General features: G+C 38.4%; 1 protein-coding gene across 5 annotated transcripts; it reads right to left on the bottom strand.

Annotated features, from left to right (window-relative positions):
• Positions 1-7803: 7803 nt before the first annotated feature.
• Positions 7804-100690, bottom strand: STAT4 (signal transducer and activator of transcription 4). Of its 5 annotated transcripts, XM_060152418.1 has the most exons (24): positions 100586-100690; positions 90605-90733; positions 89152-89296; positions 47101-47199; positions 43728-43820; positions 42724-42802; positions 39833-39922; positions 38182-38329; positions 36402-36560; positions 35505-35597; positions 32676-32735; positions 32357-32374; positions 32177-32270; positions 30349-30387; positions 19572-19655; positions 17958-18056; positions 15425-15560; positions 13800-13849; positions 13470-13564; positions 12205-12341; positions 11680-11871; positions 10152-10218; positions 9117-9225; positions 7804-8078 (listed from the first exon to the last, which is right to left on the bottom strand). In XM_060152418.1, exons 2-24 carry the CDS (start codon positions 90730-90732, stop codon positions 8052-8054), a joined length of 2241 nt encoding a protein of 746 aa, XP_060008401.1. In that variant the 5' UTR covers position 90733; positions 100586-100690; the 3' UTR covers positions 7804-8051. The 5 variants fall into 5 exon arrangements, with proteins under 5 accessions (XP_060008401.1, XP_060008402.1, XP_060008400.1 ...); XM_060152419.1 differs by lacking the exon at positions 32357-32374 and having other exon boundaries at positions 32177-32288; XM_060152417.1 differs by lacking the exon at positions 7804-8078 and having other exon boundaries at positions 9075-9225.
• Positions 100691-107389: the final 6699 nt, after the last annotated feature.

The raw sequence follows: 107389 nt of genomic DNA, 5'->3' as shown, positions 1-107389 counted from the left end.
GCCCCTTGAGCCAATGTCCCCCTCCCCCAAGTTCTTTGCGGGCTAACTCACCTTTTATATCTTAGCTAAAATCTAAGCTTAAATGTCACTTCCCCAGGTAGGCATCCCTGAGGCCAGCCTTGACTAGATCTTCTTGGAATGCGTGCACAGAAAATCAATTGGTTCCTCTAAGTAGGTGGGACTTGAATCAAGCCTAGAATAATAAGGCAATTTTGGGTAGGAAAAGGCTCTAAATAATTTCCCAGAGGTATGCTTATATGTGTATCTATTATCGTTTTTTCCCTTCTCACATCTATATGCTCCTTCCTCTTGTCACATATTCACCCTCACAAAGCCGGTACTGATAGCAATGACCCTTGGTACCAGAGTAGCAGCCTTCTGTGAAAAAAGATGCCAGGACACCAAAAAAAGTCCTTCCCCTTCTACTAACTCCCTGTACTAAGGGCCCAGACAATGTCTGAGAAAAGCTAGGTAGATAATATGTTAAACATATTTTTTTCTGGTACTGTAAAATTTGCACAGAGACTAGCTTCAGTATTGACAGGGAAATTAAATTATCTTAACAGCTGCCAATAGGATGTTTTTCTTTGGCTCTCCACATTCTGATTGTCATCAAGTTCTGTGGATGCTTCCTTCCCTAATGCCTTTATCTGCCTTAGTTTTCCCATCATTGATAATACCCCACTGTAGGCCTTCATCAGTTCAGAACTGGAATGCTACAGTAGATGCCAGTTACACTACCTTTTTCTGTCCCTTCCCCCTCGACTGTATTTGCCACATTAAATTCTCTAAAACACCTTATTTATATAGTCATTCCCTGCTCAAAAGTCTTGACAACTCTCATTGCATTTATGATAAACACAAACTTTGCCTGCTAGTCTGGACCCTCTACAGAATGTCCCTAACATGTTCCAGGGTGGTGAGTTACTTCTTATAATTTTCTTTACTTTTCTTCTTCTTCTTTTTTTTTTTAAATGTCTATTACGAGCAGTATTACATTCGTAGACCAAACAGCATTACGAGCACCTTTTTTAGTCCTGTACTTTCAGAAGAGCAGCCCAGGTCCGCCCAGGATGAGGTACACTCGGGGAGGTGCAGTCTGTCAGGCTGTTTGATAAGTTTCCAAAATAGCTGGCCCCGCGCGTGGCGGGAGGGACGCGGCTGCTCAGAAGAGCCGCCCCACGTGCTTTCGGGGAAATAGTCTGGGAGCGAGAAGAAGCAGGATTGACAAGAAACCGAAAAGCGAAAGTAGAGATGGAGGGAGCAGTACGCAGGCGCGGGCCCGGGGCTTTCCAGCTGACCGCCCGCCCAGCCGCCTGTTCCCTCCCGCAGCCTCTGCGAGGGCGGGATCCGCACGCTCGCCCGAGCCCGGCTTAGCTGGCCGGCGCCCTCCCTACGCAAGTCCGAGAATAGTGGCCCGGAACACGATGAAAGGCAGCGGCGGGGACCTGGGTGCCTCTTAACTTTGGAGGGAGGACTGGGGACGTTTTTAATTGCTTAATGTGCTGGAAACCTTTCTCATTCTCTTCCATCTTTTCTTTCTTCCCGTGGCCTGGAGACGTCCCTTTTTCCCCCTCACTTCTGTATCTACACAATCTGCACGCATGCTAACTCAGATCTCATTAGTTTTTCTAGTTCTAACCCTCACCCAGCTGGCCTGACTGCCCTTAATCCAGAGATAAGAGTGGAAGGTTGGCTGTTTCTTTAGCTGTCTTTTTCTAGATCTGCAGATGGGACTTTTCTCCTTTTTCTGGCGTCTTTTCGTCGCTCCCAATTCCCACCCCCAATCCCCACCTTCTCGCTCATGGTGATTATACTAGAGGGAGTGGGGAAGAAGTATAATGGAGACGAATAATTTAGTCACCGGACCATGATTTTGAAAGTTTGGCAGGACCAGAGAAAATCATTTTGGCCCCACTTGCTATGTGTGTTATTTACTGAATGGTTCTAGGAGGCATGGACAGCGTTTCTTTGGGCCCTGCTCAACCATTCTGTAAAAGGCTCTATCTACTTAAGGTGACCTGGGGACCAACCTAAGACCTCCAGTGTGTGATGGGCCCCACCTTACTGGACCACAGCTTCTGGCCTCATGACAGTGAGCACCAGTCCCCAGGGCTGCAAGGGCACTTTACATAATTCCCAGAATGCAGAGGGGCGTCTACTTTCCCGTTAGGAGAGGACAGGACGCGCTATATAATTTGCAGGCCCAGTGCAAAATGAAAACAGGAGGCCCCTTATTCAAACTTATTAAGAATTTCAAGAAGGCAAAGGCAGAGCACTAAACCAAGTGTGGAGCCTCTGACTGTTCTGACCTTTACAGATGCACACATTGCATACCCATGAGGTCCCTAGTAGGGGAATTGGAGGGAGGGGAGAGTTCTTCTATAGAAACCTTGTTACATGTTTACTTAAAACAAATGAAAACTTAGATATAATGACAAAATGAAGTATAACACCACTCTTTCCTAAAACATTTGCAATAAAATCCAGAGGCTTCCACTCTCCCAGCAGAGCCCTACACCATCTGATCTTGTCTCCCTCTCCTACATATCTTGTCCCACTCTCTCCATGCTCTTCTACACTCCCCACCCTGTGGACTCTTTCTGTTCCTCAAGTACCCCCAGCTTTTACCTGCCTGGGTTCTATGCATGTGTATGTTCTTCCTTTAGGATGCTGTGTTCCCAGCTGTGGCATGGACTTGCTTCTTCTCATTCTTTAGGTCTCAGCTCAAATGTCATCTCCCCAGAGAGACCTTCAATGACCATTTCTTCCAGTTCTCTATGTCACATTTATATTCTTCATAGCACTTACTAAATCTGTCCTTTATTATGTACTTGTCTGTTTTCATCTCTCCTCACAACAGGAGGAACTTTGTGCTGTGTTACAGCCTGTCTCATCTCAGGTTCCACGAGAGAATTAAGCCTAATGCCCAGGGCATCTGTGTATTAATTACCTTCTCTCCTGTTTATCTAGAATGGCACTATGTACCATCTTTGGGAGAACTGAGAAAATAGTCAAGCAAATCACTTTCTGTGTTTTGTGGTTCAGATAGGAAACCCCAGTTGAAAAAGGCAATGCCTGATACATAGTCTCAAAAATATTTTTGAATGAATAACCCTGGGATAAGGTATCAGAGGTCAAATCAACCATTCAGACCTCAGCACAGGCTCTAGCCTGTTGAGCTAGAATTGAGGGGGAGGACGAATAAGAACAGGTGTATTCCAAAAAACTTCAGTGAGAGCACGATTCCTCCACACGCCTCCAACCTTTCCCCCATCTCCACCCTGTCTAGAGGGCCTCTAGGGTTCTTTCTGTCTGCAGCAGCCAGTGAGACACCTCAGTGGATGACTGTCCAGCCTAAGTAAGAGAGAGTTGTGTGGGACTTTTACCAGGGGCGGGAGTAATAAAGGCAATGAGTTTAATCACGGGGAATTAAGGGGAAATTTCAGGAACACTTGATTCATCTGTGGGTGGACAGATGCCTGGGATGCTACGCACACATGAGAAAGCTAAATTAAAGGGAAGTTAGAGCTAACGGACAGTCTAATTCCAGAGCATTTCTATAGTGTTTGGATGTCATGAGTGAGGTGAAGTAGAGGAAACGTCTTATGGTTTTTGAGCAATAGCGAGTGTGTTTTGGTTAATCAGTTTGAAGTAAAATATCGGGGACTGTTCCACAATTTTAGAGTTTGGAGGGTTATAAAGGGAATTCCAGCCTTGTCTTGCAGGCAGATCAAGGAGCAAAGGAAAGAAAGGAACTAACTACTGTCCTGTATGTCCTTTAGTTCAAACACTAGATCATTAACTAGTATTTATTAAGAGGCAGACTGTGCTAGATTTTAGGGATATAACTGTGAACAAGGGCTTCTTTGTCCCTGTACCTACAGAGCTTGCTTAGAGTCTAATGAAGACAGATGATACGCATTTATAACCAAGGTGATAAGAATGGTGCTGGGTAATGTAGAGGATACGGAGGAGGCATGATGTGACCTGAGCCCCACACATGTGCGTGTGTGTGTGTGTGTGTGTGTGTATGTGTTGGGCAGGAAGGCTTTCCAGAGCCTGAAGGATGTGTGAATGTTATTGAGGTGAGAGGGTAGGTGGGCTGGGGTTGGAGACCTGAGAGGATACAGCAGAGGGAGGCGAGAGTGAGCATGGGCCGTGAAAGAAACTGAAAGTAGTTCAGTCTTGTGTATATCTGGAGGAAGACAAGCTATTGTTGGGGAGAAGTGTTGAGAAATGAGTTGAAGACTAAATAATATATGACTTTGGAAAGATCTGTTGAGAATTAGAGTCTTCATCCAGAGGTGGGATTCTTAACTGGTTTTTGTGCCATGGACCCCTTCGGCAGTCTGATGAACCTATGAGCTCTTTCAAAGATTAATTTTTTTTGTTGAATAAACTAAAATGCATAAGATTAAATAGGAAACCAATTACATTGAAATACAGAGATCAAAATAGTAAAACCAACTTTGTGATCGAGTAATATAAGTGCTTCTTCATTAATGGCATTAAGTTAAGATCTAGCAGTGGGTCGGATGAATGCAATTTCAAAGTCATGCTTAGCATAAGCAATATTTTGAGATAAGTGTACCAACTGTAATGTGACAAAAACGTGGTGTGGTTTACGGTTTGTTACCTTTATTCCTAATTGAAGGAAACTCTAAGTTTCAGTTAGAAGTTTGTGAAAATAAAGCTTTAACTTCTGCCATTCAAACTCATGACTCTCCAGAATTCTGTCCACATACCCCAGCTGAGGAGGGCCAATCCACAGCACCATGAGCCCTTTGCAGGGAGTAAAATGATCCCATTTATTTTAAATAGAGCCTTCTGTCTACATAAGAGGCCACATGGAATAGTTCGCTGTATTTACTCTAAGGATATTGTGGAGAACGTCCTTCATCATGTTTTCATAGTGTCCTCTTTGTGAGGACTCTGGTGGAAATGTTCTAGGTCTTACAGTGGTGGTTACACAACTGTATGGGTTTGTTGGAAAAGGATGAATTTTATTATGTGTAAATTATGCTTCAATAAGGCAGACTTTTAGAAGTGCAGTCAAATCAATGTTCACGGTCAACTTGAAAAAAAGGAAAACTTGTCTGTCAGAAATTGGAATGTGTGCACAGCGAGACCAGTTTGCCCAGTTCGGACTATAATTTCCTGCTGTTGGAACACAGCACTAGGATACTTTGACCCCTGATTCTCTTCCTGCTACTGCAGGGAGTACATGGGCCTCCTGAACCATTTGAGGTACAGAAAACTCCCTCAGCTTTGCCACAAGTATCCTCCCCGTTCCTGGTCCTTTGGGGAGCCTTCCTTGTTACCTTACGACTTTGAGGAAATCCACTGGCAGCTGCCTTCTTTCACCACTTATTCCAGATAAAGACATTGGTATTCAGTACAATTGGTCAAAGTGAGTCTTTACATTAAAAAGAATTTGAAAAGGAATTAGCAAAATGGGCATCTGTGATAGGTCTTGGATGGTTGGAGGGAGAAGTGAAAAGGTGATTAATATTTTGAAAATAAGTTTCCATTTTGCTTCATTAAATGCTGGTTATTTGCTATTAGTTGGCAGAAAAAAAATATTCTGGGGTAGGATTTGGTGGAAATATGGTCTAAATTCCCTTCCCATCGTATTTCCATCTCGGGCAGCACACCTTATCCTGATCTAAACAGGTATCCCCAAGAATCTCCTGACAAAATCCCATTACCCCCACAAAGATGGTTTCTGGAATGCAAGACTCACACCACTGGAAATAACTCTTTACCCTGGGATCAAGAACTTGATTTTGATTTTCTGAATCTAAATAAAAAATAGCCGCTTACTGAACTCTTACTCTTACTGAGGCCTCTGCCTCTATTATAGGGAGTAAACTACAAATGTCCTTGTACTGTCTACCTCCAAATAACAAAGATGGCTGTGCTCACATATATGAACCTTGACATTCTTCTGCCAGGCTCTATATTTACAAGCTTTTCAAAATTCTTCTGAAATAAGTGAGAGTCCATCATACTTTTAATATTTTCCAGGGAATAAAAAGCTTCTGCAGGATTTCCCTGGTGGCACAGTGGTTAAGAATCCACCTGCCAATGCAGGGGACATGGGTTCGAGCCCTGGTCCAGGAAGATTCCACATGCTGTGGAGCAACTAAGTGCGTGCACCACAACTACTGAGCCTGCACTCTAGAGCTCGCAGGCCACAACTACTGAGCCCACGTGCCTAGAGCCCATGCTCCACAACAAGAGAAGCCACCGCAGTGAGAGGCCCGCACACCCGGACAAAGAGCAGCCCCCGCTTGACGCAACTAGAGAAAACCCATGCGCAACGAAGACCCAACACAGCCAAAAATAAAAAAATAAAAATAAAAAAAGCTTCTGCAACATTTTTTGGTATCTAAATCCAATTGTTTATGAGTATTTGCTGGGAGGAAATTACCTCCTTAAACCAAGTTTAAAATTATTGCTTCTGCTGCCAATTCATATATTTGAATTTCAAGAAAATTGGGCTGATGAAGAGAAGTGGAGACTGGGAAAATGCACCCTGAGTTAGCCTGTGGTCCTACATTGAACAGACACCTTCACCCAAAGAATACAGTCAAGAGCTTGCAAAGGAGTAAGGGAATTGGCCTTGGGACAGGTGCAGAGTTTGTCCCATAGGAACAATCTAGGATCATGTGGCTGGGTATAAAGGATGAGATGGATAGGATGGAATCTCTCTAAGGGAGAAGGCAGGTTACATTAAAAGCTTTTTTTTTTTTTCTTTGAAATCTTTTCCATCAAACATTAGCTTCTCCTTGTTTGACCTACCTGGAAGATGGGAAATGGATTAAAGAAGTTAGTGAGGAACACCTCACAGGGGACTGCCATCTCTGACTCTGCAGTCAGGGCTTACCTTGGACACCAGCCTCAGGACATTTTGTGGCTGGTCATGGCAGATGCCTCAGCATCATGACTTCCTCACCTGGCTCAGCAGCTTCTCTAGGGCCTGGAGACATGGAGAGCTCCCCAGGGCTTGGGCACTGGGAGATCCCACACTATTACTAAGGGCAGCAGCTGTTCAATGGCACCACTAAGCATTCAGTCCGGGCAAGGGAAGGATCAAAGTAGACCTGCAGCCCGTATACATGCATTGCCATTCGGTAAACCACCTCCCCTCCTGCATCACCAGGGATAGAACTTCTCATCCTAAATTCCTTTCCCCTGGCTCAGGTTGGATTCATGGGACCAGAGACTCTTAGAGCTGGAAAGGACCATAGCCCACCTAGCCTAACCTCTTCTAGAGAGGAAGAACACACAAGCCAGGGATCAAATCACTCACCCAAGGCCAGTGTTGTTATCTTCCTCCAGGTCCTCATTTCATGAGATTTTTACCCATGTGTCTGCTTTTAGCGCGGTTTGCCTGAGGTACCACCAGGAATGACTCTGGATCTCTCTCCCTAATAGGAGAGGTGTCCCTGGCCATGGTACCAGCAGCTGTGAATTCTGAAGTTAGGACAATGTTGACATAGCAACCAAGAGGCTTCCTAATTCACCCCTGGACACACACTGTGTGAATTGCTGCTGTTAATGCCCTGTCATTACTTCCATCTTGTATCTAGTGTGATGACTCTTACTTGCTAGAACTCAGGACATTAGCTTATTAGGCTTTTCCATCAGGCCATCCTGATGGTTTCTGAGTAATGTACATGTGACTTTGTTACTTTTGACCTGTTGTGAAATCTTAACACTTAAACCTGCTAGAGCCAAAATCATAAGTAACACAAGAGAAACAGAATCAGAAATGAAACAAATACATACAAATGAGTCTTTTGTTAATATTATATTAACATTGGTTTCTTAAAGTGTTTTATCTGAAGCTTTGGTTTTTAGCATTTCAATCATGACATTCCCATTTGGGGGTGTCATACCAGTGAGAGGAAAGTTTCGAACTTAACCATTTCCTGGAAATCGGTATATACAAAGCTGAAGAAACAAGATGTGATTGTTGGCAAAGATCAGTCTTTAAACTTTTTCATTTGCTTCCTTCTTTTGAGTGTCAAGAGCTTATCGTGTCATTCAGCAGAATAGGGAGACTTCATCTAAAATTGGAAAATGAAAATGACCTTTGAGCAAACTTGTTTTGCAAGTAAGTCACCATTTCTTAGGTAAACATTCTCTTGTCTACTAAATACATACTTTACTTCATAATCTTTCTACCAATTAACTACTAAGTACAGTACTTACAAAAGTAACTAAGGTTGATCAATCTAAAATAAAACGCAACTTTAAAATAAATAAAAACGATTTTAAGGAGGCCTATTCATCCCATAAAAATGTAATGAAGAAATGGGTGTAAAATGTAGCAAAAGTCCTCTTACAACTAAATGACTTAAGGACAATTAACATTGGAATAAGTTTTTCTATCCCTGGAAATCTTCAAGAGAAGGACTAAAAACCATTTGATTTACAGCCAGACACTAATCTCCTGGAGCTCAGCGTCCCTCCAAGAATCTATTATTCTGATGTACATGCATTCTAATGTAATTGGGGTTTTGAACTGTTTGACAATATTGGGGAATAATACTAGATAGAATGCATCCTAAAGCACATAGTAGCATATAAGATTATGACTCAGTTCTCAAAACAGTATTATTATACTGCTATTGATTGTTGTTCATATACTACTTGAAGAAGCTCCCAGGATAGGACCAATAATCAAGAAAAATTGGAATTTGTGGTACTTGAATTGCTCAAATAAAATATTAAACTAGACTTGCATATAATGACATATAAGTATTGTCTGCTACAGTGGGGAGAGTGGTGGAGATTGGTGGGGCTGATGGTGGAAGTAGGGATGAAGTGTACTTGAGTAGGAGGATACAGAGATATTTTGCCCTTGGATGGCTTTTGATGGAAAGACCTCAAAGCAGTTCAAGTCAGTGTAGGTATCTGCTTCCAATGCCCCTAACATCAGCAACACGCAGGACCATACAGACGTACACCCCTTGTGTTATGCTCATGGATTTGTTCCAACAAATGTGTTTTCTCACTGCAGATCTTCACCCCTCGTTGATTCACACACCACCTTCGCTTCCTCAGAAATGCCCTTGACAGCAATGGAAAGAAAGGGGACATACCGCAGTTTCAATTGTTGTGGGACTCAGGTTTTCTCTCAGCACTGCGTACACACTTGGTGACATGGGAAGAAGGTCTGTTGGAGAATGTGTCTCCGTTGAATCACTTCGGCTTAAAGAGATGACAGGGTAAATATGGAAAGGGATTAAAAATAATAGCTTGTAGTGACTTACTGTGTTAGGAACTGTTAGGGCTCAGGGCAGGCCACTCCAAAATGTGCCTCAGTGGCATATCGATTATTTTGAATTACATGACTTAAGTTACTTAAGAAAGAACCAACGCAGGAGGGACACTCTGACCCTCCTCTTTGCCTCCCTGAAAGCAGGAAATAAATCTCTTCCGTGAGAGGCGCCCTCCTTGCATCTGGAGGTGGAAGAACATCCTTCTTGCCAGAGACAGGGGATTCATTCGGGGCTGAGAAGCCTGTACAAATGAACCTTGTTACTTCTTTAATTTAATACCTCAGGCCCAAACTCTGTTTAGATTCTTCACGACTTAAGCACCCAAAGCCTAAGTATCTTTTTCCCGTCGATTCCTCACAAATTTATTGATCTTTTGCCCAAAAAAGAATAAAAGCTGCCTGTTTTGGCCATTTCTTCAGTCATTTCTATGAGACTTCTATGCACACGACTTAAAATTTGTTCCTTTTATCCTGTTAATCTACCTTGTGTCAGTTTTATTATTAGTCCAGCCATAAGAACTGGAAGGGGTAGAGGGGGAAATTTCCACCTCCCCAACAGAACTCATTTCTAGGACTTCATCTATTTGTGACACTGAGATGCCTAATTCATCATTTGAAATCAGAGCTTTCAGCCTGCTATGGAATATAAGGCATATAAAAGGGCAACTTTAGAATTCCTTCGTGATGGGCTTCGTGGTGCATCCTGAAGACTAGCTTTATGTGTTAAAGGTAATGGGACATTGAGCATTAAAATGCTTTATTCTCTGTTATATGTACCCTGCTCTACTCTTAAATTTCCAGCTTTTTTTGGATAAGTTCAATAAGAACTATTTTACATGTGACTAAGATTACTTACATTGTTGAGATGGGGATAAATACAGAAGGGACATAACCTTTGTCTCCCCTTTCTGTTGGTCTTGAAACTGGAAAAGAAAGGTAAGTTGGGGAAAAATGTTATTATTATTGATAAAATTAGAAAAAAAAGTCTAAAAAAGTATAAGTGATACTAAAAAGAAGAGATAATACAATTGTCTAGTGATTCACAAATTTTTTTAGTTGAATAGATGGAACAGCATTTTAGTTGAGCATAAAATGTGCAAGAAGAGAGAAACAAACCTCTTGGCAGGCCTAACCTGACTTTACATATTCATGCTCTAAATTGTGTGAGAAAAATTGGGAATCAACTATATTACCTGTCTTCCATGTTACATTTAAGTTTAATTATAAGGACAGATTTATTCATGGATTGGGGATTTATAGTAACGCAATTCTTTTCATTAAAACTGACACCAATCATAATCTTATAATTACACAAAGTTTTGAGGCACAGACATCAGTGTTACTAAAAGCACTGCTGCGCTGTAGTAACAGTCATGTGCAAACCTCACCTTGGAAACCCCCCCAGATTTCTCTGTTATACTACGTTGGACTTGTGTGTGATCCAATAGTAAGGACCAACTGTAATTCTTCAGAGGTAATTTGTTGCATTGACATTTGTTATTTCATTCAGTCAGATGTAGAAACACTTAAAAGCCACAGGTTTTTGTGGTGGTTGTTGTCTTTTGTTTGCTTCAGAGGGGGATGAAGGAGGGTGGCAGAAAGTCACCACCTGTGAGTGACAGCTGTACGATATTCCACATGATGATGCTCATGTATTTAGTTGCTACAGATGAAATATTGTAATGGATTGTATATACTTCGATTTAAAGAAACAGAATAGTGAACTTATATTACAATTATATAGCTATTTCATGAATGTTCTTTTCATGTATTCAACAAATATTTACCAAATACCTGTTTTGGCCAGGTATCATTTTAGACCCTTAGGATACAACCAGAAAAGGCAGGTATGTCAAGACTTGTTATTGATAGGCTGCGAGGAAGGGTATGAAGCACAGACCCCCTTGTCCCCTCCCTGGTAAATGAACAATACTTTCTGAGTTGTGAGACTACAGTAAGTAAAAAATATAAAGCTTATCAACCCTGAGCTTTTGTAAAAAACAGCCTTGCCTAACTTTTAACAGCTTTCTAATCATTACCTCCTCTTTCTTTTCCTCTCCCCAGGCATAGAGGTGAAGTTGGTGCCACTCCTATTAGAAAGGAGAAAACCGAAACTCTACCAGTGGCTGAGAGGCTCCCATGGCCATGGTGAAGTCCGTCTACAGCTACTGATTACTAAGTGCTCTGCTAGCTGGACAGCCCCAGCTGTTCCTTTTCAGGAACTGCTGACACACCACTTCATTTCTAAGGCTTTGACCTCCACATACCTCTTAGATCTTATAACGATAAAAGTAAACATAAAGGGAAGGACTTCATTTACTTTACTCCAATCTGAGATTATTTTCCAAAATCTTAAGAAGCAAAGCAAACGGAAAGAACCTAACCTTCACATGGCTGGCAGCTGTAGTGTTTACCGAAGGCTTTGTCTTTGGGAATATCAGGATAGAGGTACTTCAGAGGGTTTTCAGGAATGTTTTCAGCCATAATAACCTTGTAGTCTCGAAGGATGTCAGCAAATGGCAGAGCAGACAACCGGCCTTTGTTGTAGGGCTCTACAGAGTGGAATCTCACTTCTCCTGGAAAAAGAGAAAACAGAGAGAATATTCAGGTTCCTGCAGGCATTCTTTGTGGCCATTCTTCCTACCCACGTTATCTTCATGTCACTTGTTGTAAAACAATGCCAGCCCTTCTCTGCATGTGGACAGTACAGATTGCCACGTGATACAGGACACCCACATAGGCTGTGAGAAATTCATGCTACCCTCCTCTGAAACAACTGTAACAACTAATATTCAAGCCCACTGAACACATAAAAGACAGAACAGCAAGCCACACACTTCTGAAGATGGAAAGACCAGTAACCAAACACAATACTAATTTCACATGAATACATAATAGTGAGCATGTACCATTTTCAGAATGGTCCACCCAGGTGAAAGTTATTCCTCCAAGGTGGCTTTCACTGAATCTTAACAAAAAGGTTCCCGGCATTTTATCCTTTAGCAAGAGTCGTTCCTTCTCTTTGCTAACAAAGCCCATGACATACCTAAAAATAGAACATGCATAGTTTTATCTGATCCAAGATTATAATTTATTGCATTTGCATTTATTGCTTTCACAAAGAACAGACCTGAATTTTTTGTGATATAATCAAAAGTCAGTAGTGCCTGAAATACTCTTATACAGATTAAAGTAAGTATTAATACTCTATAAAGTGTAAGAAACTGCAACTACTTTCCACACTATGACACTAGATATGCTTAAAAAGGAAAGAAAAGAAAAAGGGACTACTATAAATAATGCAGTTATGAACATTGGGGTGATGTGTCTTTTCAAATTAGAGTTTTTATCTTTTCTGGATATATGCCCAGGAGTGGGATTGCTGGATCATATGGTAACTCTTTTTTTTTTTAAAGAACCTCTGTACTGTTCTCCATAGTGGCTGCACCAATTTACATTCCTACCAATAGTGTACAAGGGTTCCCGTTTCTCCACACCCTCTCCAGCATTTATTATTAATGTTCATAGCAGCCCTATTTACAACAGGCAAGGTATGGAAGCAACCTAAGTGTCCATCAACTGATAATTGGCTTAAGAAGATGTAGTATATATACACAATGGAAGCTTAGCCATAAAAAAGAATGAAATATTGCCATTTGCAGCAACATAGATTGACCTAGAGGATATCATACTAAGTGAAGTCAGACAGAGAAAGACAAATATTATATGATATCACTAATATGTGGAATCTAAAAAATAATACGAATGAATTTATTTACAAAACAGAAACAGACTCTCAGACATAGAAAACAAACTAATGGTTACCAAAGGGGAATGGGGGTTGGAGGGAGGGATAAATTAGGATTTATGTTGGGATTAACATATACACACTACTGTATATAAAATAGATAACCAACAAGGACCTACTGTATAGCACAGGAAACTATACGCAATACTTTTTAATAACCTATAAGGTAAAAGGATCTAAAAAGGAATATATATATACACATATATATGTATATGTATGTATAACTGAATCACTGTGCTGTACACCTGAAACTAACACAATATTGTAAATCAACTATACTTCAATGTTTTTAAAAAGGGAAAAAAATTGACAGCATAAAAATAAGAACCTAATGAGTTCATATAGAAAATATAGGCTGTAACTCACCCATCAATCCAAAGGGGAAGAATGTGTTTCTTAATTAGGTCTAATATTGCTTCAAGCCATGTCCAAAAGGTAAATGATTTACCAGGTAAGTGCTCCTATTGGAATAAACAAACATGTTAGGACAATGATTATTTCAATAGTAATGTTAGTATGGTAATTCAAGTTCCTTTTTTCAATGAAATATTTCCTTTAAATGAAAAAACAGTTTCGAATTTCTTCTTAAAATAACCTTATCCAGGAAATCCTCGAAATCCCAAATTATAATATGGAGGCTTAAAAAGGAATACTAAAAAAAAATCGAAATGATGCTACCCCTCCCCCTGTTTGTACCTTGCAGAACTTGGCCCACGTGAGATGACCATCACCGTAGCTAGACTGGACTAAAATGAAAGAAAAGAATGAGATTTTTATTAAACAATTAGACTCCTCAATTTGGTACTCAATTTAGATCTCCCCCCCTACCACTGCTAAGCATTTCCTAAGCATGTGCTATGGGTTTACAGTGCATTTAATGCTAGAAACAGTAAAAATAAAAGATATCATGAAATTTTTTTATCTAGGAAAGAATTCTTTTCAATGGAGGAGCTAAAGATAGCCTTAGGAAGTGGGTGGGTGTCTAGAACAAGACCTCCATGAATGGATAGGTTATAAATTGTCAGAGGAGAAGGAAGAGGCCACTCCAGTAGCAAGAATAATGTAGGATGAGGTGTAGTGGATATGAACACAGCTTATATAGGAGAAAGGAAGTGCAGCCTAATGTTGGTAAATAAACATTATAAAATAAATTTGTGAAAGCCAGAATGCCAGAAGTCTTGAATACTGTCATGAAAAGAATGAACTAGAGATCCACTTGGCGATAAGGAACCACTGACTGTTTTTTTTGTTTTTTTTTTCCACTGACTGTTTTGATCCAGGACAATGAAAAAAGAGGTTCTATCTAAAATTTAAGGAAATTATGAGAAAAATTTGATGAAGACCCGAAAGGATATGGCTGCTATTTATACTGTATATATTTAAAAGATTTATTCACTCAGTAACAAATACTTATTGAATGCCTACTCTTGTGGTTTATGAATTAAATAAGGATCAAAAAGGATATTTACATTAAGTAAATTTTGTAATATTTCCAATTTATTTAAACACTAATTGATCGGATAGTAAGTACAAGGGTGACCCAGCATCACTTGTAAGTCAAATTTAACCAAACACACACGATTCTACTACTGCTGCTCAAAATCATCTTTGGCTCTACTTTAACCAGAAATGTATACAAGTTCAATTTTAACTCTTTTCTTGGTGCCAAATGTGTTCACCCCATACTTGTCAAAATATACATGTCTTTTAAAATTCTTTTATAAAAAGCTTACACTGTAGTCACTACATGGAGCACCAGTGACTATTTTGCAAACTTTAGAAATATCAGTCAAAACTGAAATTTTCTCGATATGAAGAATTAAGTATTACCTGGATAGTTTTTAAATTTATAATAAATTTCCTGATCCTGGGATCAGCTGTTTTCCAGTTGGTTAATGACCACTGCAATATTAATATGAAGATCAAGGCACCATTAAGGCTTCACAGTACATTCAGTGGAAATGGCATAAGAACACCCTGGAGGCTGGAGTGTGGAGTGGAAAGGAAGGGGCTTTAGAACTGGACAGCCCTGGCCTGCATCTTGGCTCTAGTATGTACTAGCTGTGGCAAGTCACTTAACCTCTGAACTTAAGTATCCCCATGTATAAAATGGATAGAATGAAGAATTATCCTCAATATTCTGCCTTAAGGAAATTTTGTGAGAAAGATACTATAGCATTTAGCCCTATGCCCAGCGATGTAGTAGGCACTCAATAAATTGTGATGATCATTATTATTATTAATAGTAATCTCACCCTCATTCTTTAAAACGGTTGAGTACCAAAAACAGGGGCAAGTCCTCCACATCTACCAGATCTTACCTGTAAGTTTTTCAACCAGCATATTGAGTTGATCTGAGTTCAGGCCACGGCCAACATATGATGAAAACTGCCAGCTCATCACTTCCAGGAGTTGACTCAAAGTGGCAGATGGAGGGTTATTAAAGAAAACCAAGTTCTGAAACAGAGTTGTAGTGATGATTATATGTATTAATCACATTGAACCCACTGTAGTTCAACTAATAGGATTCCTGATTTAAACTCCTTAGGCCAGCCTCAGTTAATAATACAGAACTATTGTCTCATCTCTGTTGTGCTTTTATAGTAAGACTGATTTTGCCTTTTCCTAAAGAGTCCCTTGTTCTTTGAGTCTAATATAATATATGGCTCTATCTTATCCTTGAAAGAATCACTGTGTAGCTCTTTAACTTTCCCTAGACTATAGTCTATCAACGAACTCATACAAGTACTGAACACTGTTCAACAAGTTAGACAAATACTCTCTTCTGAAATAATATTAATCTTAAACAAAACCTATATCATGTTATTTAATTGGTTTATCATGGATTGGTACAAGTTATACCTTGACCAGACAAAGCATCCCAAAGCACAAAGACAGTTAAGTCCCAGGCTAAGGAAGGGGACCCTACAATATGAATCATAATTAACCTGGGACTCCTGTTTTATGGATAGGACTGTAGTCTTTTCTTATTTTGCTCTAGACAAGAGGATCTTTGGTATGATCAACTGCAAGTAAGATTGTTTGTACCAGAAAATGGGTCAACGGTGGTGGAACAGAAGACTTCACCTCAGATTACTGGAAAGCAGAAGGTGTGAAAGCCGAGAAAGATGTTTTAAGAAAGGAAGGGTGGGGGGAGGAATTAAGAAATCCATTGCAGTATGGGGAGAAGGCCTTTGGCGAACCTGAACTAAGCTGGGCAGCAAGAAAAGGAACCAATTCAAGAGACTTCAGAAGGTGGCAATAAAAGAGGACACAGCATCCAAGAAGGAGTGAGAAATAGGTAGGAGAGGAATGGAGAGAAAGAATTTCTAGAGGGGCAGTTTTCCTTGAACCTAAGGATTATGTCTGGACAAATGACCAAAAAGCATAGAACATAATCAAGGTCTAGGAGCTTAGGTTTTGAAGCAGAATAGAGTTAGGAAGAGAAACCAGAGTTACTTGTTCTGCTGAACTCTGTATGTAGGCTGTGCATTTATGTGTTAGGAGCTGTATATGAAATACATCTCCAGATTCCTCATCCAAGACTAGAGCAGAATCTGAGACGGTTAGTGTGACAACTTTGGTGGCTTTTTTATAGAAGAAGGATGCTGAAGAAAGCTAAGTGTAGCAGCACAGCACTCTGAGGCTGGAGGACAAAGGAGTATCCCATCTTCCTTCCTACATCCTGGAATTGGATGAAAAGCTCCAAATGTGTAGCTCCTAATGGGGAATGACATTAAATCTCAGAAGTGTTGGCTGTTCTTGGCTTTACAGACCAGGTAACTTTTCTAGTGAGTTCTGTTCTCACTGCAGGCTGAGAGGAAGTAAGGCACAGGGCACTCTGTACAGCGTTCCTTTCTGCAGTTAATCTCCCTCAGATGCCAGGGCACCAGAGGATGAGAAGGAACAGGGCTGAGTCATTTTCCATGCTGTTTCCTTATTAGACACATTAAAACAAAAGCGAAGGAACTTGGAGCTACTCATCATGACTATTCCTATTGCTAGGACCTGAGGTAAAAGAATTCTTCCCTTTGGAAGAAACACTTGCTTTGAATCAAGAAGAAATATTTACATCTGACCTATTTTCTCTAGACCTTGGTGGTTTCCAGGACAACACACTGGGGTTTTGTAAGAGGGAGCAAGGGGAAATGCTGACTCATCTTTTTTGCCACACCCTTCCTTGGCCTTCTGTTAAGAAGAGCTTCTATTCTCTGCTTGCTTTGAAACTTGAGGCCAATTTTTGTTCCATATCTTAAATAACCACCAGATGGCATTAAAACCAAATTTGAGCCTAGAATGGATTAAATCTATAATCAACTTGAAAATTTGTATAGTGTCGTTAGGCGAGATTGATGAATATTCTAGTCACTTATTTGAAACCAATTCTCTACCTTTGTGGAAGAGCCTGTGTGGGTAAGGTGTGGCCAGAAGTAGTTGAGGAGGTAAACACAACAGTCAGACATCAAATTCTGGAGAGAGGAGTCTCTCCAGAGCCTAGTTAACAGAGCCACAGGATGGCCCTAGAACTCTCTGTGATGTACAGAGTTGGGAGCTGACCAGACTGTCAGAAATAAAGAATACCTGTCTGTCACTTCTGCTAGCCAGAACTCTCTCAGGGTCCAAGTACATCAGAACATATTACTTTAAATATGACATGAGGGAGGAATCATACAACTGAATATATTGGAATTTTGGAATAAACAACCCACAAAGACATGCCAAAATTTATACACACACACACACACACACACACACACACACACACATATCTTTTGGGGCAGATGGGTTTTGTTAACAATAAAACAAATCAAATAGAATTAAAGGAGGAGAAACAGGAATAGAGAGAGACTGTACCTGGGAATCACTGGTTGACACGTTGTACCAAATGATGGATGCCCAAGCGTTAGGTAACTGACTGACATTGGAAATCATCACCACAGGTAATGAGCAGGTCTGGTTAAAAAGAAAAATAGCACAGTTATTACAGGTAGTAGTACCTTACACTGATTTTACACTTGGCCCTCTTCCCTAAAGGGTCATCTCAAGCCAACCCCACTCCTCCAAGGCAGTGGTGTCTATACTGCCTTGGTCACTAAAATGATTCATGAAGGCACTGGAACCTTCTGAGCATATGAGTCAAGGTACAGGGAGGAAAGGAGCTATACAAATAGGAATCCTTTCAGAGTGCTTGGTCAGTCAGCTCCAATATCTTCCTTGACATTGTGGAGGTATTTTTACTTTCTTATGTCATGTACTGCCTAAAATGTAACTAATTAGAGCCTGTATTGACTTAGCAAATTTCCTCTTAATAAATTACATTAAGAATCTAATTTAAAACTTATCTCTGGAATGGATTAATATATTCAAATTATGATCTAACATCTAATTAATGTCAGTATCAGATATGGGAGTTTTAATTGTAGAAGATGGAGAGGCAAGCGATCTTGGAAAACAAAGCATTATGGGAGATAGAGCTGCCTCATCTGTTGTCATGGCACCCAACTTAGTACTTTCGTGCTGAAGTTTTCAACCTTATGGAATAAACAGGCTTCACAGACTAGTCTGGGATTCTAACCAACTTACATTAGCCCCTTCCCATTAACGGAGGTTAGGTTGCTTGTAGACAGTGAAGTACCCACCTGAGGAACTTAATAGCTCATGGAAACAGACATTTAAGGAAAAGAGATGAGGAAAGAATCCATGGAAAATTTTATAAACATGTTTACATTCGTTAAGATAAAAGAGCAAAGGCAGAACTCTAAAAAAACATATCCTACAAATAGGACCATATTCAATCATGTGAAATTGTGTTTGTTCATTCATGCACTCATTCATTTATTCAACAAATGTTGAGCATCTATTATGTGCTAGGCATTGTGCTAGGCACAGGTAATGGAGGGATAAAGGTGTAATGTCCTGCCTTCAAGAGCTCATTGTCAATCATGTTCAACTTAATCCCCAGTTTCCTTATTCCTTCTTTGAGTTCAATAGTAACAGTTATAAGAGGATCAAAACAATGTACCGTTAATGTTCCTATCATTGGTCTTTGCTCATTATACTATGAAAACCTTTCTTCTGAGGGATTTTTACGTACACGTTAAAATTTTGAAAATATATCATACATGACATGGTTCAAGTATACTTATTTCTCTTTAGGCTTTCCTCTGAGTATCCATGACTCAGGGAATCCCAGAAAACAAACAAACAGACAAAAAAACAGTCTGGGCAACAAATTATTCAATAAGTCTTGAATTATAATGACTGTGAGATTTTATCATTTATATTTAACCAGAATAATATATGTTGACGAATCAGTGAATATTTGACATACTGATTTCCTAAATTAAAACAAAAATGATGAATAAGGAATGTACTAAAACCTAGAAAATACTGAGCTTTCATCTTCAAATGATGACCAATTCCTGAAAATGTTATTAGTAAATAGTAGATATTCCTTGAAATACCTACCTCCAAATCTATGGTGAGGCCGTAGAGGCAGATCTGTGTCTCAAATGTTATGGAATGAAGCTCCTCAGTCACCATGTGACAGCCCTAAGGGGAGAAAGAAATTGCTATCTTACAAATACATAGTTGTTATCTATTATTAGGCATGCTTTTATAAACATTAGTAAATTCTTAAAGTAAATACCCTCAAACACCTCCTATTATGGAACATTCCTTCTTATTATTTAAAAGGTTATTTAAAGTATATACAGAGTTTGAGAAATCTTCATTTCCACAAACAGAATGATTTTAAGTCTCCAAAACAATATAATTTCTAGTTTTTACAATTCCAGTATATTTTCATCAGTTGAATTCAGACAAGTTTTTCCTTATTTTTAATTTTGGAAGTTAGTTCTTTTGACTTACCAACCATTAATAAAAGCAAGCCATATGTGTGTAGCTATAAAAGAAACAAGTCAATGTCATAATGGATTTTTTTTTTTTTTTTAAAAAGCAAGATTTCCTTCTGGTTAAACATGGTAGGTGTAAAACGAGTACTTTCCCCAGCTCCTTCCAGAAACTTCAGTAAAGTAATAGCTAGGGTTTTATTTACTTTCCAGGAAAATAAAGCTGTAATCTAGGTCTCAAAATGAGAGGTGGGGGAGTGTGGAGCGAGGGTGGCAGTAGGGGTAGTGTGTCTCAGAACCTGGGGTTGGAAACACTGGGCCCCCTGAGTCCGGAGTGAGGGCTGAACAGGAGGAGCAGTTACTAGCCCCAGCCCTTGCAACGAGGTTCCCAACATTCCCCGACACTGGTGGGAGACAGGAAGTTTACTCTCTGGAGCGGATGTATCAGAGGAACTAGAGAGGCTCTCTGCATTTTGGATACAAGGGCAAGATGAGGGCAGGGTGAGGTACTGTGCGGGAGGATCCTGTCAAATCTAGGGGAAGCCCATGCCCCTGTCTCTGCTTGACACCTCCAGGAGAGATATCCGGGAGGTAACCAGACCAAGGGAGAAACAACTTACAGATACTGCCTTTAAGGACCCCCCAGTGAGACAGCCAGGTCCTAATAATCACTCTTAAGTCTAAATCCCTACCATGCACACAGAACTTCCAGTTTTTTAGTGCTCTTAAACAGTAAACTAATGGTCATCCAGCATTTGACAAAGCTTCTCACATGAAATGCAGATACAAAAATCAACAACCAAGAACTCAGAAAAAAAGAGAGAATGCAAAAAGCAAACGAAAAGTTTAAAAAAACTATACTAAAAAATATTATAATAAAAAAAGTATATCAGGCTCAGTTTTATACATTAGCTCAACAAATAAATGGCATAGGAAAGGGGCAAATCAACCACTGTAATGGGTGAACATTGCTTGGATACTGATTTGCACAAACCAGCTGTAAGAAGATCTTTTCAAGATAGTGGAGAAATTTGAACAAATAATGGAGTTTAATTAAGGAAAGGTTTTAAGTAAATGCTATTTTCGTTTTTTTTGTGATAAGTGTATTGTGGTTAGGTGTTTTAAAAATGTTTTCTTCTAGATAAGAGATACCTACCAAAATATCAATGAGTAAGATGCTATACTATCTGGAATTTAAGTACTCCAGGAAAAATATGTGTGTTTATGGGAAAAATAGATTAACTAAGACAGGGAAAATGTTAATTATTGTTGAAGCTGGGTGATGTAAAAATGAAGGTTCATTGTATTTCTCTATATACTTTAGTATATAGTTGTATATACATATATGTTTTGTTCATTAAAAAGTTCTTAAAGATGTTTAAAAGACTTCAGATGTTACATCCTTACAGATGTAACCAATACATTACATCCATGAAAGGAGAATAGTATACTACCAAAAGGAACATTCAGAAAAGAATGATGAACAATTAAAAATATAATAAGAGAAATAGACAAAACAACAGAAGAGCTGAAAGTAGGGCTGAGGAAATGTCCCAGAAAGTAAAACCAAAAAAACAAAAAAAACCCAAAGAAATAAAAAATAGGATAGAAAAGATAACAAATAAAGAATCAACAAACTCAAAACAACAAACAGAAGTTCCAGAAAGAGAACAGAGGAAATGGAGTAGAGGAACTATCAAAGGCATAACCCAATGGTAACTCTTATACATTCTGATGGGAGTTGGTACAATCACTTTTTGAGAATAATGTCTCAATACCTAGTAAAGTAGGAGATGCACTCACTCCCCAGGATGATGGTGAGAGTAAGTTTATAAAAACCAGAAAACAAAAAAACAAAACATGATTGTGCAACAGGATCAGAGGGCAATCAGCCCAGACTGGAGCAAGAGATGGAGGGTTCCCAGAGGGATGTTGCCAAAAAGAAAGAAAAAGACAGAAATTCAGATGGACCTGTATGACTATATTTTAAGGACCTTTCAAGTTCTGGAGGAAAGTTTGGGGCTACATTAGTAACAGGTACATAAAATAAATTGATTAAATAAAAAATCTGAGGCAACTAATAAATCCAGGGAAAACTAAAATAATACAAGAATGGAAATATAATCATACTATGTTATATGGTTCAGCTGTTAACAATTTTTATATAATCATAGTAATGTAAACATTGAATATATTAACTAACCAAAACACATTATATGATAATATTGTGAAGATGGGTGAAATTAATATGCATGAAGAGCTGGTATAAGAGAGCCATAGCTTAATTTAAAATGGGTAACCATCAAGGTACTACTGTATAGCGCAGCGAACTCTGCTCAATATTATGTAACAACCTAAATGGGAAAAGAATTTGAGAAAGAATAGATACATTTATATGTATAACTGAATCACTTTGCTGTACACCTGAAACTAACACAACATTGTTAATCAACTATTCTCCAATGTAAAATAAAAAGTTTAAAAAGAGAGAGAGAGCCACAGCTTAATCTTTTATAGAAATAATTCAGGAGTTAAGTGTATAAAATAAAAAAATCAGGAAGTATCAGTATGATATTAGCATAATATTTATAGCTCAAAAAATGGTCATCTCTGGGGAGTGGGTTTGGAGCGGGAAGGAGTGGGAGAGAAATTGCTGTTTTTCCATGATGAAATCTGACAGCAACTTGCTATGTGCCCAGGACCAGCAGTACTGTCATCATCTAAAAGCCTGTTAGAAAAACAGGATTTCTGGCCTCATCCCAGGCCTACTGAACCAGATTCTGCATTTTAACAAAAACCCCGGGTGGAATTTATGAGGCAGTTATTCTCAATGCGATGTATCCACATTGTGTTTCATCTCAAAAGGGATGTGGAAAATTTACAGATGATACAGAAAGCCAAAACGATTTTAAAAACAAGCCCTGGGGGAACATATGAACAGAAGTGGAATTATCTAGGTTAGGAAAGTCAGGGTGGGGTTGGGGGTGGCTGAGTCAGCCCTGAGGGAAAGGGACATCTACCGCTGAATATATGTTGATAATAAGCTGGAATCCATCGGTATTAAATTTCAAAAAATAAAAATAGTTCTAATATGATGATATGAATAACAACTACATGAGGGAAGACTTTGGTGACAATGAGGCACATTAAAATAGAATTTGTTCCTGAGAAGGAAATAGAAAATTAAAAACTCCTCTCGCCCTTGGGTTAGATCATTGTGGTCCCTTATACTGCCTGGAGTAACCTAGACTGACCTGGTGAGATTGCTTCTTACTGGATTAGTAGAAAGTTATGATCCTGAAAATTCCTCTTGAAAATTCCCTTAGACCACCCCTAAAATTACTCCAAACACACCAAACAGCCAGCCCCCTCCCCTGACATCCCCTTACATGTTGAAATAAATAAATTGCTCTTCCTTTGATTGAGCATGACGTGAAGTAGTTGGCTATGTTCAGGCACCAGGGTGAACAAAAACCACATTTTTTTAAACAACAGAAAATCCCACTGCCCTATGGGGAGGAAGTGTTTACGCTATGCAAAGCACTGAGACAAATGAAGAATCCACAAGTCCACGTTCACTAACGGGGTGGGGGGTGGGGGGTGCTCACATTCTCACTGAGTTCAGTGGCGGACAGGACACAAGCCTGGGCAGCACATTTAGAAGCCTGAGGCAAGCACACAGATGGAGACCACATACCGTATGTCTAACTATTTAGCTGTTACAAAGCAAGTGATCAAACTGTTAAAATATGGTCTCGTCTCCTGCCTTGACAGCTAAGCTTTCACCTGACCTAAGTGGCCAGGTTTTAACTCCTCAAAGTGCCACAAACATGCTGGCCTGGGGAGAGCGTGGCCATCCTGGACCGTGGCCCATCCCCCTCCCTTCTACCTCTGTGAGGGGCTTACTTTGACTAGTGTGGCCCCTAGGTCTCTCCTTGTGCCTAGAAATGTTTGCATTGATGGTGTCATCTGTGCTTGAAAGAGCATACCTGGGGAAGAGGTCTGTACAAGCCCTGGAAGTGGGCTTGAGGTCTTTTGGGCTGGGAATTCTGCAGCCCTAGGCTCTGGGTGAGCACATAGCCTCGTCCGCTCAGACATCTTTCTCTGTAGGGAAGGGCCACAGCTGGAGGGCAGCCAAAGGGAGCCTTCTGAGTGCTTATCCCTCCCCCATTCTAGCCTCTATAGTTTAATTTATATGATTAAATGTGTACATATATATATGATAAGATAATTCATTATGGATAATTCCCTCAGATATTTGGGTTATGGCAGTTGTGTGCTCACTGTCCAAATGGCAGGACTCCACAGACAGAGCAATGACACACGGGGTTGTCCATTAACTTTGGAAGAAGACTTTGTACGTTAAATATTACTTTATTAAACTGTAATGTGGGTGGTGAGAGGTTTTCTCAGTGATTCAAACTAATTTCTAATGTTTACTTAAACCCCCTGATGCAACTGTGAGGCACATTTAGAATGAAATCCAACAAGGAAGCTGACGGACAATACACATGACTGGAGACGAGCAGTTCTGACAGAAGAGAGTGTCATTAATTTTCAAAGCTTGAATGCCATCAATCACAGTCTTTATTATTTATTTATTTATTTTTTTTGCGGTACGCGGGCTTCTCACTGTTGTGGCCTCTCCTGTTGCGGAGCACAGGCTCCGGATGCGCAGGCTCAGTGGCCATGGCTCACGGGCCCAGCCCCTCCGCGGCATGTGGGATCTTCCCGGACCGGGACACGAACCCATGTCTCCCGCATCGTCAGGCGGACTCTCAACCACTGTGCCCCCAGGGAAGCCCAGTCTTTATTATTTTATCAGTGCAGTCCAAGCCAGAGACACTATTCGATCTCACGTTCCCAGAGTCCATTCCTTACACACTGACTGGCAAAATGTCATAGATAAGATGTACCATTAATGTCTGCATTAAAAGCCATTTTAACCATCTGAGATGGTTAGAGATTTAAAATATCCATATTTATGATATTTATATTATATGACATTGATATTATAACTGGATTGACTGTATTGTACCCACTGGATAATCTGCTAAGAAACTAGAAAACTGGCTGAACAACCTGACCAGGGCTCCACCTGGAAAAAAATACACAAACTGATGAAAGGTAGGTATAGATGTCACCATATTCTTTTATGTTACCTCTGCTCAGTGTCTAACAGCACACCCTGAAAACCTAGAATATGTTAACAAGTGGCTATGGCTTTTGGATTTTGACTTGAAAGACAACCTCTGTTAAGAAAATATGACTGGGATAAGGATGATTTTCATCTAAATTTCTTGCTCATCTTTTTTTATTTTTTGGTATTTTTTTAATTGAAGTATAGTTAATTTACAATGTTGTGTTAGTTTCTGGTGTATAGCAAAGTGATCCAGTAATACATATATATACAAATTCTCTTTCATATTCTTTTCCATTATGGTTTATTACAAGATATTGAATACAGTTTCCTATGCTATACAGTAGGACCTTATTGTTTATCTTGCTCATCTCTTAACAAGCCATACTCTATGATAATGCCGCACATGGAAAACTATGTGGAATAGAAAACAACTGCAATAATCCATTTGCTTAATGAGTATTTGTTGAGTCCCTATCATGTGGAGACCACTGGCCTAGATGCTGGGAAACAGTAAGAGGGGAAATAATGGTACAGTCACATGAGAGACAGCCCTTAATCACAGAATCATAGGAAACGAATGTAAAGTGACAACAAATTCTCAGCCCATAATGTAAGGGGATTGTATGGAGGGTGTTGCAGAAAAAGTCTACGTTTTTAGTGTTATTCTGGTACCAACGTTTGTCTTAAGAAAGCATTGCAACTACTTAAACTAGTTCAGAAGGAAATCAACTTCCTGTGAAAATGCTCAAGCTAGTTGGAGTGTGAGTGGTGGCTCTGTGTTTGAGAACACTGAACCTTGAAAGAACATTTGTCTGGCTATTTTGTTAAACAAAACTCAAGTCACTCAGGCTTTACTAATAGCTTCTTTGTGTTTCATGACTTTCCACCACATAAACAAAATTACTTAACACCTCAGTCTGTGACTAAAACTGTCATTTATCAGTTAAAACCTACTGACAGAGCAAGCTCGAGACACTGCAATTCCAGCCTCCCTGTTCAAACAATTTCTGCACTTCAACAATCACTCTCTAGCTGGCTCTAAGGACCTCTGGGAAAGCTTGCTTCCTGGGAATCTGTAGATAGCATGTCTACAGATTCCTCATTTCAAAGCAGATTCTCAAAATCAAATTCATTTTCAAAACAATGACCCTACCCTCTGGTGTACTTCTGAGGATTACAGAATCTCATTCAAAGGAACTTAGAGATTGACTAGCCCAACAGTTTTCAAATCTTTTTTTAACCCTGGAGCATGTTCTTAAAAGTAAATTTCCTACCTGGGTCCCAATCTGTAAAATATTTAAAATAGAGCTGACTGATTGAAACAGGGGTGGGGGACCCAGAGCTCCACCCTTCACCAGCCCCCAACCAAGGAGGTGGCACCATTGTTCTCCCTGGCCTTCTGGGGACAGCATGAGTCTAGGGCAACGTCAACATCCTCCCTTCACCCAATGCTACAGCCAGGCGCCCATGCACGTCCTGACAGGTCACCTCTTCCTGGCTAATCTCAGAGTCAAACAGACATGGGGTGCTGCAATTCTAAGGAGCTTTGGATTGGCAATCCTGGGGAAACTGTCATGGTGTGTCGTGATCATTTAATGAGTATTCAGTCTAAGCTCTCACAACCACAAACATAGAACTGAGGGACCCTAAGCTGTGGGGTGTGGTGATGCGGTGGGCAGCAGGTAGACGTGCAGTCCTATAAAAGGGGCCTATATATGGGGTGGTCTGAGGTTGCATGGACCTGGAGCCAGAAAGCCATGCTCACTGGCCCTTGAAAGGGAATGTTTCCAGCAGAGCACCTAGCAGGTGGGCAGAAGAGGAAGGATAAGGATTAGTGGTTTATCCTAGGCCAGGTACCACCTTTAGAGCCATTTCCCCACCTGCTCTTTATAGACGGGGCAGCCTGGAGGGCTGATCAGGAAGCCCATGGCAGACATCCGCACAGCACACGGCAATTGACTCTCACACACGCCATCTCGTGTGGTCCTCACAACAGCCCTATGAAGTGCAGGTTAACATGCAACTTTATAGTTAAGGAGTTAGTGAGGTAAAACAGCTAGCGCAAGGTCAGCTGCCTGTAAGAGGCAGAGCTGTGGGCAGTGCTGTTTCCACCACCGCACCGATGCACGCAGGAGATAAGGGAGAAGTCAACGTTTTCTCAGGAAGCATTAGTTTAAATTCCTTCTACCCTTCGTAAGGATTCCGGTGCGAGGTAGCTATGTGATTTCTGAGCAGGTGGGTAAAGTGAGGACAACGACAGCAGCAGCTGGAACAGAGAGGAAAGGATGAGATGCTGTTCGCAAACCTGCAAAGATCTCCCTTATCGGTGCTTTGTGACCACCTAGAGGGGTGGGAATGGGAGGGCGGGAGGGAGGGAGATGCAAGAGGGAAGAGATATTGGGACATATGTATATATATAACTGATTCACTTTGTTATACAGCAGAAACTAACACACCATTGTAAAGCAATTATACTCCAATAAAGATGTAAAAAACATTCAAGCAGATTGAGCTGCCAGACCATAACAAATTTCTCCCACAAGTTATTTGCCTCATGTATTTCATTTAAAGAAAAATTAGGTAATACTAGGCAACAATAAAAGTACAGAAGCATAAAATTATATATCGTTTAAATTTTCTTTTCAAAGAATAAGAAAAATAAATTTCATACCATAAACCTAAAAAAAAAAAAAAAAGGAAAAAAAAACGATCTCCCTTATAGGAATCTCAGCAAATGGCGGGCTGGGATGAGATAAAGGGGCAGCAGGGGTCAAAGAGGAGGGCCAACTAGGGCAGCCTCTCCAAGGGAAAGTTTCATGACTACAGAGGGAGCACAGCACAGTGGCCAAGAGCATGGACATGGGAGCCAGACTGCTATGGTTTGAATCATCTTAGCTGCACCACTCTGTGCCTCAGTTTCCCTAGCCAAAATAAGTATGACACTAACGGTATCTACTTCATAGGCTTCTGCAAGAGCTACGAAAATCAATGCCAGTGAAGCTCTTAGACAGTGCCCGATATATAGTAAATGCCGCACGAGGATTTGTCAAATAAGTTCTTATCAGGCTGTGAACTCCTGCTTCAGGTGCCCACAGATAAGCGATAAGCGACAGCTACTGTCTGAAATTCGAAAATGAGGTTATAACATCCTAGCTTCCTGTTCTCCCTAAAGTTTGGTTACTTCTATCCCTGGCCCCATTAATTTATGAAGCGCATTTTATCATCAGATCTTCCCCCACTCTTTCCTAACTTTCCTTTCGTCACCCCTACTGCCTAGCCAAGCCCCTAATTCCCCAGGCTCATCTTTCTGAGTCCACGTCATATATTGTGTGACTTTTCAATTGTTTCTGTAGCTCGTAAAATAGCATTCAAGTCTATGGTTTGTTTTAAATGTACGTAGGAGTCATATTAAAATTTTGTCAACAGGGGGAGCTCAAAGAATAGCTTAAAATAAAATTATCCAGCTCCAGCAAACTTGGAAAAAAAAGAAAAGGAAGAAATAAAATCATTCTGATATAACCATATGATTTTGTTATTAATCAGAAAATGAGAGGAAATAAATTCAAAGAGAGATAAGTAGGCCGTTGTTTCTCTATAGTAGAAGATGATTTACTTAGATTTCTGTCTCTAGAGAAATCCAAGTAAAGATTTCGATTTTACATTCACAAAGATGACAAGGTACTAAAGAGTTCAGGGATTTAGATTTATTCCCATTTGATTTGTTTTCCTTAAGAAGAGTTTAGAAGCATTGTGTTCAGTCTATTCAGACTTAGTAAACACTATTCAGGGAGGTCACTGCATGAAATATTGTTTGCAACTCTGGCCAAAATTCCACGGATAATCATGAAATGGGCTTTTATTTATAACGAGCTAATGTTTCAACTAGGAAGTTTGGAAAACCTTAATGGATTTCTATCAGGTGAGAAGAATAACTCTTACTTGTTTGGTTTATTAAAATATCCTTAAACTCAAAAGCTTTGCTCCTGTGATATCTGGGCTGAGAAACCTGTCTGATGCTCTGCCCTAAGCCAAGGTTCTACCCTGGGAGGAAAGCTTAGCTCATCCTCGGTGAGGCTGTGATATTTGGCAAATCATATCTTTAAGATATGATAAAGGGAATGAAGAATGCTTGGAAGGGAAAATGTAGAGCATAAAACCTGTTGTGATGGACCTTTGCGGTTTTGTGGAGTGCGCTAGATTGACTGCAGTTGAAGGCTGGATTTATAAAGTGCTTTTTTTCTTCCAAATAATTCAAAGCGATTTCTCATAGGAGCTGTGACTATAAAGCCAGGAGATTGGATCCATACCAACCGTACTAGAAACAAGCCTCACTGCTTTATAACTGCATCATGTAGGTGGTCTTACATACGCAGTTTCTCTGAGCAGGGAGCACTGGGAATTACTACTCTGATCTCTTAGAGGGAAAAAATGCAATATTTTTCCATCAGATCATTTGCCAAGGATCACATTTTTGGTCACTGTCAGAATGGACTCAAACCCAGGTTTTCTAATTCCAAATATGTAGGGCATAAACCTATGCCCTAGTATCTAGGTCAACTAAATAGCTGATTCCCAAAGTCACTTCCAATCCAGGATTTGACCACTCTATTATTTATCGGCTCAAACTTGAACACTTGGGCTGCACCAGTTTGTTCTTTTAATCAATTCATCTAGTGAAATGCCAACTTTAATATAAGAGCAAAGTCATTGATACCACAAAGTAATAGAACTGTTTTTCACTTGTGATTTTCACATACTGGGTCATGATGTTCAAGACTTACCTCTTATCTGTGGAAAATGAGTGATTTTAAGATATTTTATAATAAAGGACTGACTAAAGAAATTATAGCAATATAATGCAACCACTTTAAATCATGTTCTCCAAGAGTATTTAAGTTTATGGAAAGCTGTTCACCTCACATTGCTATGTGATAAAAAAAAAAAAGCAGGTTATGAAACAATGTGTATATATACTTTCAAAGTATAAAAGTCTAGATAAAAGATAAAAGTCTAGAATGATGTGAACCAAAATATTAATAGTCATTTTCTTAGGAGGGTGTTACATGCATTTTCTATTTTAATAACAAAATTTCTTATACTGTCTGCAACTTATTGAGCTTTACATGTATAACTAGAGAAACATGAATTTGACTTTATATAAAAATATAAAGGGCAGTTTAAGAGCTTTGTAAAAATAAGACATTATAGGATTATTACCTAGAAAGATTCTTTTGGAGAAAATATTTCCTACCTCATTTCCTTTGTTTCCAGACTTCAATTCCTTTGGTTGCTTTGTAAAAGAAAACAACAGTATTTAGATAGAGAAGCATTATCAGCTAAATATCAAGTTGGGGTTTTCTTGGCCCATAATTTTGACTTCTAGAACAGTAACCGAGATGTTTTCTAACTCACTGAAACCTGATGTGACATAGCTGCCCGGATTCAACAGAAAGGAGCTTCCTGTTTCATCTCAAGGTATGCCACTTTAGGAACTGTCGCTGAGATAAGGGAGCAAGCTGGCATAAGACTGTATTTTTCAGTCACATTTTGGAAAGAGGAAATCATGCTGGGATGTTTTAGAATCTATTCAGCACTCCTTTGTACCTGACAAGTATCATCTGAGCTCAGCCGTGATGATTCTCAAAGCCTACGAAATCAAGTCTAACACACAGGCCTGGGGAAATAGACAATGGGGCAGCGTGCCACATGGCACAGTGAGCTACTAAATGCCATGAGAGCAGGAGATACAAAAATGTTCATGACATAGATTACTTAATGGGAAAAAAAGGACAGAAAACAAATTAGTGTGTACAATCTGATCCCACTTAACAAAAAGAATATATATATATATATGAATGAAAATGTAAAAATAAGTATGTTATGTCAAGGTGTTGGGATCATAGGTGGTTTTTAATTTTTTCTCTGATTTTCTATATTTACTTTTGTATTAAAAAGTGATTAAAGTATTATGTAAAAGATAATATACATGAAAATGCTTAGCAACTAGAAAAGCACCATGAAAACTAAGGTTTTGTTATTTTATATATTATCTCTGCTGGAATAGAGACCCATCACTTTTTGGTTTGTTCCTTGTCCTTCCTTTTCCAAGTGACTCTTTTGGGAGACAGAAGGGCCTCTTATGGCTTCACTTATTAGCAAACATTGGCCATTATTGAAAGTTCCTTGAAAATAGGAATTGAACTTAAGCAAAAAGAGTTCTAGTTATAAGGATGTATATGTCATCACTCCTCATTACATTTTATTGATTTAGCAGTGTCATATAGAGAGATTCAGTTACAAAGAAATGTACTCTTCAATACTGAAGACTAAACAAAAACAAAATAAAAAATGAAAACCAGCATAAATTTATGTATGCAGATATCTTTCTGTTACCAGAAATTTTATCTTTAAGGAAGTAGACTTTTAGAGACTGCTTCAGTGGTGCCCCAACATTCAGGTGAGGTACCTCCCAAATGCTGATGAACCAGATGAGCAACATGTTTTTGGCACGACAAGCGGGGTCTTTGGGAATCTAAGAACTATGCAAAGAATTAGAAAGAAAGCAGGAAGAGAACTCTAGGTTAGGAGGAAGTGGTAAGAGCAAGAAGTAACAGGATGAGGCTGGGTCAGAAGCTTTCTAGAAATGCCAAGGCAAACTGCAACTCACACCCAGAAACATCATATTTCCCCAAGCTAATCCTCCTAAAATGAAAGAGCCTTTAGCCAGACATGTCATTATTGGTATCATTTGGGAGATTTAAAAGATGAAACCAGGGATGCCTATCGACTGTAAGACAGATTATCTCTGTCAGTATTACCAAAATATTTTAACTAATTAAGACATATATTTAGGTACAACATCACCGTTGTTAAGAACTCACACCTTCAGAGTTAAGGTTCAGAGTTCTTTTTACCATTTAAAATTCTTCAGTGATGGCATGTTTTATTTCTCAATATGGTCCTTAATTCGCATAAGAAACACTAAAGAACAAAACACATTAAATTATAAAGCCTATTAGTTTAAATGTGTCTGATTTGGAGGAGAAAAAAAGCTTGTGTAATTTTACTGCCAAACTCACCAAATGCCGAAATTCTACAGAGAGACTCCCACTGGAAGATTCTTCAATGGACATGGCTTTGACGTGAGTTCCACAAAGCACAAATCTTCGATTGCTAGAGAGAAAATCTTGGCTATTTACATGGTCTCAGGTAAAATATATTTATGAGAACAGCCGAAAATTCTAAAGTAAATGTCTTACCTTAGAGTTGAAACATTCCTGTAAAACCAAGAAGATTCTTTAAAATGAGTTATTTAATAGATCTAATAACAATTTTTCTATGACACTTTAGGGGATAGTATATAAAATTTTATTTCAAGTCTTTACAGTAAAATTTTTAAAATAAGTCTTCCTTGGCGTTCTGTTAAATGTTTGAACTTCAAAGTCAAATATTTGAAGTACATTGATATGTAACGTTAGAGAAGTAAATTTAAAAGTTTAAAATTATTCTATAAAATAAGGACAGTTGTTCTTAAAAAGTCTTACATTTTCATGTTTCAAAATGAAATTAGAAACTTACTTGTCAATCGATGCTTTCACCTTTACCTGATAGTTTAGTTCTGGTAATTTTATCAGTAGTCTGGAAAGACACATAAATAAAGAATTAAAGATAAAAATTTTAATGGCTAAAAGCCTTTTTATATTTAAAGATTTAAATATATTTACAGTAAGTACATATAAATCAAACTCACATTATTTCCAGTCATATGTTAGTGTGTTTTTAAAATGTCCAATTCCTCTTTACTTAGCCATGTTACTAATATTGACATCAGCCACTTAATATAACACATACTTGGAAAGTGTTTCCATATTGCTTCAGTTGATGTGTGTTGGATAACACATTGGCTAGGTCAGAAAAATAGCTATTTGGGTTAAATGTATAAAAAAAAATTTTGCAAGTCTATTAATGTGGCTCCATTTTATTCTCATATTATAAAAAATTGTAAGCTTAGTAAGACTAAATGTTTTGATAAGTGTTTTATGGTAAAATACTGATAAAGACTAGGACTCTGGTAGAATAAGGAAAATTCCACTTCAAATGCATTTGCAGTCTTTAAAGACACTATATTTAAGTAACAGCAAAAATGTTCATAACTAAAAAAGACCTAACTTCAAACAAACAAATGATCAAAGGTCAGAATAACAATTCCTTTAATTCCTTCTTGTGTCAGCCCTCCTTCACTCCTTAGCTTTTCCCAACTCTTCCGAGCTATACCCTCTGACATACCATCTCTGCAGGTTCAGTTCAGTTTCAGAGACATTCATTCAGTCACTCACTCACTCATTCATTTATGCACTCAGCCCAAACCTTGTTCATTCACTCAGCATGTATTGAACTCCTCATATAGACCCTGTACAGCCCCAGGCACTGGGAAACTGGCATAGTGAAGATTAGGGAAGGAGGAGAGTAGACATGGCTATACATCAAAGGAAGAAGTCTAGCCAAAGAGCTGGAATATAGAGAATGGTAATAAGCAACTGAATGGCATTAGAGAAATACAGTCATAGATAACAAACAGCCCAAACAAAACAAAAATAATGTAGCAAAGGTTCCTTAAAAATCCTGCCAGGATTGGTTTCAGAGCTTGGGATATAATAAGTGTACAGCTGTTGGTAGTGAGGGGTGAGGAGGTCATATGAAGTAAGACAAGATGTTTTTCCCCTCTGCATTCCTCTCTATCCTATTTCAGGAAGGATCTCATTCACTGTAGGATGCTGACGACAAAAGGGAGTCCCATGTCACCCCCTTCCTTTGAAACAGGAGGATGGAATGCTATGGAAGAGAGGGGTTTTAGGGAAAATCTTGAATACTGAGTAAAGGATCATCTATCAAGACAGTGGAGGACAGTGTACAGAGAAGAAGGATGGGGACCGAACAGTTAGATGGAAGAGGAAGGCAGAACACCTAAGCCAGGGACTAATGGTCTGTGCCTCTGGCAATCAGTTCAAACACCATGCCATTCAGGGACCTCTTCCACTCAGAACTCTTTGCTGAGCAGTCCCTAATCATCTTCCCCTTCGTCCCACAGAGCATCTTAGACTGAACATAACATCTATGGGGGTGTCTCAAGGAAAAGCAGCATATATACCACCCTTCTATTTCCTTTTAGTGTTACAATTTTCTGGGCTACATAGAGATGTGGGGATGAGGAAGGAACACCTTCTGAAAATCATAAAATTTTAAAAAGGAACCTGGTCTCTGCCTTTTTTTGTTGTTTCTTAAAGTCTTGGTGCAAATTCACACAAAGGAAATGATTAAGAATTTCAAGATGGGTTTCTGAAATGCAAACGAAAGACAAATGCCTTCCTTTTAAAAATGAAGTTCCTAGGTGATAGATGTCAACTAAACTTATTGTAGTAATCATCTTGCAGCTTATGTATGTCAAGTCATTATGCTTAAACTTATACAGTGTTGTATGTCAATTATATCTCAATAAAATGGAACTAAACTAAACTTAAAATGGGGTTCAATAGTGATCTGTGATCAGCGATGCTATCATGGGCTCCTAAATCACCATCTATCATGGCATCACCACCTCTAGTACTAGTCTGGAATTTCAGCTTTCCAGAGGTGACCTAGTGATTAGAAATGTAAAGCTTTGGGACTCAAGAGATTGAGGCATGATGAAAATCTTTGAAAGTTTGAAGTCAAACTCATTATTTTAAGAGTGTCATTACGGAAAACTGTATGCTTTAGTTTGCTCATGCAAATGAAAAGGATCAGATACATAGATAAAGTGGCGACAACATAATCATTTCTCTTTAAATCAGGTACATAATAAGGATGTACTGAAAATCGTGGTGTTGAGATTTTTCATGGACCATCCAATAAGCTAGCTGCTGGGTGATCACAGGTGAAGAACGTTCCATTATATTTCCTGGATAGGATATTCAAATCCTTCCATAATCTGTCTCCAATCTATCTACTCAATCCTCTCTCTCCCTGCTCCCCATGCTTACAAAACAGACCCAGGAAGTCATTATTTCTATAGTCTCACTCTCCCACGCCCCTGCTCTTCCCTCAAGGTCCTTCCTCAGTGACCACAAGGCATTCTCCAGGCTCCCCAGTTTTCTCTCAAGTCAGCCTTTTGAGCAATTAATCTCATGTTGTCCGATATTGTGATTTCATGCTAATAACTCTCACGTCCTCATCTTCATTGTTCTAATCTTTACAAGCAGGGCTCTCACCTTAACATTTCTGTGGGTACTTACCATAGCTGAGTGCTGGGTATGCAGGAGGTGCTCAGTAAAGAATAGTTGAATGAAAGACACAATGAGAGTAACTAGCCTTAATCACACAGTGGCTATGGCATCATAAATATGAAATGATAGAATACATTCTGCCTACCTTAGCTTCACAGTAAACTGAATGAGAGTTTTAAGTACCATCGGCCTCTGAGGGTGGGTTGGCATGCATGGCTGTCGTTCAACCACAAATGAGCTGGGTTCAAAGGAAATAAAGCGCGTCATTTGAAAACACTGGAAACATTGACAGGCTGAAAACCACAGAGTAACAGGATGCTGTCCTCTTACAAAATCCAAATTTTCTACACTTAGAAGGCATTCAAACCCTTGTTAAGCTCAAATCTTTCCAAGACTTCTCATAAATAAATACCAGGAGACGGGAAATACCTAAAGACTGTCCCTAAGTAACAACAGTAAATAACTCTTGATTGTTATAATTGGGTCAAGAATAAAAGCCCCAGTCTATTTTTATCATACTAAACATCAAGTAGAAAGTTAATTTCATGCCATTTTTGAGCTAGACATTAGGATTTCTGGTACATACTAGTATTTTTTTTTTCCCTTTAGATGAGCTTATAAACATAAACATGTTCTCCACCCTTCATTTCTTGGATACGTACTTGAGAAGAAATCCTTGAAATCTTCTTTTCTAAAAGATGAAAAATGAACTTTGGGTGGGTGATGTGGTGGCTCATGAAAAACCGAGTTAGGTGGTGGGAGAAGTGTTGATGAATAAACAGTGAAGAGTAGAAATGTTTCTGGAACTGTCTGGAGCTTTATTCACTGCACCCTGAGGCTCACTGTTTAACACTTCCCTCCCACTCCTTCACCTGAACACCAAAACCCCAGCCAGGGTGTCCTCCCAACTCCACAGGACTGAGGCTCCCAAGAGGCATTTAAATGGATAACATTTGACTTACTCCTTTTTTTTTTTTAATTGAAGTATAGTTGATGTACAATGTTGTTTTAGTTTCAGGTGTATAGCAAAGTGTTGACTTACTTCTTAAAAAGGGTGCAGATCAAGAAGGTGACTCTTTCTAGCAGATGTGTTCTTTGCAGTGGGATGGGATCCCCTTCATATGTCATTTTGGTAGACTGCTCCTCTAATTTCTCCAACTGCCTTCTGAGTTGGAACAGACTTTCTGCCAACAGTGTAAAGCTATCGAACAGCAAATGAAAAATGCAGATAGTTTTCCACTTAACAATCCACCATTTTAACTATTAACCATATTTAGCAAATATTACTAAATAATTATTAAATTAATTAAATTAGTCACTTAATTCCATTAAAGGTTAGTGACAGTTTTTATTTTAATGTTTATTTTCCTAACCCAGCTTTTTGCTAAAATGCATGATAGATGTTAACTGTTTTCAATGTTTTAAAATTTTTACCTTCAGTTATAGATAAGAAATCATTTAGGAAATTTTGTCAACGTCTGGAACGAAATCCCTTTTAATTATCCTTTTTAAAAAGTCTGTTAAACACATATATTTAAAAAATATTGCACTCACTAAAGAGAGCAAATTTAAAACTTTAAAAATACATGATATGAAGAATGTTATGTGTAAGAATACTGAAGAAAAAAACAGTATGACCCCCCCATATATATTTTTTACAGGTCCTAAGTATTAGCCAAAAAATTATCAGTGGATCTTCCTGGAGAAAGGTATCTGCTTAGAGTTTTACCTTGGATCTTACCTTAGAAACAGAGGTGGCAGCTTGGGCTGGAAGTCTGGGAAGGAGGGAGATTGAAAGGCACACAGAAGAGGCCTCCAACTAAGAGGAGGCAGAAGTCTCATGAGACTTGCTAAGTCCATGTGCCCTGACAGCAGCTCTTTCTACTGAAAGTTTATTCCCCACATAACATTGTAGAAAGAACTGCAAACCCCCTACTGAATTTGGTATGAGCACCATTATCTGCTATGCTCCCTTTGTTGTTTATCTTGTTTTCACAACAACAGAGTACAGTGAGGTTAGAGAATCAAAGTATCTCCCCAAGGAAAATCAATAAATTTAAAAAAGAGCCCAGTTACTTTTCCTGAGAAGTAGGCCTGGCAGTGCAGACCTTTTAGTGCAAGTGTGCCCAGTTACTGTGCTTTTTCATTGTATTGGATTGTACCCTTGGAAAGCAATTTTAGATTTCAACTGAAAATTTTCCTTCTTTTTCATTATATTTTCTAATTGTTCTTTCACTCACGTAGTTTTCTTTTACATTGATGAAGGGGAAAACCAAAAAACATTTTTTTAATACAAAGGATAATATCTGTACATAATTGCATGTATGCATGTGTACACAGGCAGGGGATGCCATGTTGTATTAGCCATTTGAGATTTTTTCATTTAAATACAAAAATAAATCACTTTGTTGAAAACACAAAACTAATATTTAACTCTGACACCTTAAGATACACATTTTAAAAATGAGATATAGTGTTTGAAGCCAGTGCTTCTCATGCCCTTCAAGAAAGTGTATTTATTGCTGATTTGAAAAAGTTCATTTGAGTCTTTTAAGATTGATATATTAGATAAGAAAATAAGCAATTCTTAAGCATTCTATAGATTTCTATAGATGCTTTATTTTTCTCCCCAAAGGGATGGAAAGTAAGAACACTCAGACAATTACATCCATTTGTTTTCAACGGTAGAGTTCCAGCTGCTAATAAGCCATCAATAAGCTGAATGAATTGACATTTGGGTCTAAGCCTGTATTCTCTGGCTAAGCGACACTGTTGTGTACTTCCTGTGGTTTTCACTAGAAACTAAATTCAGTTCATTTTACCAGTTTTGGAGCTGGTCGAGCCCATTGTGGAGTGGACCTCCGATGCAGGCGACTTGCTGCCGCCTCTTCCAGTCTTGCAGCTCCTCCACCAGGGTGCTGTTCATTAACAAGTCCGTCTCATTCACTATTTGTGTCATCTTACTGAGGGCTTCCTGAAGACAAGAGTGACTACTGAGAAGATTCTTATGACACACAACCAAAGTTACTCATAATTTAACCTATAAAATAATTTGTGTGACCTGGGAGATAAAGCCTTGGTTAAAATTTTGACCAAATATTTTACCAAATACTACCTTCTATCTGCCATAGCACTGCCTTTTCAAATAATTAAATTATTGCAATTCAATAATGTCATGAAGAAAGAAGCATGACCATAGTTAACACTCTCGTAATAGCACATAATACTCTCATAATATCATTTACTATAAGTAGGTTGAATTTGTAACTCCTGTGACAATATTGAATCCTGTAGTTATAAAAGCCATATATCTGCTTCTTAAAAAGCCATTTATAAATTGAACTTATATTCTTATAATTATGTTTATGCATTTATTTTTAAATGTACTGACTAGAATTTAAGCCTTTCTGTGTTAGTTTTTAGTACCACTTTATCTGGGTTTGGGGAAGCATAGTGGGAAAATATAACTTTCAAAGGCCTAGGGATTAGAAGATGTGAATTTCTACCCTGGCTTTGCCACAGCTATGTGAATTTGGACAAGCCATTTATCTTTGTTGGGACTTGATCTTCTTCTCTATACAGTCAGGTGAATGGACTGAATTATTTCTAAGATTCCCCCTCTCCTTAAAATCTTATTCAAAGTAGAATAAGATGGCATGCATAAAATGTATAGCATAGATTTATTATGCATAAAAGCATTAAGTTAATCTTAGGTTAAATATTTACATATTTAAAATCTGATATATAACTTTAAGTTTATAATTAATTTAGGGTGAAAATAAATTTTACATTTATCTGTGCTTACACAAATTCCTGCACAAAAAGATGAAGCCAAACTTTTAGAAATAAACTATTGATTTCAGTGACTGGTTAAATTTCAATGTGTCTATTTTCAAGGAGAGGTAGAATTGAGAGATATTTCTCCTCTTTCAAAATATTTTATTGAGCCAGAAAATTTTCTTCCTCTCCTTGGGAAGAGGTTAGATTGAACATGTTCAGGTCTCAATGGACTCTCCTGAAACCTACAGAATTATTTAGCACAATGTCATTTTTCAGAATAGAAACTGGGACACTTATTTCTGTAACAAAGTTTTAGTAGTCGTCAAGTAATATTTTAATTATACATGTGCAGTAGAACCCATCCCAGCATATTAAGTGTAGCAACTAAAACAGTCATGTCTGAAATAGTGGCAAAAAAAAACTGGGTAAAATGTTCACCTTGAAATTAATGGTAGCTACAGTACATGTACCACATAAGCAGGATAAATAGACTCTAGAAGGGTTCTGCTTTGTAAACTTAGGTGAAGAAGCATGGCAAACAGTATGATACTCTTCCTAGAAACACTGCCTTTTATTCATTCAGCATAAATGGAACTGATAAAATCAAGGAGCTTAATTTCAGAGCTTAATCTAGTAGGACTAGATGTAGAAAAAGGAGAAAAATAGGCAAAAGGCCCAATTAAAGTTCTTCACTAGCCTTTCTTTTGAAGTCCAGGCTGTTCAGCATTTCCTGCAGAGTCAAAACTTCCTGATTCATTAGGGCGCTGTTCTTGTCACCCTGATCTGTGAAGGAAAAGAGATCAGACTTAGAGTCCTCTCCAAGGTGAAGCTCTCTGTCCTGAAAGCCAAAGCCAGCTGTAGCCTGCCATCCTAAGATCCCATGATGCAAGAGCCTAAATGGGGCCATTAGTGATGAGCTTAGAAGTAAATCCCTCGCTGCCAGGAAGGATTACATCCAAGCATGCCAGAGATGAGCTCTCTATCTTACAGACCTTGAGAGAACACCATTCTTCACACAATGTTCCTTTTGGGGGCAGGGAGAGAGGAGAATATAAATGTTTTTATAACGGATTCTTTATTAGATCATCTCTACATTTATAATGACCTTGGTTGGTTGGGATGTGTAAGAAAGAAAAGGGGCCCTTCTTTGTGCCTATGATTAAATCATATTTGACCCCTCCTGATGCCTTTACTCAACCTCCTGGAAGAGTTGCCGTTTTATAGTACATAGTCTCATTAACTAATAAAGACTAAATCCTTTGCTTTCTCTTTTCCTTTGCAAAACAGGCTAGCCTCACAGTAAAACCAGAAGAAGTGGGAAAGAGTTACAAATTAAGAAAAATCTCTGACTGAACAAAACCCAAAATGATTTATCCTCGTAAATGACAGATGTACAATAAACATTGTATTATTTAATTTGAACTAAAACTTTATTGGTATATAGTAAGTGACTGCTTATACCAACTGCTCATCTCTATAATAAATGAAGTTTTGGAATGCTGATCTGAATTGTGTTATTGTGAAAAGAGGCCCCCAAACAATGCTGTGGCAAAGTCCTCAACAAAAGAGCACTGATTTCCAAGAAGTCATTTCTGGTTGAATTCATTCACAAATTCACAAATTCCTAGATCCCATATGTAGCAAAATCCTGCTGATATGGCATTTTATCATTTCAAAACTTCACTAGCTAATACTTTCCAGTCTTCACCAGCAAAGATATAACTTGTTTCCCATGTATCTTTCATTTCCCTTAAAACATTTCCTTTCACTTATAATCAACAAAATACTTGTTGATTAAGTAATAATCATTTTTATTCTTCATAATGCTTATGAAGCACTGTAAGATACTAAAGTAACTCTAATTGTAATATACTAAGTTCAAAATAATTTTACTGTTTTAATGTAAAACAGTATATTTTAATGTATATTCTATTTCATAAAATTCATGGTTCACATATGAAATTTAGGCTGAGGCTGCTTTCAATGAATTGTAATTCTTGATTAAATGTGCAGTTGTTCTAAACCTTTTAAGAATCATGGACCCCTTTGATAAGCTGATGAAACCTGTGCTTGTGTCATTTCTTCCAAAGGAAAAAACATTGTACATACAATTATGAATATATTCAATAACATTTCATGGGAGTCAAGACATCCTGAAGGTGCCAGAAGGACATGTCACATCTCACTTATGCCAGGAAAAACGAATATCCTCTCTTTTAAATCTTAGATGGAAAGTTAACAAAGAATTTGATCACAATCACCCATACTACTTCCTTCCAGATAAATTTTTTTTTTTTTTTTTTTGCGGTCCGCGGGCCTCTCACCGCTGTGGCCTCTCCCGTTGCAGAGCACAGGCTCCAGACGCGCAGGCTCAGCGGCCATGGCCCACGGGCCCAGCCGCTCCGCGGCATGTGGGATCCTCCCGGACTGGGGCACGAACCTGCGTCCCCTGCATCGGCAGGCGGACCCTCAACCGCTGCGCCACCAGGGAAGCCCCCAGATAAATTTTAAGCTAACATTTCAGTAGTTAAGGATGATTCTGTAAATCATCTGTACAAAGAATTTATATCTAATGTGTTTTTCAAAATTATTTTAGAATTACAAAAAAGTTACGAAAATAGTACAGAGTGCACATATATCCTTCATCCAGCTTCTTCTAGTGTCTTAGATAAGCATAGTACAATGTTCAAAGCCAGAAGATTAACACTGGCACAATCCTATTAACTAATCTAGAACTAATGAGGATTTCTCCAATTGTCCCACTAATTGCAACACACTCTAAATGTTATTACTTGTAAATCTTAGATTTTATAAATTTTATCATTCTTTGCTTATATTTCTTAAAAAACATCAAATTGTAAACAACCTCAATATTTAACCACAATGAAATAGTCAAATAAATTTCAGTGTCCTTACATTTTGGTATTTACACAATTATTGATATTATGTTTTGAAGATTTTTTTATATGAGGAAATACATAGAATAAAACTTTAGCTTAAAATGCTATACAAAAAACTATGTACAAGATGATTTCAATTTTTTCGTAAATAAATAGATATGTATGTATTTGAACGTGCAGGAAAAAGGCTGGAAGAAAATATACTAACATTTTGACAGTGTTTATATCTAGATAGCAGAATTTTGTGTGGTTTTTAATTTTGTAATACTTTTTTCTACTTTCTAAATTTCCTACAGAGTCACATTTCTACTTTTAATTTTTAAAAATTATATTAAAAGACTCACCTAGAGATAATATTAGTAATTTCCTGATCATATTAGACAATTATTATTACTTTTCTTAGTTGTGATAATGATATTTTGATTCTATAGGAGAATGTTCTTACTTTTTGGAGATGCATCCTGAAATAGGGGTGATTTCTCATGAGCTTTATAATTTACTTTGAATCATAGGTAAAAAGATATATTTATATGGAGAGAAAAGGAGGAAGCAAAATAAATTAACTTCTCCTGCACACTCTCTTCAAAAAAAGGGATCAATTTATCAACTCTGCAGCAAAGACGAAACCCTAGTCACATTGCCTTTATGTCCCTATGTGGAATTATAGACAAAACAAAAACTTACCCATTGTCTGAATTGTTTTATACCTGTAGTCAAATTCATCTTGCAGATCTTCTAAATATTTGGTGTCTTGTTCTGTCATCTTTTTACAAAGAAAACATACTCTGTTGTTACAATTAAGCACGTCAATGCAACAACATCATCCATCATCAGTATTTCAAAATACACAGTTTGGTGCTTGCAATCCCCAGTAATATCCCAGACTAACTATACAGAATCTACATTTCTAAACAGCTAATGCCCATGAACGTTGAATAGCACTAGAAGAACCGACTGAAGTTGCTCTTCCATTTTCTCTTCCTGAGTGTTTGCAAATTTCAGCATCTTGCCTCTCATTTCTCAGTTAATTCCAAATGATGCAACTAATATCATTTTTATCGGAGAGTATGGATACTTTTTTCATTTTAGCTCCATACAACTCTGTATTAATGTACCAACTATCTTTTTGCTTAAAATCTCCATTCTCAAACGATATAGTTTATGACAATTGAGTCTAAATTTTTTTCCTCTCTACCTCTTAGAAAAAAAATATCTGTGGCTCCTCTGTGGCTCCTGTTCATTTCTGTCTTTGAGATTTTTACTTTTACTCTTCTCCAAACCTGGTGACGTTTTTCTGCTCAGATATAACGGTGTCAAGATCTGAGCTAAAGGCTTTTCATATAGTATTATCTCACGTAGTCCTCACAACAATCCTGTTACAGTGGTTATCCTCACTTTTATAGATGAAGAAGCAGAGGTTTAGAGGTGTGAAGCAGCTTACTCGCCTAAGGTCACATGGCTTCTCACTGATGGAGTCTGGTGTGGAAACCCTAATTTCCGGTAAATTGAAGTTAAAAGCTTCCCACAAATAAATTTTTTCTAATATGAACGTAGTGTGTGAGAGATATTTATCTTATAACAAATTACCCTATGATTTCTGTACGCACTAACTTTGGGCACACAAGAGAAAGATGCATAGTATGGTGACAACAGCTAGACTTTCCTGGTGTCTGTAAGAGATCACTCACCTGCACACTATTTCTAATGGCAGCCACTCTGTGCTCCACATTCCTCTGTCTTTCTGAAACTGAAGAACTTTGTAAGGATTTCTCCAGAGGTCCCTGGAAAAACAATGTCTTGAAATTTCGATGATGTTGATAAAACAAGTTTATGAAGAATGTAGTATATGTAATATACTTTGAACTGAGGTATGGATGAGTATGATATGAAATACTCTATAGCCATTAAAAAATATGCTGTAGAAAAATATTTAATGACATACAAGTAGTGTTAAATTGTTAAGAAATAGAGCAAATTATAAGACACCATATGTTTGTGATCTCTGTTGCTTGTATATATATTTATACTTATTTATTTATTTACAAAAATCTGGATATATGTATAGACATGTAAACTCAAGTACATGTGACCTGAAGCACACACATCCCAAAATATTATCATGTGCTATCTTTTTTTTTTTTTTTTTTTTTTTTTTTTTGCGGTACGCGGGCCTCTCACTGTTGTGGCCTCTCCCGTTGTGGAGCACAGGCTCCGGACGCGCAGGCTCAGCGGCCATGGCTCACGGGCCCAGCCGCTCCGCGGCATGTGGGATCTTCCCGGACCAGGGCACGAACCCGCGTCCCCTGCATCGGCAGGCGGACTCTCAACCACTGCGCCACCAGGGAAGCCCCATGTGCTATCTTTGAGCAGTAAAATTACAGATGATTTTATGGTTAAATTTTTTTCCCCTAATTTTCTATAACAGACCCATATTGCTTTTGAAATTCTATAAAATGAATACATGTAATTTTTTTTGAATACATATAATTTAAAAATTAGTATAGTGAAACTACATTAAGTTGGACTTAAATTCAGAATTAGGGATGTTGAATCTGTCAGGATGAGATTTATTTTTACATTGGAACAGAGGGAGTTTGCTAAAGAATATGTAAAAATGTTAGGCTGGTTAAATAGAAAGGCTAACCAGCTACTCCAAGCCCCATTTCTTTTTTTTTTCATATTAAGTATGATTTTATAACTTTATTTTCCATTCTGTAACACACTGTAAACAGCTTTCTGTGTGATTAAATATATATGAAAATCATGATTTTTAACAGCTGTATTCATTATGTTTGAAGCTGTAAGGTCAGTGGAATGTTGTGAAATGTTTCTGTTGGCTGCACAGAAGGACAATATTGTTTCCTTCTTTTCAAAGAACTTTTTAACAGTAATGTGTTCATCTGAGGATCCTAAATTCCTTTTCTAAATTCTAAGAGTAGCTTTCTCTTTGATTTATTCTCATGTGTGACATTCTGCACATCCTTCCCACCACCTGAGTTCAGGTTTCCTGGTCTCCAGCCCCATCCTTCTCCTTCGCCCTTTACCAAACTTCAAATGCAAGTCTGGAGATGTCAAGGCTCTTCCATTTTGCTCACCACCAACTACAGTAAAGTCCAAACTCTGGTGCTAACCACTTTGGGCTCCAAATGTGATCTAGCTTCATTTATGCTTTACTTTCCCTAGTGGAGGAGAAGCCTCTATGTCCCAGGCAGGTAAATGAAGAAGCAACCCTTTCTCTTCCCCCTTATTCTCCCCACTTCACCCCAAAGGAGAGGATGGTTTATAGCAGGGGTCCCCAACGCCAGGGCCACGGACCACTACCAGTCTGCGCCGTTAGGAACTGCAAGCCCCATTTCTTGGCCACTCTAATAATCTGGCATTAAGTTCCATAGATATAACGTTTACGTAGATATCTAGAGTTGAGTTAGAATGTCAGTAAACCCTTCACCTTACAGTTGGATGGGGACGTATGGTTAGAAAGGATGATGACTAAGATCTATAGCAAATCAGTGGCAGAATCTCAAGTGGAACCCAGGTCCTTGACTGTCAATCAAGTGTTTTTTCAACTACATCACATTCTTCAGATGGGTAAAGCCTTTGTAAAATTCACTCTCATTTTGGCCCCCATTATTTGTATTTGTGTGTGTGTGTATCTCCCTATATTTGTCTACTGGTTCAAAATTTACAAACTAGTGTTTCTTTTGTGGTAGTATGTAGCACTAGCAGATTATTTGTGGAATGATTTTGATGAGCATCTATTCAAACAAATGTTTCTAATTTGCCGGATACCTGACGTATGAAGAGAACAACAACAACACACACACACAGACAAAATGACTAGAGATAAGAGGGCTACGAAAAAGGACAGCTCAGAATATATATGAGAATATCATATATTAGTAACAGCATCTCAATGTTCACCCAAAAAGCACTGAATCAAACTATATTTACTTTAGAAACTCACTAACTTTAGATTTTAAATTAAATAAAGGTGATACCATTCTTCTTTATCATCTAAAAAATAAGAGTAAGTTGTTAAAGCTTCATACTTCTCTAAAAACAACCATAACCTGACAGCAACTAAATCTGAGAATTTTTTCTTTTTTTTTTTTTTTTGGCGGTACACGGGCCTCTCACTGTTGTGGCCTCTCCCGTTGTGGAGCACAGGCTCCGGACGCGCAGGCTCAGCGGCCATGGCTCACGGGCCCAGCCGCTCCGCAGCATGTGGGATCTTCCCGGACCGGGGCACGAACCCGTGTCCCCTGCATCGGCAGGCGGACTCTCAACCACTGCGCCACCAGGGAAGCCCCTGAGAATTTTTAATAGTTGAAAAAAGATACTTTTCTTGGATCTTCAAAAATAAATACACTAGTGTGATTTACTAACTTATAGAGTGTGACATGTGGAAAGTTGATTATTCACACACTCTTTCCTTTTCAAAAGGATTAACTGAAAAAGTATTCCCAGGGATTTCATATTCTTCTACTTATCTTTGATGGGGGCTCTGAGTTCATTCAGCATAGTGGGATAAAATATAATCTAAAATATTATTGGCAAGGCAAAGCACACTGAAACAATAAACAAGCAAATATTTACGGAGCTTCTGTAAGACAAAATTCCTGCTCGTGGAGTAGTTTGGACTTGTGGGGTAGGAAATTGGGAACTACTGAAGGGTTTGCGCAAGATCAATCCCTGAGGATAAACATGCTGAGAGAAACAGGGCCTAAATGGTAGTTAGGAATTCAGCCCGGAGGTGGTTACTCTATTCCTCAACTGATACAGTAAGACCACGGACCAGAGTGTGAGCAGTGGAAACAGAAAAGGATGTATAGATAGGATTCCAGAAACAAACTCTGGAAAGACTTGGTAGTTATCTCAATAAGGAGGCAGAGAAAAGGAACTATTCAAAGATAATCCCAAGACCTTGATTCCAAGTGACTGGAAGGATGACGGGACCATCAACATAGGTAGAAGAAGATGGCTGGAAAGAAGACTAGAATTTCTGTTTCAGAAAAATTGAGTTCCAGGTGATAACAAGATTACAATGGAAGAAAATGTTACCTGAACAGGCATGTTGGCTGCAGCCAATATTCTCCTCTCTTCCCTTAAACAATTTGAAATAACCACAGACACATGCATCGGATTTCCATGAAATTTTCCCTGAAAAAAAGTGAAAAACAACACAAAATCTTCAATATATACATCACTATTTGCAAATCAAAAATAATCTCCAAATAAATACGTGAAATTATTTGGGATTTGTTTCAACAACCTATTCTATTATAAAGCCACAGAAACTAATATTGTGAACGTAGATGCCTATGCAGCATATTGCTCTGTCTCTAAAAGTTATTTTTAATAATTAAAAATAGTTCTTAAGCACCTCTGTAGGAAAGACCCTGAACACACACTCAGGAGGATCAGGTTACTTTGGGCTTAGGATAAGTTTTACAAGAGTTACTTCTTTGTAAATTATTATGAACTAGGGTGGTCCCAGCTGTTCATTTGTTAGCTCTGTACTACATGGTGTGCCTAACGCATTTCTTTTGGTCCCTGTTTGGTGCTCTTCATGTCGATTAGCTCATAACTATATCGGTATGCTAGAGAGAAACTCTATCACACACATTTTAGCAACAATATTTTTATGACATCTAAGTATATACATTTTTTTACCGATGCTAATGGTTCAGATATTGTAAACTGGCAACCTGTGGGTCTAATTTAGCCATAAGGTATGTTGTGTAAGTTGAAATATTGTAATCCCTTCAGTTGAAATATTGTGTAAGTTGAAATATGGGTAGAACATGTACTACCCATAGTTTCCATAGTATCCAGCACTGAGTGACCTAGGCACTCATTTATTTTACCTGCCAGGCACCTATAGGTTTTCTTGGTTTGCAGGATTAATTTGAAAAACACCATCATTTTAGTCAGTAGTGTTAAACTTCTTTGTTACTAGACCCTTCCATGGCAGGATTAACAGGAAACACAATAAATGTAGACAAATGCCTTTATTTAGTTTCCCTCTGCCCTCCTGTCTGAAGGAGGTGCTACTTATCCATGAAATGGCCAAAGGGCAATAGCAGAAAAGATAAAAGTGGAAAATTAATAATCAAAAGTAGATTATACAGACTAGTAAACCAAAGGGTCTTTCTTGGAAAGAAATGAGGTTATTGGTTGTAAACATTTTTAAGGCCTTGACCATGGCCACAATTTTATTAGATGATGCATTCTAATCAGCATTTCTATTTGTAAAACCAGGGTAAACACCAAGTATCTGGTTTCCTGCTTTTCCATATTCTATAGCTTTTAAAACATTTTTCCCCTTTAAATGAGAACACTCCGAAAGAAAAAAACAAAAATGAATTGACAGAAACTCTTAAGGTAAAGAAATTAAAATTATCCTATTCATTAAGCAGGGATACCAAATTTCTGATTCCTGCATGCTGACAATTTCAGATTCTCCCTAGTTTGAATTTGTTCTTGTTTTTAAAATTTCCCATTGATTTGTTTTCCATATACCTTCCATTTAACTCACCAAGAAAAGCTATGTTTGCTCATTTTGCCTTTATTTTTAAAATATTCCACTGATGAAAATAAAGGGTTTCTCCCAGGGCTAATTTGGAGACTGCTATTTATGTAACGTTGAAAGCTTTTCCTATCCAAGATCAGGAGTTCCTCTAAGATCCCAAGAATCACCACTGTTTGTCTTTGTTTTTCTCACTGTTACAGGAGTTCTTCATTGTTGATTATCCAGATCCTATCTTTCAGCATTTCTCAGCTCCTTTGTCTATACTTTTTCATTTTTCTTTCCTGCTTGAATTTCTTCTACCTTCCCTTTCAGATTTGGTTTCCCCCTATGTCTTGTGAGGTTAAATTATTCATTTTTTTCTCCTTTGTTAAGAGTAAAGAATCACTATTGTTTTTATCCAGGCTATTTTTTCACTTTCTTTTTGCATTTTTCCTAACTAACTTAGCTCTCACTTAAATGTATGAGATGAAAACATCTTATGGAAAATTGACCGCTATAGATTCAAAAACCAAAGTAGCACTTTTTTTAATGATCAGGCTTTTAAAATTTATTTCTTATTGAAGTATAGTTGATTTACAATGTTGTGTTAGTTTCAGGTGTACAGCAAAGTGATTCAGCCATATATGTATAATTCTTTTCCATTATAGGTTATTACAAAATATTGAATATAGTTCCCTGTACTATACAGTAGGTCCTTGTTGTTTACCTATTTTATAGATAGTAGTGTGTATATGTTAATCTCAGACTTCTAGTTTATCAACCCCCCTCCACTTTCCCTTTTGGTAACCATAAGTTTGTTTTCTATGTCTGTGAGTCTCAAATTAGCATTTAAAATTTTCGTTATCAAAGATGTAGTATGTTCACCTTTCAGTAGTTACCATGTATATGGACCAGGGACACCCCCCCCCAAAAAAAGCACAAACAGAAAAACAGAAATAACAAAAGAAAACCCACCCCTAAGTGTGTGTTGGTGGGAGGAAGGACGGAAGAGAAATTGCCCTTTTTCTAGCGTGAGTCTGTCTCTCTTATGTGCAGGTACTGCAAATATCTTCTACTCTGTGGCTCTCTTTTCACTATCTCTTAGTGTCAATAAATAGAAGTTTTTAATTTTAGTGAAGTCAAATTTATTAACTCTTCTGTCTATGGTTAGTGCTTTTTATGACTTAAGAAATCTTTCCCTAATCTACAGCCATGGAGGTTTATTCCTATATATATATATAAAGCCGTTAGAATTTTGCCCTTAATTGTAATTCACTTGGAGCTTCTTAATAATGAGAGGCCCCTTTCACTTTTTTCTATATGAATATCAGTTCCAACAATATTTATTGAACATTCTGTTCTTTTACCACTGCTCTGCTGGGCCAACTGTCATAAATCAAGTGCCCATATATGGATGGTTTGCTTCTGACTCCATTCCATCTTATGGTTCTATCTGCTTTATCAACAGACCGTCTTAATTACTAGAGTTGTATAGTAAGTTTTTTGACGTCAAGTAGAATAGCTTTTCTTTGCATTTTTCACATAAATTTTGGAATCACCTTGTCAAGCTACAAACACACATACACACACACACAAGTTGAGAATTTGAATGGCACTAAATCTTTAGATACTTGGCATCTTTGTGTTCTAATCTATTTATTTAAGTCTTCTTTAATGTCTCTCTATTAAGCATTATAATTTTCCACAGAGATCTTATACATTTTTTGCTAGGTTTGTTTCTATGTAGCTGGTATTTTTCATAATGGATAGTATTTTTCTTTCCTAATTGTTTTCACTGGTATGTAGAAATATATTTGGCTTTTATATATTGACTTTAAATCCATCAACTTTGCTAAACTCTTAATAATTCTAATAATGTACTTGTAATATCTATTACCAAGTCTAAAAATTCATCTGTAGATTGTTTTGGATTTTCTGCAAATACAAATCACATCTTGTATGAGTATTGATAATATTTTTCCCCTTTTCATTTATCTAATATCAGTCAGAACTTCACCTTCATACTATGATTTATTTAGAAATGTATTGGTTAATTTCCAAAGATAGGGATTTTTTCCTTTTTATTGACTGTTATGATTTTAAAATTCTGATCAGAATAGATGTTCTGAATGACTTCAGTCACTTAAAATTTATTGAAACTTGCTTTGTGGCCCAGCATATGGACTTTTTGTAAATATTCCATGTGAGCTTGTAAAAAATGTGAATTCTGCAGTTGCTGGGTGCAAATGTCTTATACAAGTTTATTAACCCAACTTTGTTAATTGTTTTGTTCAAAAAATCCTTGCTGATTTTTTTGCCTCATTAATTTTATCAAATATTGAGAGGCATGTTAAAATCTAGTTTGTGAATTTTTCTTCTTGTGGTTCTTTCATACACATTCAGACTTGTTATGTATTACTAGTGAGTCAAATCTTTCAATACTATGAACCGACCTTTATTGTTAAGAATGCTTTTTGCCTTGAAACAAAAATATAAACTATGACATAATACTTATTATCACTTAGAATTTTTATTTCATCCTATTGAAAGAATTCTTGATTTACTTAAACATATAGATATTTAATATCACATATTCACATCATACCTATATAAAAGAGTAAATATACATGAAATAAATTGGTTATGTATCCGTAAAACTTCTTTGCATATTTACAATTCAACTTTTCTGAACCTCTTTTCAAATTAGATTCATTGGCGTTCATGTTTTTTTCCCATAAAATAATGTCCTCTGGGCCACCAGGAAAGTCAGTGATGCAGCATCTCTTTAAATGTGCACCACTATTACCTACATTCTGTGAGTTTCGATGCTGGCACCTCCTTGATCTTACCAGAAGTTTTCAACAGAAAGTTTTCAGACAAGAACCAGGACTCACTCACATTCCTTCTGCAAATGGTCCTGAAATGATTTGATGACTGAAGCATTGAGGGTTGTAGTGGCCTAGTCATGCCATCATGATTCACAACCATTATACTTTTACATGAAATGATTAGGCAACTGTTCAGATACATGTCCATGAAGTCACTGAGAACTAGACTATATAGCAGGTTCCTAGATGTCTGTTCCAGAAGATGTCTAACCAATACTCTATCAGCTCAACCACCACCTGTACTCTTTTGGTTCACTCCTAATAACATCTTTGAAGAAGTTCTTATTCGTAGACATTGTTTACAGTTTAAATTAAATATGGTGGTACCTTCAGCAGTTGTCAGTTAGGCATAAGATTACAGTGATACACTGCTTTTCATAATCCAAACTCGTACTCTTGATCCTTTTAAAGATCCTTTTGGGGAACCCTCTTACACTTTTGGTGGGAATATAAATTGGTATAGCCACTATGGATAACAGTATGGAGGTTACGGTTAGGGTTAGGGTTAGGGTTAAAAAACCCTAAAAAACCTTAAAAAACTAGAAATAGAGCTATCATACGACCCAGCAATCTCACTCCTAGGCATATATCTGGAGAAAACCATAATTTGAAAGGGTGCATGCACCCTAATGTTCACTGCAGCACTATTTACAATAGCCAGGACATGGAAGCAACCTAAATGTCCATCAGTACAGGAACAGATAAAGAAGATGTGGTGCATATATACAATGGAATATTACTCAGCCATAAAAAGGAATGAAACAGTGGCATTGGCAGAGATGTGGATAGACCTAGAGACTGTCATACAGAGTGAGATAAGTCAGAAAGAGAAAAATAAGTATTGTATAATATTGCTTATATGTACAATCTAGAAAAATGGTACAAATGACCTTATTTGCAAAGCAGAAATAGAGTCACAGATGTAGAGAACAAACTTATGATTACCAAGGGGGGAAGGGGAGGGTGGGATGAAGTAGAAGATTGGGATTGACATATATACACTACTATGTATAAAATAGATAACTAATGAGAACCTATTATAGCACCGGGAGCTCTACTCAATGATCTGTGGTGACCTAAATGGGAAGGAAATCTAAAAAAGAGTGGATATATGTATACGTATAACTGATTTGCTTTGCTGTACAGCAGAAACTAATACAACACTGTAAAGCAACTATATTCCAATTTAAAAAAATAATAAAATTTAAAAAAAAATCCTTTTGCATTGACAGTGTAATTTTGTCTTGTCAAAGAAAACCACCCCCAATTCCCAGCATTACCTATTTGATTAAACACATATTTTAATTTTTCCTCAATGGCATCATGCTGGAGGTTAAGTGCATTCTGTTTAAAATCAGCAGGAAGTTTCTGATAAATGGATATTGTACATCTTAATGATAATCCTGTGCAATGCATGATTCATTTACTCCAGCCTGCTATTGTGCTGAGATTTTATTCATCTATTGTGAGGAATTTGCTGATTTCTCTTGTCACTGTTGCTGTGTGTATGATAGGCAATCCTTTTGCATGAGTCTCAATCATAAAATATAATACAGCTTCTACTAGTGGACATCTTCCTTCCTTTCTTACATCCTGCAAAGCACTTTATTGTTGCTTTCTAAGAAAATATGGAATTTAGGACCATCCATCCACTGACTATTAACTTGCTTAACAAATATCAAATTATGCCCTGCTGATTTGTTCCTGTCCCATTCTGCATACATGAAAACTATTTGTTTCATTCCTAAATCACAGTATTATACTGACGACACTTAAACAGCAATTAAATTCAATGTGTTGTACCAACTGTGCACATAATTCAACTGAAGTGACAACAACATGAATAGCTGTGACCCAATTTTACATCACAGGAAATGGCAATGCCATTGTGATTGCTACCTGAAAATAGCAATTAAGAGATGCTATCGAATATAAGATGCGTTTTGATTTCAGAGATGATAAAATGCAGAAAAAAGGTGTCTTAGAATCAACAAATGTGCTATTTTATGATTTTTTCTGCTTTATGCTAAATTCCTTGGCTTTCCTTCAAATTCTACTACCTTCCATCTAATTTCTAAATTTGACTTGTCACTAAAGAATGACTAGTTCATCTACTTTTTTCCCCCCAGGTGGTCCAAGGAGTACCAGAGTCAGAGGTAAAGGAAGTGATGAGGCTGCTCAAAATAACCTCCTCCGTTCAGGTGGCACAAAATTTGAGATTTCACAACTAGACTTTCACTCTTTTGAGTTTCTTCCCCCAGGATCCTCTTTAGAATGCAAAGATATGAGGGAGAGTTAACACTACATTTAATTAATTTCCTCTGCATTGTTAAGGATTTATCAGATGTGCTCTCTGGCTGCAGTGACCTGGCACCTGCAGGTTGAGAGTAATGGGTCCCAGGGCAAATAAAAGAAGTTTCAGGAGAGCCTTGAAAGAGGAAGGCAACAGTAACCAAAGGGGAAGTAGGATTCTGAAGAAATATGTAGCCAAAAACTGTCTGAGCCTAGATTTCTCTAGAAGTTAACCCTGAGACAAAGATTCCAGTGCAAGAAATATAAATGGGAGTTCATCCCAAAACACACAGTTATGGGAGCGGGTAAATGAGAGGAGGGAGAGAAGGCATCCAGTAAAGGGTGTGGTATCCAGCCATTGGCTAAGATTGGCTGGGAACCCTGGGAATAGGGTAGAACATGTGCCTTAGAGTTATCTACCCAAGGCCTTTGGGAACTGGAGTATTTTTACATCAGCTCTTGTCGTTATTAGCTCTAAAGCAAAAAGACACAGATGCTGGCATTTTTAAGTCCACCTGATTAAACTAAAATGATAAGGTCCAAGGGATATGGGCAGGGCAGTCTGCTATTCCAGCTCTCCTCCTAACCTCAATTTGAGAATTTTTTTTTTTTTTTTTTTTTTTTTTTGCGGTACGTGGGCCTCTCACTGTTGTGGCCTCTCCCGTTGTGGAGCACAGGCTCCGGACGCGCAGGCTCAGCAGCCATGGCTCACAGGCCTAGCAGCTCCGTGGCATGTGGGATCTTCCCAGACCGGGGCACGAACCCATGTCCCCTGCATCGGCAGGCGGACTCTCAACCACTGCGCCACCAGGGAAGCCCGAGAAAATTTTGACTTCTCATTTTTTAAACTACCTACAACCATACTACACTCAAATGTTGATATTTCTTCTTTTATGGTACCTCTGAGATATGAAGCAGTTGTCTCCAATTACGGAGTAAAATGTTTCCATTCACGTTTTTATTGGCAATCTGCAATCCACTGCACACTTCTGGCTGCCAGCTCACTCTCTCCCCTTTTATCATCCCAAGTACTGCTGTTAAATCATGTTCAGCCTTGCTCCTTACCAGTGTCAAACACACTGGCCATGACAACACGCTCTCAGCTTCAGCCTCTTATTGTTTCCTTCCCTTTGTTCTGAGCACACGATTTTTCTTAATGGCTTCTTCCTAAGATTTCCTCACTAGAATCATAAGGATATGTCTACAGTGAAAAAAAAACTACTAAATTGAAGAAGAGCTAATCCAGTTGTCTTAAGACTGATTTATTTGTAGAATGGTCAGTCTAATAGATTTAAAAAGCAATTTTCTTTCATGATAATTAAAATAATAATAAGGTACCACTCCACATCTATTAGGTTAAAATTCAAAACGCTGACCTCACCAAATGCTGGTGAGGATATGGTGCAACAGGAACTATTAAATGGTACAGCCACTTTGGAAGACAGTTTGGCATTTTCTCACAAAGCTAAAAATACTCTTATCATACAAACCAGCAAACATGCTCCTAGGTATTTACCCAAATGAATTAAAAGCTTATGTTCACATAAAAATCAGCATACAAATATTTATAGCAACCTTATTCATAATCATCAAAACTTGGAAGCAACCAAGATGTCCTTGAATGGGTGAATGGATAAGCAAACTGTGTAGATTTCTATGACGCAGTATTATTCAGTGATAAAAAAGAAATGAGCTGTCAAGCTACACAAAGACATGGAGGAAACTTGAAAACATATTGCTACGGGAATACTGTAAGGCAAAACTATGGAGACAGTAAAAAGATCAGTGGCTGCCAGAGGTTTGAGGGGAGGGATGGAGGGCTGAGGGGAGCACAGGGGATTTTCAGGGCAGTGAAACTATTCTGTATGCTACTGTGATGGTGGATACATGACATTAGGCATTTGTTAGAACTCAAAGAACTGTGTAACACAAAGAATGAACCCTAATGTAAACTATGAACTTTAATAATAATGTATTATTGGTTCATCAATTATAACAAATGTACAACACTAATAATTCAAGATGTTAATAATAGGGGAAAGTCTCTGCCAGGGGTTGGGGGGAGAGGCTAAGGGAGTATATGGGAACTCTCCGTACTTTCCACTCAATTATTCTGTAAACTGAGACAGCTCTAAAAAAAAAAAAAAAAAAAAAAAATTAAGCCTATTTTTAAAAATTGTCATTCTGAAGTCACAGTTCTCACATATCTTTGTGCTATTCCTTTTGCCAGGAATGAACAAATTCAAATAACTAGAGTTGCCTGCCTCTCTTGTTCAGTTAGTTTTAAATTCTCTCATCACCACAAAGATTTTCTTGATAAAAGAGAAGTGAGGTATAGATTCTCCATGGATACAAATAATTAATGCCCCATTTCTATTTATGCTAATAATAATACATCCATCTTAAAACAAACTAACTAAAAATTAACTGCAGGTATAGTTTGTCTTGGTCTATTTTTTAAATTAAAAGAAAATACTTCTTACGGGCTTCCCTGGTGGCGCAGTGGTTGAGAGTCCGCCTGCCGATGCAGGGGACACGGGTTCGTGCCCTGGTCCGGGAGGATCCCACATGCCGCGGAGCGACTGGGCCCGTGAGCCATGGCCGCTGAGCCTGCGCGTCCGGAGCCTGTGCTCCGCAACGGGAGAGGCCACAACAGCGAGAGGCCCGCATACCGCAAAAAAAAAAAAAAAAAAAAGGAGAGTCGGAACCTAGTTAGATCATTATGATGACTAAAATTCAATGCTTTTGGGGAACTCAGAGTCTTGTAATTGAGATAAATAAATTGCTTAATTCAAAATGACAGGAAGAGAACAAGGTAGATGCTAACAAACTCTACCTATCATTTATATGTTTGAACATAACAATAACAGAACCTGTCATTTACTGAATACCTATTATATGCTTTATATATATTTTATATATAAAAGCTGACAATAGCCTGCAAGGTACATATTAGGAAGCCCAGAGGTCATGTCATTTGTGAAAAGTCACAGAATTCAGAAGCTAAGGTGAAGGAGCTCTTCAAAAACCAGATGTATCTCATTCCACAAACTATGACCTTTCCAAATCACTACTGCTTTATAAAAAATGCATTCCTTGTTTATTTATCTGGACCCCTACAGCCACAGGTGCATTTAACTTTATTTTCCCTGGAAATTATCTTTATAGTATTTCCTATGATAAATCTGTTCAAGGATTAACCTTTCTTTATGGAACCTCAAGATAGTTGCAGTGGTTAAACAAACCAACAGAAGATAACCATGTGTTTGATTGTAAAATTATTAAATCACTTTTCCTGAGATGACTTAGGTCCTAATAACCTCTGGCAGTTATACTTGCTATTTGTAGAGGCAATCTGACATGGCCCCTGAGTGTCCCTGTGTGATCTTGCTGGTAGGCCAAGAATACAAAGCCCTGACCACTCATCACTCGTCTCATTTTTCGGGGTTGTATTTGCAGCAAGCAACCTTAAGTGATGAGCTAACGTCTCCCCCCAGCTAAAGAGCAGGCTTGCTTCCCCTAGCTATAAAAGCAGTGAATTCCTCAAGCTAATTGTTCCTCTCCTGTTACACAACCCACTGAGTGTGCTGGATCTGTGTCACCCCTGTAGGACCTGGGGCACATGGGAAACCAATGCAAATGGGCATGAAGCTCTGACTACTACTTTTGCTGTGAATAATAAAGTCTTTGCCACTGATCCGGAAGTCTCATGTTTTATCTGGCACCCATGAAACAATAACAAGCTCATTTGCTAGTTTGAGAGGAAGGTAAAATTCTAGATCTTGCACACGTCTCGATACCAATTTGTATCACAAAACTTATCACATAGCATTTCCATTATTTATTTCTATGTCTTATTCCCCATCTATACTCAGCATCTTTCAAAATCAGGAACTGGTCTTCTTCAAGATGGAACTTGAAGTAGCTGTCACCTTATAGGAACCTCATAAATGCTTGTTGAATAATCAAATGAGAAGATAAATAAATTACAATAATTCCTTCCTAACTGAGAAAAAATAGAAAAAGCATATTATTCAATCACAGTGTTGGTAAAGATGCTGTCTTTAAATCCTTCTCGAGTTTTTATTAGTCACCTAACCCTAGTAGCCAGGAAGATATAAAAGAGTCTTGAGATTAGTTGGAAGAGGACAGCAAGGTATGAAATATTCCTGGAGATGGCAACTTTGCTTCTCAAAGACCTGATGGTATCCTCACCCCGGTTGACCACTGTCACTGGTAGTGAGGCTGCCTTTGGGAGATGTGAACAGCGGGGATGATGCTCTGAGTCTCCTGCTCTCTGTATGGTAAGACACATCCTTTACTGATAGTAAAAGAATCAATGTCCTTTGCTTATGTCTAGTAGGATCCTTCAGTCACCCTTTCACCCTTGCTCTCATGATAACAAGGATACATCACCATTATAATCGAAGAATATTTAGCCGAGAGTATAAAGACAAGAAAATGGAATCCTAAATGTAAATATTGATAAAGAAGGTATACACACATCTCTCTTGTTGAGAATGTAAGTGTATATCTAGAAAAAACAAGAGACTAATAAAAAATTCTAGAATGAATAAACAAGATGACACTTTTTTCCTACACTGGCAATAATCATCTCAGACTGACAATGGGGATAATGTTGCATTCAAAATAGTAAGGAAAGTATTTTTAAAACTTAGGAATAAATTTAACAAGAAAGGTACACATTTTACATCAATTAAACTAGGGTCATACTAAAGACTTTAAACAAGATCTGAGATGGCATAAATTAAAAACACAACATAGAATAAGCATAACAGAATTTTAGGATGTGGGACTTTATCCTAAAAATGTTAATTATCCCAAAATGAATACATATATTTAATGCAATTGAAGTTAGACTTCCAAGAGTTGCTTTTGGAGGACTTGGATTGAAAGAAAGAGGCAATAAAGTTCATATGAAAGAAATGTTGCACAACAGTTAAGAAAATTACAAAAGCTAATTAATTTTTCAGTGCTTAAAATACATCAGGGAATTTTCCAAGTGTTCTATGTTTTATTTCATTTAATCTTCACAGCAACTGTTTGTGATCAGTACTATCATCTGATTTTACAGATAGGTATGCTGAGATAGAAAGATGTGAACCAACTTGAAGCCAAGATTCAATTTGACTACAGAGTGTGTGCTTTCAACCAATTAGCCACAAGGTCATTGTCTCCAAGTTAAGGGGAGGAGGACTTGCCATACAAGATCCTGAAATATACTGCAAAGTGTAGTATATTTATTTATAAGGTATAAATATATTATATAACTTACTTTATAATCAATAGTTTTGACATATAACTAGACTAGCGGAGCATAACAGAGGGTGGTGGAGAATTATTACATGAGAAAATTAACATGCAAAAAGATGGCATTTCAGTTCAGTTGGGAAAAAATGATTATTTAAAGAATCTTGCTAGTATAATTGTCTATCAATCCAGAAGAAAAAGTTGGATCTCTATAGAAAGAATTCTATGTAGATGAAAGACAATTTTTAAAGAAAAGTTAGAATAAAATTCAGGAAAACATGTATAATTTAAGAGTTGGGAGACGTTTAACCAAGGCTAGATTCCTCGAAACTATACAAAAATGTGGATTTTTCACATTTAAAAATTTTTTTGTATGGAAAAGGTGTGATAAAGCCAAAAGACTTATGATAGATTGAGGTAAATATTAGTAACTCATATGAAAGAGTTATTTACCATAAAAAATATTTTTAAAGTAACATTTTAATATATAAAGAACCCTTCGAAATTGATGAGAGAGCTCAATAGAAGAAAGTGAATGGGGAATTGACAAAGTGCACATCCAAGTAACCAATAAATGTGAAATTCAAAGAATGCCCAGCCTTACATGTAGTCAGAGAAAAGCAAAGTAAAAAGAGATACTATTTCCTAACAATCAGGTAGGCAAAAATGAAAAGGAATGAAAATACCTGCTATTAATGGAGTTATGGGAAAGAGGGTCTTCATACACTTTGCTGATGGAAATGTGAATTTTACAACCTATTTGGAAAGCAATCTTGACAATACCTATTAAAATTTAAAATACTTATATCAATACCTTTGACTAGTAAATACATTTCTAGGAATCTATCCCATAAAAATAAGAGCACTAGCCCATATGAACACACCCACAAGGTTGTTTGTTACAACAGTATGGTAGAGAAAATTGGAATTAAAGTGCTTTCTCCACTAATGGGAATGGCTCAATAAATTATGGTACATCCACTTCATGGACCATTTGCTACCATTAACATCCAGAGATTTCTGTGATATAAAGTTTGGAAAGCAGAGAAATTAACAAAACTTCTCATTTACAAAATTCCGTAAAAACACACACAATAGGGACTTCCTGGTGGCGCAGTGGTTAAGAATCCACCTCCGATGCAGGGGACATGGGTTCGAGCCCTGGTCTGGGAAGATCCCACATGCCGTGGAGCAACTAAGCCTGTGAGCCACAACAACTGAGCCTGCACTCAAGAGCCCGTGAGCTACAACTACTGAGCCCACGCACCACAACTACTGAAGCCTGCATGCCTAGAGCCTGTGCTCCGTGACAAGCCACCGCAATGAGAAGCCTGCACACCGCAACGAACAGTAGCCCCCTCTCCCCACAACTAGAGAAAGCCCGCGCACAGCAACGAAGACTCAACGCAGCCAAAAATAAAATAAATAAAAAACAAACACACACAATATACATGGGGATAAATTATACATGTTCCCATTTTATTTATAAATCAGATCTAGGTATGGAAGAGTGCCCATTGATTGTTAACACTGATGCCTTTGGGGGTGATGGTGTGGATGGAGGTAAGGGAAAAAGAAAGGAAAAAAGTTTGTAATAAAAAAGCAGCATGTTTTATGTCTAATTTATGGTAAATTATATGTGAGTGTGCAGTAAAAACATGAAAAGATAGAGACAAAAATGATAATGGTGGTTATTTTATTTTGGTGGAATTTTAGGGGATTTTTAGTTTCTTCTTAGACTTTTCACTATTGTTTGAATTTTTACAAACATTTGTGTTATTTAAGCAATTGGGGGAAAACTAGAAAGCTATTTTCATCATATCAAAAAAGACCATAGTACATATATTAGAACATATTAGTCTCTTCCAATTGTATCATTGACTCTCTTTGATCTTGAAATTTTAAGAGTTTCTGACATTTTTTATTATAAAATGTGTTTATTGAAATTATTTTCCTATGTATTGAATGCTTTAAGAGCTGCAAATGAAAAGATTTGATAATAAAGCAGTTTCATTTTTAATTCAAATAAAAAAAAGACCATAGTAAAATCTTTTTTTATTAATTTACATATTGTGCAAAAATTAGAACTCCTAAATCTAGAAGTGGAAAAATCATTCCAACCGGAAGAAATAAAACCATTCTCTGAAGATCATTGACATTTATGAAGCAATCCTCAAAGTGTTCCTATACATTTTCCATTGAACAGAAATCTGAAATCTATTTGAATTGTAGTGGAGGTATTAATACCATTCAGCTACTGAGAGAAATGGAAACTGAAGGGTTGCTAATACCTCATGAAAATGGAAAGTGAATGCCCAAATGACCTATTACTCAACTGTGACCATGGGGCTAGGTCTCAGAGCTAGTTCTAAAACTGGAAATCCTAATGTTGGTTTACAGATACCCAGCGTGACACTTCAAAGTGGTCTTTAGGCTTAAAATGCAAGTCACACTAACATGTTTATATTTAAAGGGACATTTTCTCTCAAGGCCACGCTAGAAAAGACGCTAACCATGTGAAATTCATCCCTCAGGTGCCTGAGCCTTTTAAGATGACCAGCTCTGGCGTTCAGGACTATTTGTACCGTCAGCTTCAATCAAAATGTATTCGTCTCCTTCCCACACTTCTTGCTCATATAGAGCCTATAATCAAATGTAGTTGCCTCTTTCTCCTATCATCTTGGATGAAAAATCCTATTAAGCTGTAAGGGTTTATACAATATACATGGGTTTATATATATTTTATTACCTGAGGGCCTGGACCACTTGCCATGCTGAGCCAGGCCTTTGTGGAGACATGGTTTACACAGAAGGCACCGGAAAGTCCTCAGGATTTGAGGTTAGAGTCAGGGTTTTACCCCAGCCCTGCCATTAACTATGACATTAAAAAGAAAAAGCCACTTTACGTCTCTGAGCTTTGATTTCCTCCCCTATAAAATCTGTACCCTGCCTTTCTCTCTTAAGTTGTGAGAATCAAGTGGGATGTTCGTAAGATCAGAGTCAATCATTAAGCAAAGGTCAATTATGTTTTGCTTAGATTGCAGAAGCAAAAATATCCTCTGAAGAGAAATTTTTAAATGCAAAAATCACTAATAAAAGACACCCATAATCACAAGATCTGGAGATAACTGATGTTAACATTTAATGTGCCCATTTAGTTTATTTTCTCCATGTGCAAATGTACACATATTTACAGACATTAAAAAAAATAAAATTTAGAGCACACTTTATATATTATTACATATCTGCTTTTCCATTTAATTGATAATTAAATCACAATGTTATTAAAACATCTACAATATCATTTTTAATAGCTGTTGAATGGTTAATTTAGCCTTACTCTGATTTACTGAATAAATTCTCCACTGTTGGCATTTAGATTATTTATAAATTTTCACCATTAAAATGCTGTGATATTATATATTCTTGATTAAACCAACCTCATTATATTACAGTATTTAGATCTTGCTCATTTGTGGTTTTGCCTACTTGATATGTCAGAAACTAAGAAAAGTTTATTAAAGTATCCCACTACTACTTGCTTTCTCTTTCTTTTTTATTTTTTTTTTAATCTATTTATTTATTTTTAGCTGCATTGGGTCTTTGCTGCTGTGTGCGGGCTTTCTCTAGTTGTGGGGAGAGGGGGCTCCTCTTCGTTGTGGTGCACGGGCTTCTCATCACAGTGGCTTCTCTCGTTGCAGAGCACAGGCTGTAGGGCGCGCAGGCTTCAGTAGTTGTAGCTCACGGGCTCTAGAGCGCAGGCTCAGTAGTTGTGGTACACTGGCTTAGTTGTTCCACGGCATGTGGGATCTTCCCAGACCAGGGCTCGAACCCGTGTCCCCTGCATTGGCAGGAAGATTCTTAACCACTCTGCCACCAGGGAAGCCCTCTCATTTCTTCTTGTACTTATAATTTTTACTTTATATTTTGATTCAATATGTTTGGTGCATATTGATCTGTGAAAGTTATACTTTCATTTGAAATTGTCTCTGATAATAATACAATATTTGTCCTGATTATTGCTTCTGAACTGGAATTTTGAACTGGAATTTGACATTGTCTAACAACCTCAGAGCCACCATGAGGATTAAATGAGATGTTACATGTCCTGAGCACTAAATAAATGTCAGCTATTATATCTCATTTCTATTTTATTATTGTTATTATAACAATATATAGTGACCATACTTTCTTTTTCTCTCCATTTGCCTGATATACCTTTGCCCAAACTTTTACTTTTAGCTTTTCTTATATCTCATTTTAGGGGTTGTTTGTAAATAGCATGTCACTGAATTTTCTGTTTTGATTCTAAGTGAGAATCTTCTTATTTTTAAGAAGAGAGCTCAATCCACTTGCATTCACTGCCATATTTAATATGTGTGGTTTTACTTTGTCACCAGTTTTCTCTTTCCTTTGCCTGTCTTTTGCTATATAGTCTATACATCTTTTCTGTCACTCTCTCCACTATTTTGGAAGATATAAATACAGTTTTACATACTTATAGCAATTATCATTGAATTTATCAAAACTGTTTTTTGCACCCAATAGTTCACAGCTTAGTTTTCACCACAACCACCTGGTGGATAGCCTCACATTCACCACATACTCCTCTGTGCACCGCCACATTAATAGAATGGGCTGTGGATTATGTACAATTCCCAGTTGCACCATCTCTAATTCTGCCATTTTCTCTTGCACCAGTCACAAGATGCCATGGCTGTATGACACTGCCATTGAAGCCTCATTTTAAGTATCTGGAGTAAAAGTTAAGCTTTGAAATTCCCACGTCAAAATAAGGAATTTAGCATACTTTCCATGTCTAAATCGTTTCTTTGTCATCCCAAGAAAGTATTCTTCTAGAATATATTTTCAATTGTTATTTTTGTTCCATTTGTTTTGGTCTCTTCACCAATTATACATGTGTTGGCCCTTTTGTCTCTGATTTCCATATTCCATTTTGCTTCACTTCACTACATTGGGTGCTTCAAGCATACATCCCACATCACTTATTTATTCTCCATAGTATCAATTCTATCCTTTCCTGTGTCCAACATGGATTTAATCCTGTTTCTCTTTTTCCCTCTTAAAATCACTTCCTATCTTAGTTATCATCTCCCTCTTTTCATATTATCTGTTTGAAATTTTCATTTAAACCTATTTGCCTCTTTTAGATTTCTGTTCCTATTTTATTCAGATGGTTTCCGAAAAACTCTTCATATTGTGGAGTAGATCATTTTCAGAAGTGTGCTGGTTTTTCAATACATCAATTTGAGCTTGCCAGTCTTTTGTTATCAGGATTTTTTCATAAGTCCTGGGCATGTATCTTTAGGCAATGTTTCAATGGACGAATGTGGGGTTGATTTTCCTGATTTAGTTTTATTTGTCTCATACCGGTATAGATTTCACTCATGTTCTGGTATTTAACTGTCCAGTCATTTTAGGTTTTAATGTTGTATGTATTTGTCCTTTTTTCCTCTTATGTATTTTATCTAAAAGCTTGGAGAGATTTTTATATACAATTGTAAATTTGAAGTCTTTGTTACCAAAGTCAAAGGTATGATTTCCAGGCACTATGGTAGACTGAAAAAGACATCTTTAGGGATGTGCTAAAATTTAATCTCTTGTCAGAGTTCCTAATAGCAAAACTAGAAAGCCCTATTTCTCTTGCTCATAGGGTTGGTTCTATTCAAGCTGAAGCATAATTTGATTTTTAAAAAATGGCTGTCACTATTTTTACCATATTAGTCTCACTGAGATGCTAATATGTCTTTAATGTCTATTAATCTCTATTTTAACATGAAGGAAGTTTCACAGACTTTGGGGAATCTGTAGTTTTTCCCTAGTTTGCCTATGTTTTTCATCACCCCAGCCTTTCAAATATATGTAATTTCATTTGTACATTTCTGATAGCAAATAAGGTTTGAGACTATGAGTAATGGGTTGCTAAGCTTTCTAGGTATCAGAGCCTCTGTGATAGCTTTTTGATGTAATATAGTAAAGAAATAACCATATAATCTCCATTTTGTGAAAAAATGTATGCATCCATCTATAATACATTTTAAATGATAAGAAAAAATATATTAAAGTATCAACCATGGTAGAAATCTGGATGGTAGAATTATGGATAATTATCTTCTTTTTGCCTTTATTTTCCAAATTTCCTATAATTAATATGCATTACTTATATAATCAAAGAAAAACTCACTCTCTTCTAACTGAACAAAGCGTTAATGATGAAGGAATTAAACCAATGAATTATGTTTTTCCCATGTTCAGTTCCAACTAACATTTGTTTTCTGGGAAAGGACAAAAGTAGATTGTGGATACAAAATTGTAGAATTAGTGGTCATTTCTCATTCAGTTACCAAAAACAAACAAACAAACAAAAAGACATTCACAGTAGGCACATGTGAAGAAGATTTTGCCATACAGACTAATGCTGTGTTTTCCAGATGTGAGGATTTCGTGGACCAGAAAATAGTAGAAGTTTTGGTGACTGATATAAAGTTGTCAACTTTTTATTCTGCTTAAATAAGTATATAAGGAAAGCTCCACAAACATTTCCATGCATATCATCATCATTTCAAAAAAACAGAACATTCCTATCCCAAATGACTGGAAAGGATACACAATGTTATAGAATTTTTTAAAAAAATCCTTTAAAAGGAATAAATTTGACTTCGCAAATTTTCTTATTTTGCTGCTGACTGGTGAAAATTTTATTAAGGATGGGCCCTGGCTGGTGCTTGATGCCCCCTGGACTAAGACTTGGTTCTTCTGGTGACTGGACAGAGAAGTCCCAAAGGCCCATCTTACCTGGCTCCATAGAGACAGAGTAACTGTTGGTATAGAAGCAGATGTTTGAGAAGGAAAGGAAAAATCAGACTTGGTATTATTTTTATGGAGAAGATCCAATGCTTTGTCAGTTCATCACAAGTTCTACTGATAAAATATATATAAAATACATATTTAAACCCCCATATAGCATACCACAGCGAGATCAGCTCGATGCTTTGTGACCACCTAGAGGGGTGGGATAGGGAGGGTGGGAGGGAGGCTCACGAGGGAGGAGACATGGGGATATATGTATACATATAACTGATTCACTTTGTTGTACAGCAGAAACTAACACAACATTGTAAAGCAATTATACTCCAATAAAGGTATAAAAAATATAAATCCCCATATAATAAATGATAGGTTGTAGGAAAATAGATTTCAAAACCTAACATTGTGATGGATAACTAGTTGGAATTCAAACCTTCTCACCGCCTCTACCATGACCATCCTTGTTCAACCTGGCTAAACATGGAAGCCAGAGTGATCTTGTTAAAATCTAAGTTGGATCATGCCACTCCTCTACCAAAACCTTCCAGTGGTTTCTCATTTCAAAATAAAAGCCACAGTCTTTACACTGTCCTAGTCAAGCCAAAGTCATGAGTTCATGGCACGTACATCATGCATCATATTCATGCTGACATCTTACTTTAAAAAGGGGATGGTCCCTACAGCTGCCGACACCTCTCTTCTAGTTGATTATGAATACACTGGATTGTTTAAAATAACAATCTTTGTCTTTCAGATTATAAATATAATCCATATCTACTGTATAAAATATATAAAACACAAGAAAATTATGCATAAAAAATTAAAATCATGCCTAATTTTACTCACTAAAGATAAGCATCGGTAACTTTTTTTTTTTTTTTTTTGCTGTACGCGGGCCTCTCACTGTTGTGGCCTCTCCCGTTGCGGAGCACAGGCTCCGGACGCGCAGGCTCAGCGGCCATGGCTCACAGGCCCAAGTCGCTCCGCGGTATGTGGGATCTACCCGGACCGGGGCACAAACCTGTGTCCCCTGCATCGGCAGGCGGACTCTCAACCACTGCGCCACCGGGGAAGCCCCCATCGGTAACATTTTTATGTAATTTACTTCCAGGTTTTTAAAATTATTTTTTCCTAATATGTATATATAGTATGATATAAACTGAGATGAAAGTTTGTATTCCATAGTTTTCACTTAGTAAATAACACATCAAGATAATTTTTCCATGGCATTAAACAGCCTTCAAAAACATGATGCTAAATAAATGTGTGTCACTGAATTATTTGGCTAGGCCACAGTTATGGAACAAGTACCCTGTTATGAACATTCAGGTTGTTCCTGATTTTTAAATATAGTATTTGCTATCCTTGCTAACACATATGAACGGAAAATAGCTAACCCTTAACTTCTGGAGTGGGATAGTGTTAGCATCAGCCTAGAGGCTTACGATAGCCTAAGACTGTGGGTGTATCACTGGGATTTGCTGTGAGGACTGCAGGAGAATGAGCAGGAGAAAGATCCCCGGTCAGCTTTTCTGTTACTGAGGAATTCTGGTCAGGTCATTATGGCCTCAATTGAATCATCAGTAACATTAAGAGTTGGATTAAATGGTGTTAGAATTCCAGCTCCCCTAATTTTTGTTTTGTTATTAATGGGTCTCAAGCCAAAAATAATTAGCCATCCATTAGAACACAGATATTACAAAAGAACTTGTAACCCTTGGGGTCTCATTTGTACTTTCGTGGCTTTGCTGGCAAACAGATCACTCGGTACTGGGAACTTTCCAACTTGGCAAAGCAGGAGACAAGTCAAAACACAGGCCTAATTCTGTTTAAGTTTCACGGTTTAGTGGCTGCGTAGGAAAAAAATAAAAATGTGTCCAATTTAAGGAGCTTTCAGAAAAATAAAATGTGTGTGATTCATCAAATCATTTTAGTTAAAGCAAACATACATCCTTTAGGGGTAGAGCAAGACTGTATCCCTGTGACGGCATATGTCTATGCCCAGCATTAGAATGAGGCCAGATCCCATTAGGAATATTACAGTATGTGGAGAAACCTCAGTTTTATGAGAGAGCATTCCTGGAATCCTCTAGGTAAAGTAAACTACACAAGGATGTTGCTGTCTGAAGAGGTGACATGTTTAGTGTTTGGTGATATAACTAGTGTGTCAGTCAAGTGATATTGCATTTGATACTGATCTGCTGATCTGCATAGCTGCTGAATTCAAGTACTTCTACACACTTACCATCAGCAGAAACTTGTGATTGCACGGAATAAATATAGGTTTCTTTTTTTAATGCAGTGTCCAGGGAGGTTAGTAAGATGAAAAGTGCTTAAAAGTTTCAGAGATTAGCCTTCTTGTTCTGTGAGATCTATGGTGTGATAGTCATCCTTTTATCCCCAAGGTCAAACCTAGTGTGATGACCTCTGTATGTACTGCAAGCATGTTTATGAGCTGAAATTCTCCAAATCATCCTTATTTCTTTTTTGTAATTGTCCTGTTACCAGTCTTAAAGAAACATGTCATTTACACTCAGTTCTAGATATGGTAATATTTATAAAATAACATGTATTGAGGGCTTTTTGAGTACCAGGGACCATGCTAAGCTCTTTACATGAATTATGTCATCTAGTCCATAACAGCCCTATGATAATGGGCATAGCACTACTGCTCTCCCCATTTTATAGGAAAGATAAGGATAGTGAGGTGCAGAGGGATTGAGTAACTTATCAAAGGTCACATAGCTAGTAAATCAGAACCAGGAGTCAAGCCGGGTAGTCTGATTCATGAATGCATGCGCACTTAAACATTATGCTATTGTTTTTAAATTGTTTCCACTTTTTAGTTTTAATGTGTGTGTGTGTTTTTTAACATCTTTATTGGAGTATAATTGCTTTACAATGTTGTGTTAGTTTCTTCTGTATAACAAAGTGAATCAGCTATACGTACATATATCCCCATATCTCCTCCCTCTTGTGTCTCCTTCCCACCCTCCCTATCCCACCCCACTAGGTGGTCACAAAGCACCGAGCTGATCTCCCTGTGCTATGTGGCTGCTTCCCACTAGCTATCTATTTTACATTTGGTAGTATATATATGTCAATGCCACTCTCTCACTGTGTCCCAGTCCACCTCCCCGTGTCCTCGAGTCCATTCTCTATGTCTGCGTCTTTATTCCTGTCCTGCCCCTAGGTTCTTCAGAACCATTTTTTTTTTTTTTAGATTCCATATACATGTGTTAGCAGGTCAGTGAGTATGGCTTCGGTTTACCCAGGCTAAGTGGAAATATTCAAGGTATAATTCTTTGTTTTACATTGTTTCAATCTGGATTATTATTACCCCTTCCTGCTGTTTTAATGTCTGGTCACAGAAAGAGAATCTCAATGATAGCTCTAGTTTTTCATCAAGTATTTATTATGTGGGGAAGTCCCAAATTTTCTATAGGCTGAAGGGCCCCAATTTCTATAGAATGTTTCTTACTTGATCAGTGCCCACATTTTACAAAGAGAGGTAGTTTCTATGATCTCTGAAAACTATTATGTAATTTATGAAGCATACCAAGGATGAAATAAAGAGATTATCCATTGTTTAACTTATGGAGATGTAACAGGAAAAAAAAGGGAACTTCTTTATATATAAATGTAATGATAGTTACAGTATTGTTCTAGATGAATATTCTTTTGGAAACAGATACTTTTTCACTTACACGCAGTGATGCTCTGAGAAACAGATTCAGAAACTGATTTTGGCATGTTCAGGACAAATAAGTCAAATATGAAATGAAGTGGAGGAGGCGGTGGGGGAAGAAGAAAAGGGACAGATGAAATATTGCTTATTTCACTTCAATTTATGCATACAAGTTATACGAAGCTAAGCAGATGCATTTTTCTTACTTAGAAAAGGAAACCTTTTGGTCAGCATCAGCAAAACAGGGGTGGTGAATAGGTTAAAAGGAGAAAACAAGTTTGTGCCCTGGGACCATGATTCTGTGGTTGGACCTGACAGGTTTAAACCAGCCAAAAGGTCACAGCCAAAACAAGTGCTATTCACTAATGGAAACTCCCCTAAAACTCTGGGTACACGCCCTTAAAAAATTTGATAGAGATTCACTAACAAAATAGCTTTTCTTAATTGAATTTTCCATGTCTACTAAACTACCTGAAAATTAAAACTGCATGCGTGACAAATCTTTTTCCATTTGGCAAAAACAGAAACCTCTTGGTTTCTAATGGAAAATTGCAAAATATTAGCTTTATTTACTTTCCTATTTATCAAAGAGACTCTCCCCCTATCTGAATGGTTTCAGATACTGACAAGTATTAGCAAACAGCCGTGTGTTTCTGCTCTGGAGAAAAGCAGCGTTTTTAGATGCTTGTTGAGCGGCGGTGCGCTGGGTGTGCATTAAGCACTTTCGCTGATTTCCTGTGGTTCTCACACACACCTTAGGAGGCAGATGGATTTATCCCCATTTTACAGATACCAGAACAGAGGCAGAAAGGAAACTCTATCAGTTCTGATGAAAATTCAGCTTTTCAGAGAAACTTATAAAATATGATGAAATATTTTTAAAGAGAAGGAGGGAAGCCAGAAGGATGTTTTCCATTTGTATAGCTAAGAGGAGGAGGCCTCCTTCAGGCATTCATGCAACAAAGATCTATTGAACACTGTGCTAAGTCCTGTGTTCAGTTTGTCTGTCCTCAATTTGCTTGCATTTGTCTGTCCTCTTCTAAGCAGTTCGGTAGGATAGATGCCATGAATCACTAGTTCACAAATGGGGGAAATGAGCATTCTCAAAGTGAAGTGGCTTCCTTGGAGTCATTGACCTTGTTAGAGGCCGGCTTGAAATTCAGACCAAATTTTCCTGCCCCTCCAGCAGTCTTTCTATAATAGTGGAGGGAGAAAGTTACACAGGTTAGCCATTTTTCTTTAAGTTTTATATTGCATTGAATTTCTCTGATTCCAGTGGTTTCAAAAATGTTTTTGAGAACATTTTATTTCTCATGTCCCACTCTATCCCTCCAAACAACCCCACTGTTGGTTTTATGTGGTCATTTAGAGTTCAACTCTGGCTTTCTTTTTTTGGAGCAGGAACGAATACAGAGGATGGAGGCTCAGAACACACAGAACAAACCACTGGTGGAAAAAGGCCTAACTGCAGACCCAGAAACACTGTCTAAGCAAACCTATTGACGTTGGCAACAATTCTGTCATTTTCTCTTTCTCACTCAACATGCCCAAGTTTCTAAGCATTTAAAGTCTCACAAGGGTCTCTTGATTGTCTCCCTGTAAACTAATATTTGCACTTCGCACAATGGCAAGGTACTTGGTTTATTAATCACTGGCTTTGAGGGTGTGCCAACACTCCAGCTGTGCGAAACGGCCCTTGATAAGCTGTTACATTTCCCAGGTGGCCTCATGCACAAAGAAAGACCACAATTAGCAAACCCCTGGTTTCCAATCTGAGCTGTCACCTCCCACCCAAGATCCAACAACCGACAGCACAATCTACAAGGCCCCGCAGCAAATGCCAACCACACAATGGCCTCAGTTCCCCCAGAGAGACACTGCTTCATGCCTTTCACGGGAACAGGCCGCAGAACAATCTCTCCCATTCTTCAGTCTGCACAACCATGGATTTGGTTTGATGCCCAGTGCTAGGATAAAAAGGTCCCCTTCAGGCCTTCATTCAACAAATATTCCAGCACCAGCTATGTGCCTGCCTCTGTGATACATGTTGGGAAGCAAGTATATGAGAAGTGCTAAAACAGGAATGGTAAAAGGAGTCCTTAAGTCTTAAGTTCCCTGGGAGCCTAAGGAAGTCTCTAGGAAAAAGGACTCGGGAAGGGCAGGGAGAGGAAATACCATTTATAAATATCTTCCATGTGTCATAGGCTCTCAAACGCCTTCTTACTTAAAGCCCAGTGCAGCCCTTCAAGAGAGCTATTGTTCTTGTTTTACAAACAGGGAAACTGAGGAGAAGGGAAGCCACATCCCAGCCTAAGATCCATGGGTCTTTCTACTATATCATCTGGAGCCAGGTGTCATGTTGATTTCAATCTGCAACTCTGAAAAAAGAGTCATTAGTCTTTCTTTAAAGTGTTTTTTCATGGTATAAGTGTATCTAAAGTGGGAAAATGTATTGGTCACTTACAACTATATCACCAAAGAAAAGAAGTATGAATTTCAACTGATACAATTGAAGCACTGTATCATGGAGTGAGTTTCCATAGTTTATAGCACCAAATTGGATTAATTTAATTGTAAACATAATATTTCAAATGTAGAACTTTATATAGAGAATACAAAAATATAGATTTTACATGCATGCCTGTGAGGGTAAAATTTCAAAATTAACATGGCTTTGAAAGACCAGAGTGATATTACATCTGGGAGACAAATCTTATCCATCCTCTGTTCTCTTCTCTCTTAACTCCCTATCTCATTCTTTTTCAGTTTAGACATCTACTTAATGTTTCAGGGAAACATGATACTAAGTATTAAAAGAAATATAAATTAAGGGGAACGGACTCTCACCACGTTTAAGAATCTGATGTGATTTTTTACTTCTTGCACATTCTTCTATACTTCTTGCAGGGTATAGGGAATTATTAAAAATGATCATAAACAAACTTGTTACAGTACATACATACAATGGAGTACTACTCAGCAACAAAAAGTAATAAACTCAAAATAATTACGCTGAGTTAAAGATGCCAGTTAAAAGGACAGTACAAGGTATGGTTCTATTGATATAAAAACTCGAGAAAATGCAAACTAATCTTTAGTAAGCAAAAGGAGATCAGTGGTTGCCTGTGGAAGGGACCCAGGGCAGGCAGGCATAGAAGGGAGGACCCAAGGAAGCTTTTAGAGGTGATGGGTATGTTCATTATCTTGATTGTGGTAATGGCTTCATGGGTGGATACTTGTGTCAGAACTTCTCAAATTGTACACTTTAAATATGTGTCTACTGTACATCATTACATCTCAATAACTTATTGAAATTATCATAAACTATATTTTTTCAGAGAAATATAAAGAAAAAACTGGGGAAAGTACCTACATGTGTATAATATTTTGGACACAGGCTCTAGATTCAGAAAAACTGAGATTGTATCTTAGTTCTCTCACCTCCTAGCTGTGTGACCTTTCTAAGCCTTAGTTCTCTCACCTGTAAAGTGGGGGAAATAACAGTAGCTACCTCACAGAGTTGTTGTGAGGATTAAATGAGCTAATGAAATTAGACACTGGAGTATACTAAGCATGTGCCATTATTCATGCACATGTATGAATATGTACGCCTATGTGTATGCATGTACATATTTCATACAAGCAGATATTGTGGCACAATCTATGTATAATATAGGATAGTGATGAACCCCAAAGCAGCAATGAATCAATCTATGAAAAATGAAACTTTTGTTATTATTATTTTCCCAAACATCATCTTAGTTTTAACAGCAATGTGAGGTAAGTCCTAATATTACCCACATTCTGCAGGTAAGAAAACTGAAACAGAAGGAGGGTAAGTCATCCAGCTAACGAGTGGAACACAGACACTCTGACTTCAGGTCTAGGGCTCTTTGGACAAACCATAGGAAAAAAATTCAAGGTCATTTCTCAAAAGTAGTTAATAAGTATTCTGTGACTCAGATTAAATAGACAATTTGTAGTCCTATATCTATATATACGTATTTGGAGAGCAAATATTGAGTTGGTCAAAAAGTTCGTTTGGGTTTTTCCATAAGATGTTGCAGAAAAACCCGAATGAACTTTTTGGCCAACCCAATATTAAGGAAAAGGATTTTCTGCCCTGCACCCCATGCCAATTCACTGTGCTCCATCACGTGAAGGGCATCCCCACAGTCCTCCATTGCTCTGATCCATCTTCCCATGACAAGTGCATGGGCCAAGGGTGCCCACAAATTGCCTGGTCCAGGTTCCTATGTCTCCTCACATTGCTTTCCTACCTCTGTGCCTTTGCATACATAGTTTTGTCCACCTGTGACACCTGCTCACACCTCTGACTATAAAGATTCTGCCAGTGCTTGCAGACATTACTGATGCCACTTATTCATTCATTCATTCCACAAATTTGTATTGAACAACAATTACCGCCAGGCACTGATCTGGGTGCTGAGAAAACCACACCAAAGAAGCATCACCTCCTCCATATTCCCCTTCTTTGGATCTGACCCTCACTCTTAGTGCCTATATTGTAGTCATTCCTTTAACCTTGAGAGCTATGGCAGGTGCATGGTACAGGGCTTGAGACATGGGAGACAAACTCTTATTCAAAATTGATTAATTTAAGAGAAGGGAAAGTGTTGAAATGATATAATAAAAACGTTTGATGTAAATAATGCTCAGAAACTCACACAAGGTAGCCAAACTTGAACAAGGCTGAAGTGGTTTAAGAAACTCTAGGAAACTTTTGGCCTCTCAGGGAGATGTAGGAAGGCAACTAGGTGCCACCAGGGCCAACTTTCACCACCTTTTGTCACTTGAAAGAGGGATTAAATAGGTTAAAGGTAAAATTTAGAGAGTGCTTCAAGTGGGAGTTTCAGCAAAAGGACCAGGGAAATAGTATCAAGGAAAAATAATTACAGAAAGCAGTATAATGAAAATCTGTGGAAATTTTAAATTTTTTTAAAAGCAGCTTTTTCACAGAGGAAGTTCTCCCCAAGAGCAGCAGAGAATGTTGTATGAACGTTATAGGTTTTTAAAATAGAGAAAGTGATTTATATAGAGAAAATGTTTTCATATGTATTTTTTGCCTCTCTCTCTTCTGCTCAAAACTACCACAGACAGGAGACTCCCCTAGAGTTTATGGTTGATCAAATCTGATGTTTAAAATACACTGTTTCTTAAGAAAGCTGTGGTCTGAGCAAAGTGTGATATACAGGAAGCTGCTGTTAGAATTTAGTCTGGGCCACAATTGTTTTACAATGTAGGTAGCTTTTTAGACTTAGTTAGAGCAACTGAATTGTCATAGAGACAGGAGAATAATTATCAATGAAATTAATGAAAAACCTCAAGGCTTAAGTGTTGCTGTATGCAATGCTAAGCTGCTACTAGCGTTTTTAAAGCTGAACAAGACATAAAACTTAAAAAAGATTTATAGCCTGAAGTCTTATCAAAGTCATGATAATGAGACCACATATCAAGACAATGTTCCTTTCTCTAAAAATAAACCAAAACAACAACAACAACAAAAAAAAAACCCGTTTTGCTGGTTATTTGTTGCATAGATGTTCATTATTTCTAAGGTCCTTTCCATATCTAAAATGTTATTTTTCTAGGATGCTTATACATATAGTGTAATAAACAGATAATGTAGTGTTCTCTCTGTATAGTATAGATAGTGGGAAAAGCAAAAGAAGAAACAATATGTCAAAAAAGAAGCATTTAAGAATAGTTTCTCTCTTACTGTTCTATTCTCACCTCCTCCACAAAGTGCAACAGGAAGTCACAGTTCTCAGTTGCATAATTTGTGTTTTCCATCCTCTGTGTATTTTTCAGCTGAGCATTTATTAGAAATATGAAGTCACTTCTAGTGAGAACACTATCATGACACAACCTATAACATGTGACGTCACCTTCATCGTAATCAAAGCACTGGGGCTCTCCTACCAAAATATCTCACCTGCCATAGGGTCAGTGCTGTTGATCGTGCCCCTTGAGGGGTAGAGAGATTAGAGGATTCCTTTGAGGGGGAGACAGCAAATATGAAAATGGAAGAGGACAGAGGTCTGCTTCCAATTCAATTTAGCAGCCAACCAGTGTTTTGTTGGGTCAGGGGAAGATATAGTCCTGCTTTCAATGGCAACGTTTCATATTTCTTGGTTTCTGTGTTGTCATCGATTGCTACTATTAGTTTTTGGTTCTCAAAACTAGTTTGTGTGCTCAAAAGTTAAATTTGTTGATATTTCCCTCTATATTCCACATTTTTTTTTGACAAGCATGGAAGTGCATTACTTTTATAAACAGAAAAAAAAATGTTATCTGTTTTTCAATTCCACCAACACTTATGGAACATCTGCTATGTGCCAGAGATTGTGCTATGTAATAGGGAAAGTTGAATAAAATATAATTCTACCACCAGGTCAATTCGTCAAAAACCAGTTCACTAAAAGCCCATTTGCCAAAGTGATTCCTGGCTGTTTGCTCCCAAAAACTCACAATCTAATAGAAAACAGATATGTAAACAGCCATGACATGTCTGCTTTATCAATGGTGTGAACAAAGTTGCTGTTCAAAGCCCAGAGAAGAAAATAATTTTTCTTTGGGGTTAGAGATCAATCCAATGAGAAAGTGTGATTCGATCTGTACTCTTAAGGAGGAGCTGGATTTAATCCGTATTGTGTCCTTTAGTTTTTCTTCATGAAGTCAAGCAGGATGATGGAAAGGGTATGTTTTTCAAAGGCTAGTTTGAACTCTAGGCTTTGGTCCAAACTAAGCACAAGGAGGGGTCTTCCTTTTACTTATGTACTTTCACCTTGTGTTTATAAGAATTCTTTTTTTTTTAATGGAAAGGCATTTTATTTTAAATATAGCAGTGTGTACATGTCAATTCCAAACTCTCAATCTATCCCTCCCCCCACCCCTCCCCCCCACCTGTAACTGTAAATTCATTCTCTAAACCTGTGAGTCTGTTTCTGTTTTGTAAATAAGTTCATTTGTATCATTTTTTTAGAAGTATTTGAACACAGCCTTCTCACTCACACAGCCTCACTGAAGCAAAAAGAGCAACTCCATTCTCCCAGCTCCATAATTTCTTAGTTAAGCATATACAGGCCTGAAATTGGATGGGCTGGTAAGTCCTGACCTCAGTAATACACCTCAACTGCTCCTGAAGTAGTTGTGCACACACTGGGCTCTCCCTTCTAGCTGGTGGTCATGTCTTGCCTCACGCTGTCAGGTTCATAAACAATGCCAACCCCAGAGGACAAGAAACTGGATGTGTCTCAGCTGAGGAAGGGTCAGGGCTCATAGGCAGATAGGAAATTAAAGAAAAGAAAAGCATTAGGACTCGGCATTTCACTACTGTGGGCCTGGGTTGGATCCCTGGTCGGGGGACTAATATCCCACAAGCCATGTGGCGAGGCCCAAAAAAAAAAAAAAAGTTAAAAAAAAAACAAAGAAAACCAAAACAGTTGTTGTGCCCTAGGACAACTTAATGTGACTTGCAATAAAGCAACCTAGGCAGTCTCACACCAGGACACACAGCTTCATAACAGGGGTCCTCTCTTTTCCCCCAGCCTAGCACATCTGTGCAGGTCATAGCCTGTCAACCATACTTCAAGACCTTGAAAGCTCTACTGTTTTGAAAACATCTGCATTGGTCTTGTGCTTAATGCTACTTTATCAGACTCCCCAAAAGCCTATGCAACATTTTTATTGTGTCTCATTAGGGTCCTTATTCATCTGCACACAATTGGACAGAATGATGCCCCCGCTGTAGCAAAATTGCAATAGCTTACAGCTCCATGTTTCCAATGAGGATCGTGGGCTACATTTAAGTATTTGGGGGTCCAGCCTGGTCCTTGGAAATAATGACTCCCTACCAATGCACAGTGAAGAATTCCTTAATAGATTAGGTATCATCTTATATACTTTATACCAGGACTATAGTAATCAATATATATCAATTCTTGGGGGTCCAAAAATGTACTCTGATTCTACATATTAGGTCCTTTGTTGTTTTCAAGCAGGGCTACGTGAAAAGGCCAGATAAGATTGTGTCTATTATATAGTAGTGCTTAATTCTTGCAGGAGTAAGGGATTAGTCAAATGGGATTAATGAACCTATGGTCATGGAACCTATGGTTCAAATGAACCTTATGATCATGAGAAAAACTTTGAATGATGTTGAATTGTCAGAAAAACTGCATTTACTTGGAATGTGCTCTGCTTATAACATGAAATACTTTGGGTAAAGGTCATGACTGACAGATGGAAATCTTGATGGCTCCTTCCATTGTTTCCAGTTCCCAACATGAGACAAACATCACATGTACCCTTTGTCCACTGATGTCGACAAGAGGGAAACAGTTTGATAATGCAATGCTTTTAGACCTACCATCTGGTAACCCCCTTCTCTACAGGATCCTACTGGCCACTACACTCCAACCTGGACTCATGCCCTGGTCAGCTGGTCTTGTTGGTATACAATTTACTTTGCAATATAAAGTTTAGATAAAGAAGAATCAGTTTAGTCATAATAAAAAAATAGCCTAATGAAAGTTGAGAAATGTTAAAAGTTGAGAAATGTTATTTCAGGTTAGAAAGAAATAACCCTGAGTACCATAGAAAATTATCTTCTAATAAAATAACTGTAGATTTACAAAAAAATTAGAAGAAATAACCTAAAAGAATTAGAAAAGCTTTTTTTTAAACACAACGCATTCAATTAAGACAAAGGTGGCATATTTTGGGAATGGTCCATAACGGTTAACTTTCTTGGCTAAAGCAGAACATCACTAAAGCCTAGCCACAGATTCAGCTCCAATGTAATTACTTGCAATGACTTAAATTTCCACCTGCTCTGGTAGATTATACACACCATGAAGTCAATACCCCCAACATCAGCCATGCTCCTGACAGACAACTTCCTCAATGCATATGCTTGTTGGATGGATGAATGAATGAATGAATAAAAGTAAACTTACTCAAACGTCTCACAAATGACAATGGATTTGAGGGAGATACTAAATAAATCCTTGGGAATCCATCATTTCCACTAGAAAAGCAACTCATTTATCCCCTCCATGTAAAGTGGCAAAAAATAATAAGATACATTATATGTGCTATCTACACACGATTTTTTTTTTGCATTGCTTTGGGCAAGGTGTCTCAACCTTGGCTCCACATTATAATCAACTGAGGAGCTTTTTTAAAAAATCCCAGTTGAAACAGAATCTCTGGGATGGAGCTGAGCATGGCTAATTTTTAAATGTGTTTCTGATGATTCTAATAAGCAGGCAATGTTGAGAATACTGACTGAGAGGCACTCTTTCCCAAACTTGTCTGATCATAAGAATCACCTGGGTTGCTCAGTCCACAATACCGCCCAGTCCCGAGTGGTATCAAGGGTTTTTAATCTTTGCCAGTTTGGAAGATATTGTAAAAAGTGACCTCTATTTTGTTTTGACAGAGAAGCACTCGTTTCCAATTCTTTAAGGCTGCCTGACTTCAATTTTCATCTTCTATAGAGATGCCATTGCTTCTAATTTAGTGTCAACACAAAAGTAATTTATTGCAGGATTATTTTCCAGGCTATCCTGGGGCATTTCTTCTTGTCCTGAAGTAATACTTCTACAACTTTCATTAGACTATATCTTTATTACTGTAAGTCGATTCTCATCTATCTAAGGTAATTGCAGCATGTGATTAAGTGTCAGGATGAGTTGTTCAGACACTAAGGGCTAGGGGAGTGCAGAGGAGGGAGAAATCAATGCGGATTTTAATGACATGGAGATAGGTCTTGGGCTGGTGAATGAATGCTGGGAGGAAAGGGGAATTGGGTCCTGGGCAGAGGGCCTGGCAAATCATGAGCAAAGCATCTATTCTAGGGATATGAAATACCCATAAACTAAATCCACCACTGCTCATTTCTTCTTCTGTTGCTTCTGCCTGGGATGCATCTCTCCTTTGTAAACTCTCTGAATCCTACCCCTCCTCTTCATAGTCCCAAACCACATCTTCAACCTGTTCGATCAGAATTGGAAGCGGGGGCTAGAAATCTACATTTTTAACAAGTTCCCCAAGGGATGTTTATAACGAAATGCTAACTTAGGGTGATGAATCTCTCTACAAAATTTAAGAGGAAGACAGATGGGACAGAATGTCTCCGAAAGAGAACCAGACGCAACAAACGAGCGCTTCTGTCGAAATCAATCAGAGGTACCATTTTTCATTATTCAAACTGGCAAAGATGAAAACACTTTGCACCACTCAGTGTTGATGGTGGAATGAGCTTTTACACGCTGCTGGTGGTAATGTGAATTGGTACATTACTAAAGGACAATTTGGCAATTCTTATCAAGAGCCTTGACATTTTTCATACCCTTTGACATAGTAATTCCACTTTTAGAAATTTATCCTAAGGCTGTGGTCTCCACCTTGGCAATTTATCAGAATCCCTTGTGAAGCTTTTATGAACTACACATTTCTGGGCCCCACTCCCTGGAGATTCTGATTCTGTAGATTTGGGGCAAGGTCTGGGAACAGGGGTTTTGAAAATACTGTTGTCATTTGGGCTTTTTTTTTTTTTAATTTCAGGTAATAAAAAAGTTAAAATTGCTGAAAGTTAAAAAAGTTTTAAAAAAGTTAAAAAAAAGTTTAAAAAGTTAAAAAAGTTTAAAAAGTTAAAATCCTTCCCCATCCTCCACTTCCTCCCCTCACTCCCTGTGGGTAATCACAGAGAACATGTTGTTCTGCATTTTTTCACTCTATAACATATATTATAGTTATTATTCTATTTCAGTATATTCAAATCTAATATTTTAATAGCTGTTTATGGATGTAAATAATTCAATTTATTTAACCATTGAGATCATTTAAAGATGGACATCTGAGATCATTTTCACGTTTTGTTATTATAAATAACAAAACAAAAAACATCATTGTATGGATATCCTTTTTACCTGTGTGAGAATTTCTGTAGGATAAACATCCAGAAATGGAATTCATGAGTTGCACTAAACTTTGATATTGACAAACTGCTTTCCAAAATGGTTTTACTAAATGTGGCAGACATACTTACCTGTCCCCTCAAATTCCTGCTTCCTCTGTGATAGGATGCAGTAAGTCCTTTGAGGTGGAAAGCGGCAGCCCATTCAGAGATTACACTGCCTAGCATTCCTTTCATGGTGTGGAAGGCTTGTAATTAGTTCTTGCTAATGGGATGCATACATAGTGTGTCATTACTAGGCCAAGGAATCTTAGATGCGGCTGTGACTTCATGCTCTTTCTCTAGCTCCTGTCTATCTCCAAAGACATCCCTTTGTGATAGCCAAGCCACACTGTGGAAGAAACTTGGATCCCTGAATTGCAATGAAAAGGAAAGCCACCCACTTTATCTACAGAGTAACCAATATTAAACTGTTATGTGCATGATAAATAAAATCCTATTGTCTGATAGTTTATTTAGTACAGTAACTAGTGTTATTCTCATTAATATCAGTTTACACTCATGTCAATAGTGGGTATATTAAAAACAACTCTATAAGCGATTTTGATGCATAGAGTTAAAACCCACCATTCTAACAGAATAATCATAAATATTAATGAAATTTTGACAATAGGTATGTGTTCTTCACTTGTTTATATTGGTAAAAAACAGGAACAAGTAATAAATGTCCAATTAATAGGTGAATACAAATGATGCTGAAAAAGAATATTTAATGGCATGGAATGCCATTCCATGGTTGGTTGGTGGCCTCTCCCGGCAGGGCTCGTGCCCCGGTCCGGAAAGATCCCACATGCCGTGGAGCAGCTGGGCCCGTGAGCCATGGCCGCTGAGCCTGCGCTCCGCAATGGGAGAGGCCACAACAGTGAGAGGCCTGCGTACCGCAAAAAAAAAAAAAAAAGAAAGAAAAAAAAAATCCATGTGATGAAACCAATATTCGATCAACAAATGTCTGTGAAGTAGGTACTTAGTATACCTACTAAGCAAATTATATGAGCCCTACTTTAAGAAATCCGAACTATCATTTGGAATTTAAAAACATGTGCACTATAGACAAAGTAATTGTTTCACAAAGAAGGAAAGGACAAATTGTTATAGACAAGTAATAAACTGTGAGAAAAAACTTAATAAGGAGGGAGTGCAATCTAGGTTTGGTTAAGATGAAGGCTTGGGTGAATATGCACAAAATGATCCATGAAGAAAGTTTCAGGTGGGTGGGATCTTGAGTTGATCACTCTGGACTTCTAGTTTAGTGCGATGTGCACAGGACAAGGATTGTGATGCACACCATCTACCTTCTGTTGGCTGTCCCAGATTATACAGCAAACAAAATCTTGACAGCTAACTCCATTTCATCTTAGATGGCATGACATGCAGGTCTCTTAGCCTTTGAAATATGAGCACTGTGATATTGGCATCAGGTAATTTTCTCAGAGGAAAACAGATTTTGGGGGTGTGTGCTGAGGACTTGGGGAAATAACTGTGGCCTGAAAATGACACACTGGCTGCCACCCATGTGCAGAAAATGACCTGAAAGATTGAACCCTCCATTCAGCTCTTTCAGAGTTAACACCGAGTGGCCACACCAGGCTCTGTTCAGGTTGGAGGCTGAGGTGGCGTCTCTTGCATGTAGTGCACAGAGAGGAAGGAAGAGGAGTGAACTGAGAAAGCAGCATGAATTAGAGGATACAATCTGGCAGATTCAGAGCTGCTCAGCAGTTAAAGCAACTTTTTTCTCCCCCATATCGCAAAATAGTGTCTCCTATTCTTCACTTTGTCATGTAAAAAATCTCATATCATGGGCCTCCCTGGTGGCGCAGTGGTTGAGAGTCCGCCTGCCGATGCAGAGGACACGGGTCCGTGCCCTAGTCTGGGAAGATCCCACATGACGCGGAGCGGCTGGGCCCGTGAGCCACGGCCGCTGAGCCTGCGCATCCGGAGCCTGTGCTCCACAACGGGAGAGGTCACAACAGTGAGAGGCCCGCACACCACACACACAAAAAAATCTCATATCACCTGATACTCAGAACCAACAATAGGATTTTTACAGACAGGACAGGAAGGAACCACTGTTTGCCCAACTTCTGAGGAGCTTTCAACTCCAACATGTATTTTTGTTCAGGCAAATCCAAACAACTCTGAGAAAGAGGCCATGGGGGTACAGAGAATAGAACATGCTAGGTGTGGGTTGCCCTTGCCCACTCCCCCTCACACACAGAGTCTAAAACTCTCACTAATAGACTCATTACCCTGGTGGGTGAAAAATGCTCTGTAGGTGGTGGGGTTACTAACCACAGACTTAACACCAAAACCCTGAACTCAGCCTTCTAACAAATGGAGTTTTTTTCTACTTTCAGACAAGTTTGCTGTTGCCTGTTTCCCCTTACTTCCCTAACAGTAATTTGTGAGGGATAGCCATAGAAGTTCCCATCAGTTAAAAACAAAAATGCAGGAGGTGTGAAATTTTTAGACTGTAAGCTTCATGATTTCCTCCAATTGTATTCCTAGTGCTTAAGATGTGACTGATAACATAAGAACTTATTAAATATTTGTTGACTAGATAATAAGATTGGTTACGTGATATTTACAAAAGACTCAGTATAAAGTGACAGACAAGGTATGAAAATGAAGAGATGGACTTATGTGCCTATTAGCAAATGGTAACAAAAAGAAAGCCACACAGTAAAATGCAAACTTAATAAATGGGTCAAAAAGGATATTTTACATTGATTTTTTAAAAGTTGCATTCACCAATATTATCTTGTACTTATGCTCCTCACAACATAGTAACAAATACACAAAGCAAAAACTTCTAGAAGCTTAGGAGAGTTGATAAACCCACAGTGATAGAAAAAGATTGACTTCAGTATGTTGCTTTAAAAAAAATCAATGGAATTTTCTAACAGATCTCCCTGATTGTTCCTTGACTAACTACAATTCATTTGTCAGAGTAAGCTTAAAAAACAGAAATCAGTTCATGTCACACCTCTGCTCAAACCTCTCAATGGTTTCCCATCACACTCAGTATAAGACTCAGATTCCTGACCAAGGCCCACAAGCTTCTATACAAGACAGCCCAGCTCACCTCTTTGATCTCATCACTTTGTTATTTCATGTTTTAGATACATCCTTGAAAAAACTACAGTTTGTCTTAGAATTGCTAAGTTTTGTCCACATAATGGATATTATTTTCTGATATCTTATTGGGTGCTTTCAATCTTTCATGCACTCTATTTTCACTTTTTGTAGTGATACTTTTGAAATTTTAGCAGGTGCGCTTAACATCTGTGTCTGATTCCCTTTCGTAGCTCCTTCTGTGAGCATATCTTTGTAGTGAACTTTTAATTTTGTATAATAATTGAGCTGGGTATAGAAGTCTAAGTTGATGGGTATTGTATTCCAGCTCGGTGAAGAGTTTATTCCACTCGTCTCTCACTTAATACTGTTTTAAATTTGGCTTTCAAATTTATCCCTCATTTTTACGTAGGTAATAGATTTGGATTCCCTTGCTACTTTTTGGACCTTTTCTTCCTCTCTGGTGTCCTGCAGTTTCTTTTTATTTATGATGCTTGGGGCCTGTATTTCTAGACTCTAAGAATATATGACAGCCACAAGGTCAGTTCCTACTCACAGTTCTGTTTTACAGTTAAAAATTTTTTTTGGTTCTATAACTTAAAATTTAGATGAGTGGTTACTGCAGGTGGGGAGAGAGCAGAGTGGAGATGGGGGTGGGGGCACAGGAGGCTACAAAGATACTGATAGCAACTGAGTATAAAATGTCAATAGCAGCTTGCCCTACTATCTGCATATATATATGTGTGTGTGTATATATATATATATATATATATATATATACACACACATATATTTATATATGTATGTTAGGAATGATGTTGATGAAATATTAATATGGTTATATCTGGGGAGTAGACTTTGGATTATTTCATATTTTCTTTGCATATTTTTGTATTGCTTCATATATATATATACACATATATTTATATATGTAAGTTAGGAATGATGTTCATGAAATATTAATATGGTTATATCTGGGGAATAGATTTTGGATTATTTCATATTTTCTTTGCATATTTTTGTATTGCTTCAATTTTTAAAGTTATGAATATGCACCATTTTAATTTTTTTAGTCATTCTGAGGGAGAAAGAGAGAGAAGGGTTGTTAGAGGCTGAATATTTGTGTCTCCCCAATTCATATGTTGAAATCCTAACCCCTGATGTGATGGTATTAGGAGGTGGAGCCTCTTATAAGTGATTAGGTCATAAGGGCAGAGCCCTCTTGAATGGGATTAGTGTTCTTTTAAAAGAGAACCTAGAGAGCTTCCCTGTGAGGTTACAGGGAAAAGACAGCCATCTATGAACCAGAAAGCTGAATCAGACATTGAATGCGCCAGCACTTTGACCTTGGGCTTCCTATCCAGAACTGTGAAAAATAAACGTCTTTTATTTAAAATCCACCCAATCAATTATACTTTTGTTATAGCATCCAGAACAGACTAAGACACAGACAGGAAGACGAATAAGGAAAATAGATTTTCACTAGAAAGTCCAAGAACAAAGATCCAGCAATCAAGCTCCAAGGTATTTACCCAAATATATTGAAAACTCGTACGCACACAAAAACCTACACAGAAATGTTAATATCAGCTTTGTTTATAAATCCCCAACACGGATAAACAAACTGTACTACTGACATAAAAAGGAATATCATTCAGCGCTAAAAAGAGCTATCACGCTACAAAAAGACATGGAGGAAACTTAAAAGCATATTACTAAGTGAGGAAAGCCAATCTGAAAAGTTTACATACTGTATGATTTCAACTATATGACATTCTGGAAAAGCTAAAACTATAGAGTAAAAAGATTAGTGGTTGCCAGGAGTTAGGGAGTGGGGGAGGGACGGACAAATGAATTGGTGGAGTAGAGGACATTTTTAGGGCAGTGAAACTGAAATGGTGGATACATGACATAACGCATTGTCAAAACCTATAGACTTGTACAACACGAAGAGTAAGCCCTAATGCAATCTTGGACTTTAAGTTAATAATAATGTACCACAATAGGTTCATCAGCTGAAACAAATGTACAAAACCAATGCCAGATAATAATATGGGAAACTGGGGAGAGGCAGGTGGAGAGGGAGAATATGGGAGCTTTCTGTACTTTCTGCTCAATTTTTCTGTGAACCTAAAGCTGCTCTAAAAAAATAAAGTCTATTGTTTTTTTTTAAAAAGTCCTAAGAACAGGGTGAAGCATTCTTGAAATATCTGGGACAGATATTTATTTTTAGCAAACCCTAATACAGTCCTTACCACATGCTTTACAATTTTTTTTAATGCTCCTAACATCCCTGTGGAGTAGGTACCATTGTGATTCCACTCACACCGCTGAGGAAACTGAGGCGAGAGAGTGTAAACATCTTGCCCTGAGCCACACAGCAAGGAAGTCACAGAGCCAGGATTCAACCCAACATAGTCCTTGCTCCTGGCCTTTACCTGAGGCTACCTCCCCTTAGAGGGACTAAGGCGACCTGGACATTAGTGTTCACTGCTTCTACCTCGGAGATTGCCTTGACTCTTGGTTCAATGGTTTTGTTTGTCTTTTATAACAAGCCATTCCAAATTCTTATCAGAAGTAGGTGGGATATAAATAGTAAATTTAAATATTGAAACTGGAGATCCCAGTTGCTCTGTCAAGACCTAAAATAAATTTACCTTATACCTGCTTAGCTCCCCTGATACAATACTGTTTGCTCTTTTACGCTATAATAGTTATGATGGATTGTATTTAAAATGCCAGAGGATGAAAATGTCCAAACCAGGTAAGAACAGTGTCACTATTCTTTCAGCAGGAGGTGTTTTTTTTCTTTTGAGGGGAGGGGGAATCTTGTTTTATCAAAAAGACTTGTCTTAACATAATTGGCAATGTTCTGAATCAATATAAATACCCAATAAGTATAGTTTATAAATCAAAGGAAAGAACAAATGTTTTTGTCCATTCAAAATATCCTAACCAGGGAATTCCCTGGCGGTCCAGTGGTTAGGACTCTGAGCTTCCACTGCAGGGGGCACGGGTTCAATTCCTGGTCGGGGAACTAAGATCCCACAAGCCTCACAGCACGGCCAAAAATAAATAAATAAAAATAAATACAAAATATCCTAACCAATCAAACTGTTTTGGGAGTCTCTAGTTCGTAGTAGAACCATGCTGGGTACTGGAGGGAAGAGGAAGGTCACAAAAGGAACTCAGACTTTTAACTTCAAAGAGCTTGTGACCTGCTTAGACACATCTAGCACAGATGAGATACTGCTTATCTTGCAGCCCATGCTCCGTGAGGAATGAGAATAAGGGGTAAAGCACCGGTGAAGGCTCCCTTACTGCTCTGGGACCTCCATAGCTCCTCTAGGGATGAATGGGAGCTGGACTGGAGGAAGAGAGATGGCAGAGCATTCCTGGCCATGAGACTGTCATGGACAAAGGCCCAGAGTCATTCAAGAGTGAGCTGGTTGTGCTCAGGAACAAGGAGTAGATCTATTTTTCTGGGGCAGGAATGTTGAGGAGCTTGGGGCAGTTTATTGGAAAAGGTCGACAGAGACAAGATGCTGGAAGGCCCATGACCTAAGCAGAGACATTTGTGCTTGAACTGAAATGTGACTGGGAATTACCGCCGGTTCTTAGGCTCCCTCACAATCTTATCTCCACTCAGAAAAATGATGGGCTGGACACTTACCCTTGATTTACAGAGAAGATCCTGCTACTTTCCCTATCAACAAAAACGTCTGTTTTTTGAAAGCCTATTTTTTTTTTGCCAAAATAAAAGCTTCAGTCTTTCTTACAATCCCAAAAGGTAGATAATAATCATCCTCATTTACATGAAAAGATATAGGAATTTAGAAAAATTAAGTGACTTGCCCAAGGCCACATTTTGAGAATCAGAATTTCCAAAGACCATGCACCACCTATTTTACCCACCCATGTCCCTCTAGCAAAGACCAAGGGCCAGCAACCTTTCCTATAAATGGCCAGATAACTATGCTTAATACAGACATACAGGCGCACGCGCGCACACACACACACACAATACACATATACACATTTTTATTTTAGGCTTTGGAGCCATACAGTCTCTGTCACAACTACTCAACGGTACCACTGCAGTGCAAAAGCAGCCGGAGTCAATACGTGACTGACTAACCAAGCTGCATTCCACTAAAATACAGAAATTTGAATTTCCTATAATTTTCATGCCACTTATTTATTTTACTTTTATTCTTTTTCAACCACTTAATGTAAAAGCCATTCTCAGTCGTGGACCGTACAAGAACAGGCAGCGACCACATTTGACTTGCGGGTGGCAGTATGCCAAACCCCTGTTTTAGGTTTATTGATTAGAGCACTGACTAACGAAGCCAAGGTTAAATGTCTTACCTCTGGAACAGATAGTTTGCTTTACACTGTGAAAAATCCCGTTTTGTTGGCAACAAGTTCATTTCCTACCCCCAGCCAAGTGTCTTGCAAATTTGTAGGGGATTACAAGGGCAAAGGTAACAGTAAAACAGCAATGAAAAAAATCCAATCCAAACAACAATAAAACAATAACAACAATTAAAAACAACAATCCAAACAACAATAAAAAATTAATACCTATGTCCCTCTCACAAGTGTTAGTAACATCAAGCACATTTCTATTATATTCTAGGAAAATTTTTGTAAAAATGCATTAATTGTAAGCTTGAGATTCTAAAGAAGCCTCACTGAGAAACGACATATGTATATTTCATGTTCTCTAATACGTTGTATAGGCACTCAGTAAATATTAGAGCTGTCCATGTTCAGAGTTTGTTTCATAAGCATCTCTGGGTTTAGGTCATTATTAGTCTGCCCTTAATTCTTTAGATCTCTGTTTCACTTACTTCATTCATTCATCCCTTTAATCAATGAATATTACACACCTACTATATATCCAGCTGTGTGGTGGGCACTGGGAATTCAAAGCTGAATATAACGTCCTTGCCTCAAGTAACCCACAATTTGAGGGAGAAGAAAAACATAGAAATAACACTAATGTAGAATATACTAAATGCTATGGTACAGATGTGTTGGAGGTGTTATGGGAACACAGAGAAATGGGCTTTGCCTGGGTGAACTTTTGGAATAGGAAGCTACAGGGCACCACAGAATGCTTCTGAAGGAGGTGAAGTTTGAGCCAAATCTGGAAGGACACATACAACCATAATGCCTCCATCTATGAATGAGAACAATACCAACTCTAAATTGTTACATAAGAGACAAAGGCAAGGGAGGATGGAGAGATAGCCATGAACCTAGCATCTTTCAAATACCTGTTCCACATTCTCAATTTGATCATACCTAGTAAGCAGTCACATGTAAATCACATACCCTCCCACTTGTAGTGTATTTTAGATTCAAAAGTTGGTGCAAAACAAACATTGGGTAATGAAATAAAATTGAGCACAAAATTTAAAATAGTAAGAGAATTCAGCTTTTTCCCTCTTAAATCTGGTTTGGAACTAAGATGAGGCTACATTTTTGTTTTTGTTAAATTTAGGACTTGTAAATCCAAATATTTTTAAAAAGTAGAATGAATTCTTACCTGAAGGACTTTCCTAATTCTTTTTAGGTTGTGTATTAAAAGCAGATTTTTCTCTTTGGAAACGCGACCTAACTGTTCATCCAGTTGTATTAACAAGTTTTGAAGAAGAATTGTTGCCATGGATTCATTGTTAGATGCTGCCTCCCTAAAAAACAAAAGTGCTATTACACAGCAGGAAACAACTTAGTAAAATGTCTACTTTTTTTTTTAACCATAATCATTTTAAAGTGATAAATATACCCCGCAGTGATAAGCATTTACTGGTTTTTAAAAATTAAATTGTACACATGAAAGTATATTCAACATCACTAATCGTTAGGGAAATGCAAATCAAACCATAAGATACCACTTCACACCTATTAGGATGGCTATTATTGAAAACACAAAATAAGTTTTGGTGAGGATGTAAAACTGGAACCCTTATATATTGCTGGTGGCAATGGAAAATGGTACAGCCACTGTATAAGACAGTATGGAGATTCCTCAAATTAAAAACAAAAAATTATATACAATTTCGCTTCTGGGTAGATACTTAAAAGAATTGAAAGCAGGGACCTGAGTAGATACTTGACATCAACATTTATATCAGCTTTATTCACAATAGCTGAAAGGTGGAAACAACTCAGATGTCCACTGAAGGATGGATGAATAAATAAAATGTAGTAGATACATACAATAGAATATTATTCAGTCTTAAAAAGGAAGGAAATTCTGATACACGCTGCTCATATGAATGAACCTTGAAAGAATGTGCTAAGTAAAATGTCAGTCACAAAATAACGAATATTGTGTGATTACACTTGCATGAAGTACCTGGACTAGTTGAATTCAGAGACAGAAAACAGAATAATGGTTGCCAGGGGCCGGGGTGGAGAGAATGAGGAATTATTATTTAATAAGTACACAGTTTCAGTTTGGGAAGATGAAAAAGTTCTGGAGATGCATACACAACAGTGTGAATATACTTAATGACACTAAACTGTATACCTAACAAATGGCTAAAATGGTAAATTTTATGTTATGTATATTTTATCAAAAGAAAAATTTAAAGACAACTATTTAAAGCAAAATATGTTTTTAATTGTACAAGGTGAAAAGAGCTTTAAAAAACGTTTGTAAAACATGTTAAGAAAAATATTTATATTGAGTCTATGATAGAGAATTGATATAAACAAGAGATTTACTTCTTGTCTTTTTAATACTCAGAAATCGTTGGAGTTTAGCTTATTAAAAAACAAAGCACTAGAACCATTTTTTCATCTACAGTGGATGAAACCAGAAAGGACGATTCTCCTCCATTAAGGAAGCTTTCCAAATCCTCAAGGAAAGTTCTTTACCTGATAAGAATGTATCAACTGAATCAAAAGTGGACCATAGAATAAATCCACGTGGATAGAGCATAAAGCATTTGTGCATCAACCTCTAGGGAAAATACAATAATGTTTGATCCTACCAGTCTTGATTTTCAATCCACTGGGCCAACAGATGCCGAATTTCCATAGGAAAGTTGTCATCATAGAATTGATCAACTTGCTCCAAAAATTTTATTTCTAACTGTTGGACTTGATTCCACTGAGTCATACTACAAAGAAGAGGGAAAATTAGAGTTTAAAAATAATGTTAATTAATAACTATGGTACATGTTTTCTTGGATTTCGGACAAAGACAATGTTGTCCATCAAGTAACCGGACAAAAAAAATTTCTCTTATAGAGTTTTAGGCAGAAACTTGCTGAGGTAGAATCCAGGGCCTAAGCATTTTAAAGCCTAGTTATTCAGAAGCCAGGTAGGGGCTAAATCCACTTCAGTTTTAGTCAGAAACTGGGTGAGGCAGAATCCAGGGCCTAAGCATTTTAAAGCCTAGTTATTCAAGAGGGGGGCTTCCGGGAAGATGGCGGAAGAGTAAAACGCGGAGATCACCTTCCTCCCCACAGATCACCAGAAATACATCTACACGGGGAACAACTCCTACAGAACACCTACTGAACGCTGGCAGAAGACCTCAGACATCCCAAAAGGCAAGAAACTCCCCACGTACCTGGGTAGGGCAAAAGAAAAAAGAAAAAACAGAGACAAAAGAATAGGGACGGGACCTGCACCAGTGGGAGGGAGCTGTGAAGGAGGAACTGTTTCCACACACTAGGAAGCCCCTTCATGGGCGGAGACTGCGGGTGGCGGAGGGGGAAAGCTTCGGAACCGCGGAAGAGAGCACAGGGATGCGGAGGGCAAAGTGGAGAGATTCCCGCACAGAGGATCAGGGCTGACCGGCACTCACCAGCCTGAGAGGCTTGTCTGCTCACCCGCCGGGGCGGGCGGGGCTGCGAGCTGAGGCTCGGGCTTCGGTCGGAGCACAGGGAGAGGATTGGGGTTGGCGGCGTGAACACACCCTGCAAGCGGTTAGTGCGCCACGGCTGGCCGGGAGGGAGTCCAGGGAAGTCTGGACCTGCCGAAGAGGCAAGAGACTTTTTCTTGCCTCTTTGTTTCCTGGTGCGCAAGGAGAGGGGATTAAGAGCGCTGCTTAAAGGAGCTCCAGAGACGGGCGCAAGCCGCGGCTAAAAGTGCGGACCCCAGAGACGGGCATGAGATGCTAAGGCTGCTGCTGCCGCCACCAAGAAGCCTGTGTGCGAGCACAGGTCACTCTCCACACCCCCCTTCCGGGGAGCCTGTGCAGCCCGCCACTGCCGGGGTCCCGGGATCCAGGGTCAACTCCTCCGGGAGAACGCACGGCACGCCTCAGGCTGGTGCAACGTCACGCCGGCCTCTGCCGCCGCAGGCTCGCCCCACACTCCGTGCCCCTCCCTCCCCCCGGCCTGAGTGAGCCAGAGCCCCCGAATCAGCGGCTCCTTTAACCTCGTCCTGTCTGAGCGAAGAACAGACGCCCTCCGGCGACCTACATGCAGAGGCGGGGCCAAATCCAAAGCTGAGCCCCTGGGAGCTGTGAGAACAAAGAAGAGAAAGGGAAATCTCTCCAGCAGCCTCAGGAGCAGCGGATTAAAGCTCCACAATCAACTTGATGTCTGTGGAATATATGAATAGACAACGAATCATCCCAAATTGAGGAGGTGGGCTTTGAGAGCAAGATCTATGATTTTTTTTCCCCTTTTCCTCTTTTTGTGAGTGTGTATGTGTATGCATCTGTGTCAGATTTTGTCTGTATAGCTTTGCTTCCACCATTTGTCCTAGGGTTCTATCCGTCCATTTTTTTTCTTAATAGTTACTTTTTTATTTTAATAACTTTATTTTATCTTACTTTATTTTATTTTACCTTATCTTCTTTCTTTCTTTTTTTCCTTCCTTCCCTCCTTCCTTCCTTTGTTCCTCCCTCCCTCCCTCCCTCCCTTCTTTCTTTCTTTCTACTTCTTTCTTTCTACTTTTTCTCCCTTTTATTCTGAGCCGTGTGGATGAGCGGCTCTTCATGCTGCAGTCAGGAGTCAGTGCTGTGCCTCTGAGGTGGGAGAGCCAACTTCAGGACACTGGTCCACAAGAGACCTCCCAGCTCCACATAATATCAAACGCTGAAAATCCCCCAGAGATCTCCATCTCAACACCAGCACCCAGCTTCACTCAACGACCAGCAAGCTACAGTGCTGGACATCCTATGCCAAACAACTAGCAAGACAGGAACACAACCCCACCCATTAGCAGAGAGGCTGCCTAAAATCATGATAAGTCCACAGACACGCCAAAACACACTACCAGACATGGACCTGCCCACCAGAAAGACAAGATTCAGCCTCATCCACCAGAACACAGGCACTAGTTCCCTCCACCAGGAAGCCTACACAACCCACTGAACCAACCTTAGCCACTGGGGACAGACACCAAAAACAACGGGAACTATGAACCTGCAGCCTGCGAAAAGGAGACCCCAAACACAGTAAGATAAGCAAAATGAGAAGACAGAAAAACACACAGCAGATGAAGGAGCAAGATAAAAACACACCAGACCTAACAAATGAAGAGGAAATAGGCAGTCTACCTGAAAAAGAATTCAGAATAATGATAGTTATTAAATAAAGATGATCCAAAATCTGGGAAATAGAATGGACAAAATGCAAGAAACATTTAACAAGGACCTAGAAGAACTAAAGATGAAACAAACAACGATGAACAACACAATAAATGAAATTAAAAATACTCTAGATGGGATCAATAGCAGAGTAACTGAGGCAGAAGAATGGATAAGTGACCTGGAAGATAAAATAGTGGAAATAACTACTGCAGAACAGAATAAAGAAAAAAGAATGAAAAGAACTGAGGACAGTCTCAGAGACTTCTGGGACAACATTAAACGCACCAACATTCGAATTATAGGGGTTCCAGAGGAAGAAGAGAAAAAGAAAGGGACTGTGAAAATATTTGAAGAGATTATAGCTGAAAACTTCCCTAATATGGGAAAGGAAATAGTTATTCAAGTCCAGGAAGCACAGAGAGTCCCATACAGGATAAATCCAAGGAGAAATACGCCAAGACACATATTACTCAAACTGTCAAAAATTAAATACAAAGAAAGCATATTAAAAGCAGCAAGGGAACAACAACAAATAACACACAAGGGAATCCCCATAAGGTTAACAGCTGATCTTTCAGCAGAAACTCTGCAAGGCAGAAGGGACTGGCAGGACATATTTAAAGTGATGAAGGAGAAAAACCTGCAACCAAGATTACTCTATCCAGCAAGGATCTCATTCAGATTTGATGGAGAAATTAAAACCTTTACAGACAAGCAAAAGCTGAGAGAGTTCAGCACCACCAAACCAGCTTTACAACAACTGCTAAATGGACTTCTCTAGGCAAGAAACACAAGATAAGGAAAAGATCTACAATAACAAACCCAAAACAATTAAGAAAATGGGAATAGGAACATACATATCGATAATTACCTTAAATGTAAATGGACTAAATGCTCCCACCAAAAGACACAGATTGGCTGAATGGATACAAAAACAAGACCCGTATATTTGATGTCTACAAGAGACCCACTTCAGACCTAGAGACACATACAGACTGAAAGTAAGGGGATGGAAAAAGATATTTCATGCAAATGGAAACCAAAAGAAAGCTGGAGTAGCAATTCTCATATCAGACAAAATAGACTTTAAAAAAAAGAATGTTATAAGAGACAAGGAAGGACACTACATAATGATCAAGGGATCGATGCAAGAAGAAGATATAACAATTGTAAATATTTATGCACCCAACGTAGGAGCCCCTCAATACATAAGGCAAATACTAACAGCCATAAAAGGGGAAATCGACAGTAACACATTCATAGTAGGGGACTTTAACACCCCACTTTCACCAATGGACAGATCATCCAAAATGAAAATAAATAAGGAAACACAAGCTTTAAATGATACATTAAACAAGATGGACTTAATTGATATTTATAGGACATTCCATCCAAAAACAACAGAATATATGTTTTTCTCAAGTGCTCATGGAACATTTTCCAGGATAGATCATATCTTGGGTCACAAGTCAAGCCTTGGTAAATTTAAGAAAATTGAAATTGTTTCAATTATCTTTTCCGACCACAACGCTATGAGACTAGATATCAATTACAGGAAAAGATCTGTAAAAAATACAAACACATGGAGGCTAAACAATACACTATTTAATAACGAAGTGATCACTGAAGAAATCAAAGAGGAAATTAAAAAATACCTAGAAACAAATGACAATGGAGACACGACGACCCAAAATCTATGGGATGCAGTAAAAGCAGTTCTAAGAGTGAAGTTTATAGCAATACAATCCTACCTTAAGAAACAGGAAACATCTCGAATAAACAACCTAACCTTGCACCTAAAGCAATTAGAAAGAACAAAAAACCCCCAAAGTTAGCAGAAGGAAAGAAATCATAAAAATCAGATCAGAAATAAATGATAAAGAAATGAAGGAAATGATAGCAAAGATCAATAAAACTAAAAGCTGGTTCTTTGAGAAGATAAACAAAATTGATAAACCATTAGCCAGACTCATCAAGAAAAAAAGGGAGAAGACTCAAATCAATAGAATTAGAAATGAAAAAGGAGAAGTAACAACTGACACTGCAGAAATACAAAAGATCATGAGAGATTACTACAAGCAACTGTATGCCATTAAAATGGACAACCTGGAAGAAATGGACAAATTCTTAGAAATGCACAACCTGCCAAGACTGAATCAGGAAGAAACAGAAAATATGAACAGACCAATCACAAGCACTGAAATTGAAACTGTGATTAAAAATCTTCCAACAAACAAAAGCCCAGGACCAGATGGCTTCACAGGCGAATTCTATCAAACATTTAGAGAAGAGCTAACACCTGTCCTTCTAAAACTCTTCCAAAATATAGCAGAGGGAGAAACACTGCCAAACTCATTCTACGAAGCCACCATCACCTTGATACCAAAACCAGACAAGGACGTCACAAAGAAAGAAAAACTACAGGCCAATATCACTGATGAACATAGATGCAAAAATCCTCAACAAAATACTAGCAAACAGAATCCAACAGCACATTAAAAGGATCGTACACCATGATCAAGTGGGGTTTATTCCAGGAATGCAAGGATTCTTCAATATACACAAAACAATCAATGTGATAAACCATATTAACAAATTGAAGGAGAAAAACCATGTGATCATCTCAATAGATGCAGAGAAAGCTTTCGACAAAATTCAACACCAATTTATGATGAAAACCCTCCAGAAAGTAGGCATAGAGGGAACTTTCCTCAACATAATAAAGGCCATATATGAGAAACCCACAGCCAACATCATCCTCAATGGTGAAAAACTGAAAGCATTTCCACTAAGATCAGGAACAAGACAAGGTTGCCCACTCTCACCACTCTTATTCAACATAGTTTTGGAAGTTTTAGCCACAGCAATCAGAGAAGAAAAGGAAATAAAGGGAATCCAAATCAGAAAAGAAGAAGTAAAGCTGTCACTGTTTGCAGATGACATGATACTATACATAGAGAATCCTAAAGATGCTACCAGAAAACTACTAGAGCTAATCAATGAATTTGGTAAAGGTAGCAGGATACAAAATTAATGCATAGAAATCTCTGGCATTCCTATACACTAATGATGAAAAATCTGAAAGTGAAATCAAGAAAACACTCCCATTTACCATTGCAATAAAAAGAATAAAATATCTAGGAATAAACCTACCTAAGGAGACAAAAGACCTGTATGCAGAAAATTATAAGACACTGATGAAAGAAATTAAAGATGATACAAATAGATGGAGAGATATACCATGTTCTTGGATTGGAAGAATCAACATTGTGAAAATGACTCTACTACCCAAAGCAATCTACAGATTCAATGCAATCCCTATCAAACTACCACTGGTATTTTTCACAGAACTAGAACAAAAAATTTCACAATTTGTATGGAAACAAAAAAGACCCCAAATAGCCAAAGCAATCTTGAGAATGAAAAACGGAGCTGGAGGAATCAGGCTCCCTGACTTCAGACTATACTACAAAGCTTCAGTAATCAAGACAGTATGGTACTGGCACAAAAACAGAAAGATAGATCAATGGAACAGGATAGAAAGCCCAGAGATAAATCCACACACAAATGGTCACCTTATCTTTGATAAAGGAGGCAGGAATGTACAGTGGAGAAAGGACAGCACCTCTTCAATAAGTGGTGCTGGGAAAACTGGACAGGTACATGTAAAAGTATGAGATTAGATCACTCCCTAACACCATACACAAAAATAAGCTCATAATGGATTAAAGGCCTAAATGTAAGGCCAGAAACTATCAAACTCTTAGAGGAAAACATAGGCAGACCACTCTATGACATAAATCACAGCAAGATCCTTTCTGACCCACCTCCCAGAGAAATGGAAATAAAAACAAAAATAAACAAATGGGACCTAAAGAAACTTCAAAGCTTTTGCACAGCAAAGGAAACCATAAATAAGACCAAAAGACAACCCTCAGAATGGGAGAAAATATTTGCAAATGAAGCAACTGACAAAGGATTAATTTCCAAAATTTATAAGCAGCTCATGCAGCTCAATAACAAAAAAAACAACCCAATCCAAAAATGGGCAGAAGACCTAAATAGACATTTCTCCAAAGAAGATATACAGACTGCCAACAAACACATGAAAGAATGCTCAACTTCATTAATCATTAGAGAAATGCAAATCAAAACTACAATGGGATATCATCTCACACCAGTCAGAATGGCCATCATCAAAAAATCTAGAAGCTAACACACCATTGTAAAGCAATTGTACCCCAATAAAGATGTTAAAAAAAAATCTAGAAACAATAAATGCTGGAGAGGGTGTGGAGAAAAGGGAACACTTGCACTGTTGGTGGCAATGTAAATTGATACAGTCACTGTGGAGAACAGTATGGAGGTTCCTTAAAAAACTACAAATAGAACTACCATATGACCCAGCAATCCCACTACTGGGCATATACCCTGAGAAAACCATAATTCAAAAAGAGTCATGTACCAAAATGTTCATTGCAGCTCTATTTACAATAGCCCGGAGATGGAAACAACCTAAGTGTCCATCATCGCATGAATGGATAAAGAAGATGTGGCACATATATACAATGGAATATTACTCAGCCATAAAAAGAAACGAAATTGAGCTATTTGTAATGAGGTGGATAGACCTAGAGTCTGTCATACAGAGAGAAGTAAGTCAGAAAGAGAAAGACAAATACCGTATGCTAACACATATATATGGAATTTAAGAAAAAAAATGTCATGAAGAACCTAGGGGTAAGACAGGAATGAAGACACAGACCTACTAGAGAATGGACTCGAGGATATGGGGAGGGGGAAGGGTAAGCTGTGACAAAGTGAGAGAGAGGCATGGACATATATACACTACCAAACGTAAGGTAGATAGCTAGTGGGAAGCAGCCGCATAGCACAGGGAGATCAGCTTGGTGCTTTGTGACCGCCTGGAGGGGTGGGATAGGGTGGGTGGGAGGGAGGGAGACGCGAGAGGGAAGAGATATGGGAACATATGTATATGTATAACTGATTCACTTTGTTATAAAGCAGAAAGTAACACACCATTGTAAAGCAATTATACTCCAATAAAGATGTAAAAAGAAAATTCTCTTATAGTCACCCAATTAAAGAAAACAGAAATGCTAAAACATTTTCAATCCGAAGATAATGTAATTCTGAGCTTTTTCCTACGTCATCACTAGTGAAGGAAACAGGATTCTTTCTCGGCCCCCAAGCCACATCCTTCTTTGTTCTAACAGAACTCTGGTTCTGCCTTCTCTAGAAAGCTTTCACTCCCACTCAACACCCCTCACCCTACCCCACACCTGTGTACACAGATTTGGGTTCTCAACAAGCTCCTTCCCTATCTCTTGCTGCCTCTACACTATTAGGCTTTGAGCAACTTGAAGGCAAATAACATACTCAACTATATGTCCTAAGAGCCTCTTAAGGCTTTATATGTGAGGAGCACCCAATAAAAGCTTCTTTTATATAAAACTGCCTAATCCTTTTTTCTTTATTTCAGATTTGTCTGGCTTCTGGAGTCAGCCTTATGTTCCAAGTCTTCTAGTCTAATTCAGACTTATCTTTATGAAGAGTTTCATGTATACACTTTCGTGGGCTCTAAATTTTTCAGTTCAAAATACCTCTGGACAAATAAATATTTTTCTTTCTCTCTGTAATGATCCGCTATGGCTAGGCAAAGCTTTTAAAGTCTACTTTTAATTAGTCTCTGATGTGCATCAGACAGTAGTTAAACCCTCAAGATACTTAAGAAGAAACCACACTTGATACATAGTTAGCAGCCTGTCATAAAACGAAAGTATGTGTTTCCCCAACATAACCCTACTCTGTCCAGTTTAGAAGCTTTAGACATATTTCTTAACTCAGGGAAATTAATATGACATCTCTCCTTGAAATTACCGTATTTTACTTTTTTCAAAGTCAAATTTTTTATTGTTTTGTCAGTAATTCTAGATTAAACTGAAAAAACTTTTATGTGATCAATCACGATAGTATTTCAACCTATCTTGTAGGTAAGTTAAGATTTACTTTTGCCTACAGAACATCATGATAATAAATTTCATATACATATTCCTCAGGTTTCAAATGGAACCATTTGGGGGCACCTTTTCCCTGATCTAAATGTATTAGAAAAAGATTATTGCCAATGTTTTGCTTAAAGAAAGCAACTGGAAAAAGAAATGTTTCACTTTCCTATCACTTTATACTTACACATAAAATCCTAGGTGTGTTGTAAGTGCTCAATAAGTGCTCATTAAGAGAAGAATGAGTGGCACTCCTGATGCTATGAATACGTGGATAGTATTACCCCAGCTTTAAAATGTAAAAAATCTGAGGGACACATAGGCGAAACGGCTCTTGCCCAAGATGCACGGCTCCTCAGGATCAACCTGAGGTCTCCTGACACCAGACATGGTCGTCTTTCTAGACTCTGGGTGTAACCATATTCCACCCAAAATTGGAACATTTGTTCCCATGTTACTATTGCCATTGCCCTGCTCTATCAATTTATTCTAGTTAATGACAAGAGAACAGGTGCTGAAAATAGCCTTATAATTGCAATTGCTACTATTGTTAAACCCTTGGTATGATTTGGACGAAAATTTGTTTTCTAACTAACAATTAACTGGACTGAACCCATCCTGAAGTTAGAGAGATCACTCCTAGGACCTGAGTCCATCCTCCAGAGAGCTGAACTCAAGGCTGAAAAGGGAAAAGATAGGTTCACAGTCTTAGGACATTCTTTTCTGTTGCAGCTTCTAGAAATGCCTTTAAAGGATTCTAAAAACGTCTTTCACTCTCTACGGGCTAATTCTCCCATCCTAAGAAAATTATGGAGCATTTCTTTTGAAAACTGAGTGCCTGCCTAGTCTCTTTGAATGCCTGGTCCTAGAAGATCCCTATAAACGGGCATTTTGTCCCACCGCCTGGCAGCTAATGGTGCCGCTTTAGTTGTGAGGTGAGCCGCAGCATGCAAAGGAGGAGACCTGCCCTAAAATATCACTGCTCTCCTCAAAGCCTCAATCACTAGCTACCTCAGCTGCGGGGCTGTCTGCTGAAACCGAGGCACGCAATCTAATGTCAGACATTACAGTTGAGAGAAGTCGGCTAAGAAAGTGAAGGGGGCGCCCACTCCGCCCTTCGCAAGGACACACCTCCGCAGCAGCCGCAACGGTCCCACCCACCGTTCACATTCTCGGGGGCAGAGCGCCCGCGTCTCCCCGAGAGACCCGCCACGGCGCACCTTTGAAACGTGGAGTCGATCGCTTCTCTTTAAAACTACCCATCCTCAGCTAGGTTAACGTGAAGTAACTGTCAAAACAGCAAGGGAACAGCTAAGGCTCCGCAGCGTCCTGCAGAAGCATTTCCTGGCCTGCGCTGCTCCGGAGAAGCAACGCCAAGGTGTGGTCTGCCTCCTTACCTGGCTCTCTCAGCCCGGGTCCCAGGCGGTGCTCAAGTCCAAAGTCGGAATCGCCCTTCAAGTTCCCCAGAACCCAGCCGCTGACACCATCGTCAGTAGGGGATTTGCATTTCTCCTCCCACTTGAGGCTTTCCTGTGCGTCAGCGTTAAGAGTCTCTGGGACTTTACTTGGGTCGTTCCCACCCACTCTCTCTTCTAGAAAAGCTGAAGACCAGAAACAGTCTGGCTGAAGCCGCTTCGCAGGGCGCCCTTTCCGCATCCCCATCAATCACTCCGGCCACTGCCTGTGGCCCGTGGGTGTCAGGAGGAGGGGCGTGGGAGGGGGGGTCACACACAGTCATTTTCTTCTGGTTTCCCCGGACCATCGGAGACCCCCTGAAAACTTACTTGCCTGGAGCTACATTCCTGGCTTCCCAGCCTCCTCCTTACAGACTCCACTCATCTTGGTAAGAGCCAGCCCCTGGGATGAAAGGGGTACCTCGCCAGGATGAAAACAGCAAATCGAAGACTTCACTGTGCCCGGATTCCAGCAGGGTCTGCTCGCCAGGAGGAGGACAACCTCACCCAAAGGTTTGGGCCGTCTCCCGTGCAGGGGGACTCCTGCCCTTACTAGCCCCGTATCCTCCTTCCCTCCCCACACCTGGGGCCCTTCTCCCATTGTGACTTGGGCTGGTCCTAGAATCACAGAGCTGGAGGGAGCCTTGGCTTCGTGTGGTTCTGATTCCTCTTTCATATCTGAAAAGACTGAGGCCCAGAGAGGTGACCAGAGTGACTCAATGAGTTAGCTGCAGAGGCTGCATAAGAGTCTGGGGCTTTCAACTCCCTCCTTAGCGCTCTTTTCGTTTCATCTCTTCGGAGCCAGATGTTAACATCCTGACACGCAGTAAGAGTTCTACAAAAGTTCAGGAAAATAAAGACAAAAATAAAGGAAGATAGACAAAAGGAGGTAGAAAGAATGACTCAGTCTGCTTATGCACATGCCTAGAGCCATCTGCCAAGGTCAAAGGCCTTGCTTCACCATTCTCGGGACCAGCATCGCGCAGGATTCTCCTCCTCTTTCAGGAGACGTTATTATTATGTGATTAAATTTACTACCCCTCTCCCTCACTCACAAAAAATAAGTCAATCAACCCCAAAGTCACACATCTAAATTCAAAGTCATCCCTCTAAATTCACTGGTCAGGTAGAGATGGTCCTGGCTGCTTGCTCTCACTGGGCGGTTTCCAGGGGCTTATGCTTGATCTGCCCCCACCTGAAGAAAGTGCCTCATCTGAGCTGTTCCGTAAGCTACGGGGCAAAGCCTGGGTTTCTTCTGGGGAAGAGGTCACTGCCTATGGGAAAAAGTCCAGATTCAAGGCACTCAAAGTTCTGTACAACTTGGTCGTAACCTCTCCTGGAAACTACCCCCCACGCCCCCAACGAAAGCCTATGATCTGATGAAGACCAGTCTTCTCTGCTCCCTAGGTGAACCTCTCATATTTCAGTATTGATGCTCCCTTCAGCTGCAGTTTCTTCCCCCAACTTGTCTACTTATTGAAATCCTCTCCTTCTCAGTGATTTCACTGATGACCCCAACCCATAAGCAACTTTTCCCCGCTCTGAAATCTCATCGTACTTCCCGTCCAAACTAGTGCAGTCCAAGAGAAAAAAAATGCAAGCCACATATGTTTGTTTCTAGTAGCCACATTAAAAATACAGAATATTAACATTTCAGCATATAATCAATATAAAAAGTTATTAATGAGAGAGAGCATTCCATAGATTAACAACAAGGTCCTACTGTATAGCACAGGGAACTATATTCAATATCCTATAATAAACCATAATAGGAAAGAATATGAAAAAGAATATATACATATATGTATAACTGAATCACTTTGCTGTACTCCAGAAACGAACACAGCATTGTAAATAAACTATACTTCAATTTAAAAAACTTATTTCATACTAAATTTGTGATGTCTGGTGTGTATTTGGCACTTCAAGGATATCTCAGTTAGGACCAGCCACATTTCAAGTGCTTAGTAACCACATGTGGCTAGTGGCTACCATACTGGACAGTGGAGACCTAGCCCACTCACTTAACACTTTTCACTTCCTGCCTTATAGTATTAGTCATAGTGGGTTTGCAGGTCTTTATCATCATTATAGTCAACTGTTGAGTGACTGCTGTAGGAAGCAGAGAGTTTGTTCCCTTCCTCCTTTTAAGGACCTCACCTTGGGACACTCCTAGAAGTTCTCAAACTGTTTGGTCTCAAGATACCTTTATACTCTTAAAAATTGTTGACAAGCCCAAAGAATTTTTGTGTATTTCTATTCTGTATTCATTTTTTAATGTATTGTACTTAAACTTAAATCTGAGAAAAATTAAAACATCTGTTCATCGAAAATTATAGTCATAAACCCATTATGTGCTAAACATTTTAAAAATGGAAAACAAGCGTATTCTCCAACATAGACACAAAAAAACAGAAGAGTAGCATTGATTTACATTAAAAAAAATCTCTTTGATGTCTGCTTTGAGAGAAGACAGCTGGATTCTTATATCTGCTTCTACATATAATTTATTGCCAAATATTGTTTTGGTTGAAGTATTTGAAGAAAGTCTGGACTCACGCAGATATATAATCGGAAAAGGGAAGAGCATTTTAGCAGCCTGTTCAGATAATGTAGATATTCTTCTTTAATACCACACCAAAACTCAAAAAGTGGTAGTTCCTTAAGAGTTAGTTGTATTGTGGAATGTGAAACCATATCACAGAACTTTATATATACTGTTACATTAAAATCCATTGGTATACCTTGTATTTTTGAATTGAACTCTTACCCACTAATAATTTTGTAATATCACACACTGTCCATTTGGAAAATATTGGCTCACTGAATTATGCAGCTCTTCCAAATGCTGACATGCTTCATCATATAATATCAGAAAATCACGTTAGTTAATATCACCACTGATCTCATTAGAAAAGTATTTTAAGTATTTGAAAGCTGTTAAACTCATGATGACAGATACAAGCTTCCCAAATTCTAGTTTTTGCTTAAAAGCTCCCATTTTGTTATTGGCAACAGATATTGCCAATTGTTTTCCTTCAAGTGACAGTCTCACTTTGTTCGTTTTCAGGAAAATGTCTTCCAAATTCCCACGTCTGTATAGCCATAGTTTGTCAGTCATTCTTTCAAGTAGAAGTGGGTGGGACAGTGGGCGGGCAACTCAAACAGTCACACAAGTGCTTTTCCTTGAAATGACCATCATATATTAATATGTGTATGTGCCATTTCATCACACAGAATATTAAGAGACATGGATTCAAGGTCTGAGATCTAATACAATTAATACGTTTTCCTGCTTCACTGAAAATTCTTAACTCAAACTGGCATTTAGAAAAATTTAAGTGTGTGGTAGTGAAGAATGCAATGAGTACTGGGATAATTTGGCACCATTGCCTTGGTTCATGCTAAGGCATCAACCTTACCCATGATTGCTTTGGTGCCATCAGTGCAAATGTCAACAGAGTGAAAAGGCAAAACAGTATTATTACAAGAATAGCTTTACCCTGGCGGACGCCCTGAAAAGACCTGGGGGACTATCCTCAGGGGTCCTTAGACAACACTTTCAGAACCCCTGTTCCATCCACCACACCATCTCCTGTCCACAGTAGTCAGTCACCCAGAGGTATAGATCATGAGGGAATCTCCACCCAAATGGACACTTTTTCGTGGTTAAAACATATGCTTAACCTCTGTTTCCTCTCCTATTTCATGAACTAAGCCAGGCTTCTAAGAAAGGGTATCTCTACATCCACTTTGCTTCTCTTTCTTAGAATCAAGTCTAAAAAGCTAGGTTCCCAATTTTTTGACCCTACACTGACCTTGGCCTCATCAGTGCCTCAGAGCCAGAAAACAAACAAAACAAAACAAAACAAAAACCCCCAAAATGAAACCAAACAAAAAAACCCCAAAACCAAAAATATCCCCCAAAAGAATCCAAAGCAAAACAAACAAAAACACTCTAAAGTGCAATCCCCATAAGGTTTCCCAAGCTCAAAGGCCTTCAGAGATTTCTCTCTCACCTTTATTTATTTATTTATTTATTTAAGGAAAGTAAAGTTTTATTAACAAAATAGTTCTGGAACAGTTGAACAAATGCATGAGGAAAATTAACTTTGAACCCTACCTTATGCCTCATAAAATTTAATTCAGGCTAAATCATAGAACTGTTCTTAAAAGCTAAAACTATAAAGATTCTAGAAGAAAACATAGAAGACTATCTTTGTGACTTGGGGTAGGCAAATGTTTCTTAGAAAGGACATAAAAACACTAAAACTAACAGGAAAAAAGCCAACAACTTGTATTTCATGAAAAAAATTTAAAGTCTTGTATATGTATAACTGAATCACCTTGCTGTACACCTGAAACTAACACATTGTTAATCAACTGTACTCCAATATAAAATAAAAAGTTAAAAAAAAAGATTACCTATGGGCTTCCCTGGTGGCACAGTGGTTGGGAGTCCGCCTGCCGATGCAGGGGACACAGGTTCGCGCCCCGGTCCAGGAAGATCCCACATGCCACGGAGCGGCTGGGCCCGTAAGCCATGGCCGCTGGGCCTGGGCGTCCGGAGGAGCCTGTGCTCCGCAACACGGGAGAGGCCACGATAGTGAGAGGCCCGCGTACCTCAAAAAAAAAAAAAAAAGATTACCTAGAAAAAATGTCATTGTTAAGAAAATATTCCCTGTACATATATCTGACAACTACAACTATCCAGAATATACAAATTAAGAACAAGGTTGAATTATCAGACCAACAGCTTCTGTGAGAGCCTACTAAATTTAGATGGAAGTAGGTACGGTTGACAGTCCTGTGGCACCCTGGCCCTGGCCCTAAGGCCCCAGGGATCTCTTTCCCCTTTAAATGGTCCCCTCATTGCCCTCGTTATAAGCCCTACAGCTAATTTTTTTTTTGCCTCATTTTAAGAAGGAAATACCAGATTATAGATTTTCAGAAAAATAGATTCTAGTTCTGATTTTGCCACTTTCTAGCAGTACCAAGCTGGTTAAGCTACCTAACCTCTGAGTCCCAAACTCCCTGTAAAAATGGGGATATTATAGCTCACACGAAATTGCTGGGAAGATTCAAAGATCTAATGTCAGGAATGAGATAAGGAAAAATGCTCAGCAGCTATTGCTAATAGAGTAATAAATATAACCATGTTGTAAGAAACTTTGGAGGTCACTAGGTTAACCCTCCATCTTCCCTTCCCCATCGTTGTCCAGATGGGGTTTCAAATGGAGATGAGATGAAGAGAGTTAAAGTGAGATAAGCAGGTTCACACCTGTAAATTGGAGGCAGAGAGGATTCAGTCAGTTCTTCTGACTGCTTCTTCTGCTGTGCTAAGTAGAGCTGCTTTTTGGAGGCAGTGAGGCTGGAAGAGAAGGTATCACTCTCTCTGCCGCAGGGTGTAAGCCAGCTCCACGTTCTCCCAATTCTTATACAAAGAATATAAACGTTTGTTTGTTTTGTTTTTATTTTTGTGGTGGCACCTTACCTCTCCTGTCCAAGCTTCCTCTCTTGTGTGTCCCAAGGGAACTGGGGTGAGTTAGAATTGGATGCTGGACTGACAGAACACGTTATCAATACATACAGAAATATACACCGGATTCCGAGGTAGCTGGTATCAAATGAGTGGTACAGCAGGATTATTGGGACAAGGCAGTCTGGTGTGGGTCTTAGTAGCTCATCTGTGTATAGGTCACTCAAGCTCCACCAAAACAATGTCTTGTACAGGGGCTTACTACCTATCTTAAGTTAGAGTTCTCAAGTCCAGTTCCCAATGACAGTGCTCCCTCTACTGCCCATTAGGCAGCATTGCAACTTACAAATGGGCCTTTGTAATAGCACTTTCCCATAATAGCACTTTTTCAGCTTTAACTCCAAGGTGGGCAAAGTGCTGAGAACTCCACATGCATTGTTTTACCTAATCCTCACAATACACGCCAGGACTAAGTATCATTCTTATCTCCAAGACAGACAAGGAGACCTGGCTTAATGAAGCTAGAGGATTTGGTCAATGTTAATCAGATGGTAAGGGGCAGATTTAGGATTCAAACACAGGCCTATCTGACTCCAGAAACAGCACTTGAAAGCATTCAGCTTTACTAAAAATCTTATCTACTCTGATAATAAAAGGAAGAAATTGCTCAGAGAGCTATGGAAGAGGTAAATTTAAGGATCTAAAAACAAATTCCAAAATAGAGAGGCTCATTACCTAGTCCATTGGTTAGAGAGGATGCATGTACTCTGATTCTCCAGCGTTTCTGTGGAGCATATGGACAACTAGCCATGCATTTAAAAGTCCTTGATGTATCACGATGGTAGACACATTGCCAACAGAGTTCCAAAACATTTAGCAAATGACGTGCTTCTACAGCACCTTGTTTATACTGTACATGAGGTGACTGTTTCTGCTGAGCCACAAATTAGAAAATGAAGTTTGACAGCAGGCTAGGTTGTTTTTTTCTTTTAACATTTTTTCTTTTAATTTCTTTCATGTTGTATCTATTTTATTTATTTGTTTTTGGCTGCATTGAGTCTTCGTTTCTGCGTGTGGGCTTTCTGTAGTTGTGGTGAGCAGGGGCTACTCTCTGTTGTGGGGTGCGGGCTTCTCATTGTGGTGGCTTCTTTTGTGGAGCATGGGCTCTAGGTGCACAGGGCTTCAGTGGTTGTGGCACATGGGCTCAGTAGCTGTGGCTTGCTGGCTCTAGAGCACAGGCTCAGTAGTTGTGGCGCACAGGCTTAGTT

The sequence above is a fragment of the Lagenorhynchus albirostris genome, chromosome 6 (assembly GCF_949774975.1).
Source record: "Lagenorhynchus albirostris chromosome 6, mLagAlb1.1, whole genome shotgun sequence".
NCBI classification, from domain to species: domain Eukaryota; kingdom Metazoa; phylum Chordata; class Mammalia; order Artiodactyla; family Delphinidae; genus Lagenorhynchus; species Lagenorhynchus albirostris.
This window is presented reverse-complemented; position numbering and strand designations above follow the sequence as displayed.

What these genes read in the sequence shown, in the direction of transcription:
- STAT4 (XM_060152417.1), bottom strand. Translation starts at nt 90,732, where the DNA reads ATGACTCAGTGGAATCAAGTCCAACAGTTAGAAATAAAATTTTTGGAG. An exon ending in TAAAACAATTCAGACAATGG is followed by an intron (nt 39,923 to 42,723) that starts GTAAGTTTTTGT and finishes TTTCCTTCACAG; the next exon opens with ATCAGGGTGACAAGAACAGC. An exon ending in ATCTGCACCCTTTTTAAGAA is followed by an intron (nt 35,598 to 36,401) that starts GTAAGTCAACAC and finishes CTTTGAACCCAG; the next exon opens with CTCATTTGTGGTTGAACGAC.